The sequence below is a fragment of the Ciconia boyciana genome, chromosome 3, assembly GCF_034638445.1.
Source record: "Ciconia boyciana chromosome 3, ASM3463844v1, whole genome shotgun sequence".
Lineage (NCBI taxonomy): Eukaryota > Metazoa > Chordata > Aves > Ciconiiformes > Ciconiidae > Ciconia > Ciconia boyciana.
Window position 1 is genome coordinate 39,652,059 of NC_132936.1, and position 119,783 is coordinate 39,771,841.

At 41.2% G+C, this 119,783-nt stretch overlaps 1 protein-coding gene across 3 annotated transcripts; it reads right to left on the reverse strand.

Moving 5' to 3' along the window:
* Positions 1-11,973: 11,973 nt before the first annotated feature.
* On the reverse strand, positions 11,974-83,738 carry SNAP91 (synaptosome associated protein 91). 3 transcript variants are annotated; one of them, XR_012041384.1, is made up of 31 exons: positions 83,137-83,270; positions 82,344-82,502; positions 63,104-63,246; positions 61,949-62,024; positions 60,018-60,120; positions 57,963-58,056; positions 56,591-56,702; positions 55,043-55,149; positions 53,636-53,677; positions 50,871-50,954; positions 49,941-50,011; positions 48,515-48,542; positions 46,438-46,547; positions 45,179-45,279; positions 40,106-40,120; positions 39,791-39,961; positions 32,626-32,883; positions 32,342-32,419; positions 32,169-32,240; positions 31,630-31,713; positions 30,675-30,758; positions 24,434-24,571; positions 23,008-23,157; positions 21,610-21,640; positions 20,283-20,394; positions 19,373-19,396; positions 17,124-17,207; positions 16,949-17,053; positions 15,428-15,559; positions 14,644-14,744; positions 11,974-13,395 (listed from the first exon to the last, which is right to left on the reverse strand). XR_012041384.1 is itself a non-coding variant. In XM_072855386.1 (31 exons), the coding sequence occupies exons 2-30, from the start codon at positions 82,471-82,473 to the stop codon at positions 15,470-15,472; spliced, it is 2,724 nt and encodes a 907-aa protein (XP_072711487.1). In that variant the 5' UTR covers positions 82,474-82,502; positions 83,475-83,738; the 3' UTR covers positions 11,974-13,395; positions 15,460-15,469. The 3 variants fall into 3 exon arrangements, 2 of the variants coding, with proteins under 2 accessions (XP_072711487.1, XP_072711489.1); XM_072855386.1 differs by lacking the exons at positions 14,644-14,744; positions 83,137-83,270 and adding exons at positions 15,660-15,686; positions 83,475-83,738 and having other exon boundaries at positions 15,460-15,559; XM_072855388.1 differs by lacking the exons at positions 14,644-14,744; positions 15,428-15,559.
* Positions 83,739-119,783: the final 36,045 nt, after the last annotated feature.

The following is a 119,783-nucleotide window of genomic DNA, read 5'->3' on the forward strand; positions in this document are numbered from 1 at the left end:
CAAGCTTAAAAAAAGAAAATAATACATCTGCCACTAATTGTCTTTTATTACTTTTAAACTGGTAGATAATTGTCTTTACGGGGTTATGACTTTGGAAGCAGTTTTTGCTCAGTTATTTTGATGTACAAATCCATGCTACACCCCATGCACACACACAAGGAGGGGCAGCTTTAAATGTGTCTTCAGCGTGAAGGCTCCGCAGAGGTTGCATTAGCTATCTCCAGCTACAAGCATAAAAGAAATGCCATGCAGTATTTGTGTATTTCTTCTCAATTCAGCCTTCACCTTTGCATTGTTCACATTAACAACATCAACTTTACCCCCACCCTATGCTCTACCCATTTATCATCAGGCTAACGAAGCACCTTTTCTTGATTTTCTTTTGCATGTTGGAAAGTTTACATACAGGCTGCTTCTGAATTTGCTGATGTGGTTTTTTTCACCTTGATCATCTCCCTAGGAATTGTTTTTCATGCCTTTGACTCTTATAGCAACTATTTTTATACGGGGAAAAGTCCTGGCTCTCTCTGCTCCAGTAATGTATGGACTTGATGCTGCTGCTCCCCCCCAGGACAGCTGGGAAACATGCGCTTCAGTCCTACAAGAAGCAAACTCCATCGATTCCCTGTTCACTTCTGGGTGCTGCTTCAGACTGCTTTCCTTGGTCTTCAAACAGCTTTACATCAGGCATGCACACAGCCGAGCGATGAAGGCGACTGGGGAACCCGTCCCCTGCTCTGCTGCAGAGACCTTGGAGGAAATGCAGCTGGGGTGGGCCCAGACCCCCTCCTCCCAGTATCCCCGTCCCTGATGTACGGGTTCAGATGTCCCTTGTCCTGTGAATCTCATGCTGTGCCTCTCCCACCACACGCAGCGCACCCTCCCATCCCATCCCATCCCATCCCATCCCATCCCATCCCATCCCATCACATCCCATCCATCCTCCCTCCAGGAAAGGAAGCTCCTCGACTGAGCAGGACAGTGCCAGCCAGGGCCCCCGCCAGGAGCTGCACCGGTGGGGGGGGTCCCTGTAGGGCTCACCTTGGCTTCCCTTGCTCCAGCCTCTCCTTCGGTGCCTCAGCTGAGCAGAGCATCTTCACAGTCCCACTGTGCCGGCGCCTCCTTGGAGTCCTGCCCTTTGGAGCGGGGCTAGTCTCTCTCTCTCCGTATTTCAGCTATTTTTAATGCGCTGTTTGCAACTTCATCTCATGCTTCCCTGCCCCTCTTGGGTTCTCTCTGTTGCTAATTCCACTTTTTAATTTTTCTAATTGTGCCCGCTCTGGGGTTTCACCTCATTTTCTACTTAAACACCAAATACCTAAAATTAAATTACCTAAATAATGCCCGACCACTGGTGCTATACAGTGAGGAACTTGGCTTTCTGTCCAAGAGAAACCACTTCAAAGTGCTACTAAGGTAACAGCTGCAAACAGAGAACTAAAGGCAAAATCACTGCAAGCAACCCAGTGTTCATAGCTCCAAAACGACACGTTGAATCTGGAGCCAGCCTTGGGAAATGCTTTCATAAGCTCTGAGTCAACCTAAACGCAGGCTGCCAGCTGAAGGAGCGATCTTGTGATGTCCTTACAAAACAGCTCGGGGCTGCCCTGACAGCTCCTCCTGCCGCGGATGCTGACTGAGGGAGAGGTCACAGGCTCTGGACCCCAGCAGCACGCATGGGTTTAATCTCCTAGACATATCCTGCTCTCCAGGGGAAGCTTTATTTAATTTCACTGATTTAACTGACTGCAAAAATAACAATAATTTGATGCTATTAATCAGATTATACTAACTGGGCTGTAAATGGCTCCCACAGCCTCGCAAGATCCACTGGAATAACAGTTTCAAACGAAAAGCAAACGATCCCCGGCCGGGAGATGTGCCTGTGTGGGAGCCACATCTGCTCAGCACCTGGAGAAATTCGGCAGGGACCTTCTCGGTAGCCAGGTGCGGGTGAGGTTTATCACACCAGTTATTTAAGTTTGCTGCCAAGGTAATGTCTCGTTGCAGCAGCACAGCCTTCTAGGGCTAATCCAAGGACTAAGCCTGGAAAAGAAAAGCTATAGCTGTTGTAGATAGGTCTTATCTGCAGCATTTCTTTACGTACCATTTGTGAAAGAGAAAATCACAACTCTACAGAAGGGGTAAAGCCTTCACATTTCAGTATGTACAGTGAAGAGCACGTGCCTTTTTTCCCCCTCAATACCATTAAACAGCATAAATTTAACCACTGTAAATATCAGAAATGACTTAGGAAACTCCATGCTTCATTATACCCCTATACCAGCCCTTTTTTTAACGTGCAAGGTGGAGCCAGGGCTGTAAGCACAGCCTGTTTGTGGAGCCCATGCTAGCCCTCGTGTGCTCATCTCTTGCCACATCAGTCAGAGGCCAAGTACAGAGCCAAAATTACGCGGTCCTGGGACAGAGGGGTGCAGCCGCATACTTTTCCAGGCCACAACACAGGTTTTTTTTATTTGGCAAAAGCTAAGCGTCAAGGCAAGTATTTTTAGACATATAAAAAGTCACATTTCTAGATCTAGAAGCCAGCTCCATCCTCCTAATCTGAAAGCAAACTTTTTGTAAATTTTTAGGCTTGTCTGGCAATGTCACTGTGGAACCAAGTATATCCTGGTAGAAACATGATAAAGATACAGCTCAGGGACACAAGACTGATAGGAAATAAGGTTACCTGTGAAGCAGATAATTGCTAAAATAACTGCAAGATTCACAGCCATTCTTAAAAAGAAGACTTGACATGATTTTTTTTCTACGACCTATTGACTAAGTGCATGGAAATAAAATTTTCAAGCAATTAGGGTTTGGGGGGGGGGATTTGTTTTGTTTTGTTTTTATTTTAGTGGGATGCCAATGTCATTCTCCTCTCAGCAGAGAGCTTTTTAGGCAGCTCCACCAATTACAGAATGAGGGGTTCAGCAGGTAGTGCTACGTGCCCTGGGGCAATCCAAAGGCAGTAGCTCCCGTTGGTGACGATGATCAACCTTCTACTGATGAGAAAGTCTTTTGGCGGATATCTAAACAACATCCAGATGTTATAAATATCCAATATAAATAAACGTCCAGATAAAACCCACAAAACTTTCCATGAGAGCAGAGCAGTTCAGACCTGTGTCATGGCCAGATTACAGCTGGTAGCTGTATTCTGCCTCTCCCTATTGCTCCCTACACATTCACGGCATGTGAATGCGGCACAGCTAGCAAGGAAAAGAAACCTGTGCTCTGGATCTGTTAATGCTGCCACCATCCTTATTCGAGAGGCACCTAAAACTCTCCCTTCTGCTATTTTCAGCTACTTGCATCATTACGTTCATTGGGAGATTCACCCAGATGGGCGCATTCATCACCCTGCAAGCGAGGACCCTGCTGCTGACCCCCGCCTGCACAGCGGGGCGTCTCATGCCAAATGTGCTGCTCCATATGCTTTTGCATCAGGGGCAACCTCAAGCTTGCAACCCAGAGAACCTGCCGATATACCAGCACTACTCTGGCAAAAACCAGCTAGGGTTAACCAAACAAGGTATTTTACATTTTCCAACCTGTACATAGCAGCTTTGTTACAAAGAACATACAGTTGCAGATTTCAGAGACCCCGCTGAAAATTAGATATCAAATGTATCATGTGTATGTATACATATATATATGGTACATCAGTGAATACACTATATGTATATATAACTATGTACAATACATACATAGTAGTGTGATTGTAAATGTGATACTCCAACAGTATCTGAAGAGGAGCCAACTACACTGCCACAGTGTCTGAGACCCTGATCTTGTGCCCACACCCTGCACTGTCTCCTCCCTCACCTCTCCCATCGCCCTCCAGAGACCTGCAGCTGCTTCTTGTTTCTGCCTCTCCAGCCAGGCGCCTGAGCAAGCCGCATGTGGGACAAACAGAGTTTGAGGATCCTGCATTCACACGGCTGAGGGAGGATGGACAGCCCCATCTCCTACAGAGCCGCTCTGCCCTGCCATCTTTGCTGTATCCTGAATTCTCCCAGGACAACTCCCCATGCACACAGAGATCCAACCAGCTGAAAAGCAGGGTGCAGGGAGACATTCAGCCCACAGCCTCCCTCCTCCTCTCCAAATTTCTTCCCTTGCTGAAAAGATTTAGCAGTCTGCTGAGTCTTATTAACGTCACAAAGAGCCAAACAGTAATGGTCAATACTGGAATTCTTTAAACTGTCACATTTCTTCCTTTTAAATTTTTTTTCATTTTTTAATTTTTATTCCTGTTTTTCTTCCCCCCCCCCAGATGGCTACACACTATGCACAAATGTATGCTGAAGGGCAATTGCTTAAACCACAGCTCTTCAGAAGGGCTTTAAGAGCACAGAGGAGCATAGGCTGACCATGGCCCAACAATGCAACCCTGCTGGGGAAAGTGCAGATGCCACGCTTGGATCTGTAACTGGGAGCCTGGCTCACCAGCCCTGGGACATGGTATTTCTGTTACGTACAGCTCTGGCGTGCCTCCACTCCGCTGCTGTGTCCCGTTCTGGATGCTGCACTTCACGGGAGGCGCGGACCAGTTAGAGAGGGCAGAGAATACCAAGATTGATCAGAAATCTAGAAAACTTGACTGGCAAGGAAAGATTGAAGGCAGAGGGCATAAGACAGAAGAATGACTGTGGTAACTGTGCAAATATCTTTGCTGGTGCAAAGAACAAAGGAAGTGTCCCCATAGACAGAAGAAATAACAGTTCAACATGCAGCGAGGAGGAATCTGGTAATATGGTAACAGCAGCTTTCTCAGGGTGAAGGGGGTGACGTCCTGCAGCGGTGTTTGGAAAGGCTGTGGTGTGACAGAGGTCTTTTAGAAAAATCTGTTGGGAATTATACAATTTTGGCTTTAGAGCAGGGGAGTAGAGTAGATGGCTCTCAATTTTCTGTGATTCCTCTCTTATGATCCTGCCCAGCAGTCTTAAAGTGAAAACTTCACAGGCTCTGAATGCATTGCCTTTGCAGTGGAGTGCAGCAAGCTGTGTTGGTCTTATTTATCTGTAGCAGAGAGCCAACTTTTAAGTGAAACAGCATGCATAGTTATACAGAACTTTTATATTGGCAATAAATGCTTTGGCCAAGAGAAAAATATTATATTTCACACAAGAGTCTGTTCCAGTACAGCCTAGATTGAATCAGCTTAGCTCTTCAGTTTGGCTAGGGGAAAATGATTTCACTTTAGTTGCATCTCTCCATCTCTGACAGATCTATCAAAATACTGGACTTATCAGTTAAAGTTTCCAGCCACTGTAAGTTCAGTCTCAAATGGCAAAGCCTGGCTGGCAAGCTGAACTGTACAAATAGAAAAATAATATTCTGTAAGCCTGCCAGCTATTTTAAAGGTCTTTAAATGAGAGAAGCACATCCACGACAGGCTCTTCATGCAAACTGTGCCGAACCGGACTGTAAACAGTTCATACACGAGACCAGCTACTTCATTTTAAGATTTCCAGACCAACCACTTGCAATAATGTAAGTGAGGGCTATTCCTATGTTAGCTCCAAAGGGGTAAAGGTACAGCAAAGACAACATTGTGGGTTTGAGATGGGAGATTTTCCTTGCTAACGACAGAAAGCGCCCATGGGATACAGCCTGGCGTAGGTATCACTGCAGCTCCCAGGGCTTGCAATTCTTTTGCAGTTCTCTGTTCCTCTAAAATTTGCATTTGAATGAAATATAGATGATTTGCCCATTTCTCACTATATACTCCTCATCTAAAGAGAGATGGAGGTTGTAAATGATACATTAGCAAATTCTTTGAGATATTTCTAAAAGCTGTTAAAAGCACAAACAATCCAAATCCAGCCCTCAACATCTGCTGGCAAAAAAAAAAAAAAGTAGTTGTCTGAAAAATCCACAAGCCAGGCTAAATGACAGAGTAGGATTAGAGCTGATCTTGGTGATCAGTCATGAAGCCAAATGTCTAAAGAAACAAAATATTTTAACAGATACATAAGCTACTTTATTACAATAAATGTTTGCCAGGATCCTGAAATCCTGGGGAATCAATCCTGGATACAAAACACTATATTTTGGGTGGACAGAACAGTGTAATGCTTTTCTAAATTACATTTAACTGTACTGATTACATATGTGCAAGATGTATATAACAAAACCTAATACTACCATCAAGAACATAATCTCTCAGGCTACGTTTTAAAATCTTCAGAAGATAAATACTTCACTTAGGAACCACAAGGTGCACTTTTTCTAGATAACTGAAGATACCAGGTTCCGGAGAAACCAGGAAGGCTTAAGCAAACATGGAAACAAGTATTAGCTGTCCTCTTGTAACATGGTTATAGAGCTGCTCGGGAGAAATACGTTTACTTAGTAGTATCTCAGACTGAAAAGTGTGCAGAGCATTACAGACTTATACACACCCAAACGTTAGTTTTATAATTACTACTTATAATCCTAAACAATAGCTGAGCATTTAAATAGAAAATCTGCTTACTGTCACTATGTAATTTGTTTACGTTACTTTGAAAAAGAACAGTATCTTTTGTATGGTCTCTTTGTTAATAAATGGGAGTCAAGTCTCTCTCTAGTCTGTATGAGGACTATGGTAATAAGGAGGTGGTTTCATCTGCATATCTTGGATTTTAAAATATAAAGGGAAGTTTTAGAGAGAGAGAAAAAAAAGAATTAATTATTAGCCAAATAACTAGCCTAATGTAATTTCACATAAGTTTAGGAGGATGCTTAAAAACAGCCCACGCACAAAACCAGATGCACTGCTGGGTGACGGGTATGCAATTCGAGTTAACCGAGCTTTTGTGTCAAGTAAAAATTAGCTACAGTGTATTGAATGCTGCCTTGCCTCTCTCCCTGTCTGGGCCTGGACCATGCAGAGAATAAAACATTTTAGCCATCCTACAGGCATCAAATATTTTGAGAGAGAAGCAAATTTCCAGCATGACTTGCCTTGGAGCCAAGGGCTCTATAAGCAAATTCTGCACAACCAGATCTTCAAGAAAGCATAACAAGGTAAGCAGCTGGATTTCCATCAATACCATTTCTGAAATGAGTGCTGTATTGAGCTATGGGAAAGTGGTTTTGGTCAAGCTGCTGCAAAGGTTCGCAGGAAGAAACACAAAGCAAACTGTGATGCTGGTGGCACAGGAGCCAGGCAGCGAGGCAAAGTTGCTAGCTGCCTGCAAATGTTTATATATAAATTTAAATATATATATTTATTCGTACATTTAAATATATATTTAAAATCAGGACAGCTCATGTCCCGCAAAGTTCAGGGCTGAGCAAGGTCCGGTGTGTTTGCTCATCCCTGAGCAGCAGGGATGCTAGACAGGTGCTAGATACCGTCATGATGGGGTGGAGGTGGCCTGGGAAGTGGCGATTGCAGTACACTGCTGGAAACCTCTTCTTCCAAGCACAAAGGGAATGGTGTGCTCTATCCCAAAGGCGTGCCCACAGAAATAGCTCCTAAAATTTGGTTCTCCTAGACAAGTGGAAAGACCAATACCTCAAAGTGGCTGAAGCCCTGTGAACAACAGAAGACAGTTCGTGCAAAGGTTCAGAAGAGATCAGTAGATTCAAAGATGCCCTAATACCTAAACCAGAATTTGTATAGTAAGGCAATCTTATTTATACAGCATGCTGGTCTCAATATTACTAATTTTTCCCCGTTTCTTCCTTTGCTAATCTACTGAACTTGTTTCTTCCTTTGCTAATCTACTGAACTTGTTTCTTCCATGTTTCAAAAGTGAAGTGATCTATTCTCCTTGATTTTTCAAAATAAAGCCAAATTTCAAGGTTTTGAAACTGCTCTTTCAGTTGGCTGGAGCCAGTGTGGGATTATTCTAGTAAGGAAGAATCACTAAAAACCCTCTTGATTGATCAACCCAGACTGACAGGGTATAATTGTAGACACATCATAGATACATAAAGCATAGTCTTATAATTAACTTTAGAATTTAACTGGTCCTACTCTTGCGTTTGAGTAGTGTTTAAAAAAAAAAATCCCCTTTATTTATACACAGACACACTCATAGTATGAAATACTGTTTTTTTTTAAAGCCTGGCGTCTGCTTGCACCTGGACCTTGCTCTTGTGCACAAAATCTGTTTGCTGACATTAAATACCCAAGCTGCAGGCCTGCAGTAGCTTACAGGGCTGAGGGCTCAGAGCTGTCCACTCCCTGGGGTCACTCTATACCCCCGCTGCACCATCACCCATCCCCTCCCTCAATTACAGACAACTTGCAGCCTGAAGAACACATCATCTATGCCCCACACCATTCCCTAGCGCATCCATCCTAGCCCACTTCTCTTTCCCTTCCTTAGTGCAATATCCCCACTCCCAGACAGGCAGTCTCTTTCCAGGCCTGGGTGGGCAAAAGTACAGGCAAGGACTATGGGAAGGAGCAACCTGACGTTCTTAAGAGGGCAGGGGAGGATCCCTCCTACCCTGTGCAACAGAGATCCCACCAGCCTCTGCAGTTATCATTGCTAACTAACCTGTCTCCAACTACCAGTCTACCTCTGAAAGACTGACTCAGCTTTCCCTTTCATCTGAGATCATAGTTCCTTGGATCTTTGCATCTTTACAGCAGCTTCATGGAGCACGTGCCTTCAATGTACCTGCTGTCACGCTTAGTGGTATGAAATCTCTGCTTCCAACAGAGTGGGTTGGTGCTTTGGCAAGACCTTCAAAAAAGATGGCTACTTCAGGTATTTACGATATTGAGGTAAACTGACAAATATCTTCCATCATACTAAAACTATATTTCAAAAATATGGGTCAAACTTCACCATGTTCAACCATGAACGTTTGGATGTAGGTGCTTTACAGTGCTGTTGCAGGGCGGACATTCAGCAGACCTTCACAGGTTCCCCTACACTGCCAGAGAAGAGGTTTGCTCTCCTTAGTCCTTGCAGCGGATGTCATTTGCTTCAGCTTCTGCTTCTGCTCTACCACCTTTGCTAACTCCCAAAGGCAACTCTTCTTACACCTACAATTGCATTCAGAGATGTCTTGGGCAACAGAACAAGCATCAGGTCTTTGCTACCCACATCACTGAAGAGGTAGTGAGGCTTTAGGAGCCAAGATGTGGAACAGAAAAAATGGTAGTGCTGTCTGCTTTAAAATATGTATAGCCTCTCTCCTTCTGTAATCCCATCTCTGAAATTCTTATTTTGCTCCCTCATTACCACTCAGCGTCTGCCACTTCCCACACTGCTCACAGCGCTAGCAATATACAGTACATAGAAAAGAGGTTTTCTCTTTTAATAAAATTTCTGATATATTTCATGTTCTAGAAGAGCTGGATCACTAACTCAGTGTATCATCTTTGTGTCACTGCCACTACTCCTACCAGAGGAAGTTTCAGTTGGCTTTTCTAGGCATTAAGAGTTATTGGGACTTTTTTTTCCCCCCATGCAGAATAAGTTGCCTGAGCAGGCAGCTCTTATTCTGGGGCAAGAGCTGGGGAAGGATGGGCAGGAGCAAAGATTCATGCCAAAAAGACAAAGCAGTATATCAGCTGTGGCTACTGGACATTTCATGAACTAGATGCTGTCACCCACCAGTAAGTAGCACCTCATATTACCCAAGTCTCAAGTGCATTTATAAAGCAAATTTTCCCCTCCTCCCCACCAGCTAGTTTTTGCTCTAGACTTCCCTGCTTGGTTTCTAAGGCAAGTCTCTAGCCTTTGCAGTTGCCTTACTAAATAGCAAGAAGGGAAGTTCGGGTAGCAGCCTGATCTTGCAACCAGCCTGAAATGCTAAGGTGGTCCCCAGGATCTTAGACGAGAACAACAATTTAGTTCTCACCATCCAGGCTTTCACCTGGGGAAACACCAGCATCAATCCAGAAGCCCTCAACTCAAGCTACAGTACATTTTGAAAGGCATTCATTATAAAACACAGCTAAAAGTCTCAAATAAAGCTAATTAAAATTAATGACAAATGAATGGGGAAGAGGAGTAGGAGACATTGCTAAACCCAAAACATTCAAAAAATGAGTCAGTTCTGAGGAACAAGTTGGGGTTTTTTTGTTCAAATCTCTACAGTAAGCTGAGTCCATGTTCTCCAGGTATTTACCACCCCTTAAGGCATCCAAGGCTTAAGGGAGAGCTACAAGTCTCATGTGGCCAGAGGTGCCAGCTTCTAAAGAAGCCAGCACACAGAACAGCAAGAGCTTGGGTAAAGGACATATCAGCCATCTGAAACCTGTCCTCCCCTCATGAAAAATGCAGGGGAAGGAGATACTTTTTTTCCTCCCACAGATGGGAGTCCTCCTCCCCATCCAATCTATAGCTTGTGTTGAGAAGTGGTTAGTCATAGCAGGACACAGATGCGTTCATGCCTGGATGAGGAAACTCAGATGATAACAAGAACATGTTCTCGTCTACAAGCCAGGAGACAACCACTTGTTTTCCTTGCAAGCCAGATTTTATAACTCCTTTGTGATGGGAAGAACAAGAGAGTCACTTTTCTTTAGCCTTACTCAGCATACCGGGGAAATACATTGGTTTTACTTCCCACAGTGCATAAGCTTCTTGCTCTTCCACCAAGTTCACTTTCTGTCCGGGCTTCTATTTCCTCACAGGATATCAAATGCCACACACACTGCAGGCTTGCACAGAGTTGTTGGCCATGAGATGTATAGAAGACTAACAAGAACGAGGACCAAGGGTTGTGCACATGGACAAAGCTGATGCAGAAAGGCAATTACTGCATGGCAGAGGCATGTACCTGGCAATGAAAGAGCCCTCACGCTGAGGTTTGGCCCCTTGAAACACGTAACATTGCAAACATTCATTTGCAATTCAGTGAGTAGTAGTTCATCACCTTAATTTGAATGAGACACTAATGAACTGGTCTGAATATACACGTTTGGTTATGACTATCCCCTGAAAATGCTGTCCTTACTTTGAGGAGACATGCATACCATGGTGGTAAGAAGTCAAGCACTCCCTGCATTTGGCAACACGTAGCACATAGGAAGGATGGCCAAAACCATGGTGAGCCTTTCTGGGCGTGCTGTTACTGACCTTGTTCAGGTCTTCATGCTAAATAGTGAAAACACAGTGATTTGCCGAGCCTTACAGATTTCTAATCCAGAACACCCTGACTCAACAGGGCACTCATCCTGAGGCTGAAGTATAAAATCAACTTTTCCAAGACCAAACTTGACAGATTCAGAATACCAACATAGTAGCAAGTTAAAACAAAAAAAAAACCCCAAAAAACAAAAAACCACAAAAAACCCCCACAAAAACCAAACCAAAAACCGCTTAAGCAATGGCACACCCCTACTGGTTGCTCAACTTGGAAATGTCTCTGAAATCCAATTCAAGATTCAAACCTTACCAGAGCGTGACTGAGTCATTTCAGTGTTTTGTTGTTTACAACGTACTTCGAAGTAACCCTTGGCACTCAGTACTGCTTCATCACTTCATTTTGCTTCTAAATCAAGGAGGTCTCTAGTTAGTCACCTCATACCAGAAAGACTCTAATGTACTGGACTGTATGAAACGTTTTCTCCTCCTTTCATCCCGCCATAAGACGAACCACAGCACAAGCAATTCCTGTAGCATCGTAGCTGTGCTAGCTCTCAATAAGATGTTGAATGATACCTCAATAGGAAAGAAATCAGGACCAGTATTACAAACTTTCACAGTTCCAATATTATTCTAGTTTAAGGAGATTAAGAGCTTTAATAAAGACTCGGAGGTGTTATAGGTCAAACTATAGAATTCTCCTCTCCCCACTTTACTTGTGGCTTTGTGCTCGGTCTGGCTTTGTATGGATCTCTTCTGTACTGATGAAAGATCAGCAGAAGTCACTACCATGTGCAGGTAGTGACTTCTACAGTGACTATCAGTGTCAGGACCTATACACATTTTTCCCCTCTCAAAGTGTATTATTGTGCTAAACATCTCAATGATCATGAAACTGGCAACAAGATATTTACTTTGATCAAGGTGTTTATTGCATCTCAGAGGGCACACATGCACTGGGGTTTTTTGTTTTGGTTTTTTTGTTGTTTATTTGTTTGGTTTTTTTTAACTGAAATACAAAGAAGAGCCATTTTGAAATTAGCTTTTTATAGAACTTTCCCATTACGGTGTATGTTATCCCCACAGCAAATTCAGATACAACCACTTTTAATGGTACCATACATTGATTAAATAGTTCATTTGAAAGACTTTAGGTGAATATCTTTCCAACCCGATATGCCTTTACAGAGAACTGCCAAGCCACTTGTAACACTGATCAACAGTGACCTCATTAAAGAGTCAAGATCTTACACCAAGCCATCAGCAGAAACAGTATGAGAACAAATGAAAATTAAAGAAACACAGTATGTACAGTAAAGGGCATGGATCTCTGGATCAGAATTAAATCTAATCACCAATAGTACAAAAGCTACTCACAGCGCATTTGGGGCAATGGAGTAAACACTAGCCTAAGGCATACACAGGTAAGCACTAAATTAAGAGATGTACGTAAGAACTGAACAGAGATGAGTAACATCACTTGTAATGTTTTGACTACAGATATACCAAAGAGTGCTCTCATATTTGAAATCCCTTAATGCCAGCAGAACTATGGTTGCTTTTTCCAACTACATGGAGAGAAACTGACCCTTTACTTATTTTCAGTGCATTTAGCAAGAACTGATAAATATGCCAATTTTAAATGCAAAAACTTAAATAATTAAAATAGATTTTAAAATAAAACCAGCAATAAATATGGTATTCTTTCAGATATGATTTTTCATTCTTGGTAAATCATCAAAAAAGTATTTGTTATGGAAGTTTACCTCTATATTACTTTAAATTATCTTAACATATACAGTGCCACAAAAATAAAACATTTTTTCACGACAATTGAGATTCTTGTGACTGGAAAAAAAATGTATTCCACACAATTTCATAAGTACTTTCCTTACTATCTGGTATTATCACACTATGTTTCATAACAGATAAAGGAGAAATTGAGTCTTAGGGAAATTTTAGGTGTCCTCAAAAAGTTATATACATTGAAACCTTCAAAAACCACAGACATCGCTCCAAATGGCTCACCAAACAACAGCTGCATAATCTGCCCCCATGGGATAGGTTCAGAAAAGCACTAGAAGGCATCAGAAACATACATCCATTGTTTAAATTGTAAAACACAAATAACCCAAGTACACAAATTTCGAGAGAGTAGGGATAACAGCTAAGGTAGTACACATTCCTAATGTTCACTTTCACAGCTGTGCTACACGTTTCAGGAGGAAGAGAAAGTCTGAGTAAGCACTGGGTTTGGTACTGGTGGCTCACTTTGAAACTCTGAGCATCTGTTTGTAGACTCCAAACTCACATTTTTATCATCCAGTCAGAAAAACTGCAGCTGTGAAAACAGAAAAGTATTAGATGAAAACTGGAATAATGAGTTAGATCAAGCACGTTCTAGAGAAAGCACCAAATCTGCTCATCACTTCATACCTCAAAGGAGTTACCAGTTTTTAGTGAAGCAGCAGTCTTCCCACAGACGGTTATGAATCCGTCTACTACAAACCCAAGTCAAAAGCAGTGAGTCCTAGCAATGAAGGTGCATCTCCACTCCTGGCCACCTCTACCAAGCTCCAGTTACACCTCCCCGGGGCTGGAATTTGCAGAAAGGGGAAGTGGGACTGGGTGGTGTCTGCTAAGAGCAGCCTGATCCCATCCACTGCTGCTAACTCCAGTGCAGAGGAGGCTTAGAGCAAGTCTTAGAATTAAGCTCTAGGTAGAAGGAAAAGGGACTTATGAAGAAGGCTTTGACAATATGTAATGATTGTCCCCTCCTCACCTGCCAAATTATTTTAGTCTTAATTAAAAAATGCCTACTGTACTTCTATATTATTATTTTTTAATTGGCTTAAGTATTAAATTCAATCTGATGTTCCTACTTGGCCCTCTTCACATCCTTCTCCAAGAGTTTTTGCTTTTTTTTCCTTCCATTCTGCAGTACTGTTTTTTTGCCTCTCCTCCCTTTTTTCTTTTTATTTACTCTGTTCTTCCTCACTGTTGTTCTACACAGCACTGCTCAGGACCTCATGCCTTAACATTCAGAAAAGCAGTGCCTTGAAAAATTGTATGGTGGGGGAGAGCACTAGCTGGCAGCAGTTAAGAGATGCAAACAACCTTCCATGATGATCAGGATACCTAAGTATTTCCTCTTTTGATTCCTTCACACCTATGATACCAAATCTGTTTCCACACCCACAAGACTGGGACAAGCCTCTTTGCCCCCAGTATTTGTACTCTGTTAGGATTCTATTTGTTTCATTATTAATTTCAGGAAAAAAACAAACCCATGAACCCTTGGATTGAATGGAAACAAGGCAAAAGACGGAAGTTACAGATTGAAGACAACTTCTCCTGGCAGTCACTTTTGGCAAAAAAAGTAGCTAAAAGTCAAGCTTTCAGGCTAAAATTAAGAGTGTGGACAGAGAATTCAAGTTTCTGTTTAAACCACCACATTATCAGTGCATGTTTCTACCTAGCTCTGCATCTACAATTTTATCAGTCATATTCAATCTACCAGCCTAATCAACATCTGTGTGCCAGACACGTACCACAGCGTAACATGCTTAGGCAGGCAGTCACAGAATACCTTATCGTTTACAAGAAATCCTTGATGTTAAGATCCGCTAATGGGTCCTTTGTTGGAGGTTTCTTGGGACTCTGAGTAGCAGGAGTTGGGCTTGGAGAAAGCTAACAGACGCCAGCCAGGAAGGCAGAAAAAACCAAAGCAGACAAGGATACACAAGCATTAGGTAGATATAGCTGGTTCCCACACAAGCACATTGCAAGCATACAAAATTCTAAATTTTCTTTAAGTTCAGTGTGTTGCCATTTTGCTCAAGCATTGTTTAGACTCCATCCTTACTACAGGGCTAACAATGTTTGGCTGGTTTAATGGACACTGCTACAGAAACTGCATATACTAATTAGCATAGCTTCAAATCACTCTCTCCCTGTAAGACAGAATGGTGTTAGGATCATCAACCCAGACAGAAGTTAAGCAGTTGTTAGATGTTAAACACCAAGGTGCAGAATAAGCAGAGTGTGCGCTGCAAAGTACGTCTGAAAATCCCAGCAACTGGCATTTAAGTACAAGTTGTTCTACGTTGGTAGTGTAAGTAACAGCCCGAAGTGTACCAGCGATGTGACTATATTATACTCTGTTCCTGCTCGGTAGGTATAAAAATCATCAGTTATTCCACAGAAAGTGTCAGTTTTTCAAGTTCCATGCAACCCTTTTCACTACGGAGCCAAATGATTCTCCCATCCTGACCTTACTCGCCTCTGCCTCCACCTTACTCAAGCAACCAGGTGTTTTGCACTGAAAGAAACCCAGCAAGCTACCAGTCTAAACCAGTTAAACTTCCATTTACTGAGAAACAGCTGTCATCCAAGAACTTGAGACCTTAGCTTGTTCATAAGCAGAAGGTTGGTTTTCTGAAGAATCCTCTTGGTGGGCTGGGAAGGAAGATGCAGAGTGCAGCTCTAGTAAGTGTTGTCAAAATCTGAACAGAATAGGAATGCCCATCAGCTCCACTTTGAGCTTTACTCAAATCTCCCCCCAAAACAGATCTTGGTCATAGTTAGATGTAGGAGACTTTAAACCTGTTCTATTGGTCTTGTACAAGGGAACTGAAAAAAAACAAAAAAAAAAATCAAAGTGGTTCATGTGATCTGCTGCAAGTCAATGGTTGGCTTGGACAGGCGTACTCTTCACTGCGTAAAAAAAATGGCTGGATGGCCAGGCCCAGAGAGTTGTGGTGGATGGAGTTAAATCCAGTCAGAGGCCGGTCACAAGTGGTGTTCCCTGGGGCTCAGTACTGGGGCCAGTTCTTTTAAATATCTTTATCAATGACCTGGATGAGGGGATCGAAGGCACCCTCAGTAAGTTTGCAGACACCACCAAATTGGGCAGGACTGTTAATCTGCTTGAGGGTAGGAAGGCTCTGCAGAGGGGCCTGGACAGGCTGGATGGATGGGCTGAGGCCAATTGTATGAGGTTCAACAAGGCTAAGTGGCCACTCCTGCACTTGGGTCACAACCACCCCATGCAGTGCTACAGGCCTGGGGAAGAGTGGCTGGAAAGCTGCCTGGTGGAAAAGGACCTGGGGGTGTTGGTTGACAGCCGCCTGAATATGAGCCAGCAGTGTGCCCAGGTGGCCAAGAAGGCCAACAGCATCCTGGCTTGTATCAGAAATAGTGTGGCCAGCAGGAGTAGGGAAGTGATCGTGCCCCTGTACTCGGCACTGATGAGGCCGCACCTCGACTACTGTGTTCAGTTTTGGGCCCCTCACTACAAGAAAGACATTGAGGTGCTGGAGCGTGTCCAGAGAAGGGCAATGAAGCTGGTGAGGAGTCTTGAGGAACAAGTCTTGAGGAACAGCTGAGGGAACTGGGGTTGTTTAGCCTGGGGAAAAGGAGGCTGAAGGGAGACCTGAACGCTCTCCACAACTACCTGAAAGGAGGTTGTAGAGAGGTGGGTGTCAGTCTCTTCTCCCAGGTAACAAGCGATAGGACAAGAGGAAATGGCCTCAAGTTGCACCAGGGGAGGTTTAGATTGGATATTAGGGAACATTTCTTCACCAAAAGGGTTGTCAGGCTGCCCAGGGAAGTGGTTGAGTCACCGTCCCTGGAGGTTATTTAGAAGACATATAGATGTGGCACTTAGGGATATGGTTTAGTGGTGGACTTGGCAGTGTTACCTTAACGGTTGGACTTGATGTTAAGGGTCTTTTCCAACCTAAATGATTCCATGATTCTAAGTCAGGCAGCTGATACTATAAGAAATCTCTTTTACAGTCCTACAACTAGAATTGAACTGAGATCATGCATACACAAGCTACTTTCTACAGAAATGGAGAGCAACTAAAGATTCACCTAGCAGTAACACTTACCTGTACACTAGGGCCAGTGGCAGCTCCAAACGGTGGCCTCATCATAGGCTGCCCGTACATAACTGGCTGCTGGGGCATCATGGGTACGCCTGTGCCTGCTGGGGGCTGTAAATTAATGCAGTGTGAGTAGGGTTCTGGGTGAAGAATGGAGAGCAGCGTAACAAAAGAGACTCACCATCCCAAATGCTGGTCCTGGCTGTGGGACAGGTGGAGTACCTCCTGTGGCAGGAACAGCACTTGCTGGAGGCACGGCTCCCGTCTAAAAAAATATTTTTTTTAATTAAAAAATGCAAGAATGTCTGTAACACCAACTATGTGGAAACTGCATGGAATCTCCAGCATTCTCAAAGTTGTTCTGGTAAGTAGGACTGCTATGTAGCAGATAATAACTAACCTCAAAACCACAATGCTTCAAAGAATAAGAGAACTGAATGAGTCCTTACACTGATGCTCAGCTTGCTTTTTCATAAGAAAGCAAGGGTGACAGACCCCATTCTCTTCATGAATGGAGTCCATTTACTGAATACAACTCAAAATAGGCCCAAGAAAATATGTACTCTCCTCCTCCTTCTACATAGTGTAAACAAGCATCCCAATTTCATAATGGATAGACAACACACTATTGCACTTGTTGTAGCACTGTATTTTAGTAAAAGCTTAAGCAGATTGTAAAGCTAAGGGAAGTAACTGCTATAATTAGTTTCCAATTAAAAAGAAAAGGTATTTTTATGCAGTGAGATTCATTTCAGTTAAAGAATAAGTTCACACACTTAAGCCACAATCACAACCATTACATACTTTACTAAGGAGAGTTCAGTTTATCTTGTTATGCTTTCCATTCATATGCTTAACTTGTTATGATTTTCATTCAAATAACACAAGGAAAAAAAAAAGGTGATCTTTCACTAGGATTCAGGAAGAGAACTGTTAGGTTAGTAGTCTGACTGGATATATAGCACAACAGCATCTTTGAACAAGGCCACCCCACTTATCTAGCGGAACCTACACATCATCCCTTTTGGTTCCCCTGTCTGTAACTTCCCATGCACAGAGTCTCCTTATGGCCTTGAAAGCGTTCAAGTCTCTCCTTTTCACAAAAGTATATACAATCCAAATTATTAACAACTCTGAGGAGAGGCAGGAAGCATTCAAGGAAGGGATTTAAAAATGGTAGTAGGATTTTTAGGAATCTCTACTGCTATCGTATGGCCTAAGTATATTGGCATAATTTCTGAAGCTATTACAGAAGCTGTAGGGTCATGCCTGAGCCTCCACATCCTTACTGCTTACCTTGAGTCAGTTATATGCCACTGCACTTGGAAAGCAGCTAGCACACTTTCAGTTCAAAGGACAGTGTGTCTCTGGAGGTATGTTGGAATTACTCACTGCACAGTCCACTTCTGCAAATGCTGCATTTAGTGCCCTTGGTTGATCCTTGCTTCCAGACTAAAATATGCCAGTTTCTTAGGAAACTGGAGCCAAGTCAAGATAACCTGTTCCAGATCCATTAATCAGCAAACACCCTACAGTTTCTGGCTAATAATTATGAACCTTTTTTTCCAGTCTGAAAGTTTTCTGGGGAGCATTTCAATTAAAAGCTGTACTACGCTAGCAGCACAGCTGTACCCAAACTAAAACCAACATCTGGACACTTAGGTATGCAAAGCAAGGACTAGAAAGACACAGATTAATGACACCAGATGCAGTGATCTGACTGCAGCCACAGAACACATTGTAGCTCAAAATCCAGTCAGGCAGATGCCAAGAAAGTGGCTGCACAAACTGAATCTGCTTTTACCTCAAAGCACTAGGGTCACTCTAGGGAATGGGCTTTTATGAAATTCTGCTGATTTTAATCCAGAAGGCGAAAGGTCACAATTAAGGGAAGAAGTGACCAAAACTTAAGTGGTTCAACAGTGATGTGAAGGAAAGTTTCATTTTGGTCTCCACATTTATTTTTCCTGCAGATCTGGTTTTCTTTGGTTTCAAAAAATACTTAAGTGCATGATTTTGAAGAAATATATATAGCACCCATGTTTCGTGAAATGCTATCAAAACCACTCAGCTTTCCAGAAAGGCTAGTTAGTTATCAGATGGTAAAACTACTACAAGATCAGTCTGATGTTACAGAAGTCAGAAATTTCAGGTAGGACAAGCCATCAGACAGTTCACACCCAAGTAAAGCAAAAGACAGTTTGAAGCCATTATTTTCAAGCTTACAGCATAGAAATGGTTAATCACTACTACCATATTCAACACATTGCCTAAGAATTGTCTGCTGGACAGACAGTCCAAGAGCAGCCATGTTAGGTAGCTTCTTGCTAGTTTCAAGCCAGCGGTAATAACTGTAGCGCAGGTGAAGTGTTGTTAGTATCTTCGAGTTCAGCAAGTACGTACAATAAGAGATCGAAAAAATTCACTTACACTGCACAGTATTGCCCAGCCTTTCTATTAAGAAAAAAAGTTGACGTTACAACTAATACATTCAATGAAGTACCAAGTTGAGGGAATTCTTGTATCTTCCATAAGGTTAAGGAACAAGCTGGAACATGCTTAGAGTCACATTAACATCTGGATGTGGCAGCAGGAACTGAACTGGTCATGCTCCCCGTTGGCAGTCCTTTCTTTCCCCTCCCATCCCAACTTTTTTCAAATGGAGGCTGTTTTATGTCCTGTGTGACTTTGATGAGATGAGGTACGACCCCTCTTCAGATTACTCTTGTAGCTTATTCATTACCAAGTTGCTTTTGTGCCAAATTTAGATTTTTAGCTCAATTCAACCCTCTTCTCAAAGTCAGTGCCTTCTGATACATTTTACAGGGCAATCTTAACTTTTCCAACAGACTGCTTTACTCTGCTAAACAAGCTACCCACTTCTAATCTAACATCAATCACCTGATCAGTATGCATACTGTGTAGTCTTTTGACCTACTTCATTCAGGAAAGCTTGAGAAAAACCTGTTTATTTTCCCTCCTGCCAGTACTTCAGCTTTGGATCAATACCGTTGTCTTTTGGGCAATCGACCTAGGCCTGGTGCTGGCAAGACCTATACAGCTAACCACACACTTGGAAATGTCCACAGATATCAAGTGTACATGTAGAGTAAAATCTTGATACATACGCTTGTGTATTTTCATTGACCTGAACTCAATGATTTATTTATGCCAGCTGTAAATCTGGTCTTAAACATGGGACTTGAAACAGTCATATCATTTATACAGAGGCAAAGTCTTTAGCTGAAGTAGACAGGAGCAGTGCCTACATGTATGCTTGCACAGTCTCATAAAATATTGAGGTTTCAATACCAGTGGTATCGATTGATTAAGCACCTACCAATGGACCACTTGGGACACCACCAGTTGACCATGTTGCAGGTGCTACTTTTGGCTGCCAGTTGGCTCCTCCTGTTAACTTCTTCTCTCCAGCATTCCACTGAAGGTCTCCCCTAATAGAGACAGACAGAGCTATTATTTACACACCTTCACAGTGAAAGTGAAAACCAATTGTAGTATACATTAACGTTAGGCTTGCAGCTACATTAGTTTATGGTGTATGCAGTTTAAATAATTAACAGAAAGATACACTTTTAGTGCCACTCAGTTTCAAGGGTTGTTAGCAGTAGACACCAGTACACTCTATACTGAACTCAGTTACTTGTTATGGCCTTTGTGGTGAGAATTAAAGAGAAGTTTTACTTAGTATTGACTGAAGGTAACATATTATTGCATATACCCTTGCAAAGTAGGAAGAGGGACTGCTACTGCCTATTCTACTGGGGCCAGGCAGTACAGCTGCCTGCTAGAAGTCTTTGAAAGGTCATTTCACTGCTGGAAATCTTGCTCAGACAGCTGAAGGAGGAAAGCATTCAGTTCTGAAAAAAGTTGATAGATACAAGAGAAACAAATCATTCATAGAATAAAAGAGCTGTTGCAAAACCAGGTTTTGTTAGAGGCTGCTCTATCCAGAATAAGATACACCATTTGAATGAAGTAGATCGAAGGAAGCCAAGTTTTGGGGATAAACCTCGTGATGTGTTTATACATATCCCTCTTATCATCTCCACAGAGGCACAAAACATTTTGAAGTACACACATCATAAACTGGTCTTGCATACAGAGGAAGACTCAGCACAGAAGCAAGCAGTTAGATTAAGAAGATACATTAAAAAATAAATGCAATGCTGTAAATATTTCTTCTTGCAAAAAGAAGCTTTTCACTGCATGGAATGAACTTCTTTTCTATTTTACAAGTATTCCAATGCCTACACGATAAGCACATCCAGCGTCTGTAAAAAGATAACAAAACTATTACATATTAGCCTAGATTACTGAGGGGAGCTATACAATTTATTATCTGGACTATTTGTTCATTTTAAGTTGTTTGGAAATCAGCTATCCAATATGAAGACAGTAATTTACAGAAAAAAAATTTTCTAAGGCTCAGATTAAAGCCAGCAAGTTTAAAAGCTATGTCAGGAACATCTAAATTATTCAGTGAACCTGTATAGAACAGAATACTTTTTCCAGAATTTTTCTGAACTGATTTTTTGGGGGGAGAGGGGGCACATAAATTCATTGATTCTTAATAAACACTAAAATAGATGTAAGACTATACAGCAGAGCTGAAAACTTTTTTTTTTTTTAAACAAAGTTGAACTTACTTTTTTGAAGTGGTACCAGAAATTCCAAGATCTGAAAATTGTAAGAAAAAAAGGAAAAAAAGAAGTCATGTGTTTAGTAAATGAAAGCATGTCAAAGTAACAGCTCACATTTCATTACACATGGACTTATACAGAGTAATAAAGTTTTGGCTGTCTTCATTGAGACAGCATCAGAGGACTGGCCATATCTACCCCTTTTTCAGGACAAACTCTTGAGGAACCCTGCAGATGTCTTATACTTGAGAAAGCCATTTTTGCTACATAAGCAAACCAAAGTAACAATATATTTAGGTCTACAAAACGCTAAGTTATATAAGAGCACCTAACTATTTACCATGAATGACAACACTAGTTTCTGTTCCTCATTATACATACGGAAATAAAAAGCTATTTTTCACATACACATAAACCTGAATGTTACCCGGAAGTTTTGCACTGTTTTATCTGCTTTATCATACATGGGAACTCAAAGTAGTTTCCTTAATTACTCTTTGGAAGAAGTTTTAAGCTAAGTTTTAAAGAATACTCTTCTCATATGACGAGTACAAGTCCTGTAAGTCACAAGCTGCTGTTTGATTTTCCTCCCCCAAACCTGGATATGACCAAATGACTTGCAGAAGAGGTTTCAAGTATTTAACAGTCCTGCTGACTTCTAAGCATGGTAGTTTCCCCCCCGCACCTAACAGCAGAGTATGCATCATAAGATCAGTTATATCTTTGCTGTGGTGTGTTTACATATACTAACAGAATATTCCATTTATATAATCCTCCAAAGTACGTCAGTAGTATTACACCTTAGCCTAGGTGGGCCTCTCTTAGGTTTTTCAGGGGGCTGCAGCTACTGACCTCTAGTTATAAAGGCTCTAGCCCTTTTCCTACTACAGGAAAGAGAACATTTTTTAGTTCAGCATTTCAAGAGTGTTTTGGACAGTTCACTGTCTGAGAGAAGGTCTGTTCTTGGCTGCTGTGCACTCCTCACCCCACTGCTCTCATTAAGCAAGAAGTCAGCTATTTGCGTCCACCAGCTTTTCTGCTTGAATTCCACAGTGCTATCAGATGCTTTGGACAATTTTCACCTTTCCTTCTGTTATTACACAGGGGCACATCCTTTAAAAGTCTGATGTGCCCCTGAATGTACCTGGGACATTCACACGTTACAAGTCATACCTACCAAACACATCCCATTATTTGATTCAGATCCTGGGCCCAAAGAGGGACGAGTTATGAACCCAGACTACCAGCTATCTGAATCAGGCCTTATTCCTGCCTGTAGCTTCCCTGATCTTCCCAGGGAAACAGGAGGACATATAAGCAAGCAAAAATAGACAGGTATTTGGCTCCATGGAGAAGTAACGTAGTTGTATGCCACACCTCTTAAAATCAAAATTTGTCACTTACTGCCTACTAAGTTTGCAAGAGACGAATCAAGATCACTTCCGAGGCCTTTGCTTGCTGCTGAAGCAGTGACTGTTGCTGTGGCTGAAGGTGCTATAGACTGACCGGAAGGAACCATAGTTGGCATAAGAAGATCACCTAAGCCATCAAACACTGGAAGTGAAAGGAAAGTGGGTTAGAACAGCAGCTGTGGTAAGAAAAACACTACCTGCCACTTTGCTGCTGCTCCAACAAATATTGCACAGACAACCACGTCACAAGTCTTACCAAAACACCGTTTGACATTAAAAGTAATGCCAACAAGGGCATGCATGTCATTTTACTAGACACTGAACGTACAGTAATCCTAAAAGCTGTACCGATGAGAACTGATATGAGAAGACATGCCTAAAAAGACTTTAATTGGAGAGTTGAATCTACATAGATACAGCACCACTTCCACATGACACTAGTTTTCTTATAGCCATCCTTAGAGAGATGTCAGATGCACACACATTTGTCAGGAGATATTCATTTAAAGGTTTTTAAAATGAACATCTTGCAGCAAACACCAGTCAGAATTACTGTGGTAAAGGCAGTCTTATACCTTGACATCTTACAGCAACAGGATTGAAAGTCTCAAGATGTTACTATTCACTTGCAAGCAGCAGGGAATCGGGAAAACCTACTAACATCTTATGAGATCAGAAGGAACCAGAACCACCCGCACTGACAGAGCTAGCCTCCTTAGTCCAGTCATCTAACTCAGAAGTTCATTTTTTAGATCCCTTGAAGTCAAACCGCCTGGTACATCTCATGCCAGTGTTCTATCTTCTGATCTGTATTTGAGGTACATGCTAATGTTAAGTCAACAGGAAGGGGTAGCATGTGCACTGGCAAGCAACCAAATAACCAAGCAGCAGTACTACTTCAACCTTTTTTTCTTGTACAGTTGCAGAACTCACCAATTTTAAGTTTGTAGCAAGGACCCAGCATGGAAAATATAGAATGGAAGAGATACAAACAAAATGACAGCAGTGATGAAAGTTTAAGCTTATAGTCAGGCAAAGAACACAACCCCAGCCTGTTTTGTGTACCTTCAGGTGCCATGCAAGCTCAAGAACAGCAGCAGCAGCAGCAAGATGACTTGCCTGTATACTTGATTTACAGAATAGTGTTTTTCTTGCATAATTCCTGATTCATGCAATCAAGCACATGCAAGGATGATGTTCACACTAGGTTTTTTTTTACTGACATGGTAGAATAAAAAAAGGGTACAAAGAGCTCTTGGGCACACACCAGCCTAAACACCACCCTGAGTTCTTCCAGTAGAGAAGGAACAGGGAAATCACTGATGCTGCCTGTACTCAGAGCCTAAATATGGTGTCATTAACTCATCTAACACATAAAACACATTAGAAAGTTCACAGGAAGAAACCCTGTGGCTCACCTGATGCATCAAATGAACTGCCAGTCGTTGGAGCTGTTGTCCCAAAAGCTGCATCAAAGTTAGGCTGTAGTAAGCTGGTTTGAGCTGGAGTGACTGGGGATGGTGATGGAGAGGGAGCAATAAAAGAACCTCCAAAGCCTTGAAAAAGCCACATAAGAGAGGTATGGACATTAGAGTTGGGCTGTGTTTAACAAAAGTTCAATCAATAGAAGGCAGAATGATACAGACAATTCTTACTAGACCATGGTAAATAACTCAGTACTACACAAGCATCTTTGGTATGCCAGGTATGACTCAGGGAATTTAAGAGTCGCCAATAAAGATTTTAAGGTTCGTTATTTAGATTTCTGCAGAGGCAGACCAATGGAGTAGAGAACACAATTCTTCTAGGTAAGTAATCTCACAGGCAGAATGCAACAAACAGGAATTAGTTCAGGAAAAAGAGAAACAGAGGACTAACTTGAGAAAAGCATATGATCACCCCTCAACTACTGTGGAATCTCAGTTCAGAAGGCAGTGTTCTACTAATCCAGTTTAGCCTCTCTCACCATCTTAAAACATCCTGGCCTCCCTCATCAAGATGTCTTCAAGCTGCTGCCACCCCAACCCCCCCCTCCCAATCCAAAGCAGGATCAACAGCATCCACAAGTGAACTGCTTGTAGGCTGGAGAATCTCCATGACTAAGGTTAATGTACATATTATAAACCCTGTATTTATATAAATAAACCCTACTCATGGAGATTCTCTAGCCTACAAGGATTGCACTCCCATGCTTGACTATTCTTAAAATCCCTCCCTTGCCCACGATATAATTTGATCTCCCTTGCAATTTAAGCTCATTTGTATTATCTACAGACTCTGGAAACTGATTAAATATGCAAAGACTCCATCAAAACGAGACCAGACATATGACACTTTCTCAATTCTCTTTAGTCTACAAGCCATTCCTCTTATTCAATCTCTTCTTGACAGTGATGTCCGAGACCCCTACACTACATCTTCAGTCTCTCAGCCTTGTTTTTCCCCAGCTGCCCTTGCATTGAAAGGATCAGACTGAGCTCAGTGCTCCAACCGTGACTACACAAATACAGCAGGAAGAGCGCTCTGCACAACCTGCAGGCTGTACTTTTTCCCCCTATATCAAAGTAGGAAGCGTATTATTTTGCCACAGCTGAGCACAAGACAGTGATGAGCCAGCACTCTACCACTGCCTTTAGTTTCTTTTTGGGGAACGTCCTGCCTTACAGTCTACTGTCCTTATTTGTCCAGCTAATCCTTGCTGCCTACGGACAGAAGCTTGAACATTCATTCATTTGAAATTTCTCCTTTAGATAATTTTCTTCAATTTGTAGACACCATTTTAAGTCTTATTCTCATCCAAAGTAAATACAGATCTTTTCACGTGGGTGAAATCTGAGAGATTAAGCATGATAGTTTCAACAATGTGACTGCTGGAGTAAGTACCAAATACAACTTACCAATTTAGAAGAGGTCATCTATTTACATTAAACCCTTATCACTACTTTCTGTCTTTTTACTGAGATAGTTTGTACCACTCTTGTTTAAGCAGTTAGCTGATTCCTTCCTTCCTCTTCTTTCTTCAGCTTTCTTTAGTTACCAGTTCAGTGGGAAAGTCAGCTTTTTAAAAATGGGAAAATAAAGAAAATTCTGAAGACTTTCTAACCACTTTTTTATCCAAACTGCGTTCCATGGTCACAGGATATATCGATTACAGCACATCACGCAGACATCTTACAAAAAGTGACAACAGCACATTTCCCAGCTATGAAATCAAGCATCTGCCAGACATTTAACTACGAGACAGACGGGCTAGAGCTCAACATAAAGAACTTATGCTCAAATTGTGAGCATCAACTATATCAAACGTTACTGTGAGATCTCAGACGCTCTCCTCGAAAACTGTGCTTTCTCAGAGAGCAAAGTAAGACTAAACACCAAACACTTAACAAATGTTGAAAGAATAAGAAATTTATACAAGCACACTTGATGCAAGCATCAGACTTATTTACACATTAGATGATGCATATTTTGGAAGAGGAGTTAACAGTAGCTACCTGTATTCAAACCAAAACCCTCAGCAGGGAAATGAGTGGTGTGCCATCACTGGGTCCTGGGCACCAGGCCAGCAACTTGCTGTACCACCAGCAAACAGGCTTTAGTTGTGGAACCCCTGGCCTATATGAACAAATACATTGGCCCCAGACAGAGCTGGGAGAGGACAGCAAACCTGACCATGCACTACAGGTCCAGGAGAACACAACCTGATCAGAAACACCTCATAAATTACATCCTTCAGCTGAAGCTTGTCAGGCTGCAGGCAATGACCGAAGACACTCAGATCATAACTTAAACTGCTCCCTTCAGATGCTACCAAACAAGGGAAGCCGGAGCGGGAAGCAGAGCAGCCTGCTTTCTGCAGTCTGAAGTAAAGAGCGCTTCAAAAGCCTGTGCGAGCTTCCCTGTGTTTCTACTTCAGGGTTCTGGCACCAAGAAGCCCTTATCACCCAAATCCTACTCTACAGCAAGTCACACGCTCACAGATGCTAACTCCGAATCTGGACAAATGCACTGGGATCAGAGATCTGCCCTCAGCTCTCCAAGGCCTGTTCTTGAAGCAGGTTTGTCTTGGGTAATTTAGGTTGGAAGGGACCTCTGCAGGTCAGCCAGCCCAACACCCTGCTCAAAGCTGGTCTAATCAAATCAGGTTGCCCAGAGATTTGCCTTGACACTTCCAAGAGGAGAGATTTCACCGCCTCTCTGGGCCACCTGTTGTCGTATCTGATCACCCTCAACATAAAAATAAAAAATTTCTAGTATTTAACTGGAGTTTCCCCACCCGCATTGCCTTTTTTCCTATCACTATGCAGCTCTGAGAAGAACCTGGCTAGTCTTCTCTGTATCCTCCAGTGAGGTAGTTCACACACCTATAAGGCCTTCCTTTTGCTTTCTCTTCTTAAAGCTGAATGGACCCAGTTCTCAGCCTCTCCTTGTATGTCATGTGCACCAGTCACCGTCTCGGCGGCCCTCCACTGAACTCACCGGTACATCTTGATCAGCCGCATCAAGAGATTCTCTAATACATGCCAGAAGTCCCCTGGATTACCTGCACCCAGCCATATTGCCCTTCCAGCACATACTATGGTGGTTAAAGTTGCCCATGAGTGCCAAAGCCTGTGATAGTGAGGCTTTCTCCAGCTGCCTAAAAAAGGCTTCCTCTGCTGCCTCTTCCTCATCCAGTGGTCTGTAGCAGACACCTGCTATACCACCACCAGTGCTGACCTGTCCTCTGATCCTTGCCTACAAACTCTCTTCTGGTTCATCACCTGTCCCAAAGCAAAGCTCCATGCATTCAACTATCTGCAAACAAGTACTAATCTCCAAAGAATCAGATCAGAAGCAGGTTGACAAGATACAGGGATGACAAAGGCAGCTGACTGCAGCAATTCCTGAAGCAGTGGAGCCAGCTAAAGACCCTGTGCTCAGTTAGATCCTTTCCATTTCCTGAGTGAGAACAAGGAGCTTGGCAGCAGGGCATGACACAATATCCATTTATAAGATTCTGTTTAGAAAGTTATGTAAGTTTTTGCAAAGCCCCACAAAGTGTCTGTTTCTGCAACTACAGAAGAGAGTTCTCCTCAGCTTCAGGTGAGGTTTGCATGATGACTGGTCTTCATCCCATAGCTTTTAGCCTCTTGTGCAATTTAACAGCAACATCAGGCAGGGAAGCCATAAAAATGCTTTAACAGATTAAGTTACTAGTTATCTAGGGCTTGCACAAGACCCAGAGTCAGTCTGCAGAAACAGCAGCAATCAAGTTACTGAGATGTGTTGTCTGGACATCCCCAGCCACCCGACATTAAGGTTGCTTTTACTTACACATTCAAGTAAGATTTCTTATAAGAACATGCTATTAGAGTACATACTTGGATACATATGCGAACAGTTTAATTGCATAGAAAGATCTAGAAAGGAAAATGGCTAGACTATCGTATTTATCAGCATAATTCTAGTCTTGTGTGGAGAGAGGCTTAGAAGAGTATGAAAAAAATTCCACGACATTTCTTAAGTGAGACAAGAAGAGACTAGCAACTTATTTGACAGCAGAACACTTAAGACAGTAATGCATAGTAAGTATACTCGTAACATTATGCATATAAACACTTAGTACAACCATAAACCATGAAGGACAAGCCTTCAGCCACCATATGAAATCTGGACAATCTTAAATTTAAAACTGGATTACACTGCAGGCTATACATCTGCCATTATCTAGAGTGAACAAATGCTTGGCAATATGCTGTGATGTTTACAGACTCTCTCTATCTGCCAAACAGAGATTCAAATCTACTTGGAGCCCTTTTGAATATATATAACCAAAAACAAAATAAAAAAAATTTAAAATCACCTGTTCACCCCAACTGCTTCAGGTCTGCTTGAGTGTTTAGACTTATGACACCACTTTTATAATTTAGGGTTTGATTTAATGTGACTCATCAGATTCAGAGAGCATACTGCTGAAGTTTAAGCCATCTGGAGCATAATTCCTACTAGAATTAAGTTTAGTTACAGATAAGGACATAAAATATTTTGTATTGTAATGTTTGCATAAACAGGATTAGCTTCTTCCCAACATCTTTGCACCCAGTCCCCCGATAACGCACACAACTGCAAATGACTGGTATGTTTCAGAACCTACTAGTTAAAGCCTGATCTCCAGCCTTAAGCTATCCATAGGCTAACTAATACAAAGACTTATTAAAGCAATATTAAAACAAAAGGTGGTCTTCTACCTTAAAATCCTGAAGCAGCCTGTACTAAAGCTTTAGCATGCATTTATGCATTATGTCCCACTTTAAGTAGCTGCCTTGCCAACACTAGAACTGATTCAGAATGGACCTACATGTTATTATTGTCTAGACTACTTCCACCTTCCTGCAGCACAACTAGGCGATGCCCACACTTAGAGCAGGTACTAGCAAAAGTGTCCTCTTCTGAGATGGCTTCAGCATGCAAGCACCCACCTGTATTAACTCACCGCACTTAGAGCAGATTACATACGGAGGTATCTCACTTATGTTATATATTTCTCATACAACGGAGCATCTCTCATGAGCATATAAAGGCAAAACATACACAGGGTTGGACTTCTGATATAGTGTAAGCTGGCATGAGAGACCTGCAGATATACAGGCAGCAACTGATGTCAGGGCCCACCATACCTAGAGTGGTTAGCAGTTGCATTAAGGGCAGACTATCACTCCAGCTCAGAATTAAAGCCGCAGAGGTACAACATGAAGCTAACAATCATCTTTGAAGTTCATGAAGGAAAATCTACCAACCAATTCTACTGATAAATTCACCTTTCAGAAACACGGGGGAAACTAAGCCAAGTCTTCCTCAAGCCAGAAGTGCATTAGTTTCCTCTAAACCTGAGGAAGACATGCTGGGATCTAGTTCTCTACAAACTTCAAACTGGGATGGGATGGAGTCACGACTGTTTGGCACAATCACTATAGCCACTAAAATACATGGTATAGCACAAACTTTGGAGAGTGGTACAAACAGAATTCAGCTGAAGCTGCTTATCTGTAGGATGCAGACTACAACAGTTATTCAACCTTTGAAATACTTGTGACGGTGATGCCACATTCAGCGCTAGCAGAGACCTCATCTCACCCGGTATAAGGAGAGGGTCTCTATCACTTCTATGCCCTTGTGCTCAGAAAAGCGCTCTCACATCACCCCACTCTCCTTGGCTAAATGCAAGACTGCTACCAAGTCATTCATTCAAGATCCTAACACTTAAGCGTGTAACCTGCTTCAATTAAATCAACTAAGAAACGAAGATGAATTAGTAGTAAGGAACAAGTAGCGTAGCCTGCAATACTGCTTAAGGACTGCTACAGTCAGCCAAAGAAACTTTTATGTATACACTCCTATTCAGTGACCAGTACAGAAAAATACGGCCTGTGTAGGAGGTAGGAAAACAAAGAGCATGGGAAGAAGATAATCTAGGAAGTGAACTTGTACTTCAGTATAGCACCTCCATTATAAATCACTGCAGTTTTAATTTAAGACATCTAAAGTACTAAGAAATCTTGTGAAAAAGAATTTCATTCCACTGCAAAAGTCCACTTACACCCAAGGAACATTAAGGATTTCAAAGACCATTTCTTACTTTTGCCTTAAAATAACAAGTTTTTAGAAGTTCTTTATTACCAGCAAGTAGGTCTGCAGAAGCTGAGGAACTAGAAGCAGCCTGGGTTGCGGGCTGGGGTTCAGAAGCACTACTTCCAAAAGCATCTAAAGGGAATTCCAGAAAGCATCAAGAAAAGGTAAAAAGTTCAGCATTAAATGCATCAATTCATCACTTATCATAAACAAAAGATGACAAATGGATAACCACTTCATCAGAAGAAGAAAAGGAAAGGGCTTGGCCATCTTTATTGCAGAGCAGTGCCATGGACGCAAAGCTCAGGTGGAAAAAAGGAGGTAAAACAAACCAGCACTTGAAATAAACCTCTTTTCTTTTAGTTGGGCCTCTTCTCAGAAAACCCATACAAACCACAGCATTCTAGACCAGAGGGTTAAGCCCTTTGGAGATGAATGCATCAGATGAGAGATTGGAGTAATTCCAGCCAGAGCCTACTGACTCACATTAAGTCTTTTTAGAGGAATATTTCACTAATGTTTGAAAATTCACTACTTCTAAGCCACATTCCTGTTCTACAACACTCCTGGAATTGGTTGTGCCCATCCTAATTTCCACCTTCTCAAACCCAACAAAGATCCCGTGATACAGATACCCAGTTTGAGACAAGTCACCCTCAAAACTTCAGCTGCTTTGAGAAACGGAACTGAGAGAAAACAACATGACTATAGAGTTGCAAAGAAGAAAAAAAGAACACAACAGACTTTCATTGGACTTCTGAGGAAGCGCCATACATGCATTGACTGGAGACAGAATGGCAAGTGTCATGACAACAGAATGACCACACTGACAGCTTATTTGCAGTTCATTATTGTGCAATAAAAAGAATTGGACATGCTAGTATTAGCTGTGATGCTACATAGAAAAGCTGTGAGAAGGGGAAACGGCAGCTTTAGCAAAGCGCAAAGGTAATTAAAATGAAGTGATTCAACTCTGAAGTGGTGAGGAAAGAAAAATACCCACCACCAAATAGGTCAATCACACCTGAAGAATCCACCTTTGCTGGAGAGGCAGTGGGTAGAGGAGAGGGGGCTGCAAATGCATCCACTGCAGTAAGCATAGGATAAATAATATTTAGTATCAGCAAGACAACAATGATAGCTAAATATTTCAAAGCCACATGGGCTCCACCAGTTAGAACCACAGGATCGGTAAATTCAGGTAACAGCCTTCAGAACTGCAAACAGAAAGTGTTACATTTCTCACACAGCAACTGAAAACCACAGTACTTTAAAGAAAGCATTGTTTATTAAGAATTTTCTTATGCTTAGAGGAGGATTTACTCTCTCAACAACCACATTACTTACTCAACTTCAGTGTCAGCCACTTCATGGTTTGCATCTTCAGCAGCTGCTAATCTTGTGACCAAAGCGTCAACAAACCCACAACAGTATTTCAGCTTAAAGACGTAAATTGGCAGTAAGTCTTATTTTTTTTACTCTTGAGAAAAAAAACCAACCACACATAAGTCTGTAGGACGGCCTGTGAAGACAAGCACTTACCAGATAAGAGATCAGCAGTGAGAGAACTCTCAGGCACAGGAGAAGCTCCATGCGGTGGAGATGAAAAAGCATCTTCCAGAAATGAAAGAAAAACCAAGTAAGTATCATTCAAGTCAGTTTACACCATTACACAGCATCAAAGCAGCAGCGTATGGGAAGAATTCTCTCTTTACCTGTACCAAAGAGATCTATGCTAGGAGTAGCATCTGGTTTAGGTGCTGCAGGTACATCAGGAACAGACTCAAATAAATCTAAGGCCAAGAACATAACACGTCTTTAACTCATTTTTGAAAGGCAGGACTGAAAGCAGAACTTTCAAGTTTTGCACATCTATTTAGAGTTAATAGGCTCTCTGGCTTGAAAGCCTAGCACGCAGCATGCATGAAACAACGACTTGTTTGTTCTGTACTCCTGACAGATCAATCCACCAGAATCCAAGAGTTAAAAACAAAATTACCACCAAAGATATCTAGAGCAGGAGGAGCGGAGGTGGTGGCGGTAGCAGAAGTGGTGGCAGTAGTGGTAGTGGCAGTAGCCGTAGTAGCAGTAGCAGCGGCAGCAACAGCAGCAGCTGGAGAAGGAGTTGTTGCAGGAACTGGAGTGGCTGCACTAGTTGTAGGGGTAACTACAGGAACAGCAGTCTCTGTTGGCTTCATAGCAAAGAGGTCCAGCTCGGGAGCAGCCTCTGCACTACCTTCGGATGGGGCAAAGGGGTCTTGTAAAAAGGAGAGGGGAAATATATGTGTATGCATACTTAGGATCAGTGAGGGAGGAGATCAAGAACAAAGCAACTACAGGCAATGCACATACTGCAAATACACGCACGCACACAGAGGAGGTCGCTCTAACATCTAGCCTACTTATCCAGACATGTTACTTATGTTTTTCCAAAATAAAGACCATCTGAAAGGCTGAGCAGTCTAGTTAAACAGCAGAACTCTCAAAGGCTGTTTGACAAGGCCAAAAAAGACAGGAAATATGATGAAAGAATATCCAGTTTAAGAGGTTACTGCTTACAAAACTCAGCACTGCCAGAATCATTTATTATCACTACTGAATAAGCATCAAGTTACTGAGACTCAGAAACAGGCAGTTTTGTTAAGCATGCTCTTCAGTCTAAGGTTTGTTTTGACCAATCGCAAACACTATGAAAATTTCAGAAAAACACACTGCCATGTAGTTTAAACAAAAAAAACAGCAAAACAAGAGACTATCTAATGACATAAAACCCACCATTTCCTGAACATGCATCAAGAGCTGCTGCTACAGGGGTTGGGGTAGCTGGTGCTGCTGCCCCTTCAGCTGCTGCAGGGGCTTCCCCAGGAGAAGCTGCAAAGGCATCTTGGGTGCAGTTTAAGAACAGAAATTAAAAGGAAAAAGGATAAAGAGAAGAAAAATATAGTAAAAGAACCAAGTTAAATTGCACAGGTAGATCCCCTTATACAACATGAATGTTGTTACTCTGACAGCAAGACAAGTCATGCAGCGCAAAATGCTTTGTCTCCCCCAACCCCACACGAGTAGGTTCTAGACAGGGCTTGAAGATGGAGCTTCTCAGGTTGCCCGCAGGAAATACACTGAGTGTAAAAGAAGGCATTATTCTCATTGTATAAGGGTTCAGAGCAGCATGCTCATGTACTACCCAAAATTAACTAATGAAGAAAGAGCAAAGGTATGGCAGTAAGTTGGTGTTAATAAAGATATTAAAAAATTGCATGCCCAAAGCCCATAATACATGTCATTAATCTGCAACTGTGAATTTACCTACATAGTGCTTTGCAAATTTAAGCACTGTTATGAATAACAATCCAATTACATTGGCAGAGATCTGCATCTACCACTTCTAGCTTTTGAGCCAAGTAAGTCATGCAACATCTGAGAAATTGAACTTACTTGTTTCTTAACAGTATTCCAATTGGATCTTTCTGAAGCCATAACCTGATGCATAGGTTATATTTACTCAGCTTGCTTCTGACAGATCATGAATGTTCATCTTAACTAGTGGCCAGCCATAGTGTGTGTCTCCTCCTAAGGCCAACCAGTCCAGTCAGGGAAAACAACTGTTTTGGGCTTTTGGAATGACTTGCTCATGAGTTTTCTTTGACTGTTTTTTTGTTTGCCACTTGCTAAGTGGTATGTTTAAATTTCAAGCTCTGAACTTTTACAGCTTTAGTCCTAGGCTTAAACCACCATCTGTAGCTCTTAATTCCATGAAGTAGTCCTAATGGACAGTGCCATTTGGACTATCCTCATAGGCAAGCATTTTCTTCACAAAAAGACTGTGCAATTAAGATTAAATACTTCAAGATGTTCATAAAGGCCATTCTTCTACTGCTACAAACTTAGCAAGTTAAAAAAAATTCTGTTGTGGCATACTGCAATTGGACTGTCAAACTAGCACAGAAAAAGTTTAACATGCTTTAACTTGAGTGTCATTTGTAAAATGAAAACAACCATTTTAAAAACAAGTTTGTGCCAGTTAATCTAAAAAGCTCAAAAGAACATGCATTGAAACTTCAACAGAAGAGATGAAAGCCAATTAGTCTTGTACAATAGAATTAAAATGAGTTAGTAGCAAAAAAAGGCCTGCTAATAAGCCATTTCAAATATAATTCTATTTTTCACATAATAGGGTACAACAACAAAACTGAATGGCAGTTGTCCAAGTAAAAAAATCATAATTAGTCAAACATTATGGTATTGTATGTATACCAGACACTGGCATACACCGGATAGAAGAAATTCAACACAGAACTGGACTGAAGAGTTTTGAATTGTGCTACTTGAGAATATGCTATGTGTACGGTCACGTGTGTTGGGTTTTGCTCTACAGGGCCAGCTTTCAGATGGAGAGTCACCCTGGGCACTTTCAAAAGAACATTTCTATCCACAAAAGCTTGTAGGCCAACAGCACAGTGGTCAGTCAACACTACTTATAATTACTTTCCAGCATGAAAGGATAGACTCCAGATTTCATATAAAGTGGGATTTCAGAATGCATAGAGTTAGTCACAAGTTTGATGTTGGTACCACTTCAGCCTTAGAGTAACACTTATTCCTGTCCAGATGTAGAATATTGAAGTTCCACATGCGACATGTGCCCACAGAAATTCAGGTGGGCACAAATTCCAGCCCACAGATGGAAGGGAACAGCTAGCTTGACACCAGCTTTGTTATTTATTGCCACTTCTGAATAAGGTTCTAGCTAAGCATTATCATTTTCCTTATCATCATACTTAGGTTAAATGGTAGGTGAGATAAACACCTAAGTTAATAATGGAATCTAAAGGAAAAATGCCATATTGAAAACTTTAAATACTAGTTACTCTAAGAAGTTCAAGAAACCTGTATGTGCGTAGAGGCAGACCAACTGGAACAGGTGACCCTACAACCCACAGTTCAAACCAAGGGTGGTTTTGTTTGTTTTTTTTCCCTGGGGTTTTTTTTTTTGGGGGGGGGGCGGTGTTTCTTTTTTTTTTTTTTTTTAAGTTAATGCTTATCAAGTTCTTTGAAACCTTTCAAAAGGCTCTGCTGCACCTGCACAGATGCCCTCTGCTAAAATCTAGCACTACATGCAGAAATGGATACAATTAAGTACTGCATATTTTATTAGTAAAAAAAAAATTAAAATTGGACTGTTTATTTTCTTTTTTGTTTCTCCATATTGGCATAGGAGCCCTACATTTGCATACCCAGTACTGCAAGAAATCTTCTCCCTTTAAGGCAGTTACTATATTTACTCAGTTTATGCCTCTTCCTTACATTTGTGCATCTTCTGCTTCAAAAGTGAATCTAGCTCTTGACTCCTGGAATCAAGTAGTACATGATCCTCACTTGGGTTTATAGACAGCCTGGAAACTTAGAGATGTTGCTGAAGCCTTTGCAAGTTCACACCGCATGGAACTTCTATTAATAGTGATAGATATGTATTATGTACTGTGTAACACTTACATTGTTAAATAAAATAGTTCTTATTGCAATGATGTGCAAACAAGGGCATTTTTAAGTTCTGAAATACTGAAGTAGTGCTTCAATACATCTTGTCTGCAGCAAAATAAGTGTTCCTGAAGAGTGACCTGTTTAATTTCATAAATTCAGGCTTTATGTGATGCCATGGCATCAATACATGACAAAAGTTACTCACACATGATGATACCACTGACTTATAATCATTTAGTGTATTATACAACATGTGAAACAGCCCTACGGAAAGTCACAAGTATAGGAAAGATCATAGAACTGAAGTGTACAGGTGAAAAGAATTTTCTTCTGTTTCCACAGTTTTTTTCCTCTTCAGTCATCCTTCATTACTTTTTGACATGGAGAACCTGACCTGAGCTAACAAGAAATATTCTACTAGGTTCAGTGCTAGGACAGAATCGTAAGAATTATGGAATTTTTTGTTGTTGTTTGTTTTTTAAACTAAGCACTAGTTTGCTATACCAGTATGTTCCAGCATAAGGGACATTCATTAGCCCTCAAGTGCCAGGAAGTCTTGATCACTTTGCCTTTAGTTTCTTTGAAGGGAAAACCATAGTTCTCCTGCCCGCTTACGATTTATGTCATCTGAATGCCTAATAACTGACATTTGCACAGTGTCTGCCACGACTTGTTACTTGCACCGCTTACAGTGTAATCACACAACAGAATATAACTCAAGAGCACATCACTAGCATCCTGAAACACCGTGTCCAAATTCTATTATTGAGATACATGGCATTTCAAGATATTTCACCTTTCTTCTACCTTTAGATTTCTCCCTCTCAGGAAAGATTCCAGCTGCACTTTGAAAACAGCCTCTTCTGTTTCTCTTAGAAACAAGATAAGGAATTCTTCAAGTTGGCCCATGTAACTGAAAGCTTTCCCATTACTCAGATGGAATTCTTTAAAAAAGCTACGCTGGATTGATCCTGCCTTTCTCATCTGCTTTCCAAGACCATGTTAGAGCAAAGACATAATGCAGAGCTTTATGTCTTTTCCTCTTAAAGACAAAGCCCAGTCATAGACGGCATGCAGGATCCTACCAGCTCGAGTACCAGCGATATAGTGCAAGAGTAACAGTCAATGGACATTCCTGCAAAGTCTCCTCTCCTACTTCTTCCATCAACTTGGCTGCCTTTTTCCTGCAGTTTTCAGCTTCCTTTCCCTACCCAGCCACTCCCTGCAGACTCTGCATTCCTTCTCCTGAGATCACTGCTCCTGTACCTTCCCCTACCACACCTCACCGCAAGGAACTGTGTAAAGCAACTAAGAACTGGCAAGCTGCAAAAAGTTAAGGTGACCCTGAAGACTCTATCTCTAGCAGACCTGAAAGGTCAAATACCTACTTATTAAGCGTCAGCATGCCTAGCACCACAAAAGCTAGAGAGCAACAGTACCTGCCCAAAAACTACTGCTTCTTGCACTGTACGTAGTCTTAAAGTAACAAGGAATGTTAGTATGGGACATCACTTACAGCAGATCACTTGGTATGTGATTTGATATGGAATCATGACATGGAAGGATTCCATCACTTCAGGGAAAAAAAAAACCCACCACCAAAAAAGAAACAAAAAAGCCCCATAAGTAGAGAGAAGGAAGGTCAATATGCACTCCAGGATCTTAAAAGGTTTGGGCCTGTGGGTGCCTTGAAGGCACTGCAAAAGTACCTTCACTGCTGAGTGAGTTTAGAGATTTTTATTCTTGAGAATTAGAGGGTTTCAAATCCAGAAATTTTATGCTATTGTAAATAATAAAACCTTGCTTCTTCCTGAAGCGTTCTAGGAAAGAGTCAGTATTCATCTAATATACAATCCACTAGAGACTTATAGTATTTGAGCCACAAAATACATTCTCTTTAAAAGAAGAGATCAAGTCATGGAAGTCTGGATACTGCAAAAGTAAAATTCTTTCCACATTGGAGGATGAAGGCAACTCCACTTTTTAACATGTGCCACTAAGTAATCTAATGACCAGTTAAATCTCTAGAAACTAAAAGCATCCAGCTCTTTGCCACTTTATAAACATGGAAGTAGATACATGATTTGGTAGCAGCTATTTTTCCAGGCACAGAGTATTGGAAAAGGTAGAAAAAAAGAAGGGTACGTCTTGCTGCTCTAGTACTGGAAGAATAGGCAAGGGTAGATGTTTTTCTAATCTGGTTGCAAGTTTACAGTGATGTCTAGCCATTTAACTATCATTTAATTTTTTAAAAAGTCATACAACTATGCTAAATTAATAATGCAATTTGAAAGTGCTGATTCCAAGACTGGCTCGAACCCATTGTCTACACACCAGAAGTTTCACACGCTATGCATCTGCAGGGGTGTTAACGAGCACAGGCCTTGGCTTCTGCAACAGGCTTCTGAGAGAAACCAGCATCACTCTCTTGCTCCTAGTGGTGTTCAGAACTGCTGCCCACAGCTATTTTAAAATTGCTTCTGAACTGCCTGATCCTGTAGCACTTGGACTATTATCTGTTGTTGTAAATGGAGGGGTTAAGTAGCAGGTAGCAGTTGTACTCCTTTCTTACAGGTTCTCAGAAGTTTTATTGGGGATATCTTGGAGGCTTGAAGTCAGTCCTAAACAAAACTTCTAACTCAGAACTTTCAGTCTTTAGGAAACACCTTTGTAGTCAAACTGTTTATGTATGAGACCTCTCCAGCACTCCTTTCACCAGAAGTGATAAACACACCCCCACAGAGAATATACTGGAGTTCAGTTTTGATAGCAAGTAAATTATTACTAATTCCTGACACCCACTGTCATGCTGGAAGTATGCATCAGAGGAGGAGACAACTAGAAAAACAGAGTGGTCAGGTGATCTCGAACATGTTAGTAGTTTGTAAATCAGAACATTTCTCCCTTAACCTGGGCTGGTATAGTGTTGAAAAATTATAATTTCTGACATGCTGTTGAGAAGCCTCCTGCTCCATGACAGTGACAAGAAAGCTGACAACATACAGGGAGGACTTTATTCTCTCTCAAGTGGTTAGCTGCTAACATTACAAACTGAAAGAGCATAACTAAACTATAAGAACATGTTTCTTAGACGTTAAGTTGTATAGTTGGCATTTAGTACAAGTCCATTGCCACTTTAATTTACTGTTAATGCCATGTGAAATAAAACCAGACTCAAGAATGCTGAAATATAGTAATTTCAGCTAGCTCAATGCTATATTTACAGGAAAGATCCAAAAGAAACACAACACAGCTCAAGCGTGACATGTAATGAAGGGGCAGGAAGCTGCCACGTCCATCCTCTCCAATGCAATAACTATGAAAGCACAACTGCTTTTCCCAGAAACTTAATACAGTGCATAGTTACTGAATAATGTGGAAAGAATATCTGCTTACCCCACTGTGGACCTGAAAACTAATGTTCTTAGCTGTTCAACAGTAAGGTAATTCAGTCTTAAGTGTATACAATTTTCCATTTCCATATGTACGCAGAGGAGCATATTAGCTAAAATCACAGCAAACAAAGAGGTAGCTGGACAGTTTACATTTCCTGTTCCATCTAGCATCCAACACACAGGCACTTCTGGTATAGTTAAATTAGAGGCCTTGTTACAACAGCTGAACTCAATATTGCTTCATCCACCTTATGAGCTGGCATAGAGCACTAGAGCAACCAAACTAACCTCCAAAGAGATCCACTTCAGCAGTGGCAGCAGTAATAGTTGTAGCTGTAGCGGCAGCAGCTGAAGTAGTTGTAGTATCAGTAGTTGCAGCAGTAGTTGCACTAGGCTCTGGGGCAAATGGATCTGAAATCTGTGGCTCAGAGGTAACACCGGAAAGTGCAGCCAGATTATCTATATGCAACCACATAATGAAGATCAAACAGGAAAAGTAAGGGGAAGAGGGAGAGAGACCACAATCACTCAACTCCAGGAAGTGGAGCTTTTAATAAGGAGTCTTAACATCCAAAAGTCTTAGAAATCAAAAATATTACTCACCCTCTCCCAAGAGGTCTAGTGATTGTCCATTAAAATGACAGCAGAATAAAGAAACAGACCAATTAGTAGAACTGCCAGACTGAAGATGTTCATTAGCCATATGTTCATTCTCTAAGTGACATGTCTAGGTTAAACATAATTTCTGCACTTAATTTTCCAACATTCAAGAAGTTATTGTTACATGACAAAGCTCATTCTGTTTAATAGTTCTATTCAAAACAGAACCAGTACGTCAGTTTCATATATTTGATAAGTTCCTTAATATCTAATCAGCAAGATGTTCAAATGCTGGCAGTATTTACCACTTCTGTATTATACAGCTGGTTCTTTTCTTAAACTGTAACAGAGAGAACCAAGTAGTGGCCTGTAAGGGTTGACAAGAAGGTCTCCTACCTTTCACTACCCCAGGGTAAAGCCAAGAACCACTTCTTTAGAAGTTCAATTCACCACTAGACTAGTTCTCTCTTGCATTTGGCTTAGCAATGTGAGAGTAAGACCAGAAGCAGGTAGACTTCTTTGAAGTTAATGAACAGCTAACATCCCTCAAGAACACTGAAAATTTTCAATGGAAGTTCCTGGGCCTAACAGCACACAGATTCAAGACTTCCACCAAGTAAAAGCGTACATGGGAAGAGTGAGCCCCAATGAACCCCAGTGCGCACATATAAGTACAGTAAACAGGCATCGGTGAAGCTTATTTAAATCAATGAGCTATTAGCAGAACATACTCAGATACCAAAGAGAATCTCAAGATAATTCTGCTTAGTTGCAAGTATTTTCTAGACCAAAGTAGTTAGAAAGCAGTCAAAATCAAAGTAGTTAGAAAGCAGTCAAAATCAACATTACAGTCATTAAAAGTAGACAGAATTCAGCTTACTGTTCTGCCAAAGTGAGCTGTTGTGATCCACCCATCAGCCCTTCACAAAACTGGCACTAAAGCCAGGCTACTCTAGCAGAGAGCAGCTTGCAAATACAGTGTTTAGTTACTTCAGGACACAATATATGGCATCCCTACTGCCTCAAGAATATTCTGAGAGGCAGACAGGCTGTGGTTCTTGTACTTGAGACAACTGTTTAGCAAAAAAGAAAAAAAGGCAAAAAAAGGAGAAAAAATAGGAGAGCAGCTCCTCTTCGAAAGCTTTTCTTGCATTTGTGATAGACCAAGCATACTATGCAGAAACAACCACCTCTGTTAACACTTGCTATGAGGAGTATAAATGATTGACAGCATACGCAGGTTGGCTCTGTTCCAACTTCAGTTCCTTAGTCAACTGTTTTTGGAAGCCAATGAAGCATCTTTAATGACAGACTTTCCTACAATTTGATGTCCTCTGAGATCAGTCAGATTGAGCTCAAAGACAGAGGAAGCTTTGCCTACATAAAAACCAGCTATAAGCTGCAAAAACCTGTGAAAACTAACCAGTTTGGCCTATTATATTTTCATACTGCAGTTAGAATAGTCTGAGCTCAACAACTGCCTATTTACTAACCAGTAGCTCAGTGTTGCTCCTAGATTCATTGTACACATAACAGGGTCGTGGGTTCATCTGATCCACACTGAACAGCAAGCACAGAGTCCAGATGTTTTGCTGTGGGTCAGTATGTAGGAAGCAAAATACTCTGAGCAAGCACAGCTCAATCTTCATAAATTTGTCTTTATTTTACAACAGTTGTTAAAAAGGCACAAAGAAACGACATGTAGGTATTTTCATAATTGGTTCCTTGGGAGAGCTGTACTTGAGACTGACTGCACAAGCTGAGGCAAGTCAAAATACCATTCTGAAACAGCGTAACAGTATATTAAAAATGCAGTGCTCTGGTATCTCATTACTGCACACCAGGTGGAGGTCTCACAGCTAGACTTGAAATAAACAACTGTTGGCAAACTTTTACCTTCTATTAGCTTCGATGCATTTCTGTTATCCAGTTATGTTATAGATCACAATACAGTGAAATTACAATTATCCAACATGGCAGTCTACACTTACTCTTAATATGGGAAGGACTAAAACCAATGCTTTATTGTATAGTAATATTAAAGCAACAGTACTAATAGCAAACCCATGTTCTAAGGCACACTGCAAGGTAGTTCAGAACAGAAATTCAAGTCAATTTGCTTTTATACCCAAGAGTCAGACCTTCCGAGGATGCAGAATTTGACCTACTGTATTTTTTTGTAATACTACAGTCTAGTTTGCCTGCCAAATGCCTATCTATTCGCCTTGCAGTATGCTGCAGGCAACTTATTACCCCACATTGATCATCTCCCTTTAGCACAGAAGTGTAGATTTTCACAAGTTATAGTTCATTTGCTAGATAACTTATGTTGTATTCTGAAATATACTAGATATACAACAAAATATACAGTGTACTGTATATACCACTAAATATACAGTGTACTATACCGAATATACAGTATATGCCAAAATACATAGAGTCTACACTGCCAGTGAGGCTGAGAAAGCAGGATCATTTGTTGGTGACATGTATTCCTGAGGTTTGTGTGACATTTAAAGTGCCAGTTTGATGCTGCATATTGAAGTATTTGATATTCACATTTTCCTAGCTATTCTGAACTGCAGCAATTCGTCCCGCTTCCTCCCCCTACTACTTCTTTCTCATGAGTTCCCACGTTAACTTGCCGTGGGCCAAAAGAGTTTTGCAGATGAGGAAGAAGCTCAAGTAGCAGGGAGGCACTGTTACACATCCTCCCAAAAGTCCTGGGTGGAAGGAAGGTCATCTTGTCTGGCCTCCGGCTCAGAAAAACATTAAGCCCAACGCCAGATCAGGGCAGTCATGGCTTTGTCTAGTCATGTCTTGAAAAAATCTCCAGGAATGGAGAGTCCACTAGCTCGCATTGGAGATCTGCTCCAGTACTGCCCTGCCCTCCAAGTGAAATAATTTTTTCCTCGTGTCCAATCAACCTCTGAAGCTGCAATCCATTGTCATTACCCTTCATTATAATCAACTGTCATTTGCAATAAAATTTTGGCTCTGCTCTGTAACTCCCCTTCAAGTAATTGCAGGCCACTATTAAGAGTTCCCTTTAGCCTCCTCTTTGCCAGATGATAGAGGCCCAGCTCCCTCAATCTCTCTCCGCAGAGATGTGCTCTAGATCCCTGGAGTCCTGGTAGCCCTCTGCCAACTTCTTCTCCCTTAAACAAGAGAGCTCAGAACTGGATGTAGTATTCCAGATGTGGCCTCACCTGCACTAATTAGAAGGCTCTGTAGTACTTGAGACCATACAATTTATAATGACCACCAGCTTCATCCTGCAGATTTAGTTTAAATAAGTAAATAAAAAACCCCAACCCTTAACACAGGCTCAGAGGTTTTCTCATTACCAGATGAAACATTAACGGAAATTTCAGTATTTTCACAACAAAGCCATTCCAGTTCTCAATTTATGCATGTCTGACATAGTGTTTGGCAATTATTTGAAAGAGTTTAAAAAAGAAAAAAAGAAAAAAAAAGCCAAAAAAGCAAGATTCCAGTGCAGTACCAGGTCATCATACCTGGACTCCTGCCAGCAATAAAGCAGACCAAAATCCTAAGTTACCAAAATGCTATTTGGAAAGATAAGACTGAAGTATACTTGATGAGGTTAGCAATAATCCTGGCCAAAGGAAAAAAGTTAGCTGTCCTTTTCCATTGTGGACTAAGAGGACTAGGTGCATTGCTAGTCAATGTTAAAGTTTTCAGTAATTCAGAAGAATAAAAACACCCAAGTTCCAAACTACAGGTGCTTTGTCCAAAAGAGCAAAGCAAAAAGACAAATAAATCAGCTTTCAATTGCTATGTGAATCAATATTTTACAATATTAATGGCTATTTACTCTGCATAAATGAGCAACTGCTTAAAAAAGTTAGCTGAGAGGCCTGAGCTCCTTCAAACATCTCAAAAGCTTGTGTTCCAGTACTTGGCAATGACAAATAGGATGCAATCAAAAATTGCAGAATAATTAGTCCCAGGCATAGGTGGCTCTTTGGTCTTGCTTTCTGGGTAAGATTACATTTCAGTTAGTAAAACTGACGCTTCTGAAAAAAAAATTCAATTCAACTGATTAAACAGGAATATGTAAAACATGGTCTACATGACAGCCATAGCTATCCTCTCATAATGAAGTGGCTGAGGCACAATGTCATCTTTAATGAGCTAAAGCTAAGAACAGGAATAGGGAATGCGGAAGCCACTAGTATCCAGTATTAGCATTCACAGCAGAGTCAGCATGACTCAGTGTAACATTGCTGCCATGAGAGGGCTGATGAGTTCATTAAGCTGCCACACAAGTGAAGATCTCTTAAGATTACACCACAGTGGGTTTACAACTATGTAAGTTAAATCACGTTTACTGGCCTAATTCCTTGTCTTCACAGGACAGGAGTGAACATTGCCTACATTTATTGCGGTCCTCTTCAGATGACCAGCTGCTAGTGCTGCCTGGAACAACAGGCTCAGTTCACCACAGAGTTCAGATTTCAGAAAGCTGGTTAGGTATTCCTATTTGAAAGCAGTTAGACCTCTACTTCTATTTTCATATTATTATTCTAAGCAGACAAGGAAGATTTTAATAAAATATGCTAAGAGTTGTCAGTGGTAATCACACTTGCAGCAGAACTAATTTGCCACCATTGGCTTTAGATGCATTTTTGTTTTAAAAGATATTTTTGACCCTTCCCATACTGATCTGTGGGCTTTGCTTTATGAACAGAAGAGTTGATTTCTGCCCTTACCTTGCCAATAAGCACATGAGCAGTTCTAGTTCTTCTGTTTTAAAGTGCCTACCCTACCTGTTCACCTTCAGCCATCCCCTTTCTGCTCACTTTTAGTCACATAATCCTGGCTCCCCCCAGCTTTGCAGTCAGGCCCTTATAAGCAGCTTATACTATTATGCATATCCCTGGAAAAAGGAGTAGCCTTTTGCTGTAAAGGGATGCCTGACTGTCAGGTCAGCAGAAGCCTGGGAGTGAGCTGGAAACATCCTGTGCTAGCAGAGAAAGAGCCAGGTTTCAGTTCAACCAGGCAAGAAGACAGAGACTGCAAGAAGAGATGCTGACAGTGAGGTTTCTCTACCTCCCCATGAAGTGGCTCCAGCAGGGGCTGCTGGAGCTGCCTGCCCAGTAGCAGCAAAATCTGGCTGAAGATCCAGAAGATCACTGGATGGTTTGGAAGAGCTGTCAAGGAAAGGAAGAGAGAGATTAAATACTGGAGGAACTCATCCATTTTAATCAAGTTTAAAAAAAAAACAAAACATGACTGGACTGTAGGAATTACCCTTAGTTTGGATGACTGATGAAACCATTGAGACACACATTTTTTTCAGGCCTGAGGATTAGAGCAGTGGCCATAAACACCTCTACTGCAGTAAGTGCCAAGGATACATTACACCCCAGGATGGGACCTTAACTTACTTTCATTACTTGATAATGGTGTTGTAACAGATCTATGAGACTTTTACCATCCTAAAAAAACAAACAAACGAAAAAAAACCCCAAACCAAAAACCAAAATCCCAGGTGGTCCCTAAGAACAGAGCAAATAACTGCTGGTGACTGAAAACAGCTCCATTCTACTTCAATATTTCATTGTGCCACGTCAGAAAGCAAGAAACCCACATTTCCAGGCAATAAATAGGCATTAGGTAGAATGCAGTCAGTAAAACTTCAATGGCTTAAGCCAGCCAGATATTCGCTTAGGAAACACAGTCTTGTTCATTTAGAACATTTAAATAATAGACAACAGAAGCTCTTTATTCAGTGAAGTATTTCACCTGACATTTAGCTGAAGTTAGTCACGTCTTCAGACTTTTGGTTCAAACTTAGAGCTTTCACATGTCTAGAGTTCTTACATTTCTGCTCATTACAATGAGCAACAGCGGTTTGTTCTGATTTTGACTTGAAAGCAAGGTTCAGATTTTCTCATTGTCATATATTTGTTTATTTTACCCTCCAAAAGTTCATTATTTTTGTGCTTCATTAACCGATTTGAACAGCAAGAAAAAGGAATCTTAATTCAGCAGTTTTAGAAACAGAATACTGAAGGTCAGCAAAGACTACTTTGGATTTGCACATTATTTCAGTCTATTCAATTAAAAGTTTATGTTGGGAACGATACTACATCACTACTACACTGAAAGCAAATCAGAGCAGCCACAATTTTTTTTTTTTGTTAGAGCTCATTTGTGATCTATACTAGTAGAATAATGTAGCCCATTCAATACTGACGTACACTACCTGTAAAGTAAGCAAAATCTTGCAGGCGAGCCTCCTGTTACAAGCGTGACTTTGGCATCTACATCAAGCTCAGTAACTCAAATATGCTTTTTTAACTTACCTGACTGGAGCAGCTGCAGATGAAGTTGCAAAAAGATCAACTGGAGGAGATGTATCAATAGTTTTTGCTGGAGTAGAACTAGGAGATGTAACAGTCGTGGCTGGAGAAGACTGGAGAAATATTTTAAATATACATTAAATATACCAGCATTTCTCCACAAACAACTCATGCACATATTCACATACTTTAAAAATCCAATTTTGACATCAGGTCATCTTATTGTGAGCTGTTCCCCCCTTTGAAAGAATTTGAGGAAGACTGAGCTAAGTTTTCAGAGGGTAGTGGAGCGGGAGAAACTCCAAGGTGACTCCACCTAGCCATGCCTGGCTCAAGAGGAAATGCCTATCACATACATTTAGAGCACCTGCAGACACCAGCAGCCCTTCTCATACGAGCTTTAGTCCCTTGGGTTCAAGATTTACCCAACATCTAGGCAACTAACTCAGAGACTTGTGATCTGGAGTTGCCTTACCTGCCTTTTAAAATCCCCATTAGGGTAACTAACAGTTCCTACGTGTCAAAGGATTCTCAGCAAGTTCCAGGAAAACAGTTTGCTCCCCAGCAAACTCCCTCCTCTCAGTTTTAAGACCATCCTGAAGATGGGAGGAACAAAGTACTTTTGTGGGTTTGTTTCCACATCTGTCAGACCCTTCATTTTGTCCACGGAATGAAATATCTGTCTGTCTACAACAGCACCTTAGTACTCTAACCATAGAAATGGTGGGAGAAGAGAAATGGTTAGAAACTAATTTAAAAGTGTGTATGTAAACCTTCAGACTGAACAGAGTTTAAAGACCCATCAACAGTGCTAATGGTTAAGTCCTTAGGAACTTAGGATATAAAAGACAGCTCAGCCTATGATTTTGCTTCATTAGCTCCTCCAATTCTGGATAAAGCTACCTTAAGTATGGCAAGGACAGACACCCAGAAGAGTATATTGCAACTCTTCTGTGCACTTGAAGACTCAAGTTACCTTGAAGAGTGTCAGTTTAATTCTAAAAGATACCACAGGCTTTGTTACAGCATCTCACACGCTAGAGAGATCCTTTTCCTATGAAACAAGTCTTGTGTTTAGTACTGTTTGCCATTCTGACCACTTCCAAGAAAGAAAAAGAATGGCAAATTTGAAGTGATTTTCTTCTGAGTTCTGCTACTGCCATCCCATCATCACAACTCTAGCAGGAGATGGACATAAGCTTTCTAGACTCTCCTCAAGCCGTTACTAAGGTTTGAGACTAAACTGGTCCAAATTCTTCACGTGAACCAGGGAAGGGGGCGTTACTTAACATTGTAAGAACACTTTGAGCCGTAATGTAGTTCTCACCAACTGCTACCATATTGGATAAGAGGTTTGTTTGTTTGTTTTTTAAAAGTGTGCTCTTTGGAAAGAAACTTAAGAGCTTTCACCAGAATCAACCATTGAACTGTCTCCCTCAGATTCAGAAGTTTTCACTGAGTTTTTCCTGCACAACACCCATTATTAGACACAGAACTATGGCACATGGCAATGCATCAGGGATATCAGGAACTACTATTACTAACACCATAAAGCTTGTTAGTTTAGCTGACACTCAAACCAAGATGTTTTCACAGGCATCTCTTGCTTTAGATTAAGGTCTCACTAATAAAGGTCAGTTCTGAAATTAGGTATATCAGATGAAAGTTTTCTTGGCTTTTCACATAAATGTGGTTTTAAGAGAGTCAGCACTTCCTCCTAAAAAGCTGTAAATGGAGTGAAGAATTTGGAGGACAAACAGTACGGAGCAAGTTTCTCACTGACATGAGGATTAAAAAAAGTTGAGACAAAGCTATGGGTATCTTATGTTTTCACAAAGCATGACTATCAAGTCCCGCACTGGTATAAATACTATGGCCCTTCAGCTCAGCAAATTGCTTTTATGGGGCCATTATTTACAAGGCCATTTAAAGATGCAACTTTGTCACTTAGGCAGGGCCTCAGTGGCGAAGTCTAAAAAGCAGATTAGGAGATGGAAATTTAACCCCATATGCCCTTAAGATGTTCTAAAGCATACCACCTGAACAAGAACTAACTGGTACAGCAATTGACAGTATTTACCTTGCTCAGAGGAGAAGGAGCCCCAGATCTAGAAAAAAAAAGGGGGGGGGGGGGTGGTGGTGTTCAGATAAGTACACTTTTGGAAACTATGTTTCTAGTCATCAAAACTCATGCAAAAAGACCAAAAGCTAAGCATGACAGCTTTCTGAAGATCTCTACAATTGCATGCCCTCCCCATTTCTCAAACTTTCATGTGTCACTTTAGACAAGGAATGCAAATTGTTACTTCAAAGCTTACATGAATCTTTTAAGCTAATTGGTATCACAGGTTTATTCTGCCTTTTAAATAAGGTCTACTAAATGGAGGAAAGGCAGAGATGCATGCAAGTGTCTTGCATTAGGGCCTACAAGAGCCAGTAGGAAAGAGTTATTGGGGTAAGACATTGCCATATTATAAAATCATGCAAGAGCAGCAGAATAAGACCAATATGGAAACAGTTATCTAACATAAGTCTTTTGAGGATGTGGCAGCAAATTTTCAAAGTCTACTGTTCTTTTACAGAAAGTCAGAGTTACTCTAAAATAGTGATATTTAAAAGTATGGGAACAGTTAGTTGGAAAATCCAAGCTGAAAGTTCTCCCACATGCAAGAAAATCACATTAACACTAACCGAACAGAGCCTTAATCGTAAATTAAAATGTACGTCAGCTTATTTGTTGACTTTCATTATTATGAGGTATGAAAATACTGCTACATATTTTTTAGAGCTGCTTTGATCTAAGAGATGAAAGGAGGAGTTGAAGTTAAAATTGCACCAGTATTGAACTACCATGCATCCTACAGGTTACTTGAATTGGGTAAGTCCTAGGAGCTGTAGAACTGATTAGAAGATCTGGAGCTAAGACAGAAATGACTAAAAATAATTGAATGACTATATACAAAAGCAAGCAACAGTTTAGATACAATTTCAAGAAGATATCTATTACAAATCGTTCAAGCCATCTTAAAAAAAAACATAACCATGTCTGCATGCAAGTGATATGTAAAAATATGTACTTACCCTTCGCTAAATTGCAAGGAAAGCAACAGTAAAAGAGAAAACACAGGTTTAGCTTAATCCCTCCTAGACTTAGCCATGACAAGTATCTAGTAAGAAGATGCAAAGCCATTAGAAAACAAATCAATTTTGATGATAAAAGCCTTAGCAGCAGGGAAAAACAGTTCCTTCTAGGAGTTTTCCATAGTTAATTTTACTTCATTTTGGAAAGTGTCTAGTTGTTTGGTGTGTCATTTCCCCCCACCCCTCAGTAAGAAAAAAAAGTTACCACTAAGGTGCCTTTGTAAGGGAAAGGAAAAGCCTAGTCTTACTACAGCTTATTTTCCAGCTAAGTGACAAAAGGAGGTTGGGGGATGCAAACCTAAACATCAGCTAGTCTCACATTGTTACTGTTATGCCTTGACACATGGTACAACAAATATACCTACTTGTTGCCAGGTTTTTTTCCTTCCAGTGAGTTTAGATGTTGCTCAAGGGTCTCCATGAGACTGCTAGGAGCCTTGAAAGCAAAGAGAAAGATACACTTCTAAACACAATACATTGACCTAATGATACTTCAAAATCCAGCACCACCTTCCCTGAAGTCCACCATGTGCATGCTCAAGCTGTTATTTTATTTACACCCCTGTGAAGATAGTGGATTTCCATGCTAGAAGTATTCAGGCAAAGACAGCTTTTGAAAGATAATACAGTGTCCAAATTTTCAGAGAGAAAACATTTACCTCTACTAAACAGTGCCGGAAACCTAAATCCAGGTCGGGCTGCTGATCATGCTTTGAGTCAGTGTTAAACATTGACAACAGCACAGGCATCCACAGGGTTAATTTTAAGAGTAATAGGTTCAAGGTCATCCCTTCAGTCTTGCTTGTAGTCAGACCTCCAACCCCTCTTTCATGACCAGAGGGTTAGATTGTTTTGTTTAGACTGCAAATACTAAGTAAAAGTCCTTTCCAATGCCCCCAAAAGCAGCTACCTTTGATTCAAGACTCCCAACATCACAAAGCCTTATAGCTGTTTCTTCTCAAAATGCTAGCCAGGCACAAGTTACTGAGCCCAGCAGCTAACTCGAAATTCAGAAAGATTACTATTTTAGACATCTACAAAAACTAAGCTTTTTCCAGCCTCCCTGATCTTAGGTTTTATTTTAAGCAATCTTTTTGTGGTCAGGCGATACTCCCAGGCATGCACTTGCTGTTACAATGGTAGATAGGAAAAGTAGTTGTAAATGCAAGCGACAGTGTGCTTAGCTACTCCAGTATAGAGTTCAGACAAGTAGACTCCTACAAGATCAACAAGCAAGAAGGAAACCCTTGAGAGATACAGTAGCATATAACAGTCAAGTATTTCATCAGGGTTACCGGTTCATCAATGGTACAGTCTTTAAACAGGGAATTCTCTTTATCAGCCTCTTTCAGATCAACCACAATTCCTGACAGCAATACCTATGGTGTTTTTCATAAATAATGTCTTTAATTTCAGGGTACACATATGCATCAAAAAAGTCAGTTTGTGATGCTTGAAAACAGACTATCCGCTGCTCCCGTGTACAGTATGCTGAAAACCAGCTGGCTGGCTAAATCAGATGTTTCAGGATGCTTAGGACCTGCTAGTACCAATGCACAGCTAAATGTACTTTTAGTGTCTGCATATTAATTTTGGCATTCAAGCTGAGCAGTAAGGTAACTTAACACATGCAGAAACTTAAAATGCTCAAAAAATCCTTAAATGATGGCAGAGTTTAACTATGTCCCACGTACATACACAATGCAGAAACATCTTAACCATTGCTGCTTTTATAGGCATATTTATCCATTTTCAACTAATTTGAGCACAAGAAAGAATTTGGTTAAACACAAGTGACTTAGTTACAAGAATTCTCCAGCAGCAAGAAAAAAAAATTAGCAAAGGCTCTCATTTGCTAAAAAAAAAATTCAGACTTCTACGTATTCAAAAAGGTTATAGCATAAGATACAAGTTGTGCCTGCTTAAACATGTAAGCAGAAAGCTATGTTTCAAAAAAAAAAAAATCCCATTACCCGTTACCTCTACACACTTTAAATAGCTTTCCAATATAGTATTCACAGGTTTCTTAAAGCCAACAAGATAATACGAAACTCATCTATCAAACACAATCCATAGAGGAAGCTTCAGAAAATTTGGAGGAAAATTCAGAGGAAGCTGCAACAATTTGGAAATTAAATATTGTCTGGTATCCAACTTGCAACGCTAAACATTGCTTAATTTCCTCTAGATACTACTTCAAAATTAGACCAGTCTATCAGTCAGCATCGTGGTGGAACCTTAGATATTAGTTCCCCACTAGCTATTTGGGGTGAAACTGCCATACTTTAAGAATTGCTAATAAATAAAAATAAGCCAAGCTCTTTAGCTGCCAAGATGCCTCCTCAGCCTCCAAAACCTTGCAGCCAAACTAGAAAGTCCAAAGATGAGAGCTATCAATTTGTATTTCAGTACTGTGACCACTTGTTTGGATTTACAGAGTATGTATGCACATCAAGTGTCAACACAACCAACTTCTTGTGGAATACTACTGACTATTGCCATGGCTTGCTTTATGAATTTAGGTATACCATTGATATTATATACACTTATATATTACTTATTAGCTGAAATTCAGTTTTATTATTCACCTTTTATTTATTTCTCACTTAAATACACTGCCTAGGTCTTATACACAATCTACAGCATGTTGCAAATTAGCCTTGGCAAGTGAGTCCCAAGCAGCCTTTGGGAGAATACAGCTATGAGGGACTACTTGAGAAGACCACTGAAGTGGTCAGGCAGTTGGATCGTTGTAGATCCCTTCCTTCCAGAGGAACTATTCTATTCTATTTTAAAGCATTGGTTCATGATGTGAAAGGGACCCTAAGCAGTAACTAAGGTGCTGCTGAGCAAGTGCAGCACTGACTGATGATGCAGAACAGGGCTTGCACAGTCCCAGCAGGCAGCCTTTCCCCTAGGCTGACACAACACCAGCAGAAGCAGATAAAAGTGCTACAGAAATTTATAAAGTATATTTCATTAACTGAGCTTAAGGTGAGTCCTTCTGGTTCAAGGACTTAATTCATGACTGACTGGACTTTGCTAAAAAAGAGCCCCTGAAGTGCAGAGTTAGGTGAACATCCTACTTCAGCTATTTCAGAATTGGGTTTGGTATTCCACACGCTGCTAGAAGTCTAAGCTTTGCTCTGCTTGAAAGAGTGGCCAGACTTCATAGCCCTGTAGCATCTGAAACCCATAAAGATTAAAACTCTCCGCCTTCACATCATGTCTCGCTTTCAGAATTTTTAACTGCCTTTTTAACCAAGAGAACCACTATTCTGATGCTGATTTAAACCAAGGGGGTTTCAAAAACTACACATTCATAGGTTATGAACACTTAGGATTTACAACTGTTAAGCAGTTTGGGCTGCTCTTCTGTTCCAATTTTACTGGCATCAAAAGTGCCACAAGTGAACTCTTCAGCATGGTTCTCTTCCTCCAAGTAAATATCCTTTTCACATTAAAACACAAAACCAGGCACGCAGGCCAATTTGCAAATCATATTGAAAATGGACCAGCACAATAGAATTTAAGCAGCTACAGCATAAGTGAATTTTGATGTTAAAAGTTTTGATGCATACCGACAGACACTAAAAGTTTTGATGCATACCGACAGAGAAGTTCAGCAATCAAATCACAACTTCTGCATTTAAACTTCACGTTCCTACACCAAGACAGTAGTGCTAGTGCTGCTCTGAATTTAGTCTCAGGACCAAGACTGTGTCAGGGAGAGATTATGAAGATTATTCACACCACAATCTCTATGCAGTCTGCCGTCAAAAATGAACTTGAGCTACGAGCTGTGAAAATCTGTCCTTTAGCAAGGAAAGAGAAAAACAGTCTACCCTTCAACTATAGGTTGGAAGTCATCGTGAAAGGCGTTATTTTAGTTATATCAGTCTTCAAAAATAGTTTTGGACAGTTCTTATTTGCAAGTTGGGAGAGCTTTGAAGTGTTAGGTGGTATGACTTCCTACCAACATTTACATTCCTGGTGTGCGTCCTAATTACAGAACTTTTAGTTATTACACAGATCCAAAAAGTCTACAAGAAAAGCTTACCTGTGTAAGATCGGGGATATCGCCTTTGTCAATTCCAACTTGCTGTGAATATAAAAGAGGTAAAATATAAGTAACATTATTCTACTGCAGCAGGCACTAATTTTGACTAGAACTGTGGTATGCTCTTCAACCTATAATGTACTTTATCTTTAGAAAAAAGACTACAAAGTTAGCAAGTGCAGATGCCCATCTTTCCAGTAGCTACCTTCAACAACCTGCAGCAGGTTTTTTTGTTTTGTTTTGTTTACAAATTAAATATCCATTTTAAAAAAGCGGGGGGTGGAGGGTGTTGATTCCACCCAGGTAAAGTTCATACTCCATACTGCAAGTCAAGCAGGGCTTTCTGGTCATACACTGTTGCCTCAGAGGACAGCATTAGTGAACTGCTGAACACATACTATCCAAATACTTGACTATCCTAATGAAGTTCTCTGAAATTCAGCCAGTGAGCAAATCCTAGAAGACATCACTTAAAAAAATGCTAAAGCTCAAGTCACTTTGTTGTTCTGCCCTTCTCTCCTAGCATTTCAAATACAGCAAGATGAGGTCAAAGTCTGCAATCTTCTATTAGTTGTCCTGTTGCTTCACTATGGCTCTTCAAAGTGCCTGTTGGTTTTGCTTTTGCAGAAGAACAAGCTCCACTGCACCTAGTAATCCTGAAGTATAGTCACTATAATCCCTGTTCTGCAAAACTGACCTATAGGTGTCTGAAGTACTTCACTCCCTCAAGTTCAACACTCATATCAGACATTACATGCCATTCGGGAGTTTAGCAGGCTCCTTCATAAATCATTAAGTAAATTAGCAAAGAAACAAACTTTTTGTTCAGCTCATTACTGCTGTCCATTATAATGAAGCATGAAATGTGGAAAATGTGCATCTTGTGCCAAGGAGCCAACTACCATAAATGAGACCCCAGCAAAAGAGTTAATTAACCATGTAATATTTGTATTATCTACATAAGAGGACGATAACAAGGATCAAAACTAGGAAAATCCCACATTCCAGTTAACTTGTAGTTGGCTGCAAAGACTTAAAAAGCAGACTTATAAAATCATTATGCTTTTATTCTTAATTGCTATATCTTCCTCTAATGTTCAACCCTGTCATAGAAGCATGCATTTATTACAGCATTTCCAAGAAATATCAATACGGTCGAAGTCATGTCATCTGTTACGTTACCAGAAAAGTTGAGGCTGGCTGCACAGTAGAGACATGTGGAAGTCCTAAGCAAAGCTTAACTACTTCAGGAAGAGATGAACAAGCAGATCCAGGAACTTCTATGCTGCCTCACATTTATACACAGTGAGTCAGATGCTTAACAAGTGCAATTAATATTTTATATTGGTGCTTAAAAATTCACAAAATACTTAAGTGCCAGACTCCAGAAGACTGGAAGTCACTTACCTCTGCAACTTTAAGAAACTCTGATACTCTGGTCATTCGAGTAAGAAATCGTTTGTAGATTTCAAGAGCATCTTTACATTGTCCCTTTTTCATTTCAAAAAATTTCTCTAGAGAAATAATTTGGCAAATTTCAGTTAAGATATCTTACATTAGGTCTGCATTCATCAGCAACTCTAGTTTTCTGGAAAATCACGTTTCAAGAATATTGCATTCTATTAACATTTTTCTACTTGGACACTAATCTAACGGTGTTCCTAGTCCTTAGTAGAATTTAGAAGTTGGGCTTGCTGAGCTGTTAAAGAATTATATAGATCGGAAAATTGCACCCCAGCCAGCCGTAGCATTGTGTGTGATGTAAACCAGGTTTTTAAAGATAAAAAGTAAGTAGGTGAAGTAGCTACCACACTTAAAATTCAAAGTAATTAAGGATACTTAAACATACATTAATATGTCCTCTCCCAAGCTGTCTTCACTCCAAAGAACAGTACTTTTTCCACTTGAGTAGCTCTCTAAAGTTGGTTCATGTCCGTTATCAAGCACAACTGGCACATATTTCAACCTGAACTTACGCTTTAAGTAGCAGCACACAGAGAAATCTCAATCCAATTGTTATGCCCAACACATTTGTACCTGCTCCATAGGCTTCCCATGCCTATAGTTTCAGTCAAAACACCTGGGACTTACTTTTATGAAACCACCAGAAAGCGCTGCAACATGGATACAAAAAAATTCTGATCTTTACAGCTCAGGAGCATCTTTTTGCCTGTTCAGTCTCTGTAACCTCTCTGTTTCTTCCTGTTCTAGTTGCAGCCAGAGTTTTGGGTCAGTCACGCTGGCCAAGCAATCTCAGTTTTTAGGTGACTTTATAGACCAGCTGAAGTGCTCACAAGTTTTAATAGTTGAAGCTCATCTTCTACAGTGTCAGTTATGTTTCCTGCAGTTTATGGCAACTCCTGGTTTTAGACTCTATAACAAAGCCTTTTGCAGGGACAGCTTAAGGTGTGTTATGCTGGTGATCATGCAAAGCTGTCTGAGCTTCAGAACGTGCTCACAGCCTCCTATACGCTTTGTAGGCTGACAGTAGGTAGGGTTCTGGAGGGGATCCAGCTTTGGCAGTCATGCTTTCAGAGGGATCAGGAATGTTATTTGGGAGTATATTACTTCACATAAGGCTATCACATAGCATATACAACAGAAGAATCTGGGCATCTTAAAAACTCAATTAAATAGCAAAAGTTGCTTTGCTAACCTTGCAGGGCATATTATGGAAGCTTACACAGGACTGTACACTTCTTTAGGCACAGAAATGCTCAGCACCTTTAAGTAGACTTCTGTACAATTCTAAGGGCATATGACAATCCAGCCTCAGATGAACAGTAATGTAAGAGGTCATGGCTTAAAGTTTTCTCTCACTTCAGAATAGAACAGTCAAGAAAAATGTATTAAGTTTTAATGAAAACTAAGTAAAAAAAAAAAAAACTGAAGCAGATCTGAAACTTGTTTTTCACTTGCTCATGGTATGTGAGATACAGACACCAGGTTACTTACCTAGTAAGTTAATAACCCCATCATTGTAGCAAGCAAAAAGTTTGATAAGATCTTTAAATAGAAGCATGAATGCAGCATTTATGACACCATTTGTCAGTTCATTTGGATGAACCTACAAATAAAATACCAGTTATTTACAGCAGATTTACTGAATGCAATCAGAAGTCTTAGCTTGTACCAGGTATCTGATGCTGTTATAGAATCAAGCACTGAATACAAGCTTTCACACAAAGAAACCAAACATAGGTTTCAGTTAGCGGATCAAGGATTGCTTTCTTCACCACTCTAAAACAATCCACTACAGCAGAGGAGTATCCCCATCAACAGTAAACATCTTAGTCTTGAATCCTTCACCTATCACAGAGGTGGAAAGCAGAGATACTATTAACAAAGCTTTAATGAAACTGGACAAAAGATGTCAGTTCACAGCAGAGCTGAACAAAACCTCAGTGGTCTACTAGGTAATACAGTTGGGTTAATGATGTCAAGACCCTTTCAGTTCTCACATTAACTTGGGCAGAAAATAAGTGCTTATTTATTAAAAGATCTTTGTTTTATTAAAAAATACCTCCTCTTCCAAGACCACTACCACAATTCCTATGCCATTTAAGTAATGAAAACACATTAGCGAGATATGTATTTCTAAGGCTTTCTTCTGAAAGCTGTAGTGGGCCCTGCCTTCCATCTGGGAGTGTGTCCTTCTGCCCACCAAGAACAGAAGAACTTCAAGATGGATTCCTTCAAAGACCTCTTTGCAATGTTACACTGTACCTCCTACAACAACTGACTCCTGTTTTTATCCTTAAAGCAGATAAATAATCCCACCAACATTCATAACATTATTACATTATAAATATATTGTAGACACTTATTTCTATGAATAGTCTGGATTAAGGTTTATCCAATCCACTTTACAGCTGAAAACCAGATGAGGGTTTTGAGGAAGCCAAACAACATACATGTGATATTTTAATGGCTTTTTCTCTCCCCCCAAAAAGAAGTTGGTTGCAAAGAGACAGAAAAAAAAAGATTCTTCAGTCTCCTTGCTTTGTCCATGTCTTCCCCTCACTGGTGCAGAAGACGAAACTCCCAGCTCCGAGTCAGCATTCCTCAAGAGCCCTCATTTCCCATGCTGTTCCCCTACCCTCTCTATGAAAAAAAAAAAAAGTAGAACGTGCACATTTTGCACATATAGGAAAGGGCCATCCTTCACCTCACTCTACCGCAGTGGGATACCGAAAAGGGCATTTTTTTTTGCCCACATAATGGGATGATCAGTAAAGCATTACCTACAAGGTGAAATGTTTTAATTATAATGCAGCATTTATAAGTCACTACCCAGTGTTAATGCTGGGTCAGCTTCAATACATACATCGAATTCAAGTAGTGCATCAATTTGTTCCTGCAATATTGGCATACTCTTCAGTAGCTTTTCAGGAGCCATTGTTCTCATTACACCGTCAGCTCTGCAAGAGGGAATACAGATTAGAAGCCATGGTGTTCCCCCTCTCCCCAAACTGTTTTGTTGTCTAAATTTAAGCTTAAAGCTGCTATCGCCCATTTCAAACATCTGGAGCACTGTCCGATTCTCCTGCTTCCCACATCATCACAAGAGCTGGCATGGAAAATACTTCATCCAGCCACCCTCCCTGACAGCAGGCGAAGAAGGGTTTTGTGTTAGAGTGATGAATGCAAGAGATTGATCTCTGTATGGAAAGAAGATGCTGAGAGTTTAAATAACTTGACAAGAAATACTGTTGCAGAAGTACTTAATGCACAAAGACTACCAGTTCTCTAAGTTTGTTATGAATAACTAATGACAACACATTGCTAAGAGTACTTTTTAATGACTTGCCTTTGGTCATGGAAGAAAAAAAAAACCTCTATAGGTTGGGTTTTTTCCCCATCAAGTGCCACAATATATGCATGCCAGTTCAGTGACAATTTAAATCAGGGCCATCTTTGTTTAGCGCTTCTCTCCTCAGTATTCCTGGGTACTAATTAATTCCATTACTCCTTCATAGCACTTCCACTGACTTCGGCCTGCCTTATCAGTCTGGAACCATTACTCCAACAGGATCACACAGCAGTCATGGATGTGTAGCATTCCTTAATTGCTGCCCATAGTCTTATAGCAGTCTTCATGCATGCCTGTTTTGATCTCTGAATATCACAAGCTTGCACAACCACCATTATGTATTGCCCCATTCTGGCCACTGACAGGTATAGCATCTCCTCTCAGGGAACACATACCACCATTTTTACTTATTTTATGCTATACTGAGGCAGCACCTTGTTTTGAGCCCCAGAAATAACACACATAGAAAGCCTTTCCAGGAACACATAGTAAGGCAGGAATAGAAGGATTCCCAGCAACTCAAACTTATGTTTATTTAATGGGAAGTGTTTGAAGGCACTAGGTGACAAAAGGAACTTAAGATACTAGCACCACAGCAACCTGCTGGATCAAAGCCTGCCTGAAATATCAATCCAACTAGCTACTAGTCTTCATGTCAAAAACTTCTTAATGATTCATATTCCAGATAGGTTCAAGAGATAACTACTTTGCTCCCCACTGCAGGAACGGCATCCAGGTACACGACAGTTTGAGAAGCAGGAGAGGAAAGCCTGGCCGCGATGCCTGCATTAACAGCTCAGAATCCCAAGCTGCAGAATACACCAGAACTGCCAGAATGATCCTGTATGCAACTCATGATTAGCAGGAGCACCTTTTGCATGCAGTCAATTAAGCTGCACCTTCAGTGGGTGTTAAGCCATTTGCTGTGTTGTCTGTGCTTCAAGAGAGAACCTAGAGCCATTAAAGTCCCAGTTAGAGGAGTCAGAAACAAAAAAAAACCTGTTCTGATAAATACCAACATACTACTTTGGGCTGGGTTAACTTTTTTTTAAACACAGTCCTTGTGGGAAATAAAACCAGTAGTTTACAACCTTATTCTGTTCAGTCTATAACTGTTTGTTATGTTGCCTGCTATGAACTTCAGGTGTTCACTTCAGTTTTCCTTTGTAATCAGTCATCTTTCTTATAGAAAGGGTCTGGAGAGTAATGAAACATCCTAAATATAATTTCAGAGCATTTCCTTCTCCAAATCCTAAACACAGTCTCGCTGTAGCACAATTTAATAAGAGTCAGATTTAACGCCTAGCACTAAAAGCTCCCAGTTCTGCAAGTCATCTTACTTTATTTGTAAGTATTTGCCTTACTACCCACAGTCTTTCCTCTCCTTCTTGTGCAATTTTTAACCCACTACAAGTACTTAAGAAATGCAAGCATTTTGGTGTTTCATTGTGGCTAAACAAAAAACATAAGAACTAACTCTTTGAGACACTAAAATTAAGCGTAATGCCATAAACAAGATTTTCACGGATCAGGCAACCCTATCAGTTTACATATCTAAACTTTGCTTACCCTTTCTTCACTCTTGCAAAGTCAAATGCCATTTGTCTGTAGGAAAACGCTTTTTCATTCAAGTATCTACTATAACGCCTTATAAAGGTGGACATGTCATAACCTGCAAAAACAGTTACAAGTTTTACATTTAAATTTCATGCTTGTTTGGAGGTTCTTTAGTAAATGATAATACACAGTCAATAGGCCCTAAGGTTATATGATCTCTGTTGCACTAGACAACCACACATACAGAACAGGCATCACAAGACATCTTCCAGCTTCTGAACAAAAAGTGGTAGTGCTGCACCAAAACAATCTACCACTGTCCTCCGCTTCGCTGTTGAATCTGTTATTCATCCAAAGCACCAGTGGCATGGTTCCTGGGGAAACCTGCTAGTGGCTCCTACGCAGCTATGTGGTAACATTATTTCATGTGAAATTAGTTACCCCTCTATTAATAGGGAAAAATGCCAATTTAACAAAAAGTTTATACTTAACTGGTATGTGACTTCCAGGATGAAGATCAATTTAAACTCAAACACTCCCACTATTTTACATATGTACGTCCCTCCACTCTGACATCTACCTTCAAAATTCCCCTGATTAGGTTTACCAGAACAAAGAAATTACGATGGCATTCACAGAGATTAGTGCCTTCTTTGAACCATTATACCAGAGATCTTCAAGGCACGTGATATTGTACAAGCAGCCTCAAACTTCAGTGACCTTCAAGCCTGTAAGACTTCTGAACAGTTAGTATTACAGTCTATCCTTCAGGCATTTCTTTCAAAGTCTCTTCCTCCAAGCTACAGAAATGTGTGCAGAAGGCAACTCATCCTCCTCTTCAGTACAAGTCCCTTTTTGCTACCTTTGTTAAAATCCACACCCCTTGACTTAGTCATTGACTGTATTTTCCCTTAGTATCTCTCAACATTAAGTATCTCTGCCAACTCAGGCTTAACACTACCGACTCTGATGCCTCATTATCTATGACACACTATTGTATTATCTACGAAATGGCAATTTATGTTTAAGGAAAGTGGCAAAGAACACAAAAGCATGCATTTAACAGAATTCATTGTTGCCAAACACCAGTATCTTTGACCATGCATAGCATGCTTTGCTTAGACAAACACAGTTTTAATATTTGTTTGCCTTTGTTCCTGCCCTGTGTTACCACTTCTAAAAGATGCTCAAGTCTTTTTGGTGTCACATGTCTCCATTAACAGATGGAGTAACATGGCATTGCTTCGATCTTGCCCGTTACTGTAGCATTCCTGCATTCTGCATACAGTCTACAAATATTCTCTGACAGCTGCCAAATTATGAGTTTCCTCTCTTCTCTACTAGAGCTACCATGAAACAAGCTTTTTCTCTGTTAAGGGAAGCAACAGGAAAATTCACTAATAATTCCAGAGTCAAAGTAGAAAAGCAGACATTATAACCTTTAGAGAGAACAACAACTTAATTTTTGCCTAGACCTTCTAAATTCACTACGCAAATCAAAACCAGCTAGTTCTTTTGGTGCCTTCCCCCTTGCTTCCCCAAATTAAACATTTATATAGGCAATTCCTAAAAAGTGCAGTGTCTCCAAGCAACCAAATTACCATTCAATACTGAGTAAAAACCTAAAAAAACAAATGGAAAGTTATCTATTTCATCCTTAATTCCCATAACAGTTAAGGAGATAGCTGACCAGGCCCTGATTTCAACCAGCACTTTAAGGGAGTTGTACAGTTTCACCTCTTGAGTAAAAATTTTGCAGGAACTGAGAAACATTGTTCTGAAGTTGTCCAGCCGTTGACTTGAGCTCCTGTATTCATTAAGTACTTATAAAAAGGCTTCAGTAGCACATTTTTATATTATTTGCATCTTATGAATGAAGGAGCAAATTAACAATAGTATCTTATTTGGAATCTTGTTAAGATTATAGACATGAGTAGGCTTACCATGAGATCCACTTTTGTCCAGAAAATTGCTGAGATTGAACAATGTGTTTCTAGATGCCAGGTACTGAATAAATCTCTGCAACACAAAGTTATTTTCTTATCACAGGTTGCATCTGAAGGCTTTGTACCTCCTAGCAGGAAGATTACCAGTCTAGCTCCAGCATATACACATGAAAACCCAGATTTTTGTCTTAGCCTGCAATACGTTCCTCAAAACCTTTTTCATCCATTCAGATTAATTATGTTTAGCCTGAATCTCTACTATATATCCTACTGCATACATAAAAATAGATTCTGTGCAAATACAAACCAGACTGTGGAAGGAGCAGTAAAAATGGTTAATTCTCAAAGAGATTTGAGGAAGCACAAGATTTATCTGCTTGCAAAGCAGCATATCCAGGCTAGTCCGAGACTTTTCTAGCAGCCCTCAGTTTCAGCCAAGCCAAGGGCTTTTTTTAATAGCAGGCAGGCCCCACGTCAAGTACAGGGACTAACAGACTGAAACAGTTACAGAAAGCAAATCAGAATATTGGCCAAAACTTGGAATGGAAAAATAGGAGAGGAGTAAAAGTTTACTCTGCGACAGTGGAGAAGTTCATTGCATGAAAACACTTTATATACAGCCAGGGAGGAATTGTTTCAGTCATACTAAAGCTCTTTAAGTATGCTTTTTGTTTTTACACAGACATACCAGTCTATACAGGTCAATAAAAAGCAAGGGCAAGGAAAACACAATCCAAAAACCTATCAAGTTGAATTTACAGCTCTAGGAAGATTTTAACGCTCATGCAGAGAGGGCAGCTATTTGGATGGCAGTACACATGTGCCAGAATATCAACTTTGACTCTAGTCAAAAAGTCTCTGGTAGTCTTTAATCCTGCATAGCTCTGTTTTCAGATAGTGCATAAATTATCAACATCCTGGAACAGGCTGCTGCTTGATCTTATGCTACAATTTTGTAACTGAAGAGACAGATAATCAGCATGCCTCCAACTATGTTGTTAAAGGGAAGTTTGCTCCTCATCAAGAATCATTCTTGCCCTTTGTTCTTTGGTCCTTACTGGTTCAGAAGAGATGCCTTTGCACTACTAATGTTTTTGGCTTGGAGTCTGCTCCGTGCCAATGTGGTCTCAAGAGAAAGCTGATTACACTTACCTCATTGCCATGAACCATTAGATGATGTGTGGTAACTAAGGCTTTGAATACGACCACCCAGCTACTATTTGTTGCTCGCTCAAAAAGTGTATCAGCCATCTGAGGAATATTCACGTTTGTTTCATTAGTTGCTTGGATCAAGTCTGTAAAAGAGAAAAGCAAGGTGTTAGGTGCCAAAAATAAGATTTAAAAGTTTGCAGCATGGCCAAGCCCACCAGGCTTCAGGCCATGGTTGTGACAAACAGCAAGTTCAGTGCTTATGTTCTACATTTAAAAAAAAAAAAACCAAAACAAAAAACTTCCAAAAAACTGAGATTATATTAGTACATCTTGACAGCAACACTGGTCTGACTCTTTTGTCCAACAGTGCTAGCTTTCCAACAATTCTGTCCTGAGCCTTGTCCCAACCTTTCTCCATCTTCATCCCAGATGAAGTTCGGGTGCACAATATCACATGACTTTACTACTTGTGGGTTTTCAAGTTAATTGTGGCAGTTCACTACCTCTGGGTTAGATGAGTAAGTATTACTGAATTCTTCACTTACAGGTAATACATCAAGCACACTGAACCCAGTCACATGAGCAAAAAGAGGTATCACCAGAAACAGATACTCTAGTCATCTCAGATGTTAGAGTTTCATCAGCAAGCTACAGCACACCTCCTAGAGTCTCTACAGACCTAGACAGCAGAAGAGTGCATTCGGGCATTCATTAAGACCTCTTCAACAGTAGGAAAGAAGGCAAGGATAGACATTAGTTTATACTGAAAAGTAAGTCTTCTGCAAGCAACTGCACCTTACATAGAAGAAATAAGACATTCGACTGTCTTGGGGAACAAGAATAAAATATAGCTTTGTGTCCTGTACATTAGGAAGGTGTAGACTTGCACAGGAGAGTACATGAAATTAAGATAAGTACTTAAATCATAAACAGTAGGGCAGTAAGCTTTCCACTAGCATCTCTGTCACGCATCTACTGACAGGATCTTTGATGTACTATATCACCTATTACCTACAGATTCTTGCTAGGCAGCCAGCAATGACCTTCTACAAGCTATTACCTAGTTTTTTAGACACAGTTGGAAACCGCATACTGCAACTGCATGATCAAACCCCATGTGATGCCAGACACGGCCCTGGCAAGACTTCAGAAGAAGACTTCATGCAACACAAAGAGCACAGAATACAGACCTAATTGTAGGGTTGAGGCTTAAAGTTTGAAGACCTAAGTAGAAAAAGTTAAAAATTAAAAAGTTTAACTACTAGACTAAGCATTATCTGTGTTACTAATGAAAATACTCATCTTTTACTTTCCCTGAGATGACAGTAACCATTGTTAATGATTTTCCACATATTTCTTCTTCCTCCTCCTTGACTAGAAATGTTCATCCAACTATTCAAGCCATTCACTGATGACAGATATTCTACCCTAGAAGCAGACAGGCTATTCTTTGGCTGATCCTTGCACACCTAAACTATGTGAGTCTTCCGTAAACACTCTACAGGAGTTCAGTTCACCTGGGCAGCGGGGTCACTACTTTACAGACTTGCTTTCCCTCCCCAACACAACCCCATACAATGGAGGGCATTAATGCTGCTAAGAGCAGAAAGCCAAGGTTCAGACTGCTGCGAAACTACTGATTCTGCCTCCGCAGGGCAGGAAAAGTCCAGAGGACAGGTCTGTCTAAACAGACTGATGAGTCACATCAGCTATTGAGAACCACCTGGTGTGTTCAGAAACCCACACTGCTGTACCAGAAGTGTTCAGACATTTAGTTAATTTTTTTTTTTTTTAATTCATGGCAAGTGATTTTTATGGGGTTTTTTTTACTTCTATTAAACAGTCTCCTTTAAGATACAAGAAATCTATAGCTCAGAGTCAGAAGCCCGTGAAAACTGCAGTGCTTGTGTTTAAAATTGTGTTTTGTATGGGCACAAAAGCTGCAAGTTGTCTTCCATTTCAGGTCAGTGGTTTGATTTTCTGTAATGAGACAGAAGACAAAAATTATGTGATCTGTTCACCAAGTTTGATTTTAAAATGTTTGTTGTCAGGGTGGTTTTTGTTTTGGTTGTGGGTGTTGGTTTGTTTTGGGGTTTTTTTTGCAGAACACCTTCTGAAATGTAACATTAACTTCTATAATCTCAGTAATACTACCCTTGAAGGAGGCAGTTCTGCAGACAAAGTATTACAGTAGTAAAGCCACACTATTGAATGACAGCAGTTCAAGCTCACAGAGCTCCAACAATTCTCCTTGATCTTGTTGTACAAATAGGCCAATAATCTTTTATTCTGTACTGCTGATTAATGCATTATAGAAGACAGTAGTTTGTAAAAGCCTAGAAGTCACAAGTGGCTTGCTCACCGTTTACTCCATTCAGAGGTTTTACTGCAGATGACAGCATTTGCCCTTAGTATAAGGAAACACGCATCAAATTTGCAAGCTTTCAGTCCTAGATTTCAGTATGTAGCTCACTATGGAAGAGGGGTGCTACAAATTGTGTATTCCATTGGTGGATGTTAGATAATGAAACCTCAGAGGAGTCTACCCACAGTAATGCTGGCAAAGGAGGCTACAAGGCACTACTCCTATACACTACTGCAGTACTCCTCCTTAAGTCACTCAGTCATTTCTGCCTCCTCTCCAAACTGCTGGAGGGTACAGCATCTCAGTCTGCAGCTCTGAATGTTTTAGGACATGAGTAATTATAGTGTGCTGAGTAGAGAGGTATGATTATACTTAAGCCTACTACTTTCAGTGCACAGAAAAGAATTAAACCACACATGAAGATTTTACTCATCATCTGAGGGGGAAGAAAAAAAAAAGGAGATGGGGTTTAATTCTTGCAGAGCTGTTTCCCATTAAGTCACCCCACAAAGTTAAGGAATTCAAGCTTCCTGGGTTTCTTTCCCCAATACCATAGAGTCTCAGCTTAATCAGCAGTCGTCAGCATCTGGAGCAACTCAGAAGCATAACTAACTTTAACAAACTCTGAGCAGCAGAGTTTGGTGGCTAAGCTGAATTTTAAAATAAGACTTGGAAAAATTAATTTGCCTTCAGTGTGGTAGGGAAGAATAGGTACAAGGAAAAAGAAAATGCATACAAGAAAAAAGAAAATCTAGAAACATTTTCAAAAGATTCAGATATTTACTGGGACAGAAACTTAGTTTTCAAAAAGAGACAAAGAAGTTCAGAGTCTTCCAAGCAAGTCACAGGTGGACTTGTTAATATGAAACAGATCATATTAAGAAGTACCAGCTGAAGCACAGCCCATCAGAAGCCATATGAAGCAATCTTACAAGGTGATTCTGTTTGGGGTACACAGAAGTAGTACAAACAAGGATTAAAGGTACCTTCCGGATGAAGTTTCTGCTGCTGCAGGCATCCATGTCCAGTACACTGACAGCTAATCCCCAAACCCAAAGACTGAGCTCAAATACAAATTCCAAGCAAAGTAAGAAACTGGGAATGGTACAGCAATAGCAGCCAGTGCTTTCATCGTGACTTTCACACAAGTGGAGAAGTTGGAGAATGAAGACCTATACCCTTCATTTGAATCTGTTTTACTGTGCGACTGAATTATAATTGCCAAATCACAGTACATGATTTCTCCTATTTCCTCTCTTCACATCTTGCTAGCTTCTATTTTGAACACTCCTTCAGTCTAGAGATCCTTGTTTAAATTATACATTTAATTTGGACTTGAATATACTTTTTCTAGTTAAGTTTTCAGATGCAAAACCTATGCATATAGAATGAATAAATGGTTGTCAGTTCTTTGACACCATAACTTAAATCTAAACACCAGCTTTTAGAATCTTTGACTAGCCAATTTTTTGATTCAGCCTTAAGACATCTGCAACTTATTCACGGGAGAGAAGCAATGCTAGAGTATGATTAACACCTTCATTAATAAAAAGACAAACCTGCCAAACTGAGGAAGATTGATAGAGGGTTCAATGAGGAAGACCAAAGTAAGTTAAGATACCTTAGCTCTTCATGACCTTTTAAAGAAACTATTAAAAGATGTAACTAATTTTGGTGTTTCTTTGTTAAGCTCATAAGGTAAAAAAGAGAACAGTGAGAAAGTTTCACTGTCTTCAGAATTTCAGACTTCCTCAGGCTCATTAAAAACTACTTCCTGATTTTGAGATTTTTAATTTTTTTTTTAATGAGAGAGATTCTACAACACTTTAAAGAATCTATCTTATTCCTATACCTTTTCAGATTGTATTCTGGATCGGGGCAGGTTTTTTTCTAGTTTGGTTTTGTTGGGGTTTTTTTACTCAATGGTTTAATAGACAGATCTGGGATTCCCCAGCTCAAAGTTAATTATTCACAATTTACATTTCAGTATGCAGAGAAACAGCAGCAGAGCACAAGACCTCTCTGTTCAGAGGGATATTGGTGCCAACTTAAGAGCAGCTGTCATTCCAGGTTGAATTAACAGGCGAGCTGCCTCAGCATCTGAGCTGTGTCATATATTCAGTTCCTAAACTTTGCCAAATCTCTCTGAGAGCAACCCCCTTACAGACCTTCCTTACTATTACGCTGAACACTACAATAATCTTCACAAGTTATTTTTCTGGCTTGTAAGAATTTAAATAACGCCTTGCACCTACAGAAAAGGAAATGAAGGATTGTTCCAAATCCAGGCTAGTCAAGAACAGAAAGAAGTGGCTTAAAGTAAGAGTTTAAAACCCTCAACCAAACAAGTTAAATAGGCATTAGCAGAAGTCCTCCCTTGCAAGACACAGAACTGTATCAGGAAGCTACTACATCGTTGTGCTAACCAATGCAAGAGTTGAACTTCCAGGTCTACAGAAGACTGACCACAAAACAGTACTGGAAAGCAGAACAAAGTTATCGGTTTCTGCTTCTATAATAATTGCTCATGAGAACACTAGATGATTTTAATGTTGTTGGCTTTGACTATCAAGCAATTCCACAAATGAGAGTAGGGAATTTATCTGTGGGGTTAAAGTTTACCATCTACTTTTTTCACCCCTGCTTGCCCCGCCTCATACCATACAAACATGCATCATAACCTGGCTTGTAATAATCTCCCCAAGCAGAACAGCAATTCATGCTGTCTCCTCCTTCCTCCCCAAAAGTCTACCTCAAGAGTTACTACATCTCACCTTGACCCCAGCAAGCCTACCCTTTATCAAAGTCCAGCATCTTCCAGATATTGCCTATGCCAACTCAACCAACCTAAACACAATCTTCCACAGAGCACATGCTCTCCAGGTACTATAAAGACTTTCCCAGTAATGCAGCCATAGTCCTTGTGACCACAGATAACTAGGGGAACTGCTACCTCCTCTCTCCAGCCTTCTTGACAGACCTCCTTCTTCCCAAACATATCTCAGACTCTTGTGAGGACAAATATTTGCTGCAGATCCTGAAGTTTGAGAGGTCACGGCAGGTAGTCTTTGAACCACACAACTGCATCCTACACCAAGACAACCTTTTATATACAATTTCTTCCTCTCTGCCTACTTGTAGGCATACTCATACTACCCATAGTATTAAGTGTTTTGCAGAAGAGAAAAAGAGTTTCTTCTTCCCTAGCAATCACAGGAAGAGTTTGCAGAGAGACAGGACAGACGACCGAGTACCAACAAATTTCTCTTGGAGCTTCCTTCAGTCTCTCAAACTGAGAGTTTAATTAGCCTTAGAATCACCTTATCACACTACTCCTTTGTAAATACAACAGTGCACCACTTCCTATATCACCAAATACCTGTTTTGAAAACAAAGCTAAAAAATCTACTGCCCATATACATTGCTGGATTTTATTCCAGTGCACTTTCACATGGTCTGCACCCCTCCTTCCCCACCATTATCAAGGCAAGATATTTGGCTTTAAGTCATCTACAAAAACCACCCCAGCTCATTAGCGGTATTAAACCAGTTACACTGGATTTGTGTCCCTTTCAGTCCTTAATGATTTATACATACAGCTTTTCCTCCTGACAGGTTCAGGTGCAGCTCTCTTGGAGAGGGGAAAATAAAAGCCAACTGTCAGGTAGCCTTCTACTGGATCTGAAAGGGTGCAACTAAGGCAGCTGTTTCCCTAAGTACTAATAATGGGGAAAAGGTGTGATTATAATGTGTTAAAAAAAATTCTTGCCATAAGCAACTCCTTCAAGTTCCATGAACTATGAATACTTTCTACTTAAAACAAAAGTTCCCACAAACTTATAGCTCCACTGACTCTGGGAAAGAATAATGTGCATTACCTTTAGTGTTTACATTTGAGTTTTCTCCTTGAGGGTAATACAACTGAAAGATGACATTCAGGCCAGCTGCAAAAGCTCAAGTTTAAGCAGCAGTCATTAGGGTTTTAAGTATGGTCTTTAAGACTGCTAATTAATTAGTGATTAACATATTTTATGGACAAAGTCTGAGACCTTACTGACACCCGTGATCCAACTATTCAGAAGAATAAAAGCTTCAATTAATTTTACTCAGGAATTAAATATCTGGAATAATAGAGCTGCCACCCAGAAGACTGGCTACACAAACTCTCTAGTACAAACATACTAAGGAAAGCAGCTTTTTAGCCTCACATGCATGAAGCCAGAACACTAAGCAAAGGGGAAAAGGCCCCATGGTCAAAGAATCCTGCCTGGTTTCTTCCCAACCAGAGCCACCACAGCTTTTTCAAGCAGCTTCACTGCAGCAAAAGCCTTAGTTATTAAGCATGGAATCTTTCCCCTGTCCAAAGTAGTAAGAAGCGCAGTCTTGAACCTCATTTGTACAGAATTCACTCACTTTGAATACCAAAGAATTTGTCTCAGGCAAGAATACAAGTTCAGCAAAGCAGGGGAAAGAGGAGAAATCACTGCTCTAATGTTCCTTTCCTCTCACCCAGAGACCCCATTCCACACTCTCACTCCACCCAAATCCTGCTCCACAAACAGCTCAACAGTTACATGTATTTTTCCGCTCAAAGACAAGAATTGAGCAGTTCTGCTTATGTCGATATGAAACATCAAGTAATTCTGGAGCTAGATGTGCCACTTATCTACTTTAGTCATTTACTGCAAATAGCAGCTGAGCCACAAATCACCATTGTACTACCTTTTTTGCACAGCTGTCAATAGTTTAAGATATAAAAAATGCCATTTGCATTTGGTGGACACCAAACAATGGTTATAAGGTTAAAATATAAAAGCAATTGTCTTGGAGAAATGCTATGGCATCTTAGATATCACATTCTAGGAGAGGCAGGAACATAGAAAAAACCCCACTAACATTACAAGTAGCATTCGTGTTAAGCATTTGACTGATAACTTTCTGCATAAAAAGAACTTTTATCCCACATGGCAAATCTCAGACCTCATTCTACAAGACACTTCTTTCAGCAGTTCCAACCTGGAAGCCTTAACCAAAATACACATTAATTTATAGAAGAAATATGAAACTGTGGCCATCGGCCAATCTTCTGCCAAGCCTTCAAACCATTTATTCAATTTCCTCTAAGGGGTAGAATTGTTCTCTCCATCCATGCAAGCATTAAAGCCACAGTCCCCTTGCATCCTCAGTCTTGCTGCATACAACAGAACAAGTTTAAAGGGGGTATATTGTTGCAAGACTATTGCCTAAAAGGAGAAAAGCCAGTAAGATCTAGTTAATTGACTACCGTAACTGGATAGCAGGATTCCAGCTGTGGCCTGTGATTACCCTTCCATAAGGGTGAACAACCCCTAACATTATCTGTTGGTTATATCAATTTGTAACTCTTATCACTTGGTTGTTTACTAGAATATCAGTAACAGGGTCAGGTGTGGCTTTTATCCAGAACAGCATAGCTACACTAGAAAAGTAAGGATTTCATGTTTTCCACAGCAGCATGGAGTCATTTACTGTAGTCTCTGCACCAGAGCATTTTCTAATCAGCCTTTACATGTTGGGCTGATCTTACACTCCAACCACATCTGGCAGAAAGTGGTAATCAACTGAGGCATGGTACATGAGCTATTTCAGTTCTGTGCTGCTGTTGGTTTTATTCCGAGAAGAATGAACCCTGGTTAGTGCTTTCCACCCCCAAATGATCTACGTTCCTCAGAAAACCATTTGTTTTTAATAAACTTGTAGAAGTGAAACTGTCACTAGCCTATCAGCTCTGCCCAGAACAGCAATTTGTAATCCACTACAAATCTGAATGAGACTGAAAATATACTGGAAGCAGCCTGATGTTTCAGGTGCACTGCTTGGCTGTAACACATTGGGAATACATAAAAAAATAGGGCGGGGATGGGACAATGTGAAAGCAACTTCAGTGACATGTTAATTAGCTACAGCCCATATGCTAGAAACAGGTCAGTTGAGTAGGCAGGCTCAGCAGCTGACACATCTAACTTTCAATATCCAGACCATGGTCTGTGTTTTTCCTACTGTCTCAGCCAGATTCTTCTAAAAGTCCTGCTATTTTGTCAGTGGATGTCATAGGACAACATAACCTTCAGTAGGGTCAGCCTGAAAAATAACTAAGCAAGGCCAGAGCCTATACACTCTGTTGAGCTGACAAGCCACCAGAAGCTTAGCATGGGTTGAAATTCTTAACTGGGAATGAAATGCCCACAACTATGCAGACAGTCCTGTTGAAAACATGAACATATCTGTAGGAAAAAGAAACCAGGTGTAATGCAAACCTGTCCATACAGTCAGTGCAACAGTATGACGTCCTAGAGGCATACTGAAGCAGTTGCAATTAAACAGCAAGCACTTTATAACACGGGTACAATCATTTCCATCCATTTTGTCTTTTATCTATAATGCAACAGAAAGACCATAAGAGTTCCTAAAACCAGACAGCTGCCTCATATGTGAATGCTGTGTCTTAAAACAGTTTTTTCACAAACGGACTGATATCCTTCATGATTAGATGGAGCTTTACTCTCTCCTTTCTTTTAAAAAAGAAATCAAACATGCAATTCCTTTATGTTCATTCCCCTGTACTACAGCAGTTAAACAAGAACCTTTTGCTTCTGCCACACAGACAGGTGAGTTTAAGTCTCAGAAATCTTTAAAAAACTAACATCAACTACCAGTAGACTTTACTCTTCAACATGAGCCTGCAGCCTTTCGTATACTGCAGATTTCTTGATGTTGCAAAAAAAAAAATCTGTTAAACTCAATGGAACATCCACCTGAGAGATGGAAGATGCAGTTTAGAACTAGTAACATTTAGAAAAAACTGACAGTAGTAAGTTTCTATCTAACAGTTCAAAGTCACCAATGCCTCTGGAAGATGTGTTTGCCACTGGCAGTGGAAGTCTCCTATGAAGCTGTTGATGAGTAGGGAAGTTGGAATCCATCACGCAGGCTCACATCCAGGCAGCAAAGCTTCACGCAGAGTCAGATCTCTAGACTGGAACACCCAGAAGTGTCAATTAAACTCCTAAGCATGCTATGGAGGTGAGTCTTGAAAGGTAGCGTCTCATAATACTGCCTAAGCAAATTCCAGTTTCCTGACAAATAAGAGGAAGTTCTTTAAACTCACCTATTCCAAACACAGCAAACTTTACCTGTTAATACTCTCGCCATTCACAAATAACAGAGCAATCTGAAGTTTAAATCAAGCTTAGCAAAACCAGACAGACTCTAAATGGCTTAGAATGAAAGATCAGATCAGAAAGTCACAGGCAAGGCTCACATATGAAAATAACGTTGTTTCAGATGCCACTAATGAAACATCACTCATAATAAAATTTACACATTTTCAAAACACTGACACACTAGATATGCTGACTTCCTCTGGCTTGCTGCCCCTTAGCAGAATGTATGTTCTCTTAAAATAGGTTTAGATGAAGCTATAAAACTTAGATTAAGAGCTACAGGCACAATAACTGCACTTTGGATTCCAGAGTCATGCAGCAAGATCCAAACCCAAGTCTCCATTTGAAAAGGTTAGGTTTTAAAACTTCAGGGCTGCTAAAGAACTGATGCAATGATATGTTAAAGCTTGCATCTATATTCGACCTCTACATAATGAGAAACAGCAGCCTTCAGAGCCAGGAAACAGGCCAGCTGGCTTCCCCGTTTCATACAAGTCCTACACTCTCTGAAACAAGAAGTGAAAGGCAGAGTCCTTTTAAAAACAGTTTCAACTCCCACTTAAGTGCATCTATGTGGGCTCTTCAATTATGCGTAAAGATGTATGCTCTAGCTAGTGCAGTCCTGCACTGTGGCAAGATAACCGATCACTGCCTTATTTTGAGGACCTTCCTCTAAACTTGTAAACTTGCATACATTTTAAGAATGTGGGCGACAAGTCAGCATGTTTTATTCATGCTTTGAGCAGTCATGTCTTCCTCTCACTTCTATGGAGGACCATTTTAGAACATTCGGTAAACTATCAGAGAGACTTAAGAGATACAACAAACCTATGCCAGAGGCACTAGGAACCTGCCAGGCTCTGCAGGCTAACCGCTGACCATCTGCTGTGGAAGCACCCGCTGCCATTGTGTCATCCACACTCATGCCAAGCCAAGAGTCAGTTTGAAGTGATCGACTACGCTGCCAGTAGTCAAGCCACAGTCTTGTCCCACCTCTTTAGGACAAAGTTTAAGACACTTTCTTGAAAAGACATGTTATTTGGTCCTTTAAATATATGGTAGAACAATCTTAGCTCAAGCGGACACCAGACTCTCCAATCCACCCTTATCGGTGTTTCACATCTCAGCTATAACCTAATCTCCTAAATACTTAGAAACAACTAGCAAAGGACATTGCTTTCTTTTCATTCCTTCTTTGAGAAAGTAAAGCCACCCTGGCAAAGCACACAGCTCAACTGTTTTGTTAGAGCTTTGCAGCCCAACTACAACACAGGAGTTCCTGCCAACTTGCTTTCTACCTGTGGTAATTTTGCATATTGGCTTACAACCAAGAAAAGAGTTGACTGCCACGAGTCAGACCCAAGCTGCAGACACATCCTGTCAGCAACTTTCAGATCTCAGTACATATGAGAGGCAGGGTGTGCTTTCTTGGTGGCTTTCAAGCATGATCATGCCTATGTACTCACAAAATCTCCTCTACAAGAAATATCATAACACATTTGAGTTTTATCAATAGCTAGAAAAAACAGACTCTAGGAAAAGCAACCGACTGACACAGCGCCTCAGCCTAAATGGCCAGAGCACAGATTACATAAATACACAACATTAGCATGACACCAGGACTTTTCAGCATCCAATACCTTTCATTAAACTAAGTTAAGATACAGATATAATCTAAAACAAAGCATGAGATCGCATTATCGTGGGCAGGGAGGAGGAACAGAGGGTACTTAGACTTGGTTCGTCCAGAAGTCGGTGGTAATACAGTGTACTGCCATTTCCTATACTGTGCCTACGACTAAGCTGCAAGCCTCAGACGCCCAGTGGATGCACCAATTTGCCAGCAGCCTAGAAAACACTGTTCTAGTATTCCACCTACATTCACAGCGATGTTTCAAGGCTGATGTCCAATACCATTTGTGGCACTAGTCCAGATTGCCAGTATATTCCCTCTCCTAGTGGACTACACTCTCAACTGCTTCAGCAAACGTGTTTCACAACCTAAAGAGAAGAATTTTTTTATGAGCGCAAGCAGCTTACTGGCTACCAGCTATGACTGTTGAATATATCTCTGAGCCCACCCTTCCAAAACTTGTTTTGTATTGATCTTCAGTGTTTTCAAGCAGCTCTTCAGAAGTAAACATGATCAAACTAGCAAGATTAAAAGTATTCAAAACAGTTTTAAAGGTCTAGCATGCAGTTTGCAAGACTCCAGAAAAAGCAGACTTAATCATACTCCGCAAAGTGACAAGCTAGCCTCTGCCAAGTATTCCGATTGCCCTCTAGCAATTGCCAACATCTGGTTTATTCAGGTTTTATTTAAGCCACCAAGCTCTCATACAAGCAAAATTTTGGCCAGTATGAAAATCATGCAACCATGCCGAGTCTGATGGGGTGGGATACTCTAATAGCAACTTACCAATAAAGCTTCACACTGCAATCTTGCTGGCACTGCTGACTCAGGGGAACAAAAGTACTGCTGCAAACCCTGTGCTACAGATCACTGCCTGCAAATCTACTAGGAAGGCTTCTTCTATCATATCATTTCGTTTGAGTTCAGGGTTCAGCCCCATGCTAGATGACCCATTCTTTCAGCACACTAGATGTCCTGTGCTGCGATTCAGACCCTGATTTCCTGGCTTGCTTTATTCCTTGCTTTTTAGTTTTCATGGTATTTGAAACCCCTCTCTCCAAACCAGGCAGAATATTGCTCCTAATCTGCATGCCATGTGTGGAAGTTTGGAGAGTCAAGATTCATCAGACACTCATTGGTGAGACTACTGTATTTTCCCTAGGCACACACCAGAACTTGTGCTTTTCCACCCTTACCTGCATCCTGATCTATGCCTTGAAAAGAAGCTCCAAAAAGGAACAGGGCATGTTAACTTAATGATACTGTTTGGTACCACTGACTCATCTTTAGACTATAGTAAGACTAAGGGAAGGGATATAATGTCACACCCCCTCATTTTTCCCCACCCCCAGAAACAGTGGAGCCAGCTCCTTCAGCAAGACCGTATGTCCACAGCTGACTGAGGAAGGTCTCTCCCTTTTCTTTTCTTTGGGGGCAGGGGGTATATTGGCAGCACGTGGCAAGGTTTTGGTAGCAGAGGGGGATGCTACGGCTCTGACCTCTGAGAATAGGGGTCTCTTCCACAGGCTGCAGGGGATATCATTCATATCTATCATATCATTTAGTTTGAGTTCAGGGTTCAGAAAGGTTCCACCTCTGACCTTGGTGCTCCCTCTGCCATTTCTCACTTTTTCCCCTCCTCTGCCTGTCCAGTGTTTTCAGGCCTTTCTTAAATACATTTTCCTGGAGGTGCCACAGGCTTGGTGGATGGACTCAGCTGTGTCCTGCAGTGGGTCCATTGTGGAATCTGCTGTGTCTGGCATGGAGCAAGCCCTGGTCTCTTCTCACAGAGGCCATTCCTGCAGCCAACACCTTGCCATGGACACCCAGTACCAGGGGGAAGTTAAGTAGGGTAGGAAGAGCGAAGTAGTCTCGAGTATTTTGAGCATTAGCAGAAAAATACTCGAGGCAGGTGTTGTAAAAATACAGTGTGCCTCTGATATATTACCATTTCTTCAGAAGTGGGGACTAAGAGGGCAGCAAATTCTCTTCTTTGGCTACCAATTTCTCCATCCAGCAATAAGCAGGGAAGATGAATAGCATCCAAAATACCGTATGCCCTTCAGAGTTATCCTGACTGCCATCTACTTTTAAGCACTTCAGAGGATCCTCCACAGGGCAGAAACACAGAAGCATGGACTGACCACACCAACAGAGCACTTCCTCGTAGACTTCACAGAATTCCTCACTAGTGGCAGAGGCCCAGGTAAGGCACACACAGACGGTGGAGGGTTTAAGAGCCAGGCTGGGAAATCAGAGGCACAGATCAAATCAAACTACAGGAAATCAAACTGCAGATTTTGTTGTTGTTGTTTAAAAGATGTTCAGTTGCTGCCACCCAAGATCTAAGGGAGTAACAATGAGACTTACGAAACATATTCAACTACTAAATAGAAGTGATTAGAACTATGACAGATGCTCACTGTCATACTGCCCATCTCATGCACTAGGGGCCTCAAAGAAAGGCATGGCTACTCCATTATCAAGGTCTACAATGGAAGTCAGTACAGCAAAAAGACCTGACTTGTCCCAGAATTTGTCATCCATGACCTTGACAAAGCATGTTTAACAGAAGGACCTTGATGACTACTGAAAACAGTCTAAGAATACATGCCTTCAGCTGAGGAAAAGCCAAGGGGAGGGAGGGTAGGACTAGTCAATCTAGCTTTATCAAGTTACACTGTTTGGATGAAAGAAAGTTTAATATTACACTGTCCACCCACTCTTCTGTTTCCTCATCTTCCCTTGCCTTAGGCATTGTACCATAAGACGACTTAAACACAGAACAGTTCAGATGCACAAGATCAAGTGATCCTGCCTATGTTTCAACCTTTGTATCTTAACATGAATTCAAACTTCTACCCTGCTTCAAACATATTTTGAAAAATTATTAGCTAGCTAAGTCTTAGCTTAATTAAAAGGGCAGCCTTCTCTTGGTACTACACATGCCTTAAAAACAGTATGGGGCTGGGAGGAACTGAAAGTTAATACCATTGAAATACTCAAGATGAACTAATCTAAAAAGCCTTCTTATTAGCTCCCCTTACCCAGGACAGACATTTCTACTCCTATTCAGAGACCTCCAAATGAAGTTAGTCTTCAATACTGTTTTGGGAAAGGACATGGAAGAAGCCCACAGAAACAGAGAGCTATTCAACATAGAGACTGATGACAAGTCCTTACACACACACACACAAAATAAATGTGCTAATCCAATATCCATTAATGAATTAAAGAAAATAATTGCTTGCTTGGATTTTTTCTTTTCAGGTATGAAAGAGATTCATTGGAGTGACAAGGAGTTGTTCACAATTTAGAATTCACCCCAGCTGTGACAACAAAAACCAAGACACTGTATTACAGCAGATCTTCAACGCTAACTTTTAAACAAAGTCAGTTCTCTCGTACATGGAAACTGTGACAAATTACTGCAATACAAGATACAGTGAGGCATACAAAAGTAGTTTCATTAGTAAAGTGTGAAGAATTAAGCCCAGTTTGTACAGGGACTCTGTTCTTGGCAATCTTCTTGAAGGTACTTCCACAGCGGTAAAAGACAGAGTGTCACCTGGACTGCAGAGCAATGCAGTACTTGTACGTCTGCGCTACTCCTGCTAGGAAAGGGCCCCAACTGCCAACAGACTTGGAACACTCCCCAAATCACTTAAACAGCAAACAACTTCTGAAACATGCATCCAAGTTAACCTGAACAGTGACTGAAGTCTAGCGACTCGAGATAGCTCCACTGACCCCCACCTCTCAAAAAAACCAGAGACAGACATATTCCTCAGGAATGAGCTAGAGGTTTCTAAGACTGACCTGTGGGATCTAGCAACTTCATCTTTACTGAGCCTAGAAAAAAAGCTTAACCCATTGCTTTTGGTCAACAGCCACTTCTGTTTCAAAACTAGAGACCATAGTGATTCAAACTTGTTAGGTCATTCCCACAGTTTGCAGGAGAAAGGCAAAACACTGCAGGAACAAAAGTGTCTGTATAAGCAAAATACTGACACCAGCCCTGCTGTTCAGTTACCAGCATGAATTAAACTATAAATTTCCTTTTAGAGCCTTTGTTTGCCAGCCACATACAAATATGCAAAGTTAGGCTTGGGATGGAAAGATGTTACTACAGATACACAGGTCATCTCCACAGCCACAGAAAATCGAGTCCTGATCTTCACCTGCTTTGTTTCCACACTTCATGAAAATCTCCCAGCTCTTGATCAGGCCTCCAGAAGGGCCTTCTACCTTATGAGAATTATTTTGAAGTAAGGAGGCACCACGTGGTCTTTTTAGAATACACACTCCAGAACTTCCTCCTGCTGCAAAGCAATTCACTCAACAAAATAAGTCAAGGAAAACCCCAGACATTTTCATCATTTTCAGAAGCAGGAACTTGTTATGACCAACTGCAGACGCAACAACCTCACTGGTTTCCAATTCACTTCCCTAAATGAAAGCTTGACAGTCCGTTTCTGAGATCCTTTATAAAAGGAGCTGAGTTCAGATCTACCTATTTTTGCCTCATCTATTACATGTTTTAACATTTGAAAGTCAAGTTATTTCCTGTCTCTGAAAGCTTCTCCCTGTTGATACCATCAGAGTCACTCACACCCGAGGCTGGTCGCTGGCTGGCTTTTACTTGCCCCACACAATTAAAACCCTCATTGAAGCCTTCACATATCTTTCAGAACAATTCTGGTAATGAAACTTCTATGCTGTGCAATAGGATTGCCCTCCCAGTTGAATTACCACAGCTCATATATCCGTAACATAGTCCATATAGCTCATTCGCCCACTCTGCAATGGCCCTTCTCACTGCAGCAAAATCAAGTTGCTAATCCCCACTTCTCCACAGAAATGCTTCCCTCACGTGCTGTATCTAATTGTAATTTATTTAACACAACATGGTTAGCTGAGGGAGGTAAAGTCACCACAATGATACGGCTTCAAGACAACAAGTTTGTCAAGTCCAAAAGGGTCAGAGCTCTTAACGTGCCAACTGCAACGGCTTGCCCCATCCATCAGAGCATCCTAGATTTACATTCCTTTTCTCCCCACCGGGACTTGGGAAATGCATTTAATGCCATCTGGCACTCCTTCCCACAGCTGCTGGAAATTCACTAGTATGAGAGCTGGAATTGAAGAAAATGGTAAATCTTACTACCGAGTATACGACAGCAACCTAATCATACCTCAGTACTTCTTTACATGACAAGCCTGTGCAGCACCCAGAGTCCATGCCAAAGGACAGCCACTACGCAGCATCCATATTAAAGCCTGCACTTGTAAGCTACGCAAGTACAGAAAATCACAAAGGTAAACACTTAGCAGCTCAGCTTTTGTTCACAGAAAACATTGATTTTGTTCTCTCCTCCCTTCCTCACACACATGCACTCATACCCAAATCATGCTTTTTATTCCTCAGAGCAAATTCCTTCTAAGTAGTACTCACTAAAAAAACCTAAACCAACCAAAAAAAAAAAAAAGACACCCCACACCTTGTCACCTATCATCTCTCTAGAACCCTCTGGAACTATTATCTTCTGCAGAAAACATATTAGGACAGGCATCATTGTGTCCCATCCTCACAGGACTACTTAACTCATGTTAAATAGTTGATCTCCCCATTTAATTTACAAAGCCCATCTGCTAAGCAGGGCAGTGGAAGATAGGTTGTGTGACATGACACCTGGCTACTAAGACACTAAATAAAATTATGGAGTTCCCTAAGGACACGGAACCCCCACACCAATACTAGAACTACAGCTCTTCATAAAGCATCATTCCAACCATCGCTCTCTGGTACCTTAAGTTTTAATCGTCTAAATCCTTCACACCTTGACTCAAAACTTATCTTAAGGCATTAGCAAGTTTTACCTTTCATTCCCTTCTCCACGTCTTCAAATGCTACTTATCCAACTTGAAATGCAGTTGGCCACGTGGCTCAGATCTACCTCCACCTAGCAGTACCTCCTGCATGCATGGGGGCATTGCTCTTTCAGAGGATTAATTTTTAATTTACTCTCTCATTACAAATATAAGGCCCATTTTAACACTTGTTCACAAGATATACGTCAGAGTTCAAGGAAGTGCCTAACAATTCATAGCTCTGAGGAGATGCCTCAGGCTTAAGAGCTTGAGAATATTTGTTCTTCTAAAACATGAACTTGATTTTCATTTATAGTCCATAATTTTGAATGTGCATATCTCCACTGACAAGATTCTGCCTTTAATGACAACAGTGACTTAAACTCTCAACTGTTATATACAGCTTGGAAAATGGAAGGAAAAACAATCAAGGATGTATCTTCCCAGGAAATTATAATTTCTCTTCCTCTTGTGTGTCTTACATGCAGGTGGGTATGAAATTGCATGGAATGCTACTGGCTCAGTTTCTGAAGTAGTAATATTAGCAAACACAATCCCTTTCCAGACCTTAATACAGCACTGGTAAATTATTTCTACCTCACTTTAATCCTGCCTATTCCAGATAGTACTTTTATTTTATATATATATATATATATACACACACACACGTACATATATGTATGTGTGTGAATATATATATTAAAATATACACACAGAGACACAGCATGCTTTTAAACATGAGCTAGTCTTTTTTTTTTTAAGCTAAAGCTTCTAGTAAAAGATACAGTAGGACTGTCCAGACACAGCCTACAGATTAAGAAGTGTCGACAGCTACCAAACAGCAACATAGCAGACATCAATAACCAAGATTATTTTTTAAAAGATACAAGAAAAAAAGAGAGAATACATGATATCAAGACAGCCGATCTATTTAAATGATGGTTCAAACTCAAGTCAGTCTTCAACCAATGCCACTTATGTCAGCATCCCTTAGACATATATACAAGAATATTTAGATATACTGGAAGACCAACATGCTGTTTGCCACTTTATGGGTCAGCTATGAAGTCATTAGCACTGAAATGTGGAATTATTTTCCAGAAGTAATACTACCTCCTTTTAAGAAACACAGCATCATCAGAATTGTACTTACATGCACCTGCACCAGCATTACTTAGTAACAGCCAGCAGCCAAGAGACTGCTTGGTATAAAACCTGCTGATCTTTACTTGAAGTGCTTCTTACCATGTCCAAAAAAAAAAGGGGGGGGGGAAACACTTAATTTTAGACATTAAAACCTGCTGTTGATCTAGTGAGTGCAATGCTGGACAGAGTTACTACTGGTAAACAAGGCCAATTAACATCATGCAATTGAATTCTTTCACCGTTCTACTCCTTGGTGTCTCCAAGCAGGGACTGACAGTTGAGTGGGTTGAAAAGAAGTAAAATTGTCAAGACAAAATATCACTAGCTCATTGTTTTTTCAGAAACGTTTTGACTTCAACCTTGCTTCATGCATTAACTAGCTAATGCCAGTCCAGAATAGACCATAAATCTATGAGACAAAGCCACCAGCCATCTTCAATGACACATGATGCAAACCATCAGGCAGCTCATGAAGTTGCTCTCTGATATTTGCGGCCTCAGCAACAGTCCTTAAACTCTCCAAAGGCTGTCCTAATCTATAGCGTAGCATTACCCAAGTGCCTTGCCATTCAAACATGCCACCATCTAAACCTTCAGAAGTCTGCTGTGGAGACGGCCACGCTCCTACCGGTGCTTGGCCAGCTCCTGGCATAGCATTTATGTCTCTGCCTAGCTTAATCCTGACCAAAGCAGGCAGGGACAAGCGCGTGTCCATTTTGCCCTGTGCCCAATTCTCTCCCCTCTTTCCAAGCCCCTGATCCACAAGGCACGCTCTGCACTGCCTTCCTGGATAAAATGCAAGAGGTCATGAGGGGAAAAAAAAAAGAAAAAAAAATGGCCGAAAGAGCAGTATTATGCAAGAAGAGAAGAAATGCAATAATAACTCATCCTCTCCTGGAGATTTCTCGTAACTCTTACGGTTTGCAAGCTGGATTACAGCAAGCGCGACAGCCAGACGGCTCAGAGGCACGCTAAAGACCTCAGCCCCGGGTCTTCGCTGGGGAAACAAAAAGGGATGCTCACAGTCCAAGTGCTTTTTCTTGGGCCCCATCACTTCATGCGTGGTGGCTTTGCAGACGGCTCTGGCTACGGCTGATCCCGTAACGCTGTACTGAGCAGCTGCGATGCGATCTGTCAGCGTCTGACCCGACATCTTCGCTGGCGTGCCTGCTGCTGCCTGCTCTGCAGAGGCGGAAAACACGGGAGGGGAAGGGGAAAGTCCGGGTTTATCGCCGAGGGGAGGCGGGTGGGGAGGGCACGGCAGAGACACGCACACGCACGGACACACGCAGCCACACCACACGCACAATGGTCCTTCAGGCAGCCTGGCCCCTCCCGAGGCGCAGCCCCCCCGCCCCGTTGTGTAAGCCTTTGCCTCGCTAGAAGCCGCCCGGGGCAGAAATAAAGGGTATTTCAGACGCTGCAGGGAGAGGATGAAGGGGAAGTAACGATGGCAGCAGAAGGAGGCTGCACACAAATAACGTACGAGCCCCCGGGAAGGGGGGAAAGGACCCCCCCCACCACCACCTGCCCCGGCAGCGCCCACCCCCGAGCCGGCCCGCGGGGGAGCCGCCGCCGCGCCCCGGCCCCGCCGCAGCGCCCGCCCCGCCGCCTCCCCGGTGGGAGATTATGGCACCGTTGCGCCATGTTATGCCCTCCCGGTGCCTCCCCCCACCGCCACCCCCTGGCCCCGATGGGGACCCCCCCCGCGCCGGGAAACGGGGCGCCGCTGGATGCGGCGGCGCCCAGCGCCATGCAGCAGCCCGGGACGACGCGGCGGGGGGAGAAGAGGATGAAGCGGGCGCCGGCGGCCGACCTGTCAGTGCGTCCTTCCCTCCCGTCCTCCTGCCGCCGCCGCTCCGGGGAGGGCACCGCCGCCTCCCGCCGCGACCGCTCCCCGGCCCGGCCCGCCGCGCTGCCCGCTGGCGAGGCGCCCCGCGGCGCAGCAGTCGTGTGTCCCCCCCCGGCCCTTCCCCCGGCCCGGTAGCCCCAGGTGCGGGGCGGGCTGCCCCCTCCCGCCGCCGCCGCCGCCGCCGCCGCCGGGGATGCGCTGGGCGTCCACGCCCGGGAGCCGCCGCTGCTATTTCCAGCCGGCGGCTTAATCCTCCCGCAGCCTAATCCCCGCGCTACTGCCGCAGCAGCGCCGCCCCCTACCCCGGTGCAGAGGGCGGGACGGAGCGGAGCGGAGCCGCGCGGCGCTGGCGCTGCCGTTGCCGCCGCAGGTTGGTGGCCCGGCGCAGTCAGGTGACCCGGTGCGGTGCGGCCGGGCCTGGCCGGGCCGCCCGGTACCGCGGGGCAGAGCCCCCCGCCCCGCCGCGCCTCTTAAAGGGGACGCCGCGGCCCGCGCGCTAGGTGTGCGGTGCGGCGAGGCGCGGCCCGGGCCGCCAGCCCACGCCCCGCTCGCCTCTCGCTTCCCGGGGGCGGCGGCGGGGGCGGTCGGCCGGAGCCGCTCCCACGCGGGCGCCGTCTGGGGGAGCCCGGTGGGGATCCGCGGGGCCCGGAGGCTGGGGCGAGCCGAAGCCACTGAGGCTCCCCCTGCCTGCAGTGTGGTCCTGCCATTAAGGCTTATAATAATACATCGAGGGATGCCAAAACTGCACATACACTAGATCTCTCCAGAACCTCTTTATGAGGTTGTTGTTGTTGTCACCAAAGATATCTGAAATATGTCCCCGGAAGGGTTTTCTTTCCGTTATCTAAGATATCCTAAAGGTCTTGGTTACGACACGGGGCTACGCTAGGGAGGATATATTGCCCCAATTTTATTCTGTAATTGAAGCCTAACGGAGTGATCTGTGGAGTATTGAGAGATGTGGTGTACATATATTACCATAAATTGGCTGAACTTAGTTTTGGAGTAAAGTGATTTAAGTGGGTGGGGACTAAATGAAATGGTACTGGTAGCAATTACTTTGAGCTGCCGTTAGAACAAATTTCAGAAGACGATGTAAGTGTGTGTTATTAATTAGCTGAAGAAAACAGTATGTACAGTCAGTATTGAAGATTTGTGCATATGAAGTGATAACTGGGTTGTGTTGCATACAAAGACACACGGCACCATTTTCATTTATTACGCCAGGAGCAGAATACTGACGAGGGGTTGTGGTCTGTGACAGTATGAAACAGCAGCTTTTTTACTACTACTTTTTTTTTTTTTTTTTTACCTAACAACCAAGAGATTTTAAAGTCCTAGGTAGCCTGAAAGCTTGGGAGTCCTGTTAAAACAACACTCAAACTTCAAGTTACCGTTTCTATGGAAAATCTCTTCCAAAATAACTGTTCAAATGGTGCTTGTGTCCATTGCAGAAATGGGTTCACATTTTCAGGCTTTCGATATTGGTTAAATCTCTTTCATTTCTGCAGAGCAGATAGAGACGTTAGGATTTCAAGATTCAAATGTTTTCTCAAATGCAGTGTTTGAATATGGAGAGGGATTTAATGTCAAAAAAAGACGTAAAGCATATGTTACTAACTGTTAGCAATAAGCGTTAGGGGTCTGCAAACTTTGAATGTTCCCATAAGTGAGACTCTCATATTCCAATAATGAGAACATGTATTACCACAGTGTCCATGCCTGTCAGCTCTATTCAGTAATGAATGGCAAATGAATAAATGCTGGTGTCGCACAGAAAGATAATATAACACCGTGTTCTTTAGCATTGCTATAGTCTACTGTTCAAGTACAGACAAATTTTAGTAATATTTAGAAGTCGTGTTTCATTTACACAGAAATATTAACTTCCATTCCTAGAAACTCATTATTAATGGGGTGATTTGGGGAGCCAGAAGCACGTCTTAGCAGAGGCACACACACAGTTTTCCCTCTGTACTTCACGGTCAGTTATTGGGTTCATAGTGCCAATTGATTTCAGAGGAAAGAAACAGCTGGGATCTACAGATACTTCATGTTCCACTACTGGCATTAAGAGTGACTCTGAACTCTTCTTGGTAGTACTGACAGGAGTTTAGAGTGGCTTGACTTTCAAAAAGACAGGAGGCTTCTTTTTAACTGGTACATTATAGAAGAAAAAAAATATACAAACTGTTTTGGAATTTGCTGATTTCACCCAGCAGAAATTTAGAGTAGCTTTACTTGCCACAAGCAAGATAGTTTTCAACTTTATGCTAGGCAAAGTATTTAATTAGTGATGCAACTTTTTATTAATGTCTAGTGTACATCTTCTGAACCAATTTTAATGTGAAGATCTGGACACTTTCTGAACCAATCCGTATTGTTATCAGCAGTTTCTGTCACTGAAATTCTCGTCTGTGTCATTTTTTGTGATTGTTAATACTCAGCTCATTTTATATCTTCATATTGTCAAAATATTTAACCAAAAGATAAGTTAGACAATTTGTACTATTGCCTTAAAATTTATGTGTTGCAAACTGAATTTAAATGCAAAGAATAAAGAGATCCTCCAGTATTTTGGTTATAAGCCAGCAGGTTGCTAAGTCATGAGCTGGAGTATGCAAAAGGAACGCATTGCAAGATTACAATTACAGAAGCATTTCTCAGATGTTAATTTATCTCCCATTACTTGCATATTCAGCAACAAATAACCAGTGTCATGAATATAAACCACTGTGAAAATTTGTCTTATTTACATCTGTATCGTGTTTGCTCCGTACTGCTCTACATGGGGCTCCTCTATTTCTTCTTAAAGTTGGTGGATGGACTTCCATTGACTACCGCATACAGAGATTTTGTTGAGCAAAACCAGGATCTCTTGACCCTGTGGGGTTCAAGAGGTATTTCAGACAAATCTCATTCTTGACAAGCATGTTGTCTGAATTTTTGGTGCATGATGATCTTTCTGAAAACCCAAGGTGCTTTAAGAGGGTGAGACAAGAAGAAGACATCAGTACTCTTAAAATTCAGAGTAAAGGAATGTGATCTGCTGAAGGTGCATTGCTTTTGGATTTAAAAACAGCCACTACCCAAAAAAATCCCCAACAACCCCATAAAACAGGAGGTCAGATTTTTAATAAAAGCCACACAGGAAATAGGAATCATCTTGAATAAGGAGAGACCATGGAGGGAGCTGCCCAGGCCTAAGTAGACAGGGGCTTGGGGTTGCCGTTTGACAAGGCAGTTTTAGACTCGGTCCTGAGAAGTTGCTTGGCGTGCTGCCTCTGTGAAACTCAGGTTCACAGCTTGTCTGGTGGGATGCACCGGGGGGTCTAGATGAGGGCCATATAAGCAGCTGGAAAGGGTTTCTTGCTGTTAAGAATAACCCAGAATTGTGGGTTTTTTCTTGACCGTACCTGTGCTTTCAACTTCATAATGAAGACCCTAAAGGAGAGAAGATCTATTAATGACAAGCTGAACGGCCATTTTGAGACAAATGCTCAAAGGTAATTCTTAACTGATTTTGAAACAAGAAAAAAGAGTTGGTCCGTGTTAATCTCACGTTCAGGCACCCACATGGAGGGAAGGAGGCATATCTAGAGGCTGATTCGTCACACCTCATACCTGAATTCTGCACCAGAGATGCCTGAGCCTTGGGTGAAGTAAAGCATGTAGGACTCTCTTTCCTGCACTTTAAGTTAGGGGTTTCTCACCATATTTCTGCTTTTTTTGTTTGTTTCCCAGTTTTTCCCCTCAGGTCTTCCAGTTCTTCAGCCAGCTTCCATGCCCTTTCCTCCTGCCTTCACAGCCGAGGCAGAGGTTCAGACCCCATCCTGTTTATGCCTGAGCCAGCATCATGCCCAGCGCTGTTGCTTTGCTTCTCCCTCTTGCTCTTAGGGCCAGTGGTACAAACAGAGCTCCTGGAGAGGCTGGCTGTAACCATAGTGATAGCAGCAGTCCTGAACAGATCTGTTTAGCTCTGGGAAGGGGGAAAAAAGGACTTTTCAGAGGAGGAGCAGCCTCCTGACTTTGCATCAGGTTGATGGAGATATGTAGGTAGCAGTATTCTCCCTCTATGGCACATGCAGCAGGAGTTGCAAAACACCAGTAGATACCCAAATCATGCAATATCCAGGAGTTTCTATGCTTCTGCTGTTAAATATAACCTCATCGCTTGGTCTTGTGCGGCTTCTGTCCGCAACAATTCATTCAGCCTCTGTACTCGCCCTCCTTAATGGCAGCTGTTCCAATAGTTCTTTTGGTTACTGTGATGAAAAGCACCAATGAGAAATTAAAGCAGGCTGTCAATTTTCCAGACAGAATGATGGCCCGAGAAGGATGTAGCCTGGATGTGCTCATACATCCCAAGTAGACTATTCATTAAATTTTGGGGGACCACTTGTATTACTGAATCTAAGAGAATAACAATACACAGTGGTAAGGTTACAGGCTAGGAGGTGTGAGTACGTACTCTACATCCCATAGGAGATGCCCTTTTTGTGTGTTTGAAGAACTTCAAAAAGTAAAAAGATAATTTAGATAAGGGAGAGAATTAATATGAGGGAGCAAGTTATACAAAGAATAGCTAACAGGCTCTTTTACGGGTCACTAAGCCATGTCAAACCGAGGTCACGTTCTGCAGAATATGGAGCAATTGGCATATTGCAGAGTTGATGATTACAGAAAGGTGGTAATTGGCACATGTGCTGTTCTGTACAGAGCAACCAGCTATGTTCCTTCCCCTTATCCAGCATGCTGGTTCCCACAAGGACAACTTTAAAATCTGCATAATCTTAGAGACCTCTGTTGACGGATGGACCCAGTCATCCACATCACAAGGATAACTTTTGCTGCTGGAGTAGCTTTTGGCTTGGGTCTGGCAGTAACACCAAGGTTAATAGACCAGAAATGGGACAGATGGACACACGTATCAGAAATGGGGCAAAAGTCCTGTAATCATGAAAGTCAGTACCTGTGAAACTCCTCATTATTTGGTATTGATTTTGGTCATTAATTATATAATCTTGGTAGAGCCTCCAATGCAAAAGTCTGGAGTTATGAAGTATATTGCACTTCCACAAAACAGGCTCAGGTTAGGCTTAAATTTGTCTTTTTTTTTTTACCTTTTCTTTTATACTGAGCACTAATCTTATTCTACAGATTTATTTAAACAAGTCTGTGTACCAAAAGCTACCTACCTTGCTGCTTCTATAGATAATGTGTATTCTAATATATTCCACGTAGAAATAGCAGCTTTGTATTGATATTAGACAGATGTGAGAATTAATTTAAGAAAGTCCGCAGGTCAGCTTAAATACAAATATTGAATATTCCGTTGAAGCTGCTAATAGCGGGAAGGGGAACATCTGTCAAACAATTTAGGTGAAGTCATGCTAGGCTTCACAGACATTAGCATGAAACAGATTTGCAGGAGTATACAGAAACAGATAATTTACTACTAGTTGACTTTTAAAATTTATTACTTGTTGACTAATTGACAGTCCTGTCTTTGAACACAAAGTAACTCTGAAGGCATTGATCACAGCTGCGTCATTTCCTCAAAGAGGGAAGGATGCTGCCTGAAATAAAGTCCAAATTTCATTTCTCCATGTGCCATAGAAATTGTGATCCATGGAACAGACAACAGACTTTTAACCTACCTTGGCTTTGTGGTCATTAAATTTTTCCATTCAAGCAAAACCAACTTTTTTTGGTAAAGGTGCATTATTTTGTTATTCATACTGACAAAGTGCCAGCATTTTTCTGTCAGTGGTGAATTGCTGTTGTATTAATAATTGCAATAATTGTACAATTGTAATAATTGTATTTTAATACAATAGTGGTTGTATCCTGGCTATGGCCGTCGTGTACAGAACCAGGGATGCTTCACTGACTGTCACTTGTCTGGCTTCTGTCTGCTCTGCCAGTGCAAGCAATATGCTGCTGTAGCTTACATTGAGGGGAAGCAGCACAAGTGGCACAAACTATGACTGAGAAGCAGTTAGCAATGATTTGCAAAGCAGAAAGCTTCTCTATATTCTTCCAAAAAGGAAAGGCTGTCAAGAGAAGGCAATTTCATTTCTTTGCTGTGCTAAATCAGTAAAGCATAGCTGCCGTCCTGAAGCCTAAGCCTGGTCTCTTACCTCCTTGTCTGGCTCTTGGCAGCAAATCTAGGTGGCAGATTGTCCATTTCTGCAAAAGGAGGGTGGCTGTTAAACAGTAACTTTAATGTGCTGAATACTTTTTGGTAAATTATGTGCATTTACAGCATGTTTTTGTTTTACATGTTGTCCAGTATCTGCTGGAGCTGATAAGGCAGAAGCTGTTAAGATAGTGTGCCTTCAGTCAAGGCCAGGAAGGACGACCCATCTCCTGTTCAAGAGCTCTGCCAGGTCACATGAACTATTTATTTGAGCTTTTCAGCATCCTGGAAGCAGGTTTTAACCAAATAAGAACTTGGTGTATTGTAGAAAGAAGTTGAACTACAAGGAAGAGGTTGCTGGGGTTCAGCGTAATGCATTTTGCTCATGGTCAGTGGAAGTGTGGTACCATCTAAACTTCAGGACTGAGCTTTTGACCACATACCACATGCCCCATCTACTGCTGCTCTAGGCTCGGAAATACACAGCTGTACAGTAAAGTGACAGCGAAGTATTGTCAAAGTCAGATAAGAAATTTCTGAAGTTATAATTTCAGTGACAGATTTGTTCAGCAGAGGTTCAATAGATGTCAGATACATGTCAAATAAAAGTAAAATTTTCAGCCCAGAGGGTAGAATACGTTTTAAGCAAAAAAAGGTAAGCACATATTTAATAGGGGAAGGAGATTATGATTTGTAATAGCTTATAAACAAATACGACCTCTGTTTACTTGAAAAGAAGCTGGATTAGGCAATTAGATATGTGAATGTATGCTAAAACTTATATATGCAGATATGTATATCATAGTGATTTTTTTCTATGTTTTTAGCAATACTTAATCTCTAATCTTTTAATAGTTCTGGTATTTTCAGTGCACATTATAATTTTGCTAAGGCCTCTGAGCATAAAGCTCAGACTGCTAATGTAAGACCAAATTCTTCAGCTATGATTTTGAACTGGTAGCATGACCGGTATGGCTTGGTATGTTCTCACTTCCTACTCTTCCAAGCTTGAAGTTGCTCTTTAACCGAATCTGTCCACCCACAGGAGGACACTTTTGATTGTACTGGCCTCCAGTGGCAACTTAAGGACCATTTCGGTGGTGGGGTGTAGTCAGTCAACTCCTTCTTCTTGACTTCATGCATTATAGATTTAATTGGTCTTGCAAATGTTGACTGTGTCACAACAATATAAAGGACTAAGCCCTTCTGATTTTGGATTGCTTGGTAAACTGGGATCATTACCAACACTTTAACACAGTCAAGTGCATATATCTAGAAGCAAATCCTATAAGATTACTTGCTGGAAAGCTTTTACTCTGAAAAATAATTAGGGGTCATAGCAGGCAAACAACTTATTTGAACTTCCAGTGTGATGCTGTGTGGAGAGACCTGTCAGACTTACGACTTTATAATCAGATACCACCAACAGGACCAGGGTGTGATTTTCATTCCTATGTACGGCATGGATGACACTGGCACCACAAGACTGCTTAAATTCTGATTTTCATGTCCTCTTTAAAGAATTTTGAGAAAATGGACTAGAGTGTTAGGAGGCTCTTTCTGTCCTCTTGATAGAGAGGTCCATGTATCCCCTCATGATAGACATATGGGGACCATAAAGGGGAAGAATTTTTCTACTCCTCCAAATTAGCTAAATCAGTTGATGAAAGAGGAAGCAGAAGAGGAGAAATAATTTTCTTTGTCAGGAGCATCTGTAAGAGGTAGGATTTTATTTCTGGCATTTTTTTCTGCCCAGCTGTAGATGTTGCTACTATTTCTGTAGAGAGAGAGATGCATCCTTTTGCACAGGATGGTGTTGGCTCAAGCTGCCTCCAGGCCAAAAGAGAGATTTTCCACTGGCTCTCACAGGGGCAGGACTGTACTCAGGCTGTTTGCAATCTCCAGTCCTGACACAGAGAACTGTAATGAACAGTGACAAATGTAAGTTTCCCTGCCCATTCCTTAGCTCTCTGTGCAGTCTGATAATGACCACTTACTTGGAAAAAAATGTATATTCCAGCACAGGAGGAAAATTAGCCACTCCTATGTTTGCGCACACACCGTGCAGGTGAGTATTTGGCATAGGCATTGCCCAGTGCAACCCTGGTGCTCGCTGCTGCTCTTCCTTCAGCAGTTCTATCCAGTGGACGTAATGGGGCCATGTTTGCTTGCCTATGGGGCATTCCCCATTTCTTTTCTTGTATCTTCTGTTTGTGGGATGATTTTCTCATTTCATCAAAGCTGCTTATATTTGAATAGAAATCCAGAAAAGCAGCCCTCAACTTCTTGAAAATCAGGACTATAAAAAACAAAGTCATGGATTTGGCACTTGGTAGACAGATGAGTTCATTTTATTCTTAAGACAATGGTAGGAATGTTTCCTTGTAGGCTATCACAAGAAAGCATAATTTCCACAGCAGGTGCAGGACCTGACTTTAGTTAGTAAACTAAAATACTACTTAAAGAATATGCATCAAAGTTAATTTCTCCTTGAGTTTTGTCCAGGTGGGTAAGAACAATGTTGACTGCTCAAAATATACAAAAATATAAGAAATATGAAAAGAGGTGTTTAAACATCATCTTTAACTAAGCCAAACTGTGTTTATCCTGCTGTTGTAGAATACTCACTCTAAGAGGAAAACAATTACCTGTTAATTACTTTGTGTTCAGAAAAAGAGCCAAACATTTCCTGATGCAACGTTGAGTTCAGCCTAATAGAAGAACGAGCCCAACATTACTGAGATTTTTCAATCTTTGTTTAGCTATCTGATGAGACAGCATGTTTTCTAGAAGTCCTGAGTGCCAGCGCTTGCCTTAGAAGTGGTGGTACTATGAGTATCATGCAGCTCTGGAAAGTGTTGGGTTTTTAAGATCCAAAGATTGACAGGAGCAAGTTGTTGACCCTGCCTCAGATTAGAAATTACATATGTGGGAGCTAATATTGTGCCAACTTTGGGGTGAGATAGGGAATTCAAGGCTAGAACTAGAAAATGCAATGCTGTTAAGCATGCACATTTACTTATATATGTAGCATGCATGGTTTCGTCAAGAAATGCTGCTTTCAATGGGCAGAATGGCAAAAATGGTCTCTAGGAGGAAGTGTGATAAGGGAAGTGGCTTGATAATCAGATTCTCAAAGAGAAAAAGAAAGCATAGTAGAGCCTGCAGGAGCAGGAGGCTAAAGATGATTACAAATTCTTACGCTTGAAAGAGAGGAACAGCCTCTAGAAGTAAACATGGATCGAGACCAAGATGTGGTCAGGGGCTTCCTATCTGACCATGTTTACTGGGTTACTTGTTCATATCCCTGGGTATATAATTAAGTGCCTATATGGAAGACTTCAGTCTAAAATAATAGATGGATCTAGCATGAGTCTTATTTCCATGTGTTGCTAATAGAAAAATTATGGCCGTTACTGAATAGCATTGATTGTTGACATTTTTGCTTCACAATGTACTTTGCTTTAGCCTTCATTTCTATGGCGTCCTCCATTCAAAGAGCTCCAAGTACTTCACAAATGCTAATTTAACCTCCTGACTTCACTGTGTGGAAGGTAAGTATTATTACCCCCAGGCACTGCCTTCTCTTTATGTCGAGGAAGTGCTTACCGCATTGCTGGCACTGCTAGAGACCTTCTATAATAAGCTGTTTGCAGCACTAGAGACCTAAGGAGCAAAACCAATAAAGGGCTATCTTTGTTCAATGTGAAGCAATTCTGCTAGTAAATCTCTAAGCAGTAAGTTTAAAAATGGGCAGGAAAATGCATCTCAGTGAAAAAAATAATTAAAAAAGACACAGCAAGGATGTCATATTGAAAATACATATGCCGTGTTATACTCCATTTATATTTTGGTGTACAAACAGTATGAATAAGCACATGGATGCATATGTGTGGCTTTCAGCTGTGTAAATGGCAATTAATGAGTCTTACGGCTGTACTTAGCAGTGGAGAATATGGAAGTTTATCCTTTTGCATCTTTTTTGCATTTACAGTGTCAGACTTGGCAGATCAGGGCAGAACACTCAGTGTTTGTGGGTGTTTCATCTTGATGAGTTTGAGTGGGAATGTTGTAGAGGGAGGCTAACCCACTGCATAATGCTAACATATTTATATTTATATGTCTTTTCAATAATTAATGATATGCATTTATGTCTCTTTAGTAAGCATTCATAGGAATAAACAGCCTTTTCTGTATGTCTGGATTAGATACTGCTTTTACTTGCATTTAATTTCACTGGAATTATAAAGCTATTTGATAACTACTCATGAAAAAGACAGAAGGTGCATACCATTCCTTTAAACCTGGAATGTATGCATTTTATGTGCATTAATAGTAGTATCATCGTTAAAGAAATTAATTTTTCAATAGGGATGAACTGTTCTTTCTCTCTCAGGACTGACGTTGGAGTCAGTTTCATTATGAAAGTTTGATATCCAGAATGCTTGATAGTCATTCTGATCTCCGATAATGACTTTGGAATAGATGTAATGAAGTGGGATAACTCATTTAGACTGCATCTTGTCAACATCATTATTAATTTAAAACACCCATTTTTGAAGATTAAAAGTAGCTGTTGACAATCTACATTGGCAAACAAAGAACTGAGCGGAACAGTAGGGCTGGATTTCCAGTCTGCTGCTGCCCTTTCATGCCACTCCTGCCCCATAAGGGATCTGGAAACCTACCAGGATCATCACACAAGTATTTCTATTGGCACAAAACCAATATATGGATGGCACGCTGCCTCTTTCCAGCTCTTGGGTAGAAAGGATGGCTGATCTCAACCATGAATGACAGTAATGGGGACACTGCAGCCCTTCATCATGGTTCTTCTAACCTATATCAGGCACCAAAGAGAATTTTAGTGGTCACTACAATGCATCAGATAGACCATAGCTCAGCCGTATTGATGGAGCTAGGCCTAAATTATGTGGTAAGCCTTTATTTAAAATGCCAGGGCAGTTTGTAGAGTTAATTCAAACTGTTAGAGATTACCATAGCATTTAGACTGTTGGATGATATCAGACAATGCAGGAATGCCCCTGTGTGCTCTAATTTTCAGTGTGTTTGTTCTTCACTGCACTCAGACATCCTTGAAATGTTATTGAACTGCCTCAAAAATTCTGAAGGAAGAAAAAGAAATTTGCTCAGGTATCGCTGGCTCACAAACTGGGAAAAACAGAACCAGAACTCTTCAAGCTTACTTTTCTCTTGTGCGCTGGCAGCAAAAGATCATGGTAACACCTCTTTACCCAAATAAATCAGATGCAGGCAGCCTTGCCCGTGCATCCCTCATGCACTTACAATTCTCTGCACTAGTTACCTCGAAAGGGTAACGTCTTATTGCTTTGTTTTACAATTCAGCCATGCTCTGGCCCAGTATTCCTGTAGAAAGTTTTCATATAGATGCTTTACAAGAGCATGGAATGTAAGAGGAGGGTATATAAAAGTACAGAATATAAAATGTTAAAATTTGGCAGATTTTCTGTATGTGTTTGATGCAGATGTAAAAGAATAACCTGGGTCTTACAGGCTTCATTCACAATCAATGGTCTGAATTACAATAAGTGTAAGACCTTGCACAAAGGCTCTGTAAGAATGGCGTGACTCTTTTGAGACAGAGTGGGGTTAAGGAAGACAGAAGTCTTCATGAAAATCAAGCACGTTCTCTTTACGATGCAAAATCCCACACAAATGCAGGAATCTGAAGAACCCAGATACAATAACGTTTTTTTATTACAGTTTTGTCATTCACATTGCTGTAGAGGAAGTTTATCAAAACTTTCAGAAATGTCTCTATTCACGTGTCTGGAAGTCAGGTTTAATTCTAACCTTTGCTGTCAACCCTGACACTACAAAGAAATAAAGCTATAAAGAAATAAAAATTATCTCTGAAACTCAATGAGCCATCTTTAAGTTTTGCACTGAAGTTTGCTGATTTTAGGGGATTGGATGAGGTGGATGCTTCACGATTGCTAAGCACTGTGAGTCCATAAACTTGGTTCTGGCTCATGTTCAATCCACAGCAACAAGAAACTTCTTCTGGTATTTTAGAGGAAAATTATATAGCTGAGATATCTGTTCAAGTGCATATACATCTTCAGGTTGTGGGGTTTTTTAAAGCAAGGATAACTAAGCATTTCTTCTCCATGTAACATACATAGCAAATAAAGAATTAGATAATATTTTTGCGTGGCTTTGGATATATTCCAGCTTGGCTCATTGTATTTCTGTTCTCCCAAAAGAACAATACTAAATTACAAAAATTCACAGCAAAGAGAAAATAAAATAGGCTGTTCTTAAAACAATAATAAAAACTGCAGTGAACCTGCTTCAAGCACCCACTCAAGGGACAAGTAAAAAGCCAGCTACTTAACATTTAATGATCTAAAAGAGATGAGTTGAGTCATACTTAGCTTGAAATCAGTTGAGGATACTTTGGGGATATTTTCTTGAGAGAAGGTTACCTAAACAAGGAATACTTTTGTGTTGCTCTTTACAGAACCTGACACGTAAGTATTGTCTTGAAGAGAGTAAATAATGTGAAATTTTCTTAGAAAAATAATCACTGGGAAAAAAAAAACAACAAAGCATGGGTAAAAAATGAAAAGAAGCTAGACACCTGTAACTGGGGAAACACAAGATCATGGCAGAAGCACTGCTCTCCAGTTCTCATTCAGAAGTGTGATGTCCTTGTCTTTGGCTGTTTCTATATTCTATAACCTTCTTCAGAGTTACATGTGGTTTTAGTTCTCATTTACACTCCTGTCACCACTACAGCACAGTACATTGCTCTGGCAATACGACAGGTTTGAAGAGATGGAGATACAGCTCTAGGAATGTGATTTGTTTCTTGAAATGTGGACATCTATCTGAGCTATTTATCTGCTTTTTAGCCAAGAAGCAGCAATACTGAGGTACAATCCATCTTATCATAAAATACATGTCTTCATAAAGATCAGATGAATCCTGCATATTTCTCTCCCTTGACACTAAAGGAAAGCCAGGTAATGAGCTCACACACAAATATCCATGGTGTGGGCATCTAAAGTGACCTAGGATTAATCTTAGTCCTGGCTTCACCAATATAATTAAAACTCCGTGGCCTTTACTTCCCTGTTAATACTGTTGTTATCCCTGAATGAATGATGTGAAGCAGAGATGATGGGATAGGACAATTGACAAGTATTAGCTCTGGAAAGCACATAGCACACTGGAACCTCTCCAGTGTCTTTGTATGCTTCCACCAGGGATTTCAAGAGTGTAACCAGTTCCTTATAGCTGACAATTTCGGAGGCTGCTGAAGTGCAGGATGAACACCTGGTCTTTGGCAGTATTAAAGGCTCCAGGCTGTATCGAAGGTCAGAAAACCTGAGACCTGCTGAGCTGCTGAAAATACTTCAGATCATCCTTCTTTGCAGTCTCCTTTTAAAAGGAAAAGACATTTTAGGGGGGGCAAAATTAGAGCTCTCGACAAATCCTGAGTAAACAGGCTCTAATATTCTTCCTTGAAACTGAGTGGGAGAGGTGGGGAAAGAGAAGGGAAGGGAAATTCCCTCTATTTCACAGACGCAGATGGAGGAGGAACAGGACATCTGCTCCTCCAGCGGGCTGCACTAGTGGCTGCTTCCCTGGAAGCGACCGTCGCGAGGGTTTCTGACCTATTTGTGCCATGTCCTTTTTTCTCCTGCTACTTACATGACCCGGTAATACTAGAGCAGAGGAAGTTACTGTGATTTATTCAGCTGTCTACATAGGTGTTTCAGGGAATCCCCTCTCACACTGCTCAGGCACCCCACAGGCTAATCCCCACCCCATCCATGTAGCTGTGCAGGATGGGTAAAAGGGTTTTACCTTGATATTACCATCCCATTCCCTCAGCAAGTCGACTTCAATATGACAGATTTTAATAGAAATACAACACTAAGTTCTTCATCCAGTGTAAACCAGAGTTGTTTTATCTTAGGAGAAGAAACTGTCTGCAAAATTTAGAAAAGACGCTCTGTACTGTAGTACCCAGTTCGGTGGCACTTAGACCCAGTGGCAGCTCTAATGCCTTTTAGCTAGCGAGGCTGTCGGAAGAAAATTTAGTGAGAGACTCGGTGTGTGCGTGCATGTGCACAAGTGTGCAAAGAAGCACACATAATGCAATGGAGATTTTAGAGGTCACTATCACACAAAACAAGAAGGCACCACAACACATGGGAAGTATATGAAGATGTGCCTGCACAGTAGCCCTCGGTGCTTTTTCTAAGCTCATATGAACTGGGGAAAGAAATCTTTCCTTGAAGGAGAATAGAATTTAATTTGCTTATATGTAAGCACCAGGGAAGCAACTAGTAGGAAAGATGCAGGTCACTGTGTGTATCTACCGTAAAGTCCTTCATTGTGGAAGGTGGATGCTGAGTATGGTACTACGAAGGCAGTAAGTTATTCTTTGATGTGAACAGACGTTTTAGAATTTAAATCTAAGAGAATATCCTGAATATTTAGATTTCCTGTTTAGATTTCCTTTCCCCAATTTTTGAACTTGCATAGAAGTGGCAGGCACAGATCATCACGACATACACCGCTCCAACAATCTTGCAACAAATAGCTAATGCATAATCTGCCAGAACTGAAAATAGTCTTCTTTTCATTTAATGTTTCTCTCTATGATTCAGTACCTTCTGTGACTTCATGATGCATTCAATTGCTGACTAATATACATATATTTCTTGTATTTAGTTCCTTTAGTTTAAAAGAGCAACGCTTTCACTTCTGGGAAGAAAACTTTGATAAATATTATTCTTTATAGTATAAGACTTTGATAAATATTATTTTACCTTCTGACAAATCCTTTTTTTTTTTTTTTTTGCGTACTGGTGGATGACCAATAAGGCACATATTTCATTCCAGATTACTGTGTCATGTTTCTGTAATAAAACAAACTTGTATTTTATCACTAGCTAGACAGCATCCTTGCTATAGGTTTTGAAGTCACAGTTAGACATAATACTAATTCTACTATTAAAAAACAATCATGGAACAATTCACCACTATAAACCCTGAATTCAGCCCAATCTGTGGACAGGTGGGAGATGCTAATCTTTTTTTTTCTTTTTTTTTAATTAAAAATCTGTAAGACCAAGGAACAGAGTTAAATATGACATTGATTTTATATGCTTGCTTTCTGTCTCACTTGTGATGGCAGTGCTCAGAGCATGCCAAGCAATGCTTGTTTAACATGATTTACAAAGTTATGCTTCCTGATTTTTTCCTCTAAAATCCAACTCATTCTGTCACTGGTAGGACCAAATATTGTAAATATAAATCAGTGCAGTTGTTAAGATAAGGGTCTATATATTTAAAGAGTTATTAAAATAAACTATAGTTTAATTCAGTGGGCTAACAGTCAGTAAAGGCTAAGTCCTATTTGCCTTACTTATGCAAGTTATTACATCGCAATGAGATTAGTCACCTAACATAAGTAGGAGTTGGTTCTGTAACAAATCTGCAAACACACACAAAAAATGGAGTTAATCCTGAAATACCATTTTTAGCTTGCTCTCGTTGTGTCTCTAATATTACAGAGGTCTCCTAGTAGTGACAGTTTTAACCTTGGCTCTCTTGCTTTTTGAGAGATGAAGTCAGCCCTTCATCTGAATGTTTTTTTCATAGTTTAATATCCTCATCAGTTTTACTTGAAAGCTAGGCTAAAAAAATGAATAATAAATTTGATGAGAGCTAGTTAAAGAAAGCATTGCATTGAATCTGGATTGCTCCCAGCTGTCTTAATTGAACAAAGGGAAAGTTTCCAAATACACCTTCTATATTGGCTGACTGCCTTAAAAGTTCTCTGAAGCTAGAAGAAAGAGTCCTTTCTCTCCAAATTAAAACACATACTGTAAAAAAAACCTATTAAAATCTGTTGTATGAAGTTAGACCAGAAATAATATAAAATGGATTATTGCATTACAAGTTGGCATCAGAATTAAGCTCTATTATGTATCTGTTTTGGTGTTGGAATAGATAACAGGGTTCTAGTTTTTGTCATTGTGTAATTTTGCATATGGATAAAAAACTTATTTTTAAAAGCAAAGAGTCCTGTTCTTATTTGGGTAGACGTAAATCAGTAATAAGTACCAGCATGATTTCCTAGTGATGTGGAAGTCAGTCTGCAAGGTCTGGCCCCAAACTGAAACAGGGGCTGCTGATACCTGGAAGCAGCTGAAGAGAGCCGGCTGTTGGCGTCGAAAGAATCGACTGGAGCTTGTATTATTTTACCATCTAGAGAGAAGATAAACCCAAAACGCGGTGTTTCATGGAGCTGCATCGTCCCTTCGAAATATTACCCATGGTCTCTCGTGGCCACAGGTCTGCATAGCCTGGTTTTCAAGCAGCAGCTGAAGGGCGATCCGGTAAACAGGCTGATGACTATCAGTGAAAAAAACTCCAGCCTGATTATATTGGTGCTTTCTGACAGTGGGATGGGGTTTCTGCATCCCTAAACTGCCAGGGAACTCCCTCTGGTGATGGGGAGGCCCCATGGGAGAGGCAAAATGAAGCTAGTGGTGGCAAAGCCTTACAAGGTCTTTTCCTGGGGCAGAGGAACGGCAGCACAGTAGTTGTTAGCAGTTGTTAGCATCCCTCCGCCATGTGTATTTCGAAACACAATACCCATGCATAGGTTAGCAAAAATCCTTTTAAAATCAGCGTGTTCTGGCTTTGCCTGGGATGGCACTCCTGGGGTGCAGTCTGCCAAAACCCACCGGTGGGATGTCAAGGACCTTCTGCAGGTTGCTCTCTAACGCTGCGAAGGCAGCGCTTGTGTAATTGAAAGCAGCAGTTTGTATGTCGTGCATAACAGCCTGTGCTCCCACCACGAGACCAAAGTTTTTTCCATACAGAAAGTATACCAGCTTCTCAGGAGCAGCAGAAACATGTGATTTTCATAGTAAATAGGCCTAAGCACAGGAAGGCAGCACAAAAAGGACTTATTTAAAACAAAGGGGTGTTATTGATTATTATCTGTACGTGACATTTCAGTCTGCTCACAACAGCTGTCTGGCTTACCTTCTATATATATAATTCACTGTACTCATCACATAGATTGCAAATTCATGGGAGCTGCTATTTGCCATTGAGTGTATGGCAATTTCATCCAAATTGTACTAAAAAAATTAGTATACATAGAATTTAGAATGCAGAGGCATGTAATAAAAGAACGTTCATGTATTTAAAGAGCCTCTTAAAAGTTAGGGAGTGCCAAAATTAGGACAGTAACTCAAATTTAGCTCGTGAGTACAGTTAATAATACCGTACCTAATGACACAGTCACATCTTTTTCCCACAGCACTCCTGCCTCATTTTGTCTGGACAGATGTCACTGAGGGGCAAGGAAATCAAATATTCCACTTCCAGTAAGCTCAAGCCTTACTTACACATTATTAACACAATTATTCAAATCCTCTATTGAATTATTAATCTCCTCATGAGATTTACTATGATGGTCTCTTTGCAATATTATCACTATTTACCAACATTAATTAATGTATCCCTACAGCTCTATTTTGAGGTTACTCTTCCCTCAATTTTATGCCCAGGGACCTGAGACAGAGACACCTGAAGAACAGATGCTAAACCCAGAATTATCAAGTATTGTCTAAATTTGGGTGCCCAATTTTAGAAGCTCAGAGCCTGATTTTTTCCATGTGTTCAAATCGCAGCTAGCAATTTTAAGTGCAGCTGTGAATGTTCAGCCCTTTTCTAATTTAGACCCAGATGTCTCCCATTGGCCACAAGAAAATGAAAAATGACAGAGGCAGGGATAGCATCAATCTCCCCAGGGCAGCATTCAATTGCCTGCAGTCCCCTGCCTCATTTGCTGCACATTTTATAAGTTCTGCAGCTAGTGAAGCAGGAGTCACACTGACAACAGCGAGGCTGGCTATATGACCCTGAAACATTCTTTAATTACATGACTGCATATGATTTTTTTTCCAGTCATTTCCACTTGTTCAGTGCACAGAAAGAATGATCTTCAGAAAAATACCAGAATTTGGTTGCACATAAACCTTCATTCTAGCATTTCCCAAATATTGAGAGCCTGACTTCACAAACTCTGCATGCTACCTAAGCCTTCTTTAGCACATGAATGCACAAACATCCTGGGGGCATCTCCATGCAAAATATTGAAATTATTTCTTAATAAAAGGTGGTGGGTTTGGGTTGGGGTTTTTTTTTCAGTGTCGTGCTCTGGAGAGGAACAGTCTTGTGGTGAAAGCCTAAGGCAAGGAAATAGGAAATTTAGTTCAGAATTGGTTCTGCCATAGACTTTCTTAGTGACCTTGGGCACTCCTTATCCTTGCTGTCATTCCCTTTCATCATCTCGAGTTTGGGACTAGCACAAGGTCTGCTCCAGGGCAGTTTTGTGGAGCTCGACTCATTATTCGTGGTGGAGGGTCAGATTCTCAGGTGGAATGTGCTGTAAGAGTGTGAAGTATTATGCAAGAGCATGCTGCAATAGAAGTGTCAAACACAAAGTGGTGCTATGAAATACTAATTATGGTATAATGTGTTAGGAGATAAGCCTTTATAAATTGTTTACCTGCTGTACAAGATATCTTTATTAATATCATTATTTCTCCTTAACCTGACCATGATGATTAGGTACCAAGGCTCTAATGGCCTGATGGTATAGAATGTCCAGCATTGCTGCCTGACTTCAGAACTGTGTTTATACAGAACACCAAGTAAATACATACGGCTTGCCTTTAACTGGGATGACTTGGGAGTCCAAACAGCATTTCACTGTAGTTTTACGTATTTAATACCCTGCTTCTGGCAAATTCTTTACCTTTTCCATTTATTGCTATAGCCTTGGCTTCGTCAGCTTCATAGGAGTCTTGGCTACAGGAGCATGGCCCCAGAAATTCCATTCTTCTATGAGACTCTAACTTTATTTGATAAAAGTAGCAACGTGATTGCCACCTGAGGGACTTTTGTAAGGACATTCACCTGGCTTTCTGAGCATGGTTAAGTAGCGCAAAATACCAATAAAAAATATTTAAACAGGATTGAGAACAAGCTAAATGGAGCATTTCTGAATTGTCCTTGGCAATTACTATCAAATGTGAGTATTGCTAACGGGGCTCTACATGGGATGCATGGCTGCAGCATATGCAATGCTCTCCGTGATCTGTAACAGATCTAGAACACTCCTGGTCTGCAGAGGACAAGGACTGGCAATATGGTAAACAGTGATAAGGACTGGGCTATTATACACACTGATCCGAACTATTTGATTAACCGCACCAAAATATATTTTAATATAGCCCAAAGCAATCTTATACATCTGGGAAAAATGTACTCAAACTGTGTCTATGTAAGGGAGATGTGTCCAGGAGAGGATGTAAGGACAAGCAGACAAGCAATTCAACGTGAGAAGACACAGTACGCTTGGATGGGGTTGCAACCAGCAGAAGTGTGGGAAGATAATGCTGTAGGTGGAGCTGGTGAGATGGATATTGAAACACCACACAGAGTCCTTTGTACACATTTTTTAGAAGATAGGGGAAAATGAAAAGAAGTGCAGGCAAGAGACACAGAAACGAGATAATTTCTGGCAACGTGCCAGGAATTGCAGTCATTACTTGAGGTAGTTAAAGATGTTAGAATTTTAAAAAGAGATTTAATTACAGTGAATCAGCATCTTTCTGGAGAAAATATGATAGGTAGGATAAGTCTCTTCAATGTGGGAAGGAAAGCTATTAAAAAATCAGTGCCTGGAATTTTAAACTGGGAAAGCTTAATAGGATAAAAGATAGGATTTTTTTTTAGTGAGATGGTAACTAATCATGGGAAGATGTCACCACCAAGGATAGCGGTGGATTTTCTGTCCGTTTGGATTCACAGCTTGGATGCCATCTGGAGGATAGGCAGAAGTCCAACACAACATCAATATCAATGATATACAGGACAACCTAATGAACCCTTTTGGCCTGATACTCATGGAACTGAAGTTCACGGGAGTTCTGCCATTGACTTTAACGAAGGCAGGATTTCATCTTCTGTTCCCAAGGCTTTAATAATGGAAAAGGTATTAATTACCTCTGCTCAAATGAATGGAGACAAAGTGATGTGCAATACCATGGAGGAAAGCTGCCAACTTGCAGCAATGATGCAAGTTGAAACCAACTTCTTTTTTTTTTTTTAATGAGTATTTTCTGTGTTTCAGTTGCATAGTTTCTTGAAGCACATCTGTGTGGTCAGTTCTAATAATAGAACACTTCTGGGACATAACCCCGCATGCAGCGGGAACCAGGGCTGCATCACAGGCTTTGGAAAGCAGCAGATCGAGAGGGGAGATCCTAGTGATCCAGGTTTCGCCGAAAGAACGGATGCAAATTTGGTAATTGAAGGTGAGCAAAGTTGTCAAAGATGGGGCAAATTGAAGGTCATCTGCATTCTCAGTGAAGGGAAGCAGGATTAACAGCAGTGGATAATTCTGGGCTTTGGAGATGACTGCATCTCTGTCAATGAGCCAAGAGAAAAGATAGATTCTTCTGCTTCAGCGGGGTTGACTATTGCTTCAACTTCAGAAACTGGCTTATTTGTCTAGCTGCATTTAGATGCCTTGCCAGAAGTGAAGCTGCTGGCTATGTACTAGTTTCTTCTAATAAAGACATGTTCAAATGTTACAAATCTGCATTATGTTTCTTTCCTTTCTATCTCTGCAGCATACCCTGCACATTAGAGGCTGATCAGTTATTTAACCCCTTCCATGTTAAGAAGAGATAGAACATTTGCTATAATAAAAGATATTCTGGGTTTAAAGGTCAAGTACAGCAAGTAGTCTGATAATACTCAGATACTGAAAGCATACTTTTGATTTTCCTGTTTTCATTTAGATTTGCATTTTGAGGCACCGGATCATGAAATGCAAGAGGTCCCTCTAAGGTACGAACATCAGCCAGTGAAATATGGCCATATATGCAAGATGAATGCATACCTACAGGCAAAACCACAAATGTACAATTGATCAGAAAGTCCGTGAAGTATCCCCCAAAAGGATTTCAACATCAAATATTTCAAATATTTTTGATAGTATGTACAGTGAAGCCATCAGAATAGTCAAACAATAACGCTTAAATTTATGCTTCAGCTCATTGAAAATACCAGTTCCTCCTGTGAGCACGGAGAGAAAAAAATGCATAAATGAGTGGGTTCCAGGCTATCAACCCTCCCTGGTATATGCCTTTGTCATTCAGAAAACCCTTAAATCCCAAACTGAGTTTGAAACAACCTCATCCTGGAACAAAGATTATGTGAATACCCCTCTGCCCTAGCCATCCAAATACAGAGCTTGGTCCTCTTGGTCTTTCTGGGGAGGCAGAAGCCTTTAGGGTCTGGTCCACAGTGTCTTAGTTTGGCTTCTGCTCAGGGGTGACCGATGCTGGGGCCTGTCTGGTACAGCTGAGCAGAGACAGAGCTTAGGAAGACAAGACAGCCAACTTAAATCACTGCACTGAGGCAATGTGAAAAACCCTCCTCCATCCTCTAATGGGTCTGTTGTGTTAACAAGGTCAAAAGAAGGGTAGGCTGCATTAAAAGCAATATTGTGAAAGAGCCAACAGATGTTATACCTTCGTATGATCTACTGTGAGTCTCGTCTGGGGCTACAGATCCCAGATTGGGACACCCTCATGCAAAAGAGGCAAATTATAAACTCCTTATAAATGGCTAGGCTGAAAAGTTCATAATCTAATCACACGAATGCAGATGTCAGGCCATAAATCCAGAAAAGAAATTCTAGGACATATACTGCAAGGATTTAGGACCTGTTTATACTATAGTGACCAGCTTAACAAAAAAATGGTATGAATATGCCGAGATCCAAATGGGAAGGAAGACAAGGCAGCATTCATATACTTGCATTTTTGACTCACATGTGTGATTTGCCTAAAATTGCTGTGTTTTTTCATGATAATTAGACCCAGGACATATGAATTCTGCATTGCTCTTTCTGACATGACCTATGATCTAAAGGTTAGTCTCAGTGCTTCTTCATCTCCTTATCCAAAACCAAAAAAGGTTTCCCTTCCTGTTGAAATAAATGCACTTGTAAGTGCCAAGTATTACAATCCTGTCATCTGAAGAAGACCAAACCCATCATTTCAGTGTACATTGCTGAGATGGCCGTGGCCGTGATGTTTACTACCCTTAAAGTAATTGCACTTGTAAAGCTTAAAATGTTATTTCTCTGACTACGTATTGATCAGTTTGATTTTCCAAAGCCAGACGCTTCTTCAAGGCTTCTGTACACCATACTCAAACCACAAACAATGTCAGTTGCACCATACCAACATGGTCACTTCAGTGAAAATATCTGTATTTCTAAAGTTCATTGTACCTTGTTTTCCCCTCTTCTGTATTTTCATTTTCTGTCAGGTGGGAGGAGAATGAAAGCATGTCAGAGAGGTCTGCCTGGTCCAGCCTTACTTCTGCCTCTGGCCTAAATTGGAAAATAAGAGGATAATAGAGTAAAAGACCTCTTAAGAAATTGCTATGATTATTAGACTATTAGGGGATAGTTTTACTCTCACTGACCAAATTCAGACAGTCTCGACAGTGCCATATCCAATCCTATCTCCTGTACTTTTGATATTACAAAAGCCATCAAAATTCTTTATAAGTGCTGCTGTAATGTTACACCTACTCACCTTGAGAAGAAAAGGTCCCGGTACTACAATGTTTTTGTCATTTGACAGCTTCATCATATTAAACTCTCTCTTTCAGTGATCCTGCACCCACTTTTGGTATATTCACAGTTGGCTTTTTTTTTTTCTCTTTAATATTCTTGTATATTTTGTACATCAGGGATACACATCTGTTTTCTTTTTTCCCTACTCCCCAGCTACATTTATTGCTTTCTGTTATATATATCTCTTAAACAGTTTAGATAACTAGCATTGGTTCATTACATTTGGTTCCTACAGATGCTGGAATACTTGGAAGCAATACCTCTTTCTAAGTATTGTCATTTTCTAAAATCCAACAAAATAATTTACAGCCTATTGGCAAAGTAAACATCACAAATAGTGAGGGGCTTTCAAATTCTGAGCCTTCAAACCCCTGACTAGTAAAATTCTGGCTCATGTGTAGTCTACGGCAATGTTGTTATCGATGTGAAACAGCTGATCTTAGTCAAAATACGGGAATGCATCTCCCACCCCCTTTCCCTGCCTCACACCAACAACATGCACACCTTCTTCACTGGAGTATTACATTGGAAACTGCACTGATGTTGTTGGGAGATGCGCTGCATGAGTAAACATTAGATGATTGAGACTATAGATATGGAACTGTAGACAATTTTTGAGTCATTTGGCTATTTAAATAATCAGTTAAAATATCCTTCTTCTTTTAAATTCAGTAGAAGTTCCCACAACCTAAACTGACTAACCAGCATTGCAGCCGTTAATTATGTCAGTAGAAATTATTAGCGCAATATTATGAGTAATTGGAGGCAATTCTGAGGTCTGTTTTATATAAGAGACTGCACCAGCTGGTCACATGTTGTTAGTAGCTCCGAAAATATAGCCATACAGTCAGTGGGATTCAGCTGCAGGTCAACACACCTGAATTGCAGTGCCTACTGTTGCCCATGCACAGGCATCTAGAGCCTTTTGAACATCCCTCAGATGTCCTTCTGGGCCACCAGCTCCTGCTGCAGAAGAGTTTAGGTCTCCTGCAGGTCTCACTGTTGCGTGTGGCAGCTCTGTGTGGATGAGTGAGATGATACACAAGGACATCTCAAATACCACAAGGTGCCTGTGCACAGGCACTGCATCCCACTCATGCCCTCTCTCAGTGGTGGTGGGAGTTTGGATGCTTGGCCCAAATGTAGACCTAGATATGCAGACATCTACGTGCAGGTATTTGCATCCTTCCCTGTCTGTCATCTAGGAGAGAAACTAATTTCAAGAGGCTGTTTAGGCATACCCAGGGTTGGTCCTAGCCTTGGTGTGCCCTAAATTTCTCCAGAGATACTTTGGCAGGCCTCACAGCTGTCCACAAACGCAGAGTCAGACTGTGGGACTGAACCAAGAGGGAGGAGAGAGGAGACACAGACCTCTGCCTCGGGACGGGGAAGCTCTCCAGGCAGTGCTGGGTTTGTGCACATGCCCTTGCCGGTGCCGCTGGCTGCCCCCGGCAGAGGAGCTGCTGCTGGGGAGGGAGTCGATAGGCAGCACTGCCGACATTGCTCGCCAAGAGATGGACACACAGACATGCTACAGCATGGCCGGGGATGACCGATGCTGCCAAGGCCTCTGCTTGAGAAAACTCAGTAGTTTTCTACATCTGAGAGCTGTCTTTGCAAAGCCATGGGCATGGCCAGACAGCATCCCCCGTTCAACAAGCTCTGGCCGTGGCACTGACTGCTGCCCGTTCCTTGAGGATGCATGAGGAAGAAGGGGATGACACAGCAACTGATGTCTGTAATGAATACAGCATTCGTCTGGAAAAACAGATGCTGTGTCTTCTCCAGCACCGTGTTTTCTTTTCTCCAGTAAAGTTTCCTAACCCCAAATTAATATACTGTGCTTTGGCTGCGAAGGCAAATCTGACAAGTATTTAGTAACTCCAGAAGCTCCTAACAGCTTTAGGAGCTCACTGGTAGTGTTCGACAGCTGGCAGAGAAGTGATACATGGATATCCATAGATATATTTATAGATGCATTGTATATCAGTGTAGTTGCTGATCTCATTAAAACACATCTGCATGCTTGCCTTCCTAAAATGATCCTGGGATGTGTGAACGAGTATCTGGCCGTAGATGGCACCAAACAACCACGAGCGGAGCAATCCCTTCTTGCTGCTGGAGCAGCCCGGCTGAGGCTGCTGGCTTGCGGCTGCACCCCGGGGCAGCCCCAGCGAAGACTGTCCGCCGTGAGCTGCTAGAAATGTCACAACTTCTTCTTCCAAGACACGATTCTGTGTATCCCCCAAAATCAAATAGCCTTTCTGAGCTTCACAACTATTTTTTCCTGTTTAATTCCCCCCCCGGTCATTTTTTTTTTAAATGCAGCAGCACAAAACCAAGCCCTACCATGGTCATGGATGTAGTATGTTGGCACTTGGAAAGAGCACAGGAAGGGACCAGTGCTGCTCTGAAGACCTAGCAGTCTGAATAGGCTGTTGCATAGGATTGTATGTCATGAAGCCCAATTTTTGCTTTTGCGAGCAATTAGGTAAAGTAATCCTATTCAAAAACTGATGATGCTCTATCTTAAAATCTAATTACTGGTTTTTATTCCCACAACAGTTATCGGGATGGTGTTTTGCTCCTGTGCTTCTCTGAAGCTTAGAAAGGTTTTAATTTCCATCCTGGATTCATTTGTGGATGTATTATCCTTTTTCATTCCTGTACCAACATTGTGTTTTAGCTTAAATAGCTCTTCTCCCTACCTGGTATTTCCTGCCCAACAGAGCTTCCCATCAGGCCCATTAGACTGCGTGACTCCCAGGCACGTGGTCACAGGCTTGGGACGAAGACATGTGCTCTTCTAGCCTTCACCTCCCTACCCTGAAGATATGCCCAGAGCTTTTCCCTCCCTGGCTCCCAACAAAATGCCCAGCTGCTGCTGCGGCTAGAGCATCGCAGCCCTGGTAAAAGGCTTATAAAGACATCAGCTTGCTGAGGGCCATCTGGAGGGCATGAGCCAGGTGAGATTCGGGGAAAGATGAGTAAGGAGTAAACAGGCAAGGAAAGAAGTGAGAGGATGGAATCTCTGAAGAAGGGGTGATGGGGTTGAGCAGCAGCGCAGATGGCTTGGGGCACTGTCTCTCTTGACTAGCTTTGGAGGCTTCTGCTGTTGCCTGTTATGAGCATACCAGGAAGGCTAGAAAACAGGCATTGTGGACCACACAAGAGGTCGAGGCATCTCTCAATTCACTTCACGCTATTACCTGTTGTCCTGGAGTCTTGCCATTAGGGTCATCAGTCTCCTCCAGCTTGCTAGCTGGATGCTCCCCTGATCCTCTGGTGTTCTGCAGCTGTGTGCACCTTGGTGCACACCCATTCCCCAAACTTGGCCATTAAACGGGATCCCAGTGGTGATCCTCCAGCATTTCTCAGAGTACCCTCCTTCAAATCATGTGCTTCCCTTCAAGCACAATGTGCTGTTATTCTTCATCCCTCCTTCTCCTTCCCTCCACCTCAGCTATGGCCACCTTGAAACTCCCCTCACCACGCCTTCCTTGTACAGTTCAGCTAATATTTTTTCCATTTGGAGGGCTTATTAAATACTTTGCAGAGTCCGGTCAGGCTTCTCTCCTCTCTGAAATAGGTCCTTTATTTTGAAAAGAGGGAACTGAGAATGAGTAAGATTAAACAACAACCTGGTGTACTGACAACATTGGAGGTTCGTTTGCAGTACTTACCCACAGGTGGGCAATTTGTCCTCAAGCATAGCTGCTACACTTTGGTCCAGCTCTACTACTCTTTTTGCAAACTTAAATGCACACACTGAAGTGAAGTTTTGTGTAGCCTCAGTTAAGAACAGGGGCTGGGAAGTTTGCACGTTGCTGGGTCTGAATGTCTGCTTTCATGATCCTCAACTCAGATGTGCAGTATTACATCTGAGAAGAGTCCTTTCCTTTCATTACATTTCCATTTCATTTTAGTCAATGAATATTGACTGATACTGAGTGATTGCTTCTGGGACTAAAAAGGGGAAAGTATGACATGGATATGGAAACAGGATGGGCAAATTTATTTTGCAAACTCAAATTCAGATTTTTAAGACTTTGTTCAGTGCAGGTCTCTCATTAAACATAGATTATAAGCTCCAAAAATCAAGGATTGTCTTGTGTATTCTGTAGCACACTTTAGCTATGAAATAATAATAATTGGGAGTTTTGCCTCAGTAAAGTTGGAACACAAAGTGCAGAACTAGAATATAAAAAAGGCTCAATTGGCTCAGCCCAAAAATTCATATAGCCTCTTCATCCTAGGAGAAGGCAAAACAACAGGGGGAACGTAAAGGGATACTGCTTTGCATCTGCAGCTTTCAGGAGTCTGGCTCTTGTTCTGGTTCATGGTCTGCTTATGCTCAACTCATCTCAACGTTGTAGTAAAATGCACTTTGAGAAGTTGCACCTTGTTAAGGGTTAATAGCTCTTGTTGCTTAGACATTTCACGTCCTTGACATCTGTTTTTTTCCTTTTGACCATGTGGTGGTGGCAAAGTTAATGTAGTCGCAAGGCTTCTGACTAACACCAATATTTATTTCAGCAGATGCATAAAGGATACGTAAAATAGATAAACTGATATCCAAGCTTAGATATCATAGCTTCTTCTCTCACTTAGCACAAAGTAAAATATCCTAAGCATCACTTTGCTAATGTATTTGCCACTGGTCATACATGATTACTGTGATACATCCAAATAACAGCTGTATTCCATGCTCACAAGTTTTCTGTAATTTTTATTAGTATATTTTCTTCTTTAAAGTACATTTCTCCATTACTGTCCAACAGAATGAAATGTTCATTAATGTCAGCTCACTACAGGAAAACGGAAAGGACAGGTGGGATAACTAGACTGGCTACTACCCTTATCTGAGCCTGCTGGAACTAAACAAACATTTTCTATCCTTCTTTCTGTTTGTTTAATAATGTAATAGCAATTTTATTTTATAGCTTTCCCTGAACTTCATCTGTCCTTCCATTCGTTTTAGCTATTCAGTCTTTTTTTTTTCTTCTGATTTGCTTTTCTGTATTACCAATTACCCCCTCTGAATTAATATTCATATTAAAAAGGAGAATATTTTCAGCTTCTTTTTGGAATTTATTTTCTATCATCTCCTTCACAGAAATTAAGTCCAAAGCAGAGTACCAGATAAATTCACCTGCTTTCCTGCAGATCCCAGGACAGCTAATATCAAACTGATGCTTTTTAGATAGGCTGAGTATTACCTGTTTTCCAAAACCTAGCAGCACTGAGGGTGGGTTTGTATGATCTCAGGCAGTAAAACCATCTCCACATGCACAGGCAGGGAGAAAGTTCCCCAGGTCCCCAGCATGCCTGAGCTCATGGAAAATGAAAAGACTGTCCCATCAGGTCGCAGAGGGATTTGGAGCATGTACTGGTGGTGGCATGGAGGGTGTTATTTTTTCCTGACCCTGAAGCCTTGAAGCATGAGATTTGATTATAATCATCGTCCCATTGCAGAGATGCAAAATTTATGAGCATTAAGAGCACAGCATCGAGTTTCCTTTTCTCTATAGAAGACCATCATGGGTATATGGGGTGACGCCCAGATTTCAAATGCACACACATGCAGCCATGCACTCAGCTTTCCCTCCCACACCCACAGGCAGGAGGGAGACAGCTAATTCATCTGAAAGCACATGAGCAGCATCTATTGCTTTCCTGGGTAAAGTGTTCAGTCATTCACTCCTCTTTCTGTTCAAAGGGAGCTTCATTTCATCTAAGCTCAGCTGATAATTCCTGGACCACAATTTGCTCCTATTTCCAAGGATGAAACCACCCCAGCTTCTCCATATGAGACATGGTTATGGAGTTACCTCCCAGCTTCATTTTGTGAAAGGTTTTTCCTAATCTCTCAATTATTTCTGGGTCTCTTCTCAAGGCTGGCGCAGTGCGGGCACTCACCCAGCTGGGCTGCACAGGGGACAGGTTTGCCTCCTCGCTCACAGCCCACCTCCCTCCCGAGGTGACCTCTCCTTCCTTATGGCTGCAGAAGCTGCAGTGCACCACGGTTTGTCTTCTCCCCCATGTTTCCCTTTCACATTTCATCCTCCTTGGAGTTGCTCATTTCCAGCACATTCTCTCACACTGAAAATGTGTAGAAATAAGCTTTTCCCCCCAATAACTGCATCTTTCTTTTGTAGATGTTAGAACAAACCCTACTGCATCAGGACCACGTACACAGCAGATCCAGAGCACTAAGTAGCCGATTCCTAGTATGTGTTACCAATGCAATCTTCTGAGATCCAAAATCTTGTCAGCAAAGATTTTGTGACTCGCCCTGTTGATGTGAATCATCAACATAAATGCTGAATAGCCTTGGACTAGAAACTGAATGCTGTGAGACCCAGGAAAACCAGCCCAGTTGATTGGAGATCTCTATTCTCATCTCGCTTGAGACCTGTCTGTGAATGTCTGGATTTACCACTTGCCTTCTTAATTTCAGCAGATAAAAGCTTTTTAATCTAAATATATAAATATAAGTATACTATATATATATTAAAAAATATATATAAATGCTCTGCAGAAACCCATGTAGATGGTATTGACACATTGTCGCTATTGCCCAAACTGTAGCCGAGTCAAAGACAGTGACATTTCATTTGAGAAGATCTACCTTCCATGAAACCATGGCATTGATTACTTATATTTTTAGTGTCTACCTCTTTGCTGCTACAGTCTTATAGAAACCGTTCCAGTGTTTTCCCTATCAGGTTACCTTTCACATATTTTCCCTTCTTTTTAATATTGCAAATTAATACATTGAAATATTTCAATACATTGAAATATTAGTGTTAGTAGTTACAAGATCTCTTCACATATTTCCTTTAAAGTGCTTGGTGTGAAATCTCTAGACCTGTACATTTTAAAATGTTTAAATTTAGTAGGCACTGCTTTGCATTCTCCTGTGTTAATTTTATAAAAATGAAAAAGAAAACTTCTGTGCCAGCTGAAAAATTGTTGCTGTGGCTTGTATTTTTCTTTTTCCCTACATAGGCTGAGCAGAGAGCTGGTTCTTTCATGCCCCTGAAGTCTACGGAGAAAATCTGAGCCTCATGTAAGAACTTCACCCAAAGGCTTTTAGGCAGCAGCTTCGGGGAGCCCTCCCTGCCACTGTGGCTGTGGGTGTTCAGGGCTGCCCACGGTACCGCACATCCCTTGGTGCCTGCCATGTTCACCAATGCCCACAGCACACTCATGGCTATTTCATCTTCAGCTTCCTCTTGAGAAGCAGCCGTAAATCGAATTCCCTTTCAGCTACATGATTTGCAGTTTTTGGGTTTGCATCCTGATCGGAGACAATGTGATTCACCAGATGATTTTTCTAGGCATTCGGAGAGCTGCAAAGAAAGCAGCATTTCTGGTTTTAGTACTCTAACCAGTGTTTAATGATACGCTGTGCCTTTACTCCCCCCCTGCTCTACAGCTTTTCTCTCCCCAACACTTAATTCTGATCTTCAGGGTGTATTTAAGCCCTACGAAATTTAGCAGATTACAAAGCAGTTACTGTGTATCTTGGCAGTAATTGCATTACCAGTCCTGTTTTCTCTCCACAGTTATTACTTATGATACCTATATCAGGCCTTCTCCTAGAAAGCCTAATTGATATTGATGTAATTGATGACTGTGGTTTGGGAACTCTGCCTCTCTGTTGCGGCACGGCATTTTGCTCTCAGATTGCACCAAATACTAATTATCATTTTTAGTGCACTGAATTTTAAATTACATAAATGGGACTGCATTATTTAAATCACTCTGCTTTCGGTGTGGAAATAGGCTTCCTATGGCTAGCTTACATCCATCACTGGAGTGGACTTTGGACAGACATCACGTGTGGGCTGACACCATTGGGCTAGCTTACATCCATCACCGGAGTGGATTTTGGGGACACATCACAGTGTGGCCACAGTAGCCCTGAGCAGGCGACCGCTGGGGTGGTTCAGGATCGTTCAATGCACTCCGGCAGTTTCCACATAAGCTACAATCATCTTCAGTTGTTTCTTTCTTGTCACATTGCACAGTGACAGCCAATATTTTTTTTTCCTCTGGACTATCGCTGCTAATGAAAAATCACAACAGAAAGCTTGCTGCTTGTGCTGGTTTTGCCCGGGATAGAGTTAATTTTCTTCATAGTAGCTAGTATGGGGCTGTGTTTGGGATTTGTCCTGGAAACAGTGTTGATAACACACTGATGTTTTCATTGTTGCTGAGCAGTGCTTACACAGAGTCAAGGCCCTTGCTGCTTCTCACCCCACCCCACCAGCGAGTAGGCTGGGGGTGCACAAGAAGTTGGGAGGGGACACAGCTGGGACAGCTGACCCCAACTGACCAAAGGGATATCCCATACCATATGGCGTCATGCTCAGCATAGAAAGCTGGGGAAGAAGAAGGAAGGGGGGAATGTTCGAGTGATGGCGTTTGTCTTCCCAAGTAACTGTTATGTGTGATGGAGCCCTGCTTTCCTGGAGATGGCTGAACACCTGCCTGCCCATGGGAAGTAGTGAATGGATTCCTTGCTTTGCTTTGCTTGCGTGTGCAGCTTTTGCTTTACTTATTAAACTGTCTTTATCTCAACCCCCGAGTTTTCTCACTTTTACTCTTCTGATTCTCTCCCCCATCCCACCGGGGGGGAGTGAGCAAGTGGCTGTGTGGGGCTTAGTTGCCAGCTGGGGTTAAACCACGACATGCTTCATAGAATCATAGAATCATAGAATCATAGAATCATAGAATCATAGAACAGTTTGGGTTGGAAGGGACCTTTAAAGGTCTAGTCTATCCCCCCTGCAATGAGCAGGGACACCTTCAACTAGATAAGGTTGCTCAGAGCCCTGTCCAACCTGACCTTGAATGTTGCCAGGGATGGGGCATCTACCACCTCTCTGGGCAACCTGTTCCAGAAGCTTCAGAAAGCTTCGCTTAACCTGAAGAACAAAATTCACAGCATGATGTGAAAGTGCCAGGAATTGGTTTGGTTCTCACGGACTATGGATGTGAACCTAAGCACCAGCTGCTTTAACTGAAATATTAAAATAAATCCTAAAGGCTTTCTGCTGTCAGTTGGTTTTGTAAAACGCTTCTGATGCTTTAACCAAATTGTCCACAAGAGCTAAGCAGGTAGACAAAATCACATCCAGCTAAGAGAAAGGGATATGCTCAGATATACATAAATATTGCATTATACTATTTTGGACTTAAATTACCTGACAGCATCTTTCTAAGTTAACATACCTTTGAAGGTCTACATGTGTGAGCTTAACTCATTCTTACTGTGTTAGAGCATTCATTTATAATCTCTCACTCCTGTTAAGTGAGACACATTCTCAAGGAAGTTATATAATAGTAAGAGGAAATATTAAACATGAACCTATTTTTTATAATTAATAGCTGTGTCCCCAGTACAGATGAGAAATGCTAAAATATGTTGGTTAAATGCTGGCCTATGTTGGGCAAGCATGTGAAGCAGCTGAAGAGCAATATAATCATAAACATATAATTAAAGGTGAATTCTTCATCCTAAAGGAACCAAGCTAGCCCTTCAAGGAACTGCAAAACCTGGGAAGTCTCAGTGACATTGGATCTGTGCACAGGCTGAGAGCACTTACTGGTCCTCCATACCTGGTGCTTCTTTCAGCTGAGCTGTGGCTTTGTTAAAGTATCAAAGATGCATAGCAACAAAACAACTAAATATCACAACTGAGACTTTCTAGATCACTCTGCTTTTTATACATGACAATTACAGGTTCCCTAGACAAGCAGTGATTCAACAGATACATTAACACAAGTCACGTGTATTCATAGTGCAATAAAACTGTTAGTGTATGTCTAGGACAGCATTGCTTTTATTATAAAGCAAATCTGTAAATGCATTTGCTTTGTGGGGGAGCTCCTCCACTCATCTTTCCATGAGACACAAAGGGGACAATGAAAACATCAAATAGAACACCTCACCGTTTGAGAAGAGAAGGTGTATTTCCCTGGCTTCTTGTTAGAAATGCAATGAGCTTTCCAAACCGTCACTTACTTCCTTCTGTGGGTAGCATGGAGGATGCAAGAACTTACAGTGCTCAGGTAGAGTCATGAAAGATGGCAAGTGACAGGGAGGTTTTGTCCCCAGACCCTTTTACCAGGGCATGGGACTTCTGCAGTCTGCACAGCACCTCGGCCTGAAACGACAGCTTTGAGTGACAGGTCAGCAAAGTCTGAAATCAAAGGCAGTTGCTTCCAGTGAGCTGATGTGAACACCGGAAGAATAATATCTTTTTGATGATGCTTCCCTAGGGGATACCCATATGGGAATTATAGCTATAACATGGTACAGTTTATTTAAAGGGCAGTGCTTTACTTAAAAGATGTGAGACTGTAACTCAGGAGTTACTCCTCACTGGCAGTTGGTTCTGAACTAATGATTTGGTTGTAGTAAGTTTAAAAAAAAGATGTTTGTCTCTAACATGTCTAAGCTAGCAGAACAGGAAAAGAATAAGCATTAAAGTACAGAACATGCTCAAATGAAACATTATCATTAAAAAGCTTTTTTAATCAAGTGTCCAGTGTAAATAAGTCTGCACTAGAACAAGATGAATGGGCATTTCTGAGGCTTCTGCGTGGCTGAGAAGTTAAAAAGATGGCTCCTGATTTGTGACATTACAGAGCTTCAGCTTTTGTTGTCTTAGATGCTCCAATACCCCTGTGAGTCCTGGTCTCCACTGAAGTTAACTAGAGAAGGTTTAACCACAGGTCTAAGACTAACATTTTTTTCTTCTACATTAGATTCAGTTATTAGGAATGAATTATTAGAATTCAGTTATTCATTTTTCAGATTTCTTATTTATCCTCCTTCATATCATGAAATGTAACACATATAGTTGTACTTGCACAGCCAGCAAACCCCAACTTTGATGCTTTAGCGATTGTGACAAATGTGAGATGATGAAAAACATCAGGATAAAGTGCCTGTCAGGGACCCCAATTTGAAATTCTCAGGACATAGCTTTATTTTGTGCTGTTAAATCTAGCTGAAAGAAAACAGGATCTTTGTTTCTTAAGACTTTGTTTCCTTCCACTATTTCTTTCCTATGCTAAGCCGCAGATTGTAATCCTGTTTGTCATCACAATCTGTCGTGGGAATTATGATATGATGCTGTTCTCACTGACGGCAAAACTCGTTTTGACTTAGGAACACAGGCAACCACATTGTATAATCTCTTTCCTCGGTTTATATGATATAGAGTCAGCCCTAAGGTATCAAATGGGTTAAAGAGTAAAACATTCAGTTCTCAAATAAGGAAAAGAATTAGAAAGCAGACTGCTCTCAGTATAAGAAAAATAATCTCAAATTGATCTGTGTCAGGCATTTTTAAAGTGTCAGCATCCCTTACTTACGGAAAGCTAGTTTATTCACCACGCTCAAGGTGTTCGAATATCTTATGTAAGGCTCTTCAGACTTGAGAGACACAAAATCAGAGACTATGAACAAAAATTTCATCCTGGGCTTTATGCTTTCTGCATAAGATGGTGCAAACTGTCCTGCAGAAGCACGTGATCTGCAGTGGCGCAGGATCCCCCAGTCAGAGAGGCACCAGCACTGCTCAGCGTGGCGTGGTTCGCGGCAATGCGAAGGGATGCTCTGGGAACTGAATGAATCCCCAGGACCAGCTTTATGTCATTGGCTTTCTTGTCAGGGTGTGACTCCAGTTTTGATATCATTTCATCATGAAGAAGTCTTGACCTTATTCAATCCCAACTGCTGTTTTCCTCCACTGCCCTCTTGTTAAATCAATATTAGCACAGGCAGTGAAATTGGGCTTATGAATGTTGGCATCTAATCTTGATCTATTAAAAAACTGGAAAGAGAGAAATAAATCAAAGCATCAGTAACGTACAGAATTTTTCTTATAGACACAGAGGATCTTTATCAGAAAGGAAAGGTTATATGAGAAACAATATACAGGGTATCAGGTGCACCACAATGATCTGCAGATTTCCCACTATGCTTTTTGTGCACCTGGAGCAAGGAATGTACTTTCAATCTATTTTTATTTTACATTATGGAAATATGCAGCCTAAGAAGAGTGTTACACAAAATCTCCATGGGTTAGGAGAGAACATAAAGATAATCCTCTAAAAGACTGCTCACCTTGTGAGGTGCTGCCCAACAAAAAGACAAGCAGTCTCTATACTTACAAGTAATCTTACCCACAAACTCTATACTTTCCTCGCCTCATTTTGTGCATTGTTCCATTGAAGGTACAACCAGATCTCCTCAGAGAATTGCCGAGGTTATCAAAATACACTCTCAAGGTTTACAGCGAGGAAGAAAAAAAAGAAAGGTTTCATACTAACAGCAGAGATAATGAGGGAAGAGATAAAGACAGCACACATTCAGCTTCTTTTCTCTGCTGATGTCTGGAGAAAAGGCAGGTCATTCTCATATTGAAGAAATGCCGACAGGCGGAGTTAAAATTGGAACTCAGAAACCCTGCACTGAATGTAGGGAAGGTGAGTGAGCAGAAGAATAAGGTAAAATCAGCTCTGAGAGCCATCATGTCAGTGACACGGTTGGCAAGGGAGGTTCTCGAGGAAAAAAGACAACATCAGAAATGCCTCTGCACAAGGAAGTCCTGAAAGCAAAGGAAAAATAGACATATATATTTGAGCTACAAAGTACCTTTTAACTACCTAACCTGTGAATGAGGATCTTGAGAAGTGCAACTTTCCTACTCCCAGGATAATCATGCCAATAGATACAAATTACGTGTATGTATCTGACAGCAACCTCCTCACGGGGGCTGCAGGCGGAGGCTTCGGTAGCAAGGCACTCATGCCCCATGGCTGTGTCCTCCTCCTGCCAGCCCGGTGCCTCTGCTCCCTGTCTGGCCGCTCTTCCCCCTGACCCCCCCCAGGTATTCTTCCATGTGTTCCCCTCCTTACACCCTTTCCCCGGCCGATGCAGCTGAAGTACTGAGTGGGCTTGGGCTCCTACTGTCCTCTCGTGACCTGTTCACCTCTGCAGATTCAGGAGATGCTTTCCTCTATCTTATGGCCAGTGAATCCCAAAATACTTTTCTGGACAACAGAAAGCGTGTCGTCAGGAGAGTTAGAAACCTTCTCCCTCCCCTATCAGGATGGCCTGTTCCCTCCTGATTAGGCCGTTTTCTGGGGAAGTTGAAGACCTAAGTTTCAGTTCTTTCAGCCTGAGATAACAGTTAAACAGATATATCCTGGGGCAGAACTTAGCTGAGATCTCCCAGCTGGTTTATAAGAATCACCAACCCCTCTTCAGCTGATAAATGAGGCAGATGAAATGGACATATCCCACAGCAGTCTGTGGTCCACCCTGTCTTATCCCTGAATTTAGCCCTCCAAATGCAGTGATTTGTTTTTCTGCTCAGTTCAAGATACACAACTCTGTGGATACAAATAGGAAGTTCCTGTGCACATTATGTCTACGGCATTTCTAATTGTCATATAATTTTGACTTTCAGGAAGGCTGGTCAGATGTGAAAATGTAGAGGGAACTGATCCTGATGATAACGATAAGGACAAGTAACTAACAAAGGGGTGTCTGGTGTTCAGCTCATGTTCTCTGAGACAACGGCCTGATAATAAAAGGGAACAAAAGAAACATGATGAATGGGAGTGGGACTCCTAAGAGGAAACAAAACGCAGTTGCAAACAAAGATAATGAAATAATAGGGATCCTTTAAACCA

What these genes read in the sequence shown, in the direction of transcription:
- SNAP91 (XM_072855386.1), bottom strand. Translation starts at nt 82,473, where the DNA reads ATGTCGGGTCAGACGCTGACAGATCGCATCGCAGCTGCTCAGTACAGC. An exon ending in ATGCACTACTTGAATTCGAT is followed by an intron (nt 56,703 to 57,962) that starts GTATGTATTGAA and finishes TTTTATTTGTAG; the next exon opens with GTTCATCCAAATGAACTGAC. An exon ending in GTACAAGACCAATAGAACAG is followed by an intron (nt 15,560 to 15,659) that starts GTTTAAAGTCTC and finishes TATTCTGTTCAG; the next exon opens with ATTTTGACAACACTTACTAG.